The sequence below is a fragment of the Canis lupus genome, chromosome 18, assembly GCF_048164855.1.
Source record: "Canis lupus baileyi chromosome 18, mCanLup2.hap1, whole genome shotgun sequence".
In the NCBI taxonomy this organism is placed as follows: Eukaryota; Metazoa; Chordata; class Mammalia; order Carnivora; family Canidae; genus Canis; species Canis lupus.
In genome coordinates, this window is record NC_132855.1 from 50,331,057 (window position 1) to 50,475,235 (window position 144,179).

General features: G+C 36.0%; 1 pseudogene; it reads right to left on the bottom strand.

The window, feature by feature from the left end:
- Positions 1–69,447: 69,447 nt before the first annotated feature.
- Positions 69,448–70,603, bottom strand: LOC140609550 (26S proteasome non-ATPase regulatory subunit 4 pseudogene; annotated as a pseudogene).
- Positions 70,604–144,179: the final 73,576 nt, after the last annotated feature.

Sequence of the window (144,179 nt, forward strand, 5' to 3'; positions counted from 1 at the left end):
TGTGGGACTCGATCCAGCACCCTGGGATCTCACCCTGAACTGAAGGGAGACACCCAACCACTGAGCCACCCAGGCATCCCTACAGATTTTATTAAAAGCAATGGACATTCCCTATGAAGCAAAATTTAAAAGGACATATAAAATTAATCTACAAAGCCTTCTATGTTCCCTATTTCTTTAATGAAAGCAGTGGTGTATTTATTAATGGAAGTGTCTAAAGTTGAAAACTCAAGATATTCTAGATATACTTTACTGCAACCCCATATCACCCTAAATCATCTGGCTACAAAGCACCCACTGAATATGCTTGTATTAATTATGAAATTCCTCCCCTTCCTCCATACCTCTATCAGTTCAGATTTCCTTTCCCAATTCTCTCAATTATTTCAAGTGCCTGAACTAAGCCTTCTTGTGAAATTCTTACTCTCTGGTTTATCCTTTTCACAGACTTGAGCCTGGCACTTTAACATTTGTTTTCAATCTTGGCCAGAAAAGGACGATAAATAAGTCCTTTACAATATGACCACAGATTGGGGCACCTGGGTGGCTCAGCGGTTTAGCGCCGCCTTCAGCCCAGGGCGTGATCCTGGAGATCCAGGATCGAGTCCCACATCGGGCTCCCTGCATGGAGCCTGCTTCTCCCTCTGCCTGTATCTCTGCCTCTGTCTCTCTGTGTCTCTCATGAATAAATAAATAAAATCTTTAAAAATATATATGACTACAGACTCCCTCCCTTCACTTACCAAGTGACATCTCATTTTTAACTATGCCAACTTTTTAAAATAGTATGCAGAGCTGAGGGGCACTACCATCTGAACAGCAAGAAGAAATTCTCTAAAAGTGCACAACAATACAGGTGCAGGCAGTGTTCCATAGCTATAAATGCTGGCAAGAAACTCTAATGGACAAAGCTCTTGAGCACAGACAGAGTAGGAGGATAGTTGAATCTGTGGGAGTCCAGAGGCATGGTCATAAACATTTGACAAGCACTAAAAGTGGTTCAGAAAGGGCTAACTACTGGCAAAGCTACAGAAAAAAAATAGTTAGTTGGCATCTTTGTAGCTTCCATTTCCATTTCTGAAATCTTCTTCTTTGTCACATCCCCTCTTCTCTCCTCTCTCCCCTAACAAATATGCTCAATATCTTTTAATTCAGGGGCTTATGACCTACCCAGGGACCATTTCTATGAATGGCATACCTTGACATTTCCTGATCCTGAATTTTTTCCCAAACTCATCTACCCCACCTTTCACTCACACAGAACAAGAGAACAATTTCTGTGGCAAATTACCCAATAGGAAGTTCTTTTTATATTTTGTCTGTGGCAGATGGTGCTTTCCAAAGACGGCTACATAGTATCTCTAGTCTCCTGTGTTTTCTAGAACCTTGCCACTTTTCTATTAAGAGGTGGAAGTTAATTCCACTCCCCCAATGCCAAACAACTTGTGACTTGTGTGTATCCAGGAGAGTGTGGCAAAGATTATACTATATTAAATTGAAGGACAGCCTTAAGAGGGTGCAGCATCCATCCTGTTAACTGAAACAGTCACCTTTGGGGCCTTAGGCTTCAATGTGAACAGTCTGGTTGCCTAGAGGAAGTCCCAAATAGCCCATGTAGAGAAACCACAGGGAAGGGCCCTGAAATCCATGGAGAGCGAGCGAGCGTTACTTCCAGTGAAGTTCTTCATTTGCTATTCCACTACCAATCCCTGTTTGACTATAATCACATAATGTATTCTGAGCCCAAAGTGTCCAACTGACATAGAATTACTGACCCACAATACATGTAATAAATTAAAAAAAAATAGTTTTAAACCACAGATTTTGTTCGTTTCTCCAAACTTCTACTCCATATTTGGAAGAAATCCTGTTTTTTCAAAGGTAATTGAAGTTTTTTCATTCTTTAATTTGGTTTAAAAATGAACATTTGTTTAGATGTGACTTAATTATGGTCAGTGCAAAATAAGGCCATATTTTCTGGGAAGCTCTAGGATAGGAAGTAAACATATAATAAAAAAAAATGCATTTTCTCCCAGCAAACTAGGGGTGACAGAATAAAAAGAGAAGGAACCTGGGTCCTTCACATTGTTAATCAAATGAATTAGTCAAATCTGGAAATGCTCTGATATCTCTTATGTATAAGAGAATGTATTCTGATTTAGTTAAGAAATTTGACTTTTCTGTTATTTGCTGCTTAAATCATCATAACTTTTTAAATGCCTCAATATAAATGCATGTGGTAGTCAAGGATTATCACTATATCCCTTGCATTATGATTTAGGAATAAGAATGCTCAGAATAAGCAGAAAAAGAAAAACATTAAGAAGTGGGCAAAATAATCCAAAGCCAAAGCAGAGAACTGGTTAAAAAATTTTACCAAGCTGCAAACTGACTGGACATATAACAAACTAGTACCAGGATATCTGAAGGAAAGCAGTGTTTTTTAATTAGAAAAACCACCAGGAGTCATCCAAGTGACTAGTCCTCAGGAGTCCTGGCTTTTCTGAGGGTCTGGGGTACTAGGGAGACCAATGGAATAAATTATAAAGCACACACAAAGGTAACCTTCTCATTTTATAAAGCGACCTAAAACGGGGACAAAATGATGGAGTTATGGTGAGTGAACTGGAGAGAACTAACAAGACATGGTGGGCTTGTGTTCAGACCATAAAAACATCAAAAATCAATATGGTAGCTTAGTAGTATTGATCACGTGAGCAGGCAATAATAACAAATCTTAAATTTTTGCTTATTTTGTATTAGGCATTATCCTAAAGACTTTACATTTATCAACTCATTCAATTCTCCAGAAAACCCTACGAAAGCATGCATGTTAGTTCCTTCCTAAGTTTCAGATAAGGGAACAGACCAGAGAAGTTGAATAGCTTGCTTAAGGTCTGACAGTAAGTGCAATTCTAAGATTTGAACCCCATGCATAGGTTTGCAATAATTCCTACTGCTTCCTTTAGGCTGGCTCAGGAGATAGGAAGAAATGAATCCTTTAGGTAGTGAATCTCATTGATCAAACTGTGAGATAAAAACTCCGCTGCAGTGAAGACTTTGATGATATCCCAGGGGATTTTTCTTGTTTTTTTTTTTTTTTTAATTTTATTTATTTATTTATTTATTTATTTATTTATTTATTTATTTATGATAGTCACAGAGAGAGAGAGAGAGAGGCAGAGACACAGGCAGAGGGAGAAGCAGGCTCCATGCACCGGGAGCCCGACGTGGGATTCGATCCCGGGTCTCCAGAATCGCGCCCTGGGCCAAAGGCAGGTGCCAAACCGCTGTGCCACCCAGGGATCCCGATTTTTCTTGTTTTACACAAATCCATTTTAAATATAAAATGCCTTATCAAAAAGAATGACCATGTTGTAACAGGAATTTAGACACTGACACATGTCTGAAGTTATGTTAAGTAATCTGTGGAAGAACATTACATTGATGTAAGAAATATTTGGGGGCAAAGAGTCATTTCTTTCCCTCCTGGAAAACTCACAGTAATAGCTTACTCAAAATAAAGCTAGCTCTGGCTAGTCTCACCCAAAAGACTTTCACTTAGTGTGGAGTTTTAAGCTACTTTCAGACAGATAAGTTGTCTACAGCAGCATCCTCAAACACTTCAATGTGTAGAAGGGGTTAAAAATGATGAAGACTCATGTAAATAAACGGCTTGACTTTAGAAACTGATCCTAGAAAGATTCCTAACTAGGTATGTCTATTGAAAGAACAGAAAATGAGCACTGACAGAAAAGAGATATACATAGGTGGAAAGTATGAGAAACCATAAAAATACTTGTGAAAAAGGGAATCAAGTAGTAGCAAAAGCCAAGTAAAAGTGAACTTGGCAAGGGAAATTTAAACACTTAGAGCTAGGAAAAAAGGGGAGAAAAGTCATAGTAACTGAATACAACAGATACCTTGGAGGATAGTATTTTTTCACTTATACACTCACAAACATGCTCGGGATAGAATATCTATCCAATAATTTCAGCAAAAAACAACCAAATCTTAAGGCTGAAGGATAAAATGCAAAAATTCAATTCTGAGTCATCCATCTTGGAAAAATTGTTATAAAATCAAAACTATGTTGTTTCTTTTGATTCTTTCAAGAAAAGAACTCCAGGGTTAGAGCTTGAACTTCAGTTGCATTGTGTCATTTTACATTCAGAATTACATAATTTCAGTAATCTTACTAAATTATATGGACCACCAATTATATTATCAGAAGTTCACTCTTAGATGGCCTCAAGCCATGGTGTAGGCCAGGATCTTCCTTGCTTTGGACAGCACAACATCCCATTAAGTACTTTTCTGGAATCTGATGATCATGGCAAGGAAATGCTCTCATTTTTATGGCCAGAGAGAATGAGAGAAGGGATTTCCTGCCAGAAAAATGTATTGCAGCATCCAAACACATGAGGAAAAGGGGAGGAAGAGGAATACTTTTATTCTGACATTATCTCCGGTTTTAGAACTTCATAGGTTTGTAGTATATGGTTGGTTGTTCAGAATCATCCAGAAAAGGTAAGGAAAGTCTTAGATGATGGTAGAAGTAAGCCACTTAGTCTATTTCTGTGCCTGCTAGAAGATAAATGAGCACCTTAGTCTTTGAAAAATATATATCTAAGGATTATAAAATCATTTGGTTATTATAGCAACAATTTATTAAATAACATATCAGGAGATAAAAAAGAAAAAAAAATCACCTTCAGAAAATGAGTAATCTCCAGGATGCTAGCCAACTGAATGAAGAAGCTTCCACTTGACAACAAATTCAAAGCTCTAAAAAGCAATGCTTGAGTTCAACATTCTCTCTAGTTCAGAACTATGAATCATCAGGATGTACCCAGTTACTATTTACTATGACCTCTGAATTCTGTTTAAGATTACAAAACCAATGCCTTACCACTTGGCCACCCCACCTGACTCTGTTTAAGGTTGAAGGAAGGAAATGGGGGAAGAGGATTCATTACTACAACCAGGAGAAATAAAAGTACATATGCATAAAACCAAGCTGTAGACAATTATTTTGCCATATCATTACAATAAAAATAAGCAATAAAAATAAATACAATAAAAATTTTATATTAGATGCATAAATAATTTTTATTTTATCTGGTGTTTGAAGACATAGAAATTTTCCACGTAAATAATTGTCAAGGACCTTGAATCACTTTCTTTAATTAAGTGAAGTGATTATTAAATGCTAACAACATCAGTGAATATGGTCAAGAAGTTATAAATACCTAATTTAATAATTCAAATCAATTCTTTACCATTTTTTAATAAAGATTTTATTTATTTATTCATGAGACACACAGGGAGAGAGGCAGAGACACAGGCAAAGGAGAAGCAGCCTCCATGCAGAGAGCCTGACGTGGGACTCGATCCTAGTTCTCCAGGATCACACCCTGGGCTGAAGGTGGTGCTAAACTGCTGAGCCACCTGGGCTGCCCCAATTCTTTACTATTTAATGGCTAATCTTAAGTATGTCACTTTGAGCAGTTAGCTCTGAAAGTTTCCTCTTTTATCTGTCATGCAGCAGAATTGTGCTTTTGGATACATCATTACTTTTATTTTTTTTGGAAAAGTGAAAATGATATTTTGTCCTGCCTCTAACTATATATTAATGATGTATAGCAAATGAGATAAAATACATAAAATAAATATGCCACACAAATAGTAGTTTTATAATTCAGCTTTTGTTATGTTTGACTCTGTTGTCAGGAAAACCAGATACATTTATTGTATATGTTTTGATAAAAAAAAATCAAAACTGTTGAATAAGGTCCAAGTTTACATTACAAAGGTGAGTCAAACTCCGACATTTGACAATCACATTTTCTTGTATTTTTTTTACATCCCTCTCACTGAATTAGCCCTTATACATAATGTCATGTACCCACCATTACAGTATCTCACAGAAAAGTTTCACTGCCTTGAAAATTCCTTGTGCTCCGCCTATTCATCCTTTCCTGCCTACTGACCCCTGGCAACCACTAATGTTTTTCTATCTTTATAGTTTTACCTTTTCTTGAATGTCATATAGTTAGGGTCATACAATATGTAACCTTTCAAATTCACTTCTTTCACTTAGTAATACAAATTTAAAGTTCCTTAGTGTGTGGTTCTTTTTTTGGCCTGATAGTTCTTTTTTTTTTTTATCACTAATATTCCATTGTATGGATATACTAGTTTGTTTATACATTCACCTATTAAAAGACATCTTAGTTGCTTCCAATTTTTTGCAGTTATGATTAAAGCTGCTGTAAATATCTATGTGCAAGTTATTGTATATAGGTAAGTTTTCACCTTATTTGGGTAAATACCTAGGGAAAGATTGCTAGATCATATGGTAAGATTGTGTTTAGCTTAATAACAAATTACCAAATTGTCTTGCAAAGTGGCTATATCATTATGGATTCCCACCATCAATGTTATCCATTGAATTCTTGTTGCTACACATCCTCACCAACATTTGGTGCTTTCAGTGTTTCTAATTTTAGCTATTATATTAGGTACAGAGTAGCACCTGTTTTAATTTGCAATTTCTTAGTGATGTATAATGTTGAGCATCTTTTAATATGTTTATTTGCCATCTCTATATCTTTGTTGAGTTGTCTGACAGAGCCTTAGCTCATTTTTAATTGGGTTGTTTTCTTATTGTTGAATATTAGAAGTTGTTTATATATTTTTGAATACAAGCCCTTATTAGATGAATGTTTTACAAATATTTTTACCTAGTATGGCTCTTTTTTCCTCACTATTTTTATAGCATCATTTGCAGAGCATAAGTTCTAAATTTTAAGAACTTCCATTTATCAATTTTTTTCTTTCATAGATATTTATTATGGTACTACTTACCTTTTTGTTAATAATGCAATAATAATTAAATGATTGATTTCCTACTATGGACCAGGCATTTATATAGTCAGACCTTTCCACTTATCAGTCACCCTTATCTACACAGACATGTTTCAAAAAAAGGAAGGAATTGGACACTATCAATATATATTGTTAATGGATCTTTTAATAAATGAATAGTTCCATTTTAGAAATAATCATAGATTTACCTAAGATATTATAGAACACATTTTCTGAGAGTTTTTATCTTTTTTTTAAGATTTTATTTATTTGAGAAAGAGAGTGAGAGAGAGCATGAGTGGAGAGGAGTGGCAGAGGGAAAAACAGTCCCCCACTGAGGAGGGAGCTGGGATCTCAGGATCCTGGGATTGTGACCTGAACCAAAGGCAGATGCCTAACTGACTGAGCTACTCAGGAGGCCTGAGAGTTTTTATCTTTCATTTAAAAAGATGAAATTTCCTGTTTCAGCGTCAACAAGACAAAAACTTGGATGTCTTTGTTCATATTCTTATAAGGAATAAGATACTCCACAAAAAAACTGCTAGAACTGATAATTCAGTAAAGCCTCAGGATACAAAATCAATATACTGAAATCTGTTGGATATATATATATATACACATTAATAATGAAGTAGCAAAAAGAAAACTTAAACATTTCCACTTACAAATACACCAAAAATAATAAAATTAACAAAGAAATAAACTTAACAAAGGAAGTGAAAAACCTGTAGCCTGAAAGCTATAAAACATTGATCAAAGAAATTGAAGATGGCACAAACAAATGGAAAGATATTTCATGCTCATGGATCGGAAGAGCCAATATTGTTAAAGTATCCATACTATCCAAAACAATCTTCACATTTAATACAATCCCTATCAAAATACCAAAAACATTTTTCACAGAACTAGAACAAATAATCCCAAAACTTGTGGAAGTACAAAAGACCCTGAATAGCCATAGCAATCTTGAATAAGAGTAAAGCTGGAAGTATCACAAGCCCAGATTCCATAATATACTACAAAGTTACAGTACTCAGAACAGTGTAAAACCCAAAACTACATTCATGATTATATGGCAAATTGATCTATCACAAAAAAGGCAAGATTATGCAATGTGGAAAAAGTCTCTTCAACAAATAGTGCTGGGAAAACTGGACAGCTACAAGCAAAAGAGTGAAACTAGATCATTTTGTTAGACTATACACAAAAATAAACTCAAAATGGATTAAGAACTTAACTATGAGACCTGAAACCATAGAACTCTTAGAAGAAAACATAGCCAGTATTTTCTTTGATGTTGGCCACAGGTATTTTTTTAGGTATGTTTCCTGAGACAAGGGAAAGAAAAACAAAATCAAACTATTAGGGCTACATCAAAAATGAAATGCTTTTGTACAATGAAGGAAATAATCAATAAAACAAAAAGGCAACCTACTGTATAGGAGAATATATTTTGTAAATGATATATCCAATAAGGGATCCAAAGTATAGAACTCAGCACATATGCACACACACAAAACAAATCATCTTAGTACCTAAATAGACATTTTTCCAAAAAGGACACACAGCTGGTGAATAGACACACGCAAGGATGCTCAACATCACTCATCGTCAGGCAACTGCAAATCAAAACCACAACAGGATATCACCTGACACTGTTAGAATGGCTTAAAATAAAAAAAATAAAAAAAACACAAGAAATAACAAGTGTTGGTCAGGATGTGGATGAAAAGGAATCCTCTCGCCATGTTGGTGGGAATGCAAACTGGTGCAGCCACTTGGAAAACAGTATGGAGGCTATTCAAAAACTAAAAATAGAATTTCCATATGATCCAATAATTCTACTACTGAGTATTTACCCCCAAAATAAAATAAACCATGAATTCAAAAAGATATATACACCCCTATATTTTTTAAGATTTTATTTATTTATTCATAGAGACACAGAGAGAGTGAGAGAGGCAGAGGGAGAAGCAGGCTCCATGCAGGGAACCCGATGTGGGACTTGATGCCGGGTCTCCAGGATCACACCCCGGACTGTAGGTGGTGCTAAACCGCTGAGCCACCGGGGCTGCCCAATCCCTGTATTTATTGCAGCATTATATATAGCAGCCAAATTATGAAAGCAGACCAAGTGTCCATCTATAAATGAATGGATAAAGACGGTGTGGTGTGTATATATATACACACACACACACACACACACACACACACACAGACAACACACACAATGGGATATTACTCAGAAGGGGATCTGGTCATTTGCAACAACATGGATAGACCTACAGGATATCAGACAAAGACAAATACCGTATGATTTTACTCATAAGTGAAATTTAAGAAACAAACAAGAGACAACAAAATAGACAACTGTGGAGAACAAACTAATGGTTTCTAGAGGAGTGGTAGAGAAGAGAATGGCTGAAATAGATAGAAGAGATTAAGAATACACTTACTGTACTGAGCTCTGAGTAATGTATAGAATTGTTAAGTCATTATATTGTATATCTGATACTGATATAACACTGTATGTTAATTGTGCTTTAGTAAAAACAATGTTCCAAATAACAATAATCAACAATAAAAACACTGCTAAAATAGAGTACATATTTGGAAATAAAAATCATAATGTTATCAGCATTTATCTATGTGTTTGCAGCACCTGTAAATCAATATAATTATCCTGAGCTTTAACTAAATTATGTTGGAAAGTTTACCATACTCTATGTTGAGTGGTATAAGACATTAAGCTACTTGCCTGTGAGTTTTCAAATTCCACTTAGTTATCTCTGACACTTTCCTAATAATGGTTTTAATACAGAAATGTTTGTAGCAGTGACTACAGGAGTGATCTAGGTTAGGGAAAGCTGAATAAGAAGGGTCTGATAAACCCTGGTCATACCTTTGAAATATTATGGGTTCCACCACAGTAAAGCAATAAAGTGAGTCAAATGAATTTTTCGGTTTGCCAGTGCATTTAAAAGTCATGTTTACACTCTGCTGTAGTCCATGGAGTAGGTAATAGCATTATGTCTAAATAATACAATGTACATACCTTCATTTAAAAATATTTTATTGCTAAAAGACACGGACCATCATCTGAGTTTTCAGTGTGTCATCAACCTTGTTGCTGCTGGAGGGTCTTGCCTCATTGTTGGCAGCTCAGCTGCTGATTGATCAGGGTGGTGATTGCTAAAGGTTGGGTGGCCACGGCAATTTCTTAAAATCAGACAACAGTGAAGTTTGCTGCATCAATGGACTCTTCCCTTTATGAACGATTCCTCTGTAGCATGAAATGCTGTTTGATAGCATTGTACCCATAGTGGAATCTTTTTCAAAACTGGAGTCAATTCTCTCAAATCTTGCTACTGCTTTATCAATGAAGTTTATTTAACATTCTACATTCTTTGTTGTCATTTCAACAGTCTTCACTGCAGTTTCACCAGGAGTACATTCCAACTCAAGAAACCACTTTCTTTGCTCATCCATAAGAGGCAATTCCTCATCCATATAACTTTTATCATGGGTTTGCTGTATTACAGTCACTCCTTCAGTTTCCAAAAAACAAATGGGCAAAGAGACAGCTTACCAAAGAAGATATACAGATAGCAAATCTGTATATGAAAAGATACTTGACATCACATGTCAAGAAGGAGTTGCAAATTAAGTGAAATGAGATACTACTGTACATGTATTAGAATATCTATTTTTTTTAACTGGCAATACTAACTGCTGGTTGAGGATGTGAAGCAACAAGAACTCTCATCTATCAGTGCTGAAAATGAAAAATAGTACAGCTATTTCGAAGACAGTTTGGTAGTTTGTTACAAAGTTAAACATAGACTTTCCATGCAACCCAGCAGTCACACTCCTAGTTATTCACTCAATACCCATAATAAAAATGCTTTACAGGACTGACAGTATTAGAATGGATTCTCGTATTTTCAAATTAATATTAATTCCATATCATTTCAAAAGTGGACTTTTTATCACTGGCTTTTGTATCAGCAAGGGAGATTCCAGTCTTGGCAATAGCCTCAAGTCTGATTTTAACATTGCCCAAATGGTGGTGATAGTCATCCTTCTCAGCAAATGAAATTTTCATCTGTTTTTGAAGCAATCTACAGAATATTTATCTCTCAGCTTCCTTCATAAAAAAGACCTCCCATGAGGCAGTATGAATTATTTTCATACAACCGCAGTGAGATTTAATGACATTTTTAATAAATAGCAATATTTTGTTTACACATAATAAAGTATTACCATTTATAGGGTTTCTGGTTTAGATTTACAAAAATGTACTAAATCAGTGATGAGAAGCGTGATTTATAATTGTTCTATTACTATTTCTGAAACTATTTATGGTAGGAAAGGTTAGTGACTGCTGCTGGCACTGTGGTAGCAGAAAGCTAATGATTCTCTTGTCTTTTAGGAGAGTTAGACTGTGGTTCATGTACAAAAAAATATCTCAAGGCTGTGCTTTAAATGCTTAGCTCATTTATCTCTCATCAGTTAGGTAAATGAGATGCGGAAGTGGTTCCTAGTTTCTAAATAACTTTTTATACACTACTGAAAGCCTTAAAGGGTCCTAAAATGCTTTCTCTTGTTAATGAAATTTCAGTCATATAATCTGTTCCATAGACTAGAAGACTCATTTTTAAAGCCTCCAGGCTGGCTGCTGAATTTACTCTCAGTATGCCAATGTTTATAAGCTTCTTTTTAATATATAGTTACTTGTGCTTATGAGGATAATTTCAAAATATACATACCATAGTCACATAAAATGTTAACATGAGAAATAGATAAGTGAAGGACTTAACTGCAACTCTCTTTACTGTCTTTGCAACTCTTAGGTAAATCCAAAATTATTTGAAAATAAAGCATTTTAAAAAATTACATATAAACACACTCTTTTACTCCACAAAGATTACAGTATATACCCTCTTTAGCATAAGTTTTGAATTGCATAGTTGCAGAGAAATTGCCACAAAATATAATGCCTCAAAAGTAGTGATAGCTTGAAGTTCCAATTGATATTTCTTTCTCAAAAATCACTATTGGTACCACAGTAGTTGAAGGCAGAAAATAAATATCATTGAGTTGAAAATCTCTCTACACTATAATCTACACTGTGATCTTCATTGGCCTTTTTTTTTTTTTAAACTGGATACAGAGTTAATTCACAGAAAGAAAGAAGACAAATTCTTGTGTTTTCTCTTATTGCTTGTCCTCAACCTTTTAGTGTTTCTTGTGCCATTGAAAAAACTCTCAGGCAAAGTAGAATTGTTTTTCTGTTCTTCTCTTAGGTAATTTCCTTTGGGCAAAGGAAATACCTGTAAGATAAATAAATATAACAAAAGCAATAATGTATATATTGGCAGATCAATGATGGACTATAAATGATTGAGCTACACTTTCAGGAAAATGATACAGTTCCTTGCAACTATAGGACCCACCCACCCCTGAAGGAGGGGATTAATAATTTGGATTGCTATTGACATCAAATGTTTTGTTTTCTGGAGGATATTAAGAAACATCCCAGTATTGTACTTTATTTTCTCATTACAACATTTTCTTATTTATCTAAGAACATTATTAATCAAATGAAAATAGCAGTAAGCTTTTTTGATATACTAATTAAATATATTTGAATGATTATGGATCTAAGACTTTTTGGGGCTTTCAACCAAAGATAAATTCCAATTCCATCTTTGTTATGGTTCCTTTGAGAATGTGTTACACTGTTGATTCAGTTTAAATAAAACTCATGATTCCTAGTCAATGATTTTATGACCCTTCCATCTTCAAATCAATTATAATTTTATAATTACTTCTCCTTTTCCCTTTCTTTTATCTATGATTTTCCTCTAACACAGCGATAACTGAATTTTCCCAAGTTTATCTCCTGACTCTCTAAATCTAGGTGGACAATCTTGTTGACTTCCATATTAGATTCTGGTACTCTAGAAATGATTGTCTAGGTTATTGAGTTCCCACATTCATCAGCCTGTCTCCTGCATGGGATTCCGAAGTTACCACGTTTACAATTCATTCTTTTTGTTTTCATTGTTTCACTTATAACAGGTACTGGCTAGATCAGCCTGACTTCTGTTACCTCCTCCCCTGAATGCCATTCTGAAGAATAATAGCACCTCTGGGCTGAGCTGAGTCCAGAAGCAAGAGTTAGTGTAAGGTGGATGGACTGGTATCTGTAGAACTTGAAGTGATGAGAAATTAATGGCAGACAGTCAGTTGTGGGCTTTTGGACCAAGAGGACTTTCAGAAGTAACAAAATGAAATCAAAGTTAAAGGCACAAGATAAAAATCAAAAAAGCTGACTTTGATGCAGCTATGAAAGATTTACAATGACCTTCAATGACATTGATCAGAAAGGGTCATGAGTGGATATGAAGCCTATTCACTGAGATTCTCTGACAAAAGGAGCCTCTTGCAGGACAATTGTGGTCCATGGGAGATGAGGTAAGATTGGCTTTAAAAAAATAATCATGTTAAACACCAACTCTTCTAATGTACACATCAGGCCCTAATACTGACTTAATTCAAACCCACTTGGGTGTTTGGATTTTCTGAAAGTAGCAACAAATAAAAGCAATGAATATAAGTAAAATCAGAGGGCAAACAGTGTCAAAAATATATGAGCATATAGCACTTTTTAGAGTTTTCCTCAATGAAGTGTTAAAGGAAATAATTACATTTCCATAAGCATTCAGGTTCTTTGAATATATATCCTAATTAGAAAAAGAATGGTCAAACATGAAAATATAGAAGCTAACTGATTTAGGCATCTAAACATATTAAGTGCTTATAAATTAATAATTTAGTAAAATTTGCTATTATGCTTAGGCATATTAAACCATATTAAACAGCATATCATAAAGTTATTCACACATTTCAATAAGTATAAAGAGTTAAAAGAATTTTTTTAAACACAGATGACAAGGATATTGAAGTAGTACTGTTATTGTAGTTTTGGAATTCAGAATAGGAAAATAACAATGTGAAGTAGTAAAGTTTATTTCCATATTTTAAAGTCATGCAAGCTTCATTATGTAGCTATTAAAAAGCAATTTTTGTTCATATTGCTTTGACCATACCACCTTAGGCCTTCCAAGGGGGTTATCCTGCCAAGAAACAAATTAAGCATTTATTAGAGGGTCACTAAGGCATCATTATAGTAGTAATAGCTCACTGCAGGTTCTTGTCATTAGTTCATTTATTACCCTCTCTGTCTCTACAAGCTTTATAGAATCATGGATTTTTAATAAGTCTTATGCTCTGTGGTGATCTCTGGTTTGTTACTGCTCACAGAATTTGTTTCCTTTTTGATTCTGACAGCTTGTTGTTTACAAAAGTAAGTTCTCCTTCTTACAAGAAATCCTACAAAACAGTCCGAAAGATGCTATAAAATTGACAATTTAATGCAGAATATAAATTAATGAATACTGACTCTTCATCATTTCTGTGATTCAATTACCTTCCTTATCATTTTTCTAGTTGCCAATGTTAGGCATATTACATAGTTCAGTAGTTAAACCCCAATGAAATCTGAAAACAATGCCACTCATGGTCTTATGCTGTAAAGTTTCTTCAGGTACTTCTATTATATCAATATAGATACTGTCTAGAGGTGCCTGAGTGGCACAGTCGGTTAAGCAAATGCTCTTGATTTTGGCTCAGAGCATGATCTCAGGGTTCTGAGATTGAGCCCTGCATTGGGCTCTGGGCTGGGCATGGAGTCTGCTTAAAATTCTCTCTCTCTTTCTCCCTACCTTTCTCTCCCTTTTCCCCTCTCCAGCCCACATAAACTCTCTCTCTAATAGGTTATACACACACACACATGCATTGTCTAAAATGGAGCACTCCATCTCTATCCCTTGATATAAAGGTCATGACACATTGTCTCAGACAAGACCTTTGGACACTACAGTGTGCCCTAAAATAGAAGCTTTACAAAGTACCCATGTTTCAAATGTACCCTTATGTTTCCTTTTTCCCTTTCCTGAAAAGGAATGCCATTGCCTTTGCTTTCACATACAAAGCTGTTATTATGCAACTAATTTTTATAGAGTGATGTCCTTAGAGTCAAGAATCTTTTCATACAGATATAATCAAATGAGGTAAAGCTATAGTTTACATTCTCATTTTTAAGGCATTAACAATATTGTGTGATAAACAAAGTCATTCTGTATAAATATTGTAATGCATAAGAACAATGTTTTAATGACTCCCTCTATAATTCTTGGTGTATGAGACTTGCTGTAATGTAAAAGGAATTTGTGTGGATAGAATAATGAGTTTATCACTAAGATTTTGTATCTTCTGGTACAAGAAAACTGTTGCTGTGCACTGTATTATAGAACATCACACACTAGAATGTTTACAATTTGGTTGTGTGTAGTTTTAAATGATACCCCAAATTTCTTTTAGAACATCTCTTTTTTCATTTTCAACTGGAAAGTCAACATAACTGTATCACAGCTTTGATTCAAATAACATACATGGTAGTCCTAATTGCTGTTCAGTTATTCTGGTTCTCCTTCCCTCCTGTCCTACAGTTGAGAATGACTGTGGGTACTGCTCTGGACAACGACATGTGAGCTGTGGCTTGTGTCATTTATGGATGAAAGCATCTATGGCCTGGACCAGCACGTGATCCACTAGACTTTATACTCTCTGCCAGTGACCAGCAATATTGCAAGAAATAGCTTATTTGCCAGTCTTGGTTCCAAAATGAGGATGGCTACAAGCAGAGTTTCCAGCTGGCCTACAGAGGAGGTATATGAAGATGAAAAACTAACCTTTATTGTTTTAAGTCATTAAGTAGTTTGAAGTAGCTTGTTCTGCGTCTTAACCTGGTATCCTGACTGGTACAAAAATGAATGCTGCTATAAGAGGAAAACACTGAAATAAGTAGCATTTGTTTACAGTCTGATTGGCAGATAGAAAATAAAAGATGTTGGGTGTTGGAAAACCTAGAATCTATGTAATGGTTGTAAAACTGTTGCTGAGATCTTTGGAGCCCAGGTCAACTCCTAAGTTGCTGGTAGCCCTCCTGAAGAGGTTGGAACACAGTGTTAGGAGCATGTGTTGGTTGCCATGGACTACATCTGACCATGGAATACAAGAAAGAGAGGAGAAAATAATTGACCAGTTTGCAGTAGTAACATAAGGGAATGGAGAGAACCCACAAAAGTAGGGTCATGTAGGGTTGGAATAGACACATGCTTCTCAGCAGCAAAATAATAAAATAAAATAAAAATAACAAAAATATTTTAAAACACATTAAAGCAACACTGAGAATGTTACTGAATATTGACTATTTCAATGTGAAAATACCAAAAATGGAGTATTTCAAAATAAAAAAAAAGTAGTGAAAACCATTTGAGCATTTATTTAAAGGCCATTTGAAACTCAGCAGTATGTTATAAGCACCATATTGGTAATCGAAAACTTTTAATGAACTAAAGTGATGTCTACTAGATCCGTACAGTTGAACAAATGGCTCAGGCAAGAAAGACTAAAAGTATATACTAATTTCCTGCATTAATTTCCTAATGCTGCTAAAAAAATCACTATAAACCTAGTGTTTTAAAATAATATAAATTTTATTATCTCATAGTTCTGGCAGTTCAAAGTCCAAAATAGATCTTACTGCACTAAAACCTTGCTAGCAAGATTGTGTTTCTTCTGGAGGCTCTATGTGAGTATCTATATGTTGCCTTTTTTAGCTTGCAGAGGCTTCCCAGATTCCATGGCTCATTGTCCCCTTCTATCTTCAAACCAACAATAGCTAGTGGATACTTTCTCATTTCACCTGACTCTGACCTCTGCTTCTATCCTCACATCTTCTCTGACTATGCCTTTCCCACTTCCCTCTTCCAAAAATATAAGAAGCCTTGTGATTACATTGAGTCCATCTGGGTAACACAGAATATTTCCATCACAAGATCTCTAATGAAATGACATCTGCAAAGTTCCTTCTGTTATCTAAGGTAACATAATCATATGTTCAGGGAATTGGGATGCAGATCTCTTTGGAGGAGTTGTTATTCGGCCTATCACAGTTGTTCCCTGGCCTCCAGAGATTTATGTTTTCTCACATGCAAAGTGCATTCACCTGTTTCCAACATCTTCAAAGTCTCAGCCTGTTACAGAATCAACTTGGAGCTTAAAACGTCTCAATGAAATGTAATCAGCTCAGAGTCCCAAATCTCATCATTTAAATCATGGAACTCAGGTGTGGTTAAGACACTGGGTTTAATTCACCCACAGGAAAAATTCTGCTCCATCCACAGATTTGTGAAACTAGAAGACGTTATGTGCTCCCAGAACACAATGCTATGACACGTCTGGGACACCAGTTAAAGACTTTGACCTTCAAAAAAAGGAGATAATGGAAGGGGAAAAAAGGAACTACCAGCCTCCAGAAATTTCAAGCTCCCACCAAGCAAATTCCACTAGGTTTCTAGGCCTGTGAATAACCCTCTGTAGTTAGTGGCTCTGCCCTCATCATCATCCTCCTACTCCAAGAAGGGCAGCAGATTAGCTGAGTAGTTTCACCAGTCTATTTCCTGTCCTTAGAATTTGGGGAGCCTGATGGCCTTTTCATTACATTCTGTCTCTTTCAGTCGAAGCAAGAAGTGTTCCTGATGGTTTAAAATTCTGAAGAACTTTGTGAGTATCCTGTGCATATTGTGGACCTTAACTCCTTTCCATAACAAGTTTTTCCACAGTATTTTCCTAAACAATCTCATCTCTATTCTTGGTTCCTGCTTGAAATGGCTGGAAGCATCTGTGAGTCACCCATATAATCTTACTAAAGAAACCTCTTTTTGGCTGAATACTACAACCTTTTTATTCTTTTAAGTTACTAGCGAAAGGTTGTCTAGTAACACACTTGGCTTTCTCTACAGAGCAGATATCCTGACAATCTCCTAATTTTAACACCTTTTCCCATCAGAATAGATTGAGAATTTTGCAAATCATTAAGTACTGGTTTTCTCTTCCTCAACTGATCTCTTTCCTTCCAAATTTTGCTACAGTCAGTGAGAAGAATCAAGCTGTACTTTCAACACTTGGCTTAAAAATCCCTTTAAGTATATAAGTGTATCATTTGCAAGTTTTGCTTTCCATATAACTAAGGAACACAATTTGGCTAAGCTTTCTGCCACTACATAATAACAAGGATCTCCTTTCCTCAGTTTCCAACATCTTCCTCATTGCCATATGAGCTTTTCTCAGCAGCACTTTTTAACATCTGTACTTCTACCAAGTCTTATCATGAAGATATAAGCATTGTCTAAAGTGAATATATTTTCTTTGCTGTGTTTTTACTTTCTTCTGAGTCCTCACCAGCAGAATCAGTAAACAGGATTCTCTGCTACCAGTCTGTTCAAGGTACTCTGAGTCTGTCCTAATTCACTCCTCAAAATTCTTCCAGCTTCTGCCCATTGTCCAATTCCAAAGCCATGTGTACACTTTTAGGTATTTTAGCAGCACCTCTATTCTGGTACCAAAATTGTTATTCATTTCCATTACTACTGTTACAAATTACCACATAGCTTAAAACAGTCACTGGGGGTACCTAGGTGACCTCAGTCGCTCAAAGGTCTGAGTCTTGGTTTCAGCTCAGGTAGCGATCTCAGTGTCATGATCTATCTCAGAGTGGTTAGATGGAGCCACACCTTGGGCTCCATTCTCAGTGTGGAGTCTGCTTGTGATTCTGTCTCCCTCTGCCCCTCCCTTTCTGTGTTTTGTGCTTAAATAAATAAATAAATCTTTAAAAACAACAAATACCATGTCTTCCAACAAAGTTATTATCATGTAGTTCTACCAGTCAGATGTTTTTAGTGGATTTTGCTGCATGAAAAGCAAGGTGTCTGCAGGACTGCATCCTTTTCTCAAGATTCAAGGGTAAATCTGTGTTTTGCTGTTTCTTACATTTAGGGTCTACACACATTTTTTTCTGTTCCATCTCTCAAACCAGCAATGGTCAGTTGAGTCTTTTCATGTTACTCTGACTTCTTTCCTATTATCACATCTTCTCCTCTGACTCAGCTTCTCCTGCCATCCTCTTTCACTTATAAGGACCCTTATTGGGCCTGCCTAGATAATGCAGGATAATCCTCCCAGCTCCAGATCCTCAACTTAATCACATCTGCAAAGTCCCTTTTTGTCCTGTAAGGTTACATGCACAAATTCTAGGAATTAAGACTTGAACATCTTTGAAAGGGTCATTATTCCACCTACCACAGTCACCAAAATTTAATAGGCCCAATTGATCCCAGGGAGAAAAAGAGGCAAATGAATATAAAGTGGGAAAATGTAACAAATCTAAGAAGTACATCTATAAAATAATTCTAATTGGGGTTGTTGGCCTCTGGAGTGCCTAGATTCTAAGTCTTAAATTCACTGTTCATATCTGGCAAAACAAAAAGAAAAAACCACCCAGAGGGATGAGTCAGGCCATAATACATTGGGAAGAATTTTAGTGGAGGACAGTCAGGGCCTAATTATGGTACATGTTATAACACAGTATAGGAGGCCTTGCGACATATGCAAGAAGGATTTCAGATTTTCTGTGACTAAGTGACTGCTGCTTCTCTCATTATCCTATCAAATAGAATATTTATCATGAGTTTCCTTTTGATCCTTCAGTCTGATATATTGGGTGTGTTGGGAACACATCATTTTTATTGCAGTTTATAAATTTCTGGATCAGAGGAATGATTTCCAAATTGAATGCAGAAACAACCAGTCATCATGCCCCAGACCTTAGACTTTGTGCTACATGCACAGAATTGATGGGACTTTTGGGTTGTCATTGTGTTCTACAATGTGGAAAGGGGCAATATTGTATATTTGGTGACCCAAAGGAGTCTCCAGAGGACAGATTGCTATAGTCTTTAATGTTGTCTAATGAATACTTCAGCTTCTTTCCCTTGGCACATTGATAAGATTGCATTTCTTCTCTACTTTGATGTTGAGAACGGACATGTTTCTTGATTTGACCAGAAGAAAACAAGTGCCAATGACAGAAGTCATTTCCAGTTCCAAGATTTAAGAATTTAGGCTGTAATTCGCTATGGTTTTGCCTTCTCTAGAAGTGGAAATGATTTTCCAGTTAATGGTTGCTCCATCAGTCATCAACAAAATAAGTCCAGGAGTCAGGGTAGCTTGGATCAGAGCCCTGCCTCGCTTCTAGTTCACATAGGTATAAGAAGGAGAAGGAAATAAAACTTTGTGGTTTAATCTGTTAAGACTATTAGACATTTATCTATCTATCATCTATCTATCTATCTATCTATTTATTTATTTATTTAGTAACTGCAACATAACAGCCCATCTTATTAGGGCATATCAGTGAAAAGTCTCAGTTTATTTTTCATGTGGGAAAATAAAAATAACTACCTTAACATTATCAATCATCTTACAAGGCCACTTTATTAGAAGCTAACTCAAGTTGATTTAAAATCTGATAATGAACTGAGAAATATAGAATTTTTATATAATTTACAAAATATGTTAATAGATTTTGAATCTATTCACTCAACTATGTTTATATAGTTGCCTTTTACACATCCAGTTTTATTTTTTTTAAAGATTTATTTATTTATTAATGAGAGACACAGAGACAGAGAGAGGCAGAGACACAGGCAGAGGGAGAAGCAGGCTTTTCACAGGAGCCCAATGTGGGACTCAGTCTCGGATCCCTGGGTCATGACCTGAGCAGAAGGCAGCCACCCAACCACTCAGCCACCCAGGTGTCCCTATATCCAGTTTTCTTAATAAGCCTGAGGCATCATTCTGTGGAGTAGCATTTGTAGGATTTACCTAAATAAAAATATTTGTAATAAATATTGACCTCATGGAATAATACATAGTTAATATATAATAATTTGGATGTATCCTAGTTTTATCAATAAGTTATTTTAATATATTTTTTATATTAGAAAACAAACTTGGGTTACTGTTTTCCCAGCGAAATTGATCTTTTTCTTGTTTCAAATATAATGCATCAGTCACTGACATATCCTTACTCTTGATTTTTATGATAGCTGGAAGGTAATCACCAGTCTATCATTTTATCAACAATTTCTTATTTGTTAAAGACACTAGTTGACTACTTTTTATGTTACCCATGGATTCAACCTGTACTTTAAAAACATGTGATTCAGCTCTCCAGTTCCCTTTCCCCTTAGCCCCTAGCAAACACCATTCTACTCTCTCTATGCGTATTCACTATATTAAATACGTCATGTCAGTAGAATCATGATGTATATCAGGAATTGCTATTTAACAGGAACAAAGTTTTAGTGATGCAAGATGATTAAGTTCTCTCTAGGGAACAAAGTATGTGTAGTTAACAATTTTGTATACTTGAAAGTTTGGTAGGGGGAAATTTCATGGCAAGTGATCTTACTACAATAAAAATGTGAGTCAAAATGTTTAATTTTTTATTTGTGAAGTTAATATACTTTGAGTTTAATGTTAGTAATAATATTTTTAAGAAAACCCTTAGGTTTGAATTGAGGTGACAAGATTTATTGTAGGCATTATCCTTATTCTACATTTTCTAAAATATATTCTCAAATATGAAACACATAACTTAATATATTCAGTATCAATCAGTTTTATTAGAGTATTACAACAGTTTATTATGAACTACTTTATTTCCACAGTTTTTGACTTTAGCCTCAAAATAGCTAGTAATTCATCTGGTTCTATAATCTGATATTTTTAAAAAGCGTTAAAACCAAACATTCCAGTCGTTGTAGAACATAATGAGTTTAAAGATCTTAAAAACAGTAATAAAAAAGGTAACAAATAGCATGTATTAATATTAGGAACATATGTGCCAAGTTCTTTTTACTACATAGAAATAATAGAGAAAAGAAAATCTGTATTGGAGGAAGGCTGAATTTTATAATAAAAAATTAATATCTTTAATTAATCTAATAACTCCAATTTTCCCAAATCAATATTGACAGATTGGGAAAGAACTTTAAGATGCAGATAGAGGGATGTAGGAAGAGTTTATAATTAGCATTTCAAATGATGGAATATAAATGAATCTTTCAAGCGTGCTTAAAAAAAGTTTCTCTAAATCCACTGGATTCCTTTTCTAAAGTTATTCTTTATTTGATCCAAATCACATAATGATGATCATTTTAAATGAATAAATTGCTGTGAGAGAACGGAATTCATTATAGCCTTCAAACTATCATTTTGGGTTTTAAATATTTTAAAAAACAAATATTGTATATATTTAAGATACATAACATAATAATTTGATAAACATATGCATAGTGAAATGATTACTACAGCCAAGCTAATTAACATATCTCCTCACAGTTATCATATTGTGTGTGTGATGAGATTTACTCTTTCAACAAATAATCAGTACTTAATACAATATTATTAACTTTAGTCACCATGCTATAGACTTATAGACTTAATCATCCTAGATAACTGCAACTTTGCACTCTTGACCAACATTTTCCCATCTCCCCCACCTCTCTGCTCCTAATCATATTCTACTCTCTGTTACTACTATTTTGCACAATCCCATTTCTGGGTGTGTACTCCCCCAAAATGAAAGTGGTGTCTAAAAGAAATATTTGCATCCCCATGTTCATTGCAGCATTATTCATAATAATGATAGCAAGATATAGAAACTTAAGTGTCCCTCAATGGATGAGTGGAAAAAGAAATTGTAAGATGCACACATGCACACACACAAAAAAACATACAATCAAATATTAGTCAGCCTTAAAAATAAAATCCTGCCATTTGCAACAAAATAAGTGAATCTGGAAGACATTGTGCTAAGTGACATAAGCCAGACACCGAAAGAAAAAAAACAAACAAACCTGCATGATCTCATTTGCATGTGGAATCTAAATCCATTGAATTGGAACGCCTGGGTGACTCAGCGGTTGAGTGTTTGCCTTTGCTCAGGTCCTGATGGTCCTGATGGTCCTGATGGGCCCTGGGATGGAGTCCCACATCTGGCTCCCTGCATAAAGCCTGCTTCTCCCTCTGCCTATGTCTCTGCCTCTTTCTCTCTCTCTCTCTCTCTCTCTGTGTCTCTCATGAATAAATAAAGTCTTAAAAAATTAATTAATTAATTAATAATAAATCCATTGAATTATCATCATTTTTTCATAAAGGTGATTTAAGACACATCATCTGAATTACTAAATATTGTAAATCAGCATTGCCTGTATGGTTGGTTTTATTTGAAGTAATGTAATCCACAGATACTAATCAGTAACAAGGAGATTGTAAAATTGCAGGTTTCTACATTGATGATTAGATTGTAATCCAATCATAAAGCTTACATGGAACCTTTTGATGCCATGCAAGACAATGAATATACAAAACACAAAGATCTCTTTATTTGAATAATTGATTATAAGAATATTGAGATTGACCTTCCTCATGGAAACTGCTATATACAAGTATAAAAAATCTGAACATTTTCCTTGAAGTAACCAACATGCTAATTTATGTACTCAAACTCTCATTTGGCATTATTACTTAGAATATATTTTTATGTAGGAAGGTAAAACTTTCACAATGGAGAATTTAGTATTTGCCATTTTAATTTTTCTGTGGGAACCTAGAAGTTGTTTTTTTTTTTTTAATTTTTATTTATTTATGATAGGCACAGAGAGAGAGAGAGAGGCAGAGACACAGGCAGAGGGAGAAGCAGGCTCCATGCACCGGGAGCCCGACGTATGATTCGATCCCGGGTCTCCAGGATCATGCCCTGGACCAAAGGCAGGCACCAAACCGCTGCGCCACCCAGGAATCCCCAACCTAGAAGTATTTTATGTAGTAGAGTATGACTTTGAAGAAGTGATAAGATGAGTATTTAAAAAATCCACAGTGGGGTGTTTTTGTTATTGTTGCTGCTGTTTTTAGCCTGATAGTGAGCTTAAATGAATGCCCTATAAGCCTATGACAATATACTCTTCTGGTCTTCCACTTATCCTTACATAAGTAGTGACTTTATTAAGAACTTTGCAGACTCTAGGTTAATATTTCTAGAGAAATAATGAAATTTCATAAACTGCATTTTAGTATCAGGGTTTAATAATTTTATAAATGATTTTAGTCCTGCATTTATATAATAATTAAGGATTTGAATTAAAAAATTTTTCTGCATTTTGTGAGGGCAATTATGAATTACACATAAAATTGAAGATATTTCAACTTTCTATATAGCAACTTCCACATAGGAAATGGAGATAAAACTATTTTTTCCCATTATGATCATAGATTATATTATGAAGGAATCTATTTCTTAGAAAACTCATGTCACATAAAAATTCTTACCCTACTTGTTAGTTATGTTCAAAAGTTCTTTTTAAGATATTTATTAAGAATTCTAATTGTGTCTTCCTGGAGAAAGAGGAATGTTTATGGTACCCATAAACATAGGTCTCAGAAAGCTTTCTAAAACTTTTCCTCAGATCATTTAGTGTTCCCAGAATTATTAATACATATACCAAAGTAGAATTTCATGAGTAAATGCACTGATTAATGCTAAGGTTGAATGAATTTAACAAGTTCTCTGACTGTAGGATTCTTCAATGCTTTTAATGCAAATGTCTATTAATATGCATTATAACATACAACATAGTATGTTCCTGAAATGTATTTCACTGTGAAACCTCTAGTTTTTTAAAAGCTTCCAGGACATATAATTTTCTTTAAGGTAACAAACGGTGCTTACTAGGTAAAGCACTATTTGAACTATTCATATGTATTAATTTTGAATAAATTCTGTGTATAATCTGGAAATAAAAAGTAGCATGTTGCTAGTTACTTCCAAATATGCATGTATGTCTTAGAATACACATAATATTTTCAATAGACTGCATTCAGTGGACATGTCTCATATTTATCCTGTGACTTTCTGAACCCCCTTGGCATGTGACCATATTGCTTTGCAAAGCCCTGTGTGCAAAAGACAAAATGTTGTATCATTTGGTCTTTACTATAACTTGCTAAAACATTAAGCTGAGGCCCAGAAAGATTCACTATCTCCAGGCTTAGAAATCTGTAAAGAGAAGAGCTGAAATATGAGTTTAGGATCTGGTGGGCAAGGATAATAGATGCATCCAATGTCTGTGGATGGTATAATACTCCCTTGGAAGTCTGCTTCTGGTTTCTACCTCTTTCATATATTCTCTATTTTTCTTTTTTTTTTTCTTCTTTGCTTTCTACTTTCTTTGTGTTTAATTTTTTTTCTTTGTGTTTAAAATTTAACCTTTATTCTTACTCTAAGAGTTCTCTTTCTTCTCTTTCTCTAGGGCTGTTTATTAATCCTGGGTCCTTTACTGAAAATGAGTCTTAAAACATTTACTCCATTCTCTAGTCACTCATAAAGATGATTTGTTGGCAGTCTCTCTCTTCCCTCTCTCTCTCTTACTGGGTTTTATTAAAAGCTACAAAGATTCCTGTTACCTTAAGTTGATATTTAAAAACATTCATTCTGGGATGCCTGGGTGGCTCAGTGGTTGAGTGTCTACCCTTGGCTCAGGGCATGATCCCAGAGTCCTGGGATCAAGTCTCACATAGAGAGCCTGCTTCTCCCTCTGCCTATGTCTCTGCCTCTCTTTCTATATCTCTCATGAATAAGTAAATTTTAAAAAATAAAAACAAATAAATAAAATCATTCTAGGTGTGCCTAGGTGGTTTAGTTGGCTAGGCCTCCAACTCTTGATTTCGGCTCATGTCATGATCTCAGCTCATGAGATAGGCAGCATTGGGCTTCCCACTCAGCAAGGAGTCTGCTTGAGATTCTCTCTCTCCCTCTCCCTCTGCCCCTCCCCTGCTCTCCCTATCCAAAAAACTGAAGCTAAACCAAAACAAAAACACCCACTGTGTCACACATTATTTATAAACTTTCTTTACTTGTTATTTTACTTTGCAAAATCAGGAACCAATTCAAATATTTCTGATGTCTCTCTAAGGCAAATCAAGTATATCTTATTCATTTAAAAAATCATATTGGAGATATAGTGTGGCAACAGCTTGTTTTTCTGTTGCATAAATGACAATGAAATTTTAAATTAAATCACGTATAAAACTATATTTTAAAATTTTCTTCATTTGAGAAGAGACTATAATAATTAAAGCTAAATCATGAGTAAGTGAACCACAATGGTTTGTTAATGACCTTATCTTACACCACCAATCATTTTGTGGATAAAACGCAAACTCCAAATCATTAATTTATGCATGGAAGCTTTAACTTTTAAGTCTTATTTTCATGGAATCACATTAAAACAACTATCTGGATTTACACCAAATTCATGTTTGGATTTCAGCCTTCCTCCCAAAATGAGTCACTTGTAAAATGCAAAACAAGTCACTGACATAGAGATAGAAGTCACGGATAAATAAAGAATTGTGCCTAAAATAAATAGTATAGTCATCTAAACTCTATGTTATAGTGATCCTGTGCAGTCTGTAATCATTGGCAATATTACCCCTGGAGAAATGGGAATGAAAATTTGGGACTTCATGTGGACTTGATAAACATCATGTCTGCTATTTGGACTTTACCTGGTAAAGCATATTGGTAGAATATAGGATTTTTTAATTTCTTATTTTCCTATGATCTTTATTTTCAATGGCTGAGATATGTTTTCATACATTTGTCTTCATGGAAGATAACTATACTAATCAATGTAATTGTAATTGTTGATTAATATCAGCTTTTATTGAGGGCCTACACAGTATGTCAAGACTGTATGAGTGACTTTAATACCTTATCTCAGTTATTCCTTTCAACTGTGAGCTACCTATAAATACTACCATTCTGCAGAAAAGGCTGAACCTCAGGGATGGTAATTGACTCTTTAAATGCTCAGGAAGACCAGTAAGTGGCACAGTTGGGGTTCAGATTTCCATTTCTTTTTTCCACTGCGCCAAAACAATTTCTTTTATATGTCAATAACTAAACAGGATAAAACAACTTTCAAAGCAAGGGATATCTGAGAAGAGTTTTCAAAGATAAGTATGCTTTTTCTCAGACTAAATTGTTTTCAGGTTATTTGAAGGAATGACAAAGCAAAAAAATAACTTGGAAGTGTAATTGATTAAGGCATATTTAAGGAACTACAACTTGCCAGGAGCCTGCTTCTCCCTCTGCCTGTGTCCTGTGTCTCTGCCTCTCTGTGTCTTTCATGAATAAATAAATACAATCTTAAAAAAAAAAAAAAAAGCAGCAGGATAAGCAGTCGCAGGATTCAAGGCATATCCATCATCAGCTGGAAAATGACTGAAGTCCCAAAGGGACTCTCAGCCTGCATTACTGAATAAAATATGTATCTAATTTAAATTATAATATTTATGCGCTCTGTTGTGACAGGTATTTTGACATAAAGTCTTAGATGAAGAAGATATTTGAGGTGATGTTTTTGAAAATTTGAGGGAGATCACGGAAGAAGGCTAATAAGGGTTCCTGCAAGTCAAGAACATATGCAACAAATTAACAGGATGTGGGGCTATCATAGAAAGTAGCGCTAGTAAGTAATAAACTAACATCCAAAACCAGAAAGGGTTTTGCAGCTGAAGATACCATGTCAAATTTTGGTTTGAGTTGGAGCTGGGTTGGAAGGCAGCTGAGAAAATAATACCAATAACAAAACGTGAAACTTTGCAAACTCAAGAGTAAATAAGACTTGATATACCATCAGTTACCCCTTTTTGACAAACAAAGAAAAATCAATATGTGAATGCTTGGCTTTAGACTGGTTTGAACTATCTGATTTAGTGTCTTGAAAAAATCCACAGAGGTCAGCACTATCAAAACGTTAGAGAAAAAAAAAAAAGTAGAACCCTTATATACTCATACTTTCTATTTACAAATTTCTCTCTCCTGAACCCATCTTTGGCTGATAGGTCTATTTACAACTATTTCTATGTTTTTATGATTATTTCTATTATTAAAATCTTAAATTAGTATTTTTGATTCCTTTTCACATCACATTTATAAAAGTCTTCATATTGAATAAAAGCAATAAAAATGTTTATGAAAACAAAAATTTATTTATTTATTTATTTATTTATTTAAGCAAAGAAATTTAACTTCTACCACCTGGATGTTAAAAGCAAATGGGATAATTAATAAAGATAGGTATTTTAAAATCAAACATGTTAAAATTTGTGAAGGTATTTGAATTAAATGCAACCTTCCTTTAGACATATAATTTCCATAACTTCATATGACTATGATTGTATTGTAAATAAAACATTAGAGCTACCACCCCAAGGAAATGTAAACATCTCAAAAATTACATTTTCTGTATTTTTTTACTTGTATTTTTTAACAGAACAATGACTTAGTTTGGGTTTTTTTCTAGCTACTATTTTTGTGGAGTTCCTTCAAGGCAATTTTCTTTTGTAGTTTTATATCAACCTTATGTTTTTATTTAAACAGCATCATATAGTATGAAGTTATGGAGTGATTAGGCCAAGGTCCAAGTTCTCTTTAAATGATTTACTCCATTCCCCAATCACTATAGAAAGAAACAAAGGACTGTGAACCAAATATTAAAAACTGATACGGATATAGATGAGGCATGCCTTAGGCAACATATTATGAATGATAGTAAGATTTTTTTTCATTTATTTCTTTTCATTTTTTTTTTTTTGCAAATATAGTTTTTAAACATTAGAAAACCAGACTCTAATAAGAACTGAAGTAATTGAAGTAATCCTGATACTCAATCCCCTCTCATGAAATATATTCAGAAAAATAGATGGTTTTCCTGGGCAAAAGATGTCATGATATCAGTGCAAGGGCAGAAGATAGAATGAAATTTTACATCTTTGCTCTCTTGAACTCATGGTAACTATACCACAAAGTCAATTGTTATATATTTTTATTTTCTTAAGATTCAACATCACTAATGAAAAAGTCAACATTTGCTAAATATAGGTACTACTTAGGGTTATTTGATTGTTGTCAGAGCAATTGTAATTCTAGGTATCTATACAATATTTATAGATTAATTTAACATGTTGCTAGTGTATATATGTAAATACATACATACAAAACTTCCATTGCTCAGTCCACTTGAGGGCTTAGAATCAACGCCATACAAAAAATAATAATAGATCTAATGTGAGATCTATTATTACCATCTCTACTAAAAGGAACCAGGGCTCCTCTATCCTGGGTTGCCACAGGAAAAGTATAAAATGGGCTTGAACTCTACTGGTTCTAGAAAGCAAAGAAATATAAATTGGTGAGAGAGACTTTGTCCAAAATGTGCCAGGAGAAGAGCTCCCCATCAGACTGAGATACAATAATGGGAACTGGATTCACTCTCCCACCTGAAAAAAACAGTAAATGAACAATAAAATATATGAAACAGTGGTTTCTAAGATACTGGGACATCTGATAACTTAGGACAGTAATCCCCAAAACATGAGAAGCAAATAAGGTGAACATCATGATTGTCCCTACTTGGAGCATGCACAGTTTCAAGCTCATGGTGCAGAGAGGGGAGACTCTAGGCAGAGCCCAGTGGAATACTGCAGGTGAGGAGATGGAGCTTTGAGGCTTGAGAGGTCCAAATGTCTATAGTTCAAAGAACAGAGTACTAGTAGCTAGACAGCTGTTCAGAGAGAGAAATCTGGAGATCTGCAAAAGGTCCTGCCAATTATGTCAGCTGAATGTTGAGTGAGGAAACTACCTGCACTGGAAATTTAAAAAAGAGGAAAAAATGAATAAAAAAATAAAAGAGCACCCGTGAGCTGTGGGTCAACTTGAAGCTGACTATAAATCCTAAGAAATTGCAATCCCTGAAGGAGGAGGAGAAGCAGAGAAATATTTGAAGAGATAATGGCTGAAATTTTACCTAATTTAATGAAAACAACTTACAGATCTACAAGCTTATCAAAACCCAAGGCCAGCAAGCACAAATGCAATACACCAAGACACAGCATAATTGCTCAACAACAATGATAAAGATAAAATCTTAAAAACAGCCAGAGAAAAAGACATGTTATTAGGGAGGGGCAGAGTTAAGGATAGTAGCAGACTTTTCAATGGAAATAATGTAAATAAGATAATTGAACAAGATATATTTAAAGAAGATATATTTAAAGTAGATTCATTAAAACCTGTCAACCTAGACAATTCCATTCCATGTAAAAAAAAATCTCTCAAAAACTGAAAGCAAAATAAAGACTTGTTTAAAACCATAATAACTGAAAGAATTAATCCCCATATATTCACATTCTAGAAACAATGAAAGAGTTTCTTCAATCAGAAGGAAAACGATACCAAATGGAAATCTGCATATAAGCAAAGGAATAAAGATGCTGCAAGTGACAATTGAATGGGATTTTTTTATTATTATTATTTAATTCTCTTTAAAAGACAACTGACTCTTGCTTCTGGGGTTCCCCGGGAATCACCCCTTGATGATTGTTGAGTTGTTGCAAGTACTCCCAGTCTCCAAGAGCTGCTATTCCTAATAGTTACAGTTATTTAAAGCAAGAAGATACAGTTTAAAACCTACCAAAGGGAACAAGTGCATGGAAGAAGTCCAGGAGAAACCATGCATGAGCTTCTGGAGTCCTCTCCCAAAGAAGGTCCATGGATGTGCTTAAGTGTCCCAACAATGTGTGTCAACATTTGTGAAATGTTCTCAACCAGGGAAGCTCACCTGAGCCTTAGTGTCCAGGGTTTTAACTGGTGGTCAGTCATGTGGCCACTGAGCCACCACTTTTTGCTAGTCAGACACAGTCGGCTGTTTCGGACCTCTGCAAGCAAATATGAATTGCAGGTAGGCTTATCAATAGGAGCTAGCAATATTTCCATATGTGAAATATATATCTTCCAAAATCCAGACAACCCAACTAAGTGCTTTGCCTCCCATTTAGTTCCAAGAAGCAACAAAAGCAGTTGTAGTTACCTGTGGAATGTTACAGGTGGCTGCTGCTCAGATCCCTCGAAATAATCTCATGGATTGGGCAGATCCTGATATCTTTGCTAGATTCATCAACTGGCCTCTCTGTTGGTCATGTGGGTCCCTTTCTGATACTATCATCAATGTAGTGTATTTTCACACTCAGAATCTGCTAAATCCAAAACTTTTCTACTCATACAGTAACTGTAAATTGGTGAATTCAAAAAACCCTGTGAATACAGTAAATGCAAAGTGGGATCATTTACACATGAAAGCAAACTGTTGCTGGTTCAGTTCCAAGATTGAGATGGAAAAAAAAAGTACTTGCAAATTCAATCATGAATGCCGTTATCTTTTAGACTAATATATATTTTGCAATGTTGAAACGATATGAAAGACTGCTGATGCTATAATAAAATATACTATTTTATTAAAGTCTTGTAATCTACTGTTGGTCTCCATAAACCATTTTTGTCATGTGCCACTTGTAGGATACTGTATATATGTTGATATGAACACTCCAACTTCTAACATGCCATTAATTAAAAAGATGTTCCTTTAGGCATATTTAGTTTTTATTTATTTATTTTTTGTCTTACTGTTTGCAAGTTTGAGGTACAAAATTAAGGTGTTGAATCTGAGGTTTGCTCAAGTCTTTAGATCCAGCTGCCAATTTGCAGGCATAAAGGAGGCAGAAGGACATACTGAGCTGTACCATGAGTATGCAATCAGTAACAGTTAGGCTGTGGGGAAGTCTAAGTTAATGGCTTGAATTAATTAACATAAAATGTAAAAAACAAGGATAGATGGAGAGAGAGTCATACTTCTTTTTTTTTTAAACATGTGTCTTATAATTTTAAAAATCAAAAGTGTCACTGGTGAATACAGAAGTTTTTGCGTATTTTCTGATTTTTGTCACTGTTTAAAATGTTGATAGTGCATGAAAAAGTAAAATGGATGACAAAAATTATACAGTATAGGACTAAGGGCTATCCATAATTACTATTGAAAAAATCTTAATATTTTGGAGATTTAGTGCCAATTAAGTACTTCATTTACCTAAAGTAGCATATATGAATGTGCTTTTTAAGCCAATTGTGCTGATAAATACATTTTTGAGATAGAGAATCCTACAAATTGATAAGATTGCTAAGAATCCCCAGTTTCTAATTATTGCCAGCTTAAGCCTGAAGAAAGTTAGCTATTTAATGCTAATTAATTATTTTCTTGTCAAGTACAGTAGAACAGGCAAATTTTGACTCCTGAACCATTCCATCTGTCTGATGTTCTATTTTTATGCCCCATTTTTATGCCTCGCTTGCCTGATCTGGGTACCCTATACCCTCAGCTTTTCCTATAGCAGCAAAGCCACCTGATTAGAGTTTAAAACTGATGTGAATCCCAGTTCCAACCTCAGGGTGAGAAACTTAACCTTGAAAACAGGTAATATAGTCATGTGTTATGTTCTTTCATTAGTTCATCAAGAAATTGAGTAAGCGTAAAAAGGATAATACTTTGGAAAGAAAAGGATACACAATTTCTTTTTTTTTTCATAATTTCTTAAAGTGAGAAAATTTTTTTAAAATCCTGCCAACTAATTTTAATGTCACTTCAGTGTCTGATGTATTTCCTTTTGAGTCAAGTCATTCTCTATGCCAAAGGTCTCTCTTTAGAGAAATGGACTCCTGGATCCACCATGGCTGCACTTTGTATCTGGCTGTCCTCTGTTAATGCTCAGAGAAAACTAAATTCTCTTTATAATGTCAGCATTAAGTTGGCTATAATTGATATAATTGGTTTTATGCTGTTTTTCAGCTTGGACCAATACTTTAGAAGAGTTGTATTCTTATTTTATACAGCTTGTGACTTATTCTTGACAGTTAGAAATTTCAGGGTAGGGGATCCCTGGGTGGCTCAGCGGTTTAGCCTTTGGCCTGGGGCGTGATCCTGGAGTCCCGGGATCGAGTCCCATATCGGGCTCCTTGCATGGAGCCTGCTTCTCCCTCTGCCTGTGTCTCTGCCTCTCTTTCTCTGTCTCTCATGAATAAATACAATCTTTTTAAAAAAAAAAAAGAAATTTCAGGGTGAACGTCATAAAATTTGATATTCTAAGTTATCTGTTTCTTTTGACATTGATGAACAATGAAGAAAGAAAAAATTCAAGTTCATAAATGACATTAAATCCAAGATGTGGAGAGTTGCAGAGACATGTTTTGATGTACAAATTGAGCAGAACATGTCAGATGAGAGAAAATGAGAACATACACATGCCAAAATGTCATTTTCATAAAGTACCTGTTAGAAAGATACTTTAAGCAGGAAATTAAGTAAGCCTATAAAGAAATAACTAGGGGTACTTTAAAACACTCAATATTTTTCCTTGTGTGAATTTACATTGTAGATTACAAGGGTCATTATCATTCCTGTGCCAGAAAAACTAGGTGTTTGTCATTATAGACTGAAAATAGATCAATAAAATGAATCATCAAAAATACTGCATGTTAATCATATAGATTCAAATCTATGTTAGAAATATATGTCCATTTTTAAAGCATATCTATTAAGCAATGGTCATATAGACTGTATTCAAGTTCATACAAACCTTTAGAACGTCCTAAAACAAAATAAAAGAGGTCTGATAGAGCAAATATAAATTCTCCTAACTTGAGCTAAACTTAACAGAACAATGGCCTTTAGGGTTTTGTGTCATTTTTTTTAAAGATTATTTATTTATTTATTTATTTATTTATTTATTTATTTATTCATGAGAGACACACAGAGAGAGGCAGAGACATGGGCAGAGGGAGAAGCAGGCTCCCCTCAGGGAGCCCGATGCGGGACTCCACCCTGGAACTCAGGGATCATGCCCTGAGCCGAAGGCAGACGCCCAACCGTTGAACCACCCAGGCATCCTTCATCAAGATTTAGGTCACTCTTCCTCATGACCCACAAACAGCATCTCCATGTGGTCTTTCTTCGTAAATTGTAAACCATAGTCTCCCTCATCGTCTGGATGGATGGCTACTGTATTCTTTGTCTTCAAATCCCAAGGTTCCTTCCTTTGCTCCAAAAAGGAGACCAAATCTGGCTTTGATATAATTAGACCCACAAAGAGGTGGTGTCCATAGTTCTCTAACATCACATCTCTGTATAATTCCCGCTGAGTATGATTCAGACATCTCCACTCCTCCTGAGAGAATTCTACGGCCACATCCCTGAATGTCAGCAGTCCCTGACAACTGGCCATTTCTTCTGTCACCTCCTCTCTAGAGCTCTTTCTCAGAAGAGATTCCAGGAGAAATCACCGGTTTTGTGTCATTTTTAATCAGTGATGTAAATTTGGTAAAATGGTGTCTTTTGGCATATGATTGTTATGATTTAGCTAAAATTATAGGCAACTTAAAAGTTAAATTATCATCAATTTTCTTTAGGCTATATTGATAAATTTCGTATCTTTTTTAATCAGCTAATTCCCTTAATTCTGTTTAGAATCAGTTTATTTCTATCTAAATTGTGACTAATATATCACAAACTACCTTTATGTCACATCTTTATTAATAAAAAATTATATAACTGTTCTTTCCATTTGAAGTCTTACCTTTTCTGATCCATACTTTGAATTTAGGCCAAAATGATCTAGTGTACAAATTTTATCTGACCTACTTTTGCCTAAAGCTGTAAATTAGAGTTGTCCTTAAGGGAATATACAGGGTCTTAAAATTGCTGTTAGCCTTTCACAACTTGGTTCCTTCTTACTTTACCAACCCCATTTCTTACTACCTTCTAACTTTGTCCTTAGTATGAGCCAGACATGCCGAACTGATTGCAAGCTATCTCCTCTCTAAGGCCTCTGCATAAATCTATTCATCTGGCCCACACATAATGGCACCTACTCTCTTTCACTAATTCAACAAATATTTACTGATTTCTTCTAGGCTCAGGAATCAATCATCTGACTCCCCATTCAGGGTTTTATCAACTGTCTTCCACCTCCTCCAAGGCTCAAGTGGCCAAAAGACCTACTTTAAGAGATATGTGTAAGCATGCAACTGTGGACTTCAGAAACTGATTAGATGAAGACATTCAGGAATGAGAACTAGGATTATCTAAAGGAAGTTGAGGCTATAATGGAACATAATCATCAAGCAGAAAGAAATGTCAAGTCATATGGAATTCTTGGCAGCAGTTTATAGTGGAAATGCAGACAAGCTCCTGTCCATGAGTGGCAAAATCTGTACTCTTGAGCAAGGTGGATGGTAGAGTGTTAGCCTTGGTTTAGGATGTAGTCTGTCAGATGAAGTCTGGAAGTTTGGGGTGAGGCATGAATCAGAGCTAGTGAGTAGACTCTTGGCAAAATAAAAATAAAACCACATTTCTCAGTAGTCTACTAAGTGCTTATACATCTTTCAAATGTATTCCTTCCTTCAATCTTTACAAAATCACAACATGAGAAGAGAGAAAACTCTCCAAGGCCATTTAGAAAGCTAACTAGCAAAACCAACTTTCATAACAAAGGCCGATTTGAAAGACTGATTTTCACCACACACAATTATCACTCAATGGAAACCTCACTGGAAGAAGAATGGACAGGAAATTAGATGCAATAAGGGAACTGTTTTGTGCAGATTTCAACCTATCAATAGTAATGCTATCAGCTAGAAATGTGTACGGGCACTCACCTGGACCCTGATGAGCTTCCCATAGATACTTCCCTTTTCCAAACCAATGTTCAGACTGGACCAACCCTTGTAGTTCTTATGATTACAAGATGCCTTTCAGCAACAACCATCAAGAAACTTAAAAAAACAAAGACCCGGAAATTACAAACCACATATGGGGCCACACACACAGTGAGGTCATAGATAGGGAGATAGAGAGTATGTGTGACAATGAGCACCTGCATGTACCATGGGTTCTCCTTTTATTGGGGTCAAGGGTGGGGGCCTAGGGTTTCACAGGCTTACTCTTTATTGGTGAATATAAAACATAAGAGCAAGAAATTAAAGTGTGGGAAGAAAAAAGATAAGTGGCCCAAGTAGGTATCAGAATCAACCAAGATTTCTGAAACAGAGGTGGAGCCTCAATGCAGGGAGTTGGTCTGGTTCTTTATCTAGAGAAGTGGCTGGGCAATATGTTTATTCAAGATAACCATCTTTAAAATGAATGTCTCTGTGAAAAGGATGCCCAGGCAATCAAAACTTAAATCAGGTACTTATATCACAAAGAGAAAAAAAAAATAAAAAACCGAAAAAACCCTGTCAGGGCCTTATACTACAGAAATCTATAACTTGTCTCTAAAGTCACTAGTAGCATATAGAAAAACCCAATATTAGTAACTGTGTCCACCAGAACACTATTGTGGTTTTTAATCCTATTTTCCACCAGAAAGTATATTGTTTCTTCTATATGCCTTTTGTATATGCTTCTTCCCACAAAATAAGTTCCACTATAGGGGTAGAAGTAAGCCTAAATTAGTGTTATCAGTCACAGTGAAAAAGTAAAATGAGTCTCCATCAGTTATCTTATTTAGAGTTTGTGCATTTATGTGTCTGCCATATGTGGGTCTTTGCAATGTATACTCAACGGGGTCTTATGTGTCCTCTGCAGTTATTTCACGTTCCTGTATTTTATAGAAAGAGCTGGCCATCTCAATTAAAAACATTTTTTAGACCTATGTTGCTATTCTTGGATTATCTTCCTCAGACTATATCATCATTTATCCATTACAATCTCCTTATATATCTCCCAGGATTGGTGATTATCTTCTATATCATGATGACCAGAAGCTTCAGGGACCAGAATCTCTTAAAGTTGAGTTATCGTGTTAGGCAAAACTATGACCACTCCAAGAAATAAAATCTTAATTTCTGGAATATGTAAATGTTACCTTATATGTAAAAAGGATCTTTGCAGTTGTGATTAAAATTATACTGCCTCTCTCTCTCTCTCTGTGACTATCATAAATAAATAAATAAATAAATAAATAAATTAATTAATTAATTAATTAAATAAAAAATAAAATTATACTGGATTATCTGGATCACAAATATCATGACAAAGGCAGAGAGACATGTGACATCCACACAGAGGAGAAAGTGATGTAAAGATGGAGTAGAAGGGCTAAAGGTGTGGCTCTAAAGATTGGAGTGATGTGGCTACACACCAATGAATGCCAGCAGAGCCTGGAAGCTGGATGACCCAAGGAACACATTTTCCCCTGGAGTCTCTGGAGAAGGTGCAGCCCTGAGGACACCTTGAGGTCAGCCCAGGGATCACAGTTTTGTATGTTTAGCTTCCAGAACTGTGAGAAAACATTTTTGTTGTTTCAAGCCACTAAGGTTGTGGCAATTAGGTTTAGCAGCCACAGAAAACTAATACATTGATGTTATTAGTTCACTCTTTGCGTGATTAAATATGTTACTTAATTGTCCATCTGATTTAGCAAAGACAACACTGGCTTCATAATATTGTTCCACAGCTATTTTCTCTGTTGAAAAGCCTGTGATCCCCCTAACCATTTCCTCCAGAGTTTCCTTTTGTCACGTGTTTAGGTTAAAGCAGTATTCTCATCTCAATGTAACAGATTTTCTTTAAAAATGGAGAGATTTTCCATTCCTTTTTATATGTAATATAATATGTTAACATATTAAGTATATTATCCTAAGTCATTTCAACAATACTGTAAGCTCATTTTTAAAAAGTCCTCAAGTTGCAAAGAATTCTCTTTCCTTTACCTGAATTAATTTTTTTAATTCTAAGTAATTTCATTTATATAAAATCTCATTAACATAAGTACTCTGAAGCAAAAATAAATACGAATATTGAAAAATAATCTTCTGTGTTTTGTTTCAGTTTGATTTTCTTATTTTTGTTGTGTTGTGGGGGGAAGGAGAAGTCCATCTTCTGAAAGCTAAAAATATGAATTTCCAGTCACACCTCACTTCATAAATACAATTCTCAGCTATATATTCCCAAGAGGTAATAATATAAAGTCTTAAATTTTATTTCTCTTTACATTTGAACACATGTTAAAACAATCTATATCTAAATTTAAAATGCTGAGAATTGGCTGATACCTATATACATTCAAATTTCCATTTCTTTCCACTCTCTCCACTATTTTTTTAAAGATTTTATTTATGTATTTAAGATAGATAGAATGAGGGAGAGAAAAGAGAAAGAGAGAGAGGCCAGGAGGGACAGAAGGAGAGGAAGAGGGAGAAGCAGACGCCCCACTGAGCAGGGAGCCCAACACAGGGCTTGATCCCAGGACCCCAGGACCATGACTGAGCCAAAGACAGACGCTTAACTGATTGAGCCACCCAGGTGCCCCTTCTCTATATGCATTATTTTATTTTATTTATTTTTTTTTTACTTTTAGATTTTATTTATTTATTCTTGAGAGAGAGAGAGAGAGAGAGAGAGAGAATCAGAGACACAGGCAGAAGAAGGAGCAGGTTCCATGCAGGGAGCCCGACATGGGACTCGATTCCCGGTCTCCAGGATCACACCCTGGGCTGAAGGTGGCGCTAAACCGCTAAGCCACCCGGGCTGCCCATGCATTTTTAAATGTAAAGCACAATAAAATAGGCAAATATTTTGTTCATGCTCCATTGTAGAGATAAGGAGATGCTTCTATAATTCAATCATAATCAGATGGTGTCAAAGTGTAATAGCCCAGAAGAATCATTAGTGCATATAATGATATAAAATAGCTATTCAAGGATATCATTTATTAAGGAATAAAGTGTAGATTGTATGAAAGCTAAGGATTTTCTCTACTCCTAAGTCCCAAGTCACTATGTGTTCTTTTCAATTCTCCCAGCATCACAAAATTTTCATCACTAAACATGTTCCCTGTTATCCTTTCCTATATTCCTATTTTCCCCTCTGGAAGACTAAAATGCTTTAAGACTCAAAGGCCAATTTCAATATTTTTAAAGAAGATCTGAAGGCTTTTAAAAGTTATGTTCAAAGTTAAAATAGGATGTATATAGCCTTTATTTTATTTATTCCTGATTATTGCCCAGATTGCTAAGGCATTCTTATAGATTTTCCTAATTTCCTTTTGACATTTATCTGGAAAAAAATTCAAATAATCATTTTAAGCTCTCCCAATTTTAACTAGAACTCCCTATTTAAGGGAGGAGGAAAAAATATATGCTATGTAGATAATCATCTCAGATGTCTATCTCACTTGTTTTGGCAAAATCAACTAATAGTAATTTTCAGGACATAATTTCTCAAAATAGTAGTATTCTTTGGCTTTCAACTGAGGCTTAAGCTCAGTTATATTTATTACTCTACTAAATTCCCTGAGTAGTCTAAAGGAAGCATTTGATGCTGTATTTGATTTGCAGCCAAGCCATTCAGCAAAATTCTGGTCCAACATCCTCTATGAACTTGTAAGCAAAGTAAAGTAAATGTCTTTTAAGCTTATTATCAACAAAAGTGTCCTCATCTAATGCATTAGCAACAATAATAAAAACAAAGTACATGCAGACCAAAGGAACAGAGCCATGGGCTTTCTCTGGAAGCTCTTTTCATAAATCAATTCACAATGTCTTTACTATGGAGTATCCAATTAACTGTAAATAAAACTCCAGACATGTTTAAAAATTGTTTTTTCCCCCAAGAAATGATGGCTAGAAATAGTTTTCTGATAGCAATCATTACTGGCTTTTACTATTTAGTACAAAAGGCCTGACCATGGCTAAAAGGTTTAATTTTTATGTTTCAATGGTCACAAAGTCAAAAACATGGATTTATCTACAATGGCAAAGATAGCTATAAATTGTATTACTGGTGATGGCAATTTTTCCTCAAATACCTTAGGCTGAATGTAACTTTATTGCTACTTCTAGGAGGGACTTACAGGCAATTTCCATTTTACAGCCACTGTGAGTTCACAATCCTAAGCAGCAGTCTTTGCAGATTGGTGCATAAGTTAAAGAAAAAAGTGTTAACATATGGATCGTATCATCCAACTGCACTTGCCTTTCTGTCCTGGCTGCTTTATCTTCTGCCACCACTCGCCAATCAATATGTCTGGCCTGTCAGGGTCAGGTGGACAAGGTGGTTGCTGTGCCAATTTTTATATTGCATTCACTATTACCTTCACATAGTGATTTTACATTTCCCCGTGGGAGGACTGTCACATATCAAAATGCAGCTGAAGTAAATAGTTTGCATGGAACCATTTTATAAATGGGAAGTCACTAATTAGAGACCACTCTAATAGAATGAGTACACACATAGCATAATATCTGCTCTTTCCCCAGCAAATATCAAAGTTTTAAGAGTTTATAAGAATTGTTTTTAGATACCAGATTAATAATAGAGCTAGCATATCTTGGCCATATTTTTAAGAAAAAAGTGTCATCTATATAAAGAGGTTTATAAATTTATGTTTATAAATTCATTTGTTAGAGTATTAATGTGTGGAATTATTATACTTTCATTTTAGGCTGGATATGTGACAATATCAGCAAAGTAAATATCCGAACTGAAAGGGTCTGAGTTGCACAGACACTTAAATTTATTAAGGTAGTATTACTATTACTAGGAAAATCTCACACATCCTCTTAAAGCAGATATTTGAGGTCATAGGATCATCTCAGTGTGGAACAAATGTAAAATATATAGTCTCGCGTTACATAAAATCGTGCCAAAGCTCAAAATATTTAAACTACTGATTCAAGATTACACTGTTACTAGGAGTTTAACCAGTAATGTCATAGATGCTGATAAATGTCAGAACTGAGATCAGAAACCAGAAAGGATATGATGAGAATTAATGTTCCATAAATGATTGTGAACTGAGTGAATAAAGATTATTTTAAATACATAATTGAAGTTGCCAAAAAAAAAAAAATCCCACTTCTAGATCAGCCTAGTTAATTACTCTCCTTTGGTTTTACCCATTGCGTACTTAGGTCAGATAAAAAAGTTCTTAAAATGTAGACCCCTATAAAAAAATGACCTAAGATGGTTAACTTGCTAGGTAACCTAAACTTGTTTCCTATCTTTATTAATGCTGCATTCAAACCAAATATAAAGGTTCAAGGCACATAGTTTATTCGAACAGACATTCTTTTTTTTCTTTTTTTTTTCCAGACATTCTTTTGCTTCATTTTTCCTGACATTTGGTACAAATGACATTTATAAATGTATTATATGTGATCTGCTTCTGTAATTCAATTCAATATTTGTGTCATGTATGGTGTTAAAAGCAGATAACAAACAGATGTGCAAACATATGAATAGTGGGAAAATATTGAAAAAATCATGTTCATAAAATTCAAAATTAAAAGCTTTAATTAAAAGTTCAACAGATGCCCCAATCTGTTCACACAGTTTTGTTCTTTTTGCTTCTTTCAGAAATTTTCAAAATATTAAATTATTTTTAATCTGTGAGATTTTTATTTTTTGGCAGATACAGATTTTCTGTGTAGGTATAATTTTACATAATTCATTGGAAACTTCACTCACATTTTCAAATGTCTCATTTTATTATTTTTTAAAATTTCTAAATTATGGTTTCGATTTGCCTTCCTAATTTGTATTTTATCTCATCCTACATGGATTACCCAGTATACAGAATTGTGTGTTTCATCAAGTAGATATTCAATTAGGACCTCTAAGATCTGCTAAACTCTCTCTCTACATACTTATGTCTTTGCATAGTAACTTACTCCATAGTCTAGAATGGTTTCTAAGAATTTCAGTATTCCAGATGCTAGAACCAGATTGCTTGTGTGCAAACCCCAGCTCCCTGGCTACATCCTGTGACCTTAGGCAAATCTTTAAATTCCCCTTTGCCACAGCTTCTTCATCTAAAACCTGGATCTAATGCTTGTAATTTGCACCTATGTTGTTCAACTGTGGTGAAAATTAAGTGAGTTATCGTATGTCATTTGTTTGAAACACTGCCTGACATTGAGTAAATGCTCCATATTGGTAGTTATTATAATTATTATGAATCTGGTGTTTACCTTTCATAAACTTCATCAATTTTAAAATGTAGGCTTTACCTCTTTATTCAATTTCTTATCACCAAACTGAACTGCTTTAGAATTTAATTTTCTTTTTACTCATTTAATATTTTGCTATATCTAAAGTGTACTAACTCTTCTGCTGGATAGTTGTGTAGAAATTAATAAGTCTTCTGTTTTTCTAAATTCAATTAGTTAACATATAGTATATCATTAGTTTCAGATGTAGAGTTCAATAATTCATCAGTTGCATATAATACCCAGTGCTCATTATATCATGGGCCCTCCTTAATGCCCATCACCCAGTTACCCATGCTCCTACCTTGTTTCTTATAGTTGAGTCTCTAATGGTTCATCTCTCTCTCTAATTTCATCGTATTTTTCCCTCCCTTCCCCTTTGTTTTGTTTCTTAAATTTTCTGTTTTAACGGGCTCACAATCTTATCAAGGTAGGTAAGTTCAAACAGTTTAACAGGTGACTCTGGGAATTTTTAAAATGTAGATTGTGTTTTTAAATCAAAGGACATTTATTAGCCAAATGCATGTTATCTACAGTTTAAAAGTCAAAGTATCATACATTTGGCATTTAGTATTTTATTCTAAATAACACATTATATTCCCCATTGTCAAAAGAATGTCTATCAAAATATTTTTATTTTTTATATTTATTTTCAAAAACATCTTTAAGTTACAATTTTATAAGCATCAAAGATGAATTTCTTTTTTTTTTCTTTTCTTTTTTTTAAGATAGAGAGTAGTGTGGGGGAGAAGGAGGAAGAGGCAGAGAGAGAATCTTAAGCAGGCTCCACATCCAACTTGAAGCCTGACATGGGGCTTGATCTCATACCCCTGAGATTGTGACATAAGCCTAAATCAGGAATTGGATGCTTAACTGATTGAACCACCCAGGTGCCTCAATGATGACTTTCTTTAGACAAATTATAAGCGCTATTTCTAGGTATAAGGCTATGTACAATTCTCAGATTTTTCACATCTATGTCTAAAATACTTTGAAAAAAAATAAAAAATAAAAAATAAAAAATAAAATACTTTGAGAGAATTATTTTTACAATGCAGGTTTTTAACAATAATACCTGTAATCTTTTCCTACAAGCTTATCAATAATAAAAGTTAATATTTAAATGCTACTTTTCGATTAAAAAGACCAACGAAACTAAGAGCTGTTTTTCTGAAACAACAAAATTGATAAACTTTTAGGTAGACTCATCAAGAAAAAAAGAGAAGATCCCAGAAAATAAAATTAGAAATGAAAGAGAAGTAACAAGCAATACCACAGAAATATAAAGGATTATGAGACTACTATGAAAAACTATGCATCAATAAATTGGACACTTAGAAGAAACATAGATAAATTCCTAAAAATATACAAACTTATAAAACAGAATCTAGAATAGAAAATCTGAACAGACCAATTACTATTAACAAAATTATATCAGTAATAAACTCCCAACAAATAAAAGTCCAGTACTAAAAGGATTCACAGCTGAATTCTCAACAAAACATTTAAAAGAAAGTTAATACCTACTCTCCTAAAACTTCCAAAAAATAGAAGGAAAGTTTCCAAATACATTCTATGAGGCACCACCCTCATACCAAACCAGATGAAGACACTACAAACAACAACAACAACAACAACAACACTACAGGACAATATTCTATTCAATATTCTATTCAATTCAACAACAACAACAACACTACAGGACAATATTCTTATTCAAGGAATAAGATTCTTGATTTGCAAGAATCCTCAACAAAATATTAGCAAACCATATTTAACAATACATTAGAAGGATCATTTACCACTATCAAGTGAAATTTATTCCAGGGATGCAAGGGTGGGTCAACAGTCACAAATCAATGTGATACAGCACATTAACAAAATGAAGTATAAAAATCATATGATCTCAATAGTAGCAGAAAAAGCATTTTTTTTAAATTTTGAAACAAAATTCAACATCTGTTCATTATAAAATTCTCAACAAAGTAGGTATAGAGGGAACATACTTCAACATAATAAAAGCCATATATGAGAAACTCACAGCTAACATAATATCCAATGGTGAAAAATAGAGAGCTTTTCCTTTAGATCAGGAACAGGACAAGGATGTCCACCCTCACCACTTTTATTCAACATAGTACTGGAGGTTCTAGCCATAGCAATCAGACAAGAAAAAGAAATAAAAGGTATCCAAATTGTTAAAGAAGTAAAATTATTACTATTTGCAAATGACATGATACTATACATAGAAAACCCTAAAGACTCCACCAAAAAACTTTTTGAATAAATTAATTCAGTAAATTTTCAGGATACTAAATTAATATACAGAAATCTGTTGCATTTCTATGTACTTATAACAAAATAACAAGAGAAAGAAAACCATTCCATTTACAAATTACACCAAATAGAATAAAATACCGAGGAATAAAACTTAACCACGGTGGTGAAAAGACCTGTACTCTGAAAACCATAAAATGGTAATGAAAGAGACTGAAGATGGCACAAACAAATGAAAGGAAATACCATGCTTATGTATTGGAATTAATATTGTTAAAGTGTCCATATAACCCAAAGCAATCTATAGATTCAATCCCAATCAAAATACCCACAGTATTTTTTTACAGAACTAGAACAAATAATCCTAAAATTAGTATGGATCACAGAAGACTCTACATAGCCAAAAGAATCTTAGGAAGAAGAACAAAGCTGGAGATATCACAATTCTAGATTTCAGATAATAGGAGAAAAACCAATTTTGTATATACAGAAGTTCCATAAAAACATGAGACAAAGGCAGGCAATTGTGGTTTATATACCATCCTGAACTAAGAAGAAGGGGGTAGAAGTCTGGAGCTTCAAAGAGGAGGAAAACAATTCATAGAAAGATGAAAAAAGCAAATGTTTGGTCAACAAGCATTTGCCATGTCACACAGTAAGTATTTCTGATATAAAAAGTTCTCTGGTAATTGCTCTTTTCCTGATACAGGCACCCCTTGTACCCCCAACATACATACATCTAAATTCTTTTAGGTATTTAAGGGAGATGAAAAAGCTTTCTCCAAGTATGCCTGTTCTTAATTGCTTTCAGCCTCAAAACCATGTGCCAGAGTGGCACATTTGGGTGGTATATTCTTATCTTCCTGTCACATGCTTTCTAAAGTATTTTGTTTTACTTACATCTCTATTTTATAGCACTGAGCTGATTTTGGTTTATCATCTAAACTAAAAACTAACATTTTGTTCAATCAGTGAATTCAGCCCATTTACATATATTAAACTAAAATATATTAGTTTCATTCTACTATATTAAGATTTTAAATAATACTAAGTACATATTTTTAGTCAACATTGGTTTTCCTGTCACTTCTAACTCGATTCCCTAAAACTCTTCTTGTGATAGTTTCTATTCATTCCCTCATATGAACAATGATAAGATTAGTCCGGATCTTCTTGTTCTCTGGTCTGCTTCAGTTTGAATTTATTAAATTTGTGTTTACATATTCAATAAACTTCTAATTTTATAGCTTAATTTTATATCCACATATGATATCATTTGACTCTAGCTATTATGATAAGTAGACATAATTTCCTCACCTTTAACATTTTCTCCCCTTTTTTGCTACAATATTTGTGGATATGTAATTTGAAATCAGGGCTTACATTATAAACATTACACTCTTTCCCAGGATTCTTAGTGTTTCCTTCACCAGTAAAAAAATTATATCTGCAAAATTTTAGAAAATGTTTCTGTGAATTCTTCTAGAGGGATATTTTCCTAGGGGGCAAACTTTACCAAACCCAAGAAATACTGGGAAATTTTTTTTCAAAAAGACAACCAATAAGCATGATATAATTTTTCACACTGTTGAAATCAGGGAAGGGAAATAAACTATATGTATCATCAATGTTCTTGGTTAAGAAAATTAAAACCAATACCATAGAAAAAAGAACTATTTAAAATTATAGTTAAGCAAAATTTTCCTGACTTAAATAAAGATTTGAATCTTCATACTGATCTTAGACCTAGTCCTCAGGTAAATTTGACCAAGAATGGTGAAAGTATTTACCTTTACTGCAGATAAATGAAAAATAAAAAGTACTTGGGATGCCCCAGTGGCTCAGTGGTTGAGCTCAGGGCGTGATCCTCGAGTCCTGGGACCAAGTCCCATATCGGGCTTCCTGCGTGGAGCTTGCCTCTCCCTCGGCCTATGTTTCTGCCTCTCTGCCTTTGTGTCTCTCATGAATAAATAAATAAAATCTTAAAAAAAAAGGAAAAAGAAAAAGGACATTTTAGGAATTATAGCAAACAATCATGTCAGTTACAAAGGTATAATGGAAAAATAAGGCTGACATCAGACATCCTGGAGACATGAGAACTGAAATGCCTATAAAGTTTATAAGAAACTAAAATACATTCCAAGGGTTTTACACTCAAAGCATTTTTTGAAGTATAAAAATAGCAGTTAAACAATTTCAATAGTTTGAAATGTTCTTTTCTTAAAATATAGTTATGACTATTTTCTGTTACTCACCTCTCTTATTTCTGTCCTCTAGATCATTTGCTGTGTTCAGTTGTGTCTACCCTCCTTTGTGTCCATCTCAGTTTTATCTCCTCTTTTCTAATGATTTTATTTTTTTATTTTCTTGAGCTTGGCTCCTTCTTGGTTTCCTCTTTATTATCTTGAGTAGTTCCTTCTACTGCCATTTTTCCTATATGCTCAAGCATTTTTAATTTCTTGCTTTTACTCTATAAAGACATTTTCTTCATCTGTTCCTAGATAAAATTTTTGGGGTAAATATTTTTTATCTGCTATTTACCATTTCTGTTTCTTATTTTTATCTGATAGTATGTACTTGTTAATAACCTTTGAGGCTTGTTGCATATTCTTGGATAAGCTAATTGCTAGATACCTTGTTGGGGAAATAACCTAGCCATTGCTCAGAGGGGCTAGAATTTCATTATGTTATTTTTGTATTTTGTATTTTAATTTTTCCCACCCAAAGAGGTGAGTGTTGTGCCCAAGATTGTGAATCCAAGAAACCACCAAGGAGCCGCCACTGATGCAAGCGGACAAAGGTTTATTAGCAAGCTCGAGCTTGGGTCCAAGTATACCCGACACAGCGGAGCAGGGACTTGGACCCCGAAGTGGGTTACAGCTGGGTTTTTATGGGCTGGTCTAGGGGATTTTCAGAAGGGGTGGAGGAATTTCTCGAGTTCTGTTTACATTCTGATATGGGGCTTTCAAGGGCATTGAGCTCTGTTCTCATTCTAATATGGGACTTTCTACCACAGGTGTGGGCTCTGTTGTCTTTCTGATATGGGATTCCCTGCCGAGGACATTCTGCAGTTTTTCCTATAAAGTTCAGCTCTTATTCACAGGGGTCTAAGATGGCTGTACTTGTGCTAATGCTAAACTTTAGGTGGAATGGCCTTGATTTTTCTTGGCCTCCACAGAGAGACTACTGTGGATTTTTTTTCTTCTTTTTCTAGTTTTCCTGAAAATGTAGCTTTCTAGGTGATCCCTTATTTAGTTGTCTTCTCTGCTCCCAGGAATAAATCAGCCAGCTGGGTCTTTCTCACTATATTATATTCTCCCTCTACATTATTAAAAATAAGGAATTGAGGTTTTATCCAATAATAATGCCTCTCAACACCAAGAATGCCCTTTGCAGATTCTTTCTGAAACATGTAATGGAGACATCTCTCTTTGTTTCCATCCTTCTGCTGGTTTTTGAAAAAAAGTTTTATGGGCTAAATTTTGCCCTCCCCCGCTAAATTTATATGTTGAAGCCCAACCCCAAGTATATTAAAATGTGAATATATTTGAAAACAGGCTTTTTAGAGGGGTGATTAAGTTAAAATGAGGCCATTAGGGTGGGTTGTAATCCAATCTGACTGGTGTCCTTATAGGCAGAAGAAGTTTCAACAGAACACAGGACAGTAGGGATGTGCACACACAAAGGAGGCCATCTGTAAGCCAGACAGAGAAACCTCAAAGGAAACCACCTATGATCTCAGCCATCTAGCTTCCAGAACTGTGAAAAAATAATACTTTTTTTTAAGTTACCCAGTATGTAGTACTTTGTTATGGCAATATATTTAGTCATGTTTCTAAGTTAATAATTCTAAAAAAAATTAATAATTCAAATGAAAATCAAAGTGTATTCAAACTCTTGATTGTGTGTTAGCTCTGAACACAGCAATCCTCTTTGGTCTATAGCCATTACAGCTAAAAGGTTCATTTTTCAAAAAAAGGTACATTTATAAAGATGAAAACTTATTAATAACCACTAAGATTTAATTGTGAAATGCTAAGCTACTACTACATATGACTAAGTAGAAACTATTTCTGATTTTAAAAATATTTTTTTCAGATATGGCTCTGAGGGTTCTGTATTCGTATTTTTAAAGCAAACTCATGAGCAATTTACTCAGATGCTTCTACATGGAGAATTCAATTATTTTTCACTGTCCTAAGTAGAATGCTACAGAATCCAGGCCAGCGAAGTCACTTAGTTCCACCTGAACTCTGAGCCTCCTGCCAATGTCAGGAGCCACAAAGTATAGTAGAAGCATGAAAAGAGTCTTTTAGATCAGGGTCTCTGCAATCTTACTATCCACTCCCTTGGGAGATGAACAAACCTCTCCTATTCTTTCTGCTCAATGCAAACTACATCTGTGGAACCATTAGCAGCACTAGGACCCATTGTCATGCTGAGGCCTGCAGTTTGTCAACAACTGTGCCCGTGAATAGGTATCACTTCAGTCAATGAAAATTTGTATAGAGAATATCTGTGGTTGTGGAGATAAATCAACCAGCCAATGAACACAAAAAAATGTAAAAGAATGGTGGCAAACTACAAGCAGCTTAGCACATATTTATTCCGTAGACAAAGGGACAGAGCTTAGAATTGGCAGACTTCCTCTGTGGAAAACCTCACGGGACCTTCCCTTTAGCTATTCCCTCAGTGAGAGAGGAGAGCAGGCTTTCTGAGAATGGTGGTGAACCATTAAGACCTCATTTTTTTAGATATAAACTATCTCCCTTCTTCATGATGAACTTTTAGTTAATAAGAATAAACTTACATAGAGAAACTTGTCCTATTCTGGTGTTGATATTGTGGACTAACTCCTTGAAGAATTGTTATTGTAAGGAATTGTATGGAATAATTCATCTGCCAATAAAAATTCACAGCACAAACAAGAATATCTGTTATAATATCTGTTACTGAAAAATACCACCAATGTGTGAATTGTGAGGTTCATTGATTTTTCCACATCAACAATCATATCATTCCTAATTTACTTAAAAATTCTGTCAGATTTAGTAGTTCTCTTTCTTAATGAGTCTAATATCCTGCTATCTTATCAGGAGAGCTTAGAATGGAGAAAATAAAGTTTACATTTCTATATTTCTACATCTTCCGAAATCCCTTAACAGAAGCTTAAATAAATGTGTCCTCAACATCCGTCTTCCTGACTTGTCCGCCCGCCCAGACCTATGACACACATGTGTATATACACATCCCACAAACACAACATATCCCTTATGCATACATACTGCTCAGTTCTTTTCATACCCTACCTTTAATAAATATGCAGCTAATAAAGACTTGATCTAATCTGCCTAATCCAAATTTTTAAATTGGAAAATTTAAAAATCCATGTGAGAAATCTATTTTAAAATGCCATAGAAATATTAAAATAGGGGAAAAGAGAAAATAATAAAATAGAAGTATGCTGAATTTATATAAATATATTTATCATTAAAATATTCAATATTAAAATGTCCATTCTTCCCAATGTTATCTACACAAAGTAACCCAAGTCATAATATCAGTATGTTTTTCAATACAAATGGACAAAGTGATTCTAAAATTTACATAGACATGCAAAGGACCTAAAATATTTTTTAAAAAGAAGAACAAAGCTGGACATCAAGTATATGGTAAAATTACAGTAATCTAAATAATGTAATATGCAATAAAGTAAAACAAAGAGATAGAACAGGAATGGACTCACACATATATGGTCACTTTACTTTTTAAAAAAGTATTAGAGCAACTTGAAGAAATTAAAGCTTCTTAACAAATGATGCTAGAAAACTTGGATATCCATCTGGGAAAAAAACACAGGAAATAACTCACGTGCCCATCTTGTATCACATATCAAAAATTAGTGTGATGTGGCCATTGACTTAAATGTAAAAACGAGGTAGATAAAAATTTATTTGAAATAATCATAAAAGACACTATTGATAGGTTCAGCTATATAAATATTAAGTGCTTCTGTCATCAAAATACACTATTACAAAAATAATGAGGCAAGGCATGAACTGAGAGGGGAAAACTATATAACCTCCTGAAGAACTCCTATACACAATGAAACCTTTTCAATTCAATAGCTCACCAATTCAATTCAATTCAGTGATAAATCCAATAAGGAAATGATCAAAAGACTTGAATATGCACTTTCCAAAGTAGATGAATGAAGGACCAATTACCACCTAAAGATGAATCAAATCAGGAAAATGTGAGTTAAAGCAATAATGAGATACTGCTACACAAACGCTAGAAGGACAAGAATGAAGATAATGGACATAAGAGTTGGTAAGGATAGGACACAAAATGTAACTATCCTGTATTGCTGGGGAGCACCTTCTAATAAAAATAACCTTACAACTAATGTATTGCTTAGAAAGTATTTTCCTTAATACTTATCCAAGAGAAATAGACAGCTGTCCACAAAAAGACTGATGTGTGGAAGTTCATAACAACTTTACCCACAATATTATAATATTCTTAAACTTAACATTACACAGATGTCAATCCACGGCAGAACGGATAGCTAATTGTGCTGTATTCATACAATGGAATACTAATCATAAAAATTAGCAAACCACTGATCCAAAAAACAAAATGGGTGATTCTAAAAGGCTTTATGATGTGTGAAATAGCTGGGAACAAAAGAGAACATAATGTACGTTTTCATTCGGAGGAATTTCTAAAATAGATAAAAATAATCTGTGCAGAAAATTTTAAAAATGGTCACCTCTGCAGAGATAATTCAGGAACAGGAAACAAGAGAATAGTGAGAGGTGTTGAAATATTCTATGTCTGGACAGGAGTTATTCAGATCCATTTGTGAAAAATGTGAAGTTAAACACTGGAGATATGCATTTTAAGTTACTTAAATTTTATGTCAAAAAAAATCTGCAAGCCAACATTGAACTCTAATTTGTAGGCATGCTTTTCAGTTTTGTTTTGAATTCTGAAACACTTTCTGTATTTTTTGAGCTTGAGCAAATATATGTATTGTGGATAATGGAAGTTAGATTTATCACCACCCACAAAGAGAATCACACAAAGAGAAAAATCAGAAGACTAGGTTGTACCATGTGCTCCATGAGCCATGGATTAGAATTGGTGGTATTTATAATAGGTTCATAAGAAAAAATGACTATATATGTGTATGCTACTTTTTTTTAATTCCCAGTTTTGTCTGCTGAATTTGCCCCAAAACAGTGACCCAGTAGAAATAGTGATCACATCTAGCACCAAGATGTTGGTTGCTAAATATTACTATTATAAAGAATAGACTCTTTGAATATATGGCTTATTTCAAGGCTGGGACCAGGAACACAAGGCAGGCCTGAAAGACCTTGTCCTATCAGAAACTTAAAAAGTATTCCAAGACTGGTGGGTACATAAAAAATAATATAAAGATTGGCTTAGTGGGACTTCCACTAACCAAAACTAGGACATTTTGTGCATTAAAATAAATAATGTTAGTAATTAATTATAACTCACTGCATAAAATAGCAATCTCTGAGCTCATGCTGTCATGAATAATGAGTGAATAAATAAATGGAGGAGAGGGAACTCTTTTTCAGCAAGATGCTAATTAAAATATATAACTGGCATGGTGAAGTTATAACATTGATTAAAGGAAGCTAGAAACTTGGGTGAAAATCTAACAAAGACAGGATATTTAACATAGTCTCAATATTTTTCTAAAAGTTATTATGAATTACAAAGGGGAAAAATAGACGAATATAATGAAAACTGGTGGATCCATCACAATCCAAGTTAACATCCCTATTCAGACAAACCCAGGTCATATGCCTCCTGTATGATGCACTGAGAATGACTTAACACTGTGATAGAAAATAAATAAATAAATAAATAAAATGTAGTGATAGAGACAGAGAAGAGAGACCATAAATGATAAAGCAAATGGGGGAGTATGCTAGCAACTGTCTACTTTAGACAAAGATCACAGATCTTCATCTGTTTACAATGGGGTTACATCCCAATGAACCCTTCATAAACTGCAAATATAGAAAGTAAAAAATATATTAAATATACCTAACCTAGTGAACCTCATAGCTTAGTCAAGCCTACCTTGAGTGCTCAGAATAGAGGCACCTGGGTGGCTCAGTGGGTTAAACATCCCTCTTGATTTCAGCTCATGTCATGATCTCAGGGTTCTGGGATTAAGCCCCAGGCCAGACTCCATGCTCAGTGAGGAGCCAGCTTGAGATTCTCTCCCTCTCCTTCTGCACCTCCCCTGCTCACGTTTTTTCTCTCAAATAAATAAATAAAATCTTTTTAAAAAAGTTCTCAGAGCACTGATATTAGCCTATAGTTGAGCAAAATTATCTAATACAAAGCCTATTTTATAATAAAGTATTGAATATTTATAATTTATAGTAATAGTAATTGTAATTTATAGTAATATACTGAAAAACAAAATGGTTGTTCTGGTGCAAGATAGTTGTAAGAGTATTGGTTGTTTGTTCTTGTGATTGCATGCATGATTGGAAGCTGGGCTGCTCCTATATCACTATGGTTCCTCATATCACTAGCCAAGGAAAAGATCAAAATTCAGAATTTAAAGAATACTTCTTACTGAACACATTGCTTTCATATCATCATAAAGCCACAAAACCATTAAGTCAAACCACCTAAGAAGTTACAAAATACCTATTAGCCTTTATTTTTATGAAATTTAGGTTCTATAGGGTTAAGGCCAACAACTATATATATATATATATATATATATATATATATATATATATATACACACACACACACACACACACACATACATACAGACAGACAGACATGTAACCATTCAATAAACTATGTGATTTCAGATGAGAGTAATTTCTATTTCTATGAGGGAGGAAAATGAGATACAAAAGAATATTCCTAAAACAATGATATTGTTCTAACGGGGTTGATATCTCTTATTTTGGGGATAATTTGGTCTTTATATCTTAATGTGAAATAGGTTATGCATAGTTCTTACCTCATAAAACTTAATTGAATTAAATGACAAAAGGTAGTGTTCATTAATATTCTAGGAAACCATTACCAGCACTTTGAATGAGCCAGGAAATCCTATCAGGGTACTATTCTTTAAAAAGTTTTAAAAATCTGCTTCTAGATTGGGGAAGCACTTTCTCACCTAAGTTAATTCCTTACATATTGGCCTAGAAAAAGCACCTCAAATTTCACAGGAATCATACATTTCACAATGAAAAATTATGCAGAAACTTTGGAAAAAAGGGCTATTTGTTCTCAGGCCTTCTCTAAGTGATGCAGGACCCTATTTAAATCAGATCTCATGGGGGTGCTTGGGTGGCTCAGTCAGTTAAGCATCTGCCTGTGGCTTACGTCATGATCTCAGGGGCCCAGGATTGAGACCCATATTGGGCTCCCTGCTTAGGGGACAGTCTGCTTCTCCCTCTTCCTCTCTCTCTGCTCATGCTCTCTCAAATAAATAAATAAAATTTCTCTCTCTCTCAAATAAATAAATAAAATCTTTAAAAAATCAGATCTTATTGTTTAGTTTCACCTGTTTCCTTTAACTGACTAGTTAAAAATGACCATACAAGAGTCTGGTAGTGAAAGATAGAATACCATTGGTTTAACTTGCCATCACTTGGTTAAAATATAACAAAGAGAAATAGGAGCAGAAGCTTAGAAAATATTACATGTAAATATTACATGTAAATATTACATGTAAATTTATAAATGTGTATGAATAGGTGTCTAGGTATAGTTATGGAACAGAAATTATATATATATGCTTTCATATGTATACATATATGAAAGCCTTTTTACAAAAGATTTATTTTAGAGAGTGCATGCATGCACAGGTACATGCAGGGGGAGGTACAGAGGAAGAGAGAGAATCTCAAGCAGACTCCCTAGTGAGTGTGGGGCTGAATGCCATAACCCTGAGATCATGACCTGAGCTGAAAATCAAGAGTCAGGCACTTAACCAACTTAGCCACTCAGGCACCCCGAAATCAGTGTGTGTGTGTATATATATATATATATTAGGTCAGTTTTATCTTTCAAATTTCCTACAGACTAAAAGTATCAATAACTACACTGAAGAACTGAAAAGAACAATGTTCAGCAGAAACTCTCAAATTAAATCCTCTCTTGTACAAAAGTGACATCCCTACCGTCCCACTAACAATACATTATTGCTAATAATATCTTCCCACCACTTTATTTTCCTGCTAGGAAAAAAAAACTCAAAACTGTGAAAATTGTATGGAGTGAGGGATGGTGTTCTTAAGAGATACTGAACTTTATTTTAATAAGTTAAGTGATATGGAGTTTAATTTGAGGCTCAAATGTGATAAGTGATGAATAAATGATTAGTTGAAAGGTGGAAATGTGGTGTATTACATTCTGAAAACCAGTGATAGGGTGCCTTATTTTCTACCTATCCAACATCATGAAATAGGAAAGCTATGTCAATTTTTTTAATTGAGTCTAAATTCTATCATCTTTCACTTTATTACATTTTGGATTTGGAGGAGGGCAGACCTACCTACCTACCTACCTACCTACACACACACACACACACACATACACACACACACACACACACACACACATTCTGTTACATTAACAAAAAACAGGAAAAAATTTAAAGAGAAAAGTCATTTATGGCTTGGTTTTAGGTTATTTATATCTCCATGCATGAAAAGAAGTTGAGTGATGCTCTCTGAAGAGAATATTATCCTGAGATAAAGGAATCAGATTAAAAAAAAAAAACAAGGTATAAATAAATTATAACTAAATCATACCTACTCTAATATGCACATTTTGTAATTCTTTAAATGTATGCTGATGGAATTATTTCAGAGGGTCACAGACTTTCATCTAAAGGATTTAGGATTCGGAAATTTTATTCCACGTACAATAGGAAATACAGATTCAGAATATAATTTGGGAATAAATCATCATTCCATAAAAATGATATCTATAGCATTGACTTCAAACACTTCATTTTTACTTAAAATTTAAAAAATCCTTCTGTATTATAGCAGAAAGAAATAGCAAAAAGTTAAATATTTAATCCAGTTAGAATACAAAAGAATAAATTACAATATGTTATCAGCATTTCTCAGCTTTTTGATGCTGTTTTTTATAGCCCATTGTTCAAATTTGTTTAATTTTTTTTAATTAAGAAATTTTTAATTGCAAATAGTTTTACATGGTTTGAAATATAAACTAAGTTTATTTTGGACTTGGAAATTAAAATCCTTATTTCTTATATATCGGATGCATTGTCATTATAGTAAATGGGATTTTTGATATAGATATTATCAATTAGAGAAAATCATTTAGTTGGGGAAGAGAAATGAGGTGGGAACCTATTCTGGCAAAGATAACTTCAGAGTTCTCTTGGACACAAATAGTTTGCCCAGGTGACCATGTCTTAATAAGTAAAGTAGATTAGATTTGCCATGCCTGCTAGTTCCATCTTTGCTTTCCTTCAAGGAGTTGTGACAGACAGTATATGGCCTGTGGGGGATTGTTCAGATCCTCCCACTGGTGATATCTGTCAATGTATCTTGTTCCTGTTCCCTGGCTTGACAGGAATCTGCATCAGGGTTGAATATGGTTGGGAACCTAGCCTATTTATGCCTGTCAGCCTCATTGACAGGCAGACACTGGAGCTGCCCCCTTTCAGAGTCATCTAGCTCAGTTTCTAGGCACATAAGAATGGGTGAGTTTCTTTCCCAATGAACAAAGGGAAGCCCATGATACAGAACTATAACAATTTAACTATTATCACTTCATTCTGGTTTGTTGCTTGAACAGATTATCCCTCCAACCACTCTCAGCTTTGATCAGCACTCAACCAGTATGGAACTATAAATAAATCCGTTTGATTCAAGAATACTGAGCATTTACTATGTACTGTGTAGATATATAGCCAATGGCTAAAGGGGTCCTCTCAAACTTATCCCATTATTAAACCCTCCTCTTAGTTCAGGCTGCTATACCTGGGTGGCATAAACAAGAGACAATAGTTCTCAGAGGTCTGGAGGCTGGGAATTCCAGGATCAAGGTGCCAGCTGATTCAGTTCCTAGGGAAAGGTCTTTTCCTGGATTGCTGGGGACCACCTTCTCACTGTCTCCTCACATAGCAAAGAGAGAGATTAGCTCTACTCTTTTTCTTTATGAGAACACTAATCCCACCATCATGACCTCATAAAACCTAATCACTTTCCAAAGCCCCTACCTTCTAATATCATCACATTCAGAAATTAGGGTTTCAACATATAAATTTGGGGGAGACATAAATATTCAGTCCATAACACCCACATCCTATTTTAAACTATTCATTGAAACTGGCATTAGTACTTCACATATCTAATTTATTTTGTGTAAGGATATTAATTATCAGATCATGGCAATTCAATTGTTTTTGTAAAATGAGCTATTTGCTTATTTTTTGTGTTCATCATCATAACCAGCATTCTTTAGAACACTCACTTATAAATGTAGCAGAATTGATTTTTCCCTAGTTTCTAGCACCTTTGCAATGGGTATATTACATTATAGCTTTTGTTATAATAAATGTGTATGTTGTTTACATGTCAATTTCCCTATTATACTTGGAGCTATTTGAAGACAAAAAACCTTATTAATCTTTGACCACCTCATTTATGAAAATTTATGGAACGTGGTAGGCACCCAGTTAATATGTACAGAGTGTTGAATGAATGTAAAAAGTATCAAATATGTAGTATGTGAAAAAGTAAAACAGAATTTATCATGGGTTTATCATAATTATAAACTATAATTATGATTTTTAAAATACATTTTAACATTTGGATGAAGACTGAAAGAACCCAGGGAAAATGGTAACAGTGTGAGTTGTTGGGACATGCTAAAAATGATTTTTCTTATGTTTTTGATTTCTGTTTATAGGATTAATATATCATTTTGGCAATGAGCAATATATAAGAGAAATGTTAGCTATGAATTTATATGAGATATAATGAGCTCCATCTCTATATTATTTAACTGTTTCTATTTCCTCAAGATCAGCTGGATATGATTTTTTTCCCATGATCACTTAGCCAATGAAACTGTTAACTATCTAATGGACATATGAATACTCTATAATAAGTATTTGTAGTGACAGGCAATGGATTTTTAAAATATCATACTTAAGTGTGTACATAATTGTTAAATTAAATTTGGAAGTTCTACCATATTTATCTATAAAGACATACACATTGTATAGTTTGCAATGTTGTACCTTAAGATAATTATCTTTAGATCCATGCATTGCACAATTTTGCCTTAATGTAACATTTGAAAGTATTTATATTAAAACCTATAGGCATTTTTAGGATTTTTTTACATAATCGTAACATCTTTTATTGCATTGTACTATATAATATTCTAGGGATAAGGACCCCTTAAATCAAACTACAAAAATGATACCATGATTGAAAGGTTTTACTTGTACTGACTTTATTTTGAGAGCTGTACCAGGATAGGAGGATGGGGGAACACGGGATGGAATCAGAGGACGGATACAAAATTATAATTCAGGGACACCTGTGTGACTCAGGGGTTGAGCGCCTGCCTTTGGCTCAGGGCGTGATCCCCGAGTCCCAGGTCGGGTTCCCTGCATGGAGCCTGCTTCTCCCTCTGCCTGTGTCTCTGCCTCTCTCTCTCTCTTTCTCTCTCTCTCTCTCTCTCTGTCTCATGGTTAAATAAATAAAATATTCAAAAAAAAAAAAAAAAACCTCAGGGAGGTTTATGCTTCGAGGAAGATGGAAGGCATATACTTTGTTCTATTTTTAATACTTTTTAAAAACTTTTAATCTAAATTCCAGTTAGTTTACAGTGGAATAGGGGCACCTGGGTGAGTCAGTGGTTGAGCGTCTGCCTTTGGCTCAGGGCATGATCCCCGAGTCCCGAGTCGGGCTCCTGCATGGAGCCTGCTTCTCCCTCTGCCTGTGTCTCTTCCTCTCTCTCTGGGTCTCTCATGAATAAATAAATAAAATATTTTTAAAATAATTATAATTCAGTGATGACATGCACACCCATGGATCCTCAAAGTAAATCACAGTGTGGCAAGTATGTTTTTCCTGCAACAGTTCTATTTTTTTAACTCAATTAGCATTATATTTAAGGAGAATAAAACTTAATTTGGTGTAGAGAACCATGATTAATAACACCCACTAATATTTTACTAAACATTAAGATCTAGTATAATAACATATATCATTCTGATCCCTTAGCTCTTCTGTAGGTAAGTACACTGTGTTTATTTTCGAGGTAAGAATTATGTTATTTGGAGAAGATTCTATTCAAATAACTGTGAGTAAAAATAGAACAAAGTATTAAACAGACCTGTTCATCCAAATATAGTATTTATGATTATCTGTTTTGCTCACATATAATGATTTTTTACTTTATTTTTGCAGAATATATGTTTTTAGTATTAAAATTTTTAAAATATGTTTTATATATGTTACATAATTGTATAATATTAATATATAACAAGTTCTATAATATATAAGAAATGTACTCAAAATTATAGTTTATTGATGTCCATTTATATATTTTTTAAGATTTTATTTATTTATTCATGAGAGAAACAGAGAGAGGCAGAGATACAGGCAGAGGGAGAAGCAGGCTCCATGCACGAAGCCCGACGTGGGCCTCCATCCTGGGACTCCAGGATCACGCTCTGGGCGGAAGGTGGTGCTAAACCGTTGAGCCACCCGGGCTGCCCCGTTTATAAATTTTTACTTCTTTAATGAAGTCAACTTGTTAAATAATCAATTGTGGCAAAAAAGAAATATTGTCTTTTTTATTGTTTTCCAACCCCATTGATATTTTCAAAATCCTAATTGATCTTTTCTCAAGTCACAATTATTTCAATGATCAGCAGAACAATTACAATTTAAGAATGATTTTGATCAATTACCTGATAATTTAATAGATTACAATAAATGTACATACATGTTGATAAATTTTCCTCCCTCCCTCCCCAGCTTCCACCTCACAGAGATCTTGAAGGCATCAACCCTGGCACCACAGGATGTGCTTGGAGTGATTTCATGGCTCTGTCCCAATAGCACCTATCAAGCTGCACGGAGATTATCATGTGCCTGAGAGTCCTAACAAAGGCTTAAAGCAATTCACATGCTCAGCCCAGGCAGTAGTGAATGAACATTCCTGGTTACTTACTGGAATTCAGAAATAAAATACTATGGAAAATTTAACTTCCACAAGTAAAAAATATTTACATGAGACAAAATGGTACATAACACATAGAAATCTGCTAAAATAAAAAGAAGTGTTATCTTAATTACCTTTTTCTTCTACGATCTTAGCATTGTTTGGATTTCATGTTAATTTCTGAAGTACATATTTATCAGTTAGTCAATGACTAAGTAAATATTTGGTATCAGTTCATTCAATTATATTTTGAGTACCAAGCATTGCTCCAGCTGATGAAGTTACTTGGTGATAAAAAAATCAAGAAACAGACAATCCTTGTCCCCAAGGACCTTATGATAAACCACAAGTAAATAGAAATAAGAAGAATCTTATGTGTCAGCGTTTAATTTGTTCTATAAAGACAATGAAACAAGAAAAGGACATAAACAGGGACCATGTGTAGGTGTGCTATTTTATGAAAAATAATCAGGAAAGATCTCTTTGATAAGGTGATATAAACCAGAAGCATAAAAAACATGACATGAACCAAGTAGGTATCTAAGAGAAGAGACATAGTAATAAATCCAGTGTGATTTGAGCCATATGAGTGGAAATTGGTAGAGGAGGTGTAGCCAAGGGCCAAGTGACTTTTGATTTTTGTAGGTCACGAGAAAAACACTGAATTTTACTCTAAATCATGAGAGGCTTTAATTTCAAATATTGGCTTTAATTTTTAAAGATTATTTTGGCATTGGTGTTGAGAAATTACAAGAAAGGGGTAAAATGCAGCATAGACACAAATTCAAGCAAGATATGATAATAGCTTAAACCAGACTGGTAATAGTGTTTGACATTCCTATTAGATAGCTCAGTGGAGAGGCTGAATAGGCAATTAGCCTTGTTGCTGAAAATCCTGGAATTTGTAACAAAGGCCCTTGCTGGAGATGTAAATTTGAAAGATTTTAGAGAAGAGATAGTGTCTTCATTTGAGATGGGACAGAAGCAGATTTGCAGTAATTCAGTTATAAGGGACCTCTGCAAGTAGAGGTACCAGTAAGAAAGCAAGAAGAGTGAGATAGAGAAGGAAAACAAACTTGAAAATAAATGTTCATTATTGAGGTTAATGTTTGATTCCACAAGAACCTCTGGAGAAATGCACCGATATTTTCTAGAAAATTCCACCTGAATGATAGAAGCCTGGGGAACTGATCTCCTAGATCCTATTCTCCACCATTATTTGACAATTGCTCCTAGGAGTTTTATGTCACCCTGGACATCCCAGCTACTCTTTCTCAGCATCAAAGATACTCCTGAAGATCTGGGGCAATAAATAGAGCATAAGTGAGGTGGAACACTGTCACTATAAGGATTCTGAGCTTGCATGGGACTATTCACAATAGGCACATCTGAAATCAGAGGTGCATGGAGGAACGGGACACAGGACAGCTGAGATACCCACTATAAATCATATATAAGTTTACTTTATAAGAGCAGATCAGATTCTAAGGACTCAGTAGAATTAGAGAAGCATGTGGATATTTGGAGCTTGGGAAAGTATGGAAGAATCAGTAAAAACGACTCAGTTAAACAGAGAGAACTAAAAATGGATGCTATCTTAAAAGCCAAGTAAAGAAAATGAATTAAGAAAGGGTTAGTTTTAAAGAGTCACATGCAGCTGATAAAATTAAGGACTGAGTGTTCATTACTGCATTTGTCATTAATGATACAGAAATGCGGTCCACAGTCCTGACTAGAATAAATTTAACTCAGAGTAGAAAAATAAAATGTGAAAAAGAAAAGAAATTAATAAAAACCTCTTTCAAGGGGTTTTAGTGAAAGTGTGATGGGATGGCAGAAGCCTGAAGAAAGCATGGCATCAATATTTTAAGACCTTTATAAGTCCATTGTAGTGGAGCTAATGAGTTGAGCTTGGTCGTAGAGCCAAGAACTAAAAACATGTGACTGGAGAAGACAATTCTGGTTGAAATGTATTGCTGGCACATGGCTGGTCCTAAGGAATATACTTCAGAATAGATATTCAGGGCAGTATTCCTTCTGTTCATCACTAAGTATTTTCTCTCCTCCTTCCTTTTCCTTTCCTCAAATATTTTTTTTCTTTCTCTACTTACTCTAACCCTGCTCACCAGTCTCAAAACAAAAGGGCAATTGTGTGAGTAAAAGAGGTTTTGTAGCATATTTTTCCTTCATATTTTAAGGAGGCATATGTGTCAACAACCTAGAATTTTGAGGGCCCACGCACAATGCCATTTACGCAAAAACCAAACCAAACACAGAATAATTTCCACTCAATAGTCTGTGGTAAAGAACGTGAATTGAGATCCATGCAAAAAATTCCCTCAGCAGACTAGGTAGGAACATTGATGAGATGAAATGCCTTTACTATTCCAAACATGTGGTCAAAAGAGGTTAAGGAAAGCAATTAAACAGCAGGCTTTGCAAAAACTTTTAAAATTTTAAATTTACTGAGTGGGATAGTTACATCACTATTAATATTAATTATATATTTCTATCAATGACACCAAGAAGTAGCTTGGTATTATTTCAATTAAAAGGTAAAGTGGTTGGGCAGCCCGGGTGGCTCAGCGGTTTAGCGCTGCCTTCAGCCCAGGGCGTGATCCTCGAGACCAGGATCGAGTCCCACGTCAGGCTCCCTGCATGGAGCCCGCTTCTCCCTCTGCTTGTGTCTCTGCCTCTCTCATTCTCTCTCTCTCTCTCTCTCTGTCTCTCATGAATGAATAAATAAAATCTTTTAAAAAAATCTTAAAAAAAATAAATAAAAGGTAAAGTGCTCAAATCAGGAAAATGCTATTAATGAACTAAGACTGTGTCACATGTTCATGTAATAATTACACTGTTTAATAATATTTAACGTCCATTGATAGGAATTATCATGTTGTGGTAATAATGCAGGCGTTGGGTATTCTAATCTTTGTTAAAAATAATTTTCTTCCTCAGGAAAATAAATATTGTTATAACATGAAATGTAAAAGAATATAGTATCAATAATAAAAGCAGTCTTCTCTGTTATCATTGCAACTAAGACTTCACTTAAAGGAGGTCAACATAAATGCATGTTATTTGTTAACTCAGACTTTATGCTGTTTGTAAAATAGGAGAACATATTACTTGCTTGAAGATTAAAACTTAAATATCATTACACCACTAAAATATACAAAGATGTTTCACTGCCCTCTGTACAAGTTAAAGAAACAATTCCCTGTTCACTAGAGTTTATGTTAAGCAATGGCCCCATCTATATATGAATTTTTGGTAAATTAAATATTTACTAATTATGAAAATGATGCTATGAAAGTAAAATTTGGATGAAATTTAAAACTATATGAATTTAAAACTAGAATTACAAATAAATTATTCATAAATAAGTTTTAAATAGAAGAAACAATAAAAGACTAGCAAAATTTTCTTTCTACTTAAATTTTGTGAACCACATTTTTCCTTTTTAAATTAATTTCAATATACTTTATTATTTAAGCCTAAATTCAAGCTGAAAGTAAAGTACATCCAATAATGTGGATGTCTGCAATTAGCCTTGGAGTTTACTTTCAATGTAACCTCCCAGTCTTATTAGATATTGGATGCCACTCTTTCTTCCTTAAATTCCTAAGGTAGCTAGCGTGTATTTATTCTCATAATTGACCTAGATTTATCTATAATTGTCTAGATCTATGTTGTTGAATAGGTAATCACTAGTCACTTGTGGTTATGAGTACTTGAAATATGGAGAGTCAGAACTGAGATATGCTGAGACTGTAAAATACAGGATTTCTACCTGTATAAATATAAATTAAAAATATAAATTATCTTGCTAAAAATTTGCTACTTATTACATTTTGAAATATTTTAGATATATTGGTTAAAATACATATTATTAAGTTTACCTGGCTTGTATTACTTTTTAATATGGCTATTAGGAAATTTGATTTTTAAAAATATATGTATTCTGGTAGGCTGAAACCTAAGATAGCCCCCAAGATTCCAGCCTCTGGTATCCATACACCACCCAGTTATCCAATAAAGCAATAATCTAGATGTTGCTGGGAAGGGATTTTACAGGTATAATTAATTAAGACCACAAGTCTGCTGACCTTGTGATGGGCTACCACATGAGCCCTTAATTTTCTTCACCTGCTGAGAGAAGAGGATGTCAGGGATGTTCTTTGGCTGGTCAGAGAAAATAAAAGCAAACATCCTTGCTGTGAAATGCCCATGTTGGGTATCCTACCACAAGCTGCCATAACAAAACACCATAGATTAGGTGGCTTAAAGAACACTTTTTTCACCAATCTGAGATCAAGATTCATGGTCAGGTTCCGGTGAGAGCTCCACTTGACTTGCATACAGCCTCCTACTTGATGTGTTCACTGCTTTCTATAAGGCCACCAATCCTACCAATTTAGGATCTGACCCTTATGGCTGCATTCCACCTTAATTACTTCCTAAAACCTCTATCTTCAAAATAGCTACATTGGACGTTAGAGCTTCAACATCTGAATTTAACACAGTTCAGTCTATATCAGGGGATCAAGTAGTAAGGAACTACCTATAGTAGCCAAGAGCTGTCCCAGATTTATAGCTAGCAGGACAATAACCTCTATCCTACAACCTCAAGGAAATAAACCAGTGAGTTTAGAAGAAGATCCTGATCCCCACATGGGAACCACAACCACAGCAGACTCCTTGATTTTAACCCTGTCAGATCCTGAGCAGACTGTCTAGTCTCACCATGTCCAGATTTCTTACCTATAGGAATTACAAACTACATCAATGTTTTAAGCTGAGTTTGTGATAATTACTTATGCATTAATAGGAAATAATACGTGCAGCTCATATTTTGGCTTGTACTATATTTTATTCAATAGTAGTTATCCAAGAGCTATGATTCTAGATCTGACCTAGTTAGAGAGCTTTAAAATCTTTCAATGATTACCTAAACTTGAAGTTGAGCAAAAATGGGAGTGACTTCTTCCTTACCACAGAGTCCCTGTCCTGAATCTTCTTTCCTCCCCTTCCTTCAAACATTTATCAAGAGCATAATATCTGAAAGATGTGAGATGGCGATTGGGGACTGTAAGGAAAAAATGTCATCATCCTGAGGGCACCAGCATGGCCCAGTGGTTTGGTTAATTGTCCAACTTTTGATTTCAGCTCAGGTCATAATCTCAGGGTCGTGAGATCCGAGTCCTGTGTTGAGCCATGCTCAGGTGGAGCCTACTTAAGATTCTCTCTCTCCCTGTCCCTCTGCTGCTCCCACCCTTGTCTCTCTCCTTCTCAAAAAAATAATTAAAAATAAAATGAAATCAAAAGTTATCATTCTGTACTCATGGAAATCAATGTATACACTCTATGTTTGGATGGCATAATATAATATTAGTATTTGCTTTATAATTCATTTTAAAATATGATTGATTGTATTCCCAAACTCAAAATCACTTCAATTATAAAAAAATTAATTATATTTAGCCAACCAAAGCACATTAATATGGCAAAAGATAATCAGATTAATAGAAGAACCTTGAGTGCAGCAGCCTACAATTTCTACAAAGGTCTAATATTGAGAGTGATTTGGGCAATGAAAAAACTTACAGGGTTTTAGGTGCATGAAAACTAGCCTCAAAGAAGCTACCAGTCTACTTTACCAGTACATTTCTTAAAATTATTCCAAGAGCTATAGAAAATGGCTCTAAAATTATCTGCTTGTGCCGAAAGTCATGGGAAGAAAGAAATTAGCACTAGCAGTTTTGTCTATTAATCTATCAAATGAATACTGGGATGTCAGAATCAAGTGATAAATACCTAAGGACAGGTGCTTCAATGCATTCCTTCGAAGAGAGAAAGCAGCTTGAAGAGGAGAGGTTAACAGTCTAAAATGTCAATTCACATTTGCCCAGAATTAAAATGAGGTACTATAATAAAAGCAATAAAAAACAGTGAAATCTTAAGTTGTTGCTATTCAGAGGACCCCCACTCACTATATTAGCATTTTTCTCTTCTAAGTTTCATGGTTTAGAAATAAAGTTTTCATAGAAAATATATAATAAATTATCCTTGGGTTAAGCTACTATAAGGAATGCTGAAACCCAAGAGCATCCCCAAATTGGTTTATGTTTATGTCTCGAATACCACAAACCCAATGATAACATTTCAAACTCTCACCAAGTTTTCTTCATTTCACTCTGCCACAATGGGAAGTTATTCACTTAGTTAGCTTCCTTACCTAACCCTCATCAAGGTTGGTTAAAATACATACTATTAAGTTTACCTGTCTTGTATTACTTTTTAATATGGCTATTAGGAAATATGATTTTTAAAAATATATGTATTCTGGTAGGCTGAAACCTAAGATAGCCCCCAAGAAATAGAAGGGATTACAAATGTGGAGGTGATCATAAGGTTTGATAATAATGATGAAAAGTAGGCATCACTAAAGCAAAATATCAAATCTCTAAAATACTATCTGCAGAATATTAAAAGATGAACAGCTCAAAAATGAAAAATAAGGACAAAACCAGGGATGGTAGGATGACATGCTTGCCTGTGAATCTTTTCATTGATATAAACACAGAAAACAAAACTAAGCTCTAAAGAAAAGAGGTGTTTGCAAGGTGTTCTTAAGAAGGGAGCCCCCCCAAAAAAATTTAAAAAAATAAAAAAATAAATAAAATAAAATAAAAGAAGGGAGCCCAAAGAATAAAAGCACTATTGGGCGGAGAAGATCCCTCAGGGATTTGGTGAATCATAGCGTCATTTTTCATCTTCAATATTGCCTCGATGTTTCTCATAGAATTGCCTCTGTTTTTCCCAGAGACGAGGCACAACTAGTTATGTATGTGTATGTATATATGTATGTATACAAATACTTATATATTTTTCTTTTTTTAATATTTTATTTATTTATTCACGAGAGACACACAGAGAGAGAGAGAGAGAGAAGGGCAGAGACATAGGCAGAGGGAGAAGCAGGCTCCATGCAGGGAACCTGAGGTGAGACTCGATCCTGGGTCTCGAGGATCATGCCCTGGGCTGAAGGCAGCACTAAACCACTGAGCCACCCATGCTGCCCAAATAATTATATATTTTTTACATATTTTATATATTGCCTTGATAAAAGAAAAGGAGTATTACCACAGATACAAGTAAATCTGCTCATAGAAAGAAAAAACACTTGCTAAATTAATTAGTCTCATAATTTATACTTATTTCCTTATAAATGTGAATATCCCATGGCAGTTTTTCTTTGATTAAACTTTGGCAGAGATAATGCCATATGTTTAAAACATTTTCCTGAATTCAGAAAACTGTACTTAATACCTTTGAAGTTCAGCAAATATAAGTAACTGCTTTCATCTGGAGAAACTCTGTCAAAAGTGTCATATGTCATTTCTGTGAGGCAGTAATGTCCTCTGATACTCAGGTACCATTCTCACCTCATGTGGTACAGGAAGGCCTTGTATAGAGAAGGAACAGCCACAGAGTCTATGAAGGACGACAGCTCCCTGGGAGTGGCAGAGATATGGTATGGACTTTGCATGGGATTCAGAGATCATATTACTAATAAGTTTCATGAAAATGAGAAAAAAATGTGCCAAGAAACTAACTGCTCATGGTAAAATGATAAACAGAAATAATAAAACCAAGAAGTTGGCAATAGCATGAACAATGGACAAAAAAACAATACTATTATGAATAATTCAGTTAAGCTAGATTGTAATAAAAGCTATGATGAGTTTGTAGATGGATATTTATCCTTTGCATTATTTTTCAAACCCCTTCATTACTTTAATGAGTGACATTAACCAGATCACATATAAAGCATTTCCTTTAAATGATCTAGCATCAATTATATACATGTTCTTTAAAAAGTATGTTACTTTTATAGCAGACCAGGAATGAAGCTTGTTTTGTTTTCCAAATTTTCATTAGATACAAATAAGTTTCACTAAAATGTGATGAAATTTCTAAATCAGACACTTCCATCAATTAGTGTCAACATCTTTTGAGAGTAGGACCCTGGGGATATAAAGTACTTAAGTTACAGAGAACAAACTCTCACCTGGGAAGCTCAAGGATTTTGTTTTCATCAAAAACTGTTATGCACAGAGCAAAAGACTTTCCCAAATAGCAGTGATCAATGCAAATATATCTAGCATTGAACATTAACTTATAGTATTTTATTTTTTTATTTTTATTTTTTAAGATTTTATTTATTTATTCATGAGAGACACACACACACAGAGAGAGAGAGAGAGAGAGAGAGAGAGAGAAACAGGCAGGGACACAGGCAGAGAGAGAAGCAGGCTCCATGCAGGTAGCCCGATGTGGGACTCGATCCCGGGACTCCAGGATCACACCCTGGCTGAAGGCAGGTGCTAAACTGCTGAGCCACCCAGGGATCCCCATAACTTATAGTATTTTATAAAAATGCTTTTTAAAAAATCCTTTTTCCCCCCTTTATCAATATCTGCCTTCCCATACATTGACCTAAGACCTGATATTTGTATTGTTTCTGGAGGATTTTAGCTATTTATAAAGTAACATTAATTTCTGACCCAATTGAATTGTACAAACAAAATATGTTTTGTATAACTGCTTCTTACATCAATACCATAATAATGCATTTTGATCATAAATGTTTTTTTATAAGATTGTATTTATTTGAGAGAGGGAGAATGCACACAAAAGAGCATGAGTGGGGTTGGGGCAGAGGGAGAGGAGAAGCAGACCCCCCCACCCAGCAGGAACCCCAATGGGATTCGATCCCAGGACCCTGGGATCATGGCCTGAGCTGAAGACAGACACTCAACTGACTGAGACACCCATGCACCCCCTTTGTTAACTTTTAGAGGCACCAAATATTCTCCTATTCTGCCATTCTGATGATGTCCTAATAGAAAATATGTCTGTTACTATATATTCTCTTTCAGTGTATTAATTCCTTATTATTACTTTTTAATTCCTCATTATTAGAAATGGCTGGCATACATGATAGAACTCCTATGCAGGGAAAAGAAAAAGAAAAAGGTGGAATTATCTCAACCCTAGGACTTAATTTTATGCCCAATTGTCTAAAATTTAAGTATAGATTCTACTACCAATTGTACAGACTATAAAAATCTCTAGGCACCATAAGAAGAATAAAAAGATAACCTATAAACACTTGAGTACACCACTTGAAACGCATACAGAAAAAATATCTAAAATATATAAGTGGCATCTACCACTTAAGAAAAAATGATATAAGAATGTAGTGGCTAAAAGAAGATAAATATATGCCTAGGAAGAGGAAACAAATCATAAATGAATATTAAATATAGGTTGGGTAAAAGAAGTTACAAGCACAGTGAGATAGTTTTTAATATTGACCACTTTGTCAAAAATGAAGAAGTCTGAAAATATCATGTGTGAATGAAGACGTTAGGCAACTATGATTTTCATTTATTTTAATGAAAATAGCTAAATGATTATATAATTTAATGAATAGTTTAAGTATAAAAATATTTTAAATTACTTAAATGAGCAAAAATAATTAAAAGTAAACCATAATCAGTCTCTTCTCAGGCTTGTTATCAGCAACAATGAACGAAGACTACAGCTTCAATATTTTGAAGAAAATAATTTAAAACTAAGACGTTATTATTGATATATAATGGCATAATAAAAGCAACACATTTTTACACAGTCCATATACTCTTTTTTTTGTTTTTAAAGATTTTATTTATTTATTTATTCATGAGAGATACAGAGAGAGACAGAGATACAGACAGAGGAGAAGCAGGGTCGGTGCAGGGAGCCCGACGTGGGACTCGATCCCGGGTCTCCAGGATCACACCCTGGGCTGAAGGCACACTGTGGTTTCAGTGGTTTACACTGAGTGTTTACACTCAGTGGTTTACACTGAGCCACCCGGGGTTCCTTTTTTTTTTTTTTTTTTTTTTTAAACAAAAGTTGCCCAGCTCTACTTCAGTCGTCCTGGTTGCAGATAACATATCTAACTCTAGTTGCCGCCCGGCCCAATCCAGCCCCCTGAGCAGGCTCAGCTACCCTTGCCCCCAGTCTCATTTCTTATCCTCCTTTTTGTCCTTCTTGTCATCCTTGTTGGCCTGTGAGGCCAGAGAGCCCATGACATTTCAAACAGCTTCGTTGTCGAGATCCTCGCCTGGAAGGCTCTCCGGGACGCTCTGCAGGAACTCGGGGTCCCGCAGCGCATCACGAGCATCCTCCTCCTTGGCGGGCTCAGATGTGTCCGTGGCTGAGCTGGCATCAATGTCCGCGCATTCCGCCTGGCTGAACTCTGCACCCTGCGGGGACATCTGCCTGGCACAGGCAATCTGCTCCTCCTCAGTCATCTGCTCAGGTCGGGGGGCCCGCTGCGGCCCACCTCCTGAGGGCCGATGGTCACCTTGAGCAGGGCGTCACTAGCCTTGGGCCCAGCCGTAGCCATCCCCGCCCCAGCCGCGGGGGCCGCAGCCGCCCCCCGGGCCTCCTCGGCCTGCCGCTGCCGCTGCTCTTCCATAGAACCCGGAGCGCCAGGGCCAGCTGGGGATCAGCGCTGGGATCCACTCCGAACTCAAAGCCACTAGCGCCAAGACCCAGCATGGCACCACCTTGCCAGCCCAGAACCGGAGAACTGATGAGCGCGTCAGCCAAGCTGGGCCCAGGGGGCACTGCCACCAGAGGAGAACCGGTTCCATCGTTGCCCTTCAATGTGTTTACAAAGGCTGTCAGCTTTTCTGTGTTCACCTCCTCTTTCCCAAGACTTATAATGTCAACATATACCTTTTCCTTCTTGAAACGTTTAGCCAGTTTCACCAGATCCTTCTCGTTGTCCTCCACGGGGCTTCCCACCAAGGCAAAAATGCGCATCTTGTGATTCTTGCCCTGCCGGTGCTTCGAGAGCCAGATGAGCCGCGGGGATACCAGTGCAGAAGGTGATCTTGCCCTTGGGTTGGACAGTGTGGAGCTTGGAAAGAGTGTGGCTGGTGTCAGGGGTGAGTGTGGTCAGCATTTCACAGTCATTGGCCAGTGTGATGAGGCCCACATTGTTTTCACGATTGCTGCGGGTCTTAGGAGTGACAAACGATGTTGACAGCATCTGTTGGGCCTGCAGCCAGGTGGGTAAGAAGTCCCCATTCCCCATATACTCACTGTTGTCCACACAAACCATAGTGCTTTCCAACACCATCTTGCCACCTTCGTCCCTTCCCTACCGGTTCTTCTCTCCATATACTCTTTCTAGGAATTATTTGAGGAATAATTTTCTAAAAATTCATCAGTAAACAAAAGAAGAAGGGCAGAAATGGTGGATCCAACTTAGGAAAGCAGTGACCGGATATCCCAGACTGGCCATTTTGGAGAATGTTAGAGAGGTGGCAGTTCAGGTAATAGTCAGAAATGGAGGATGTCAGTAGGGTATAGGGTAGTATAGGTAATTGGGATAAAAAGGTAGAGACCATAACTTCAGGATATAAAGGCTTATTACTTAATAAAGACAAATGGAAACTCAGGGAAGAAGGGGAATTTACTGAAGAATTACAGGGCAAAGAAAAAGAAAATTCAAATGTGCCCTGTCTTAACCACTGATAGAATGCCAAGAAAAGTGAAACTATTTAAAATTAATTCTACACTAATTCTACTTAGAGCAGTCTTTGGTTAGAGACATTTGCCACGCAAAATAATGTGTACTGCTGGCTTAATTTTTCTATGACCACAATGTTGTAAATGCCATGTGTTGTTTTAAAAAATTGAATTAGCCTAAGGACAGGGAATATATATCTTGGTGTGTGATTTTCAGATTAGAATGTAAATGAAATCAATCTTTAAAATGTCTAGGTTATAGAAGATACAGGATTAAAGGTGGAGTATAATGTAGAACTGTTACTCTTATTATAGATGGTAATCAAGAGAACAATGAAGAATAACAAAGGAGTATTAGTACATTTTCTAACAGTTTAAACATAACAGGAATTAAGAATCCTACTAAATTATTAAGTGTTATTCATTGCTAGGAATTTAAAGTGAAGTAGAAAATATTCAAAAGAATTATTTAAGTCTTCATCTTTTATTTTAGAGAATGAACAGGTATTGTATAAAGATACAAGTAAAAATTAGAGATCTGCTTTAAAAAAATGAAACTAAAAATATTCATTCTGAAATACCTAATTTAGAATCTAAGTAGGGCCCTTTTGGTAGCCATTCTTCAAGATGGCCCCCTAAATTCACACTTGCTGGTATTCATCTTGTGTGGTTTCCTCGACACTGAATAGGGTTCACATATTTAATCAAATATTGTGCAAATAACAAATTAGGATGTTCAAATCTACATCATAAAAGACATTGCAGCCTATACCTTGCTCTCCTGGGTCACTCACCCTGGTGTAGCCAGCTGCCTTGCCATGAAGAGTCCCAAAAAGCCCTGTGGAAATATTCCTGAGGTGGGATCTGAGGCTTCTTGCTAACAGCCATCACTAACTTGCCCTTATGTCATTAGTTAGGATAACAGTCATTACCAGTGGCCCAAACTACTTAGTTATAGACCCAGCTAACAAATAAAATGTTATTTTGTTGCCCTTTGATCCACATCCACTTTACATCCTCTCTTTGTCCCTGGAAAAGAGTAAGGATGAGTGAGACAAATAAGGATCTAGGTATACATGAATCCCTAAAAATTATCCTGCTCACTCATTTATTTTCCATATGTTTAAGTATTAAAACAGAATTTGGATTTCTTAATTATCTATAAATGCAATAAAATTAAACCTCTGTTAATAGCCCCAAATAATTATGCATAATTTGATACTATTTTATGCGATATTTTAAAATATATTTACATATGAAATGAGTATAAGCAATTCTTTTCATTATGAAAACTCCAAAATAATTTTCAGACATCTTAAGAATAAGATCTTGGCTTTTATTACATATGACAGTGAGCACTTATAAATTCTGAAATAGTTTTTATTTATCCTATTTTACACATATACATCGATATTATTAAGGGATGTAAAAGTTGTTATAACTGTTATATAAATGGAAATGAAATAAATTCCGGTGAATTCCTTCAGGGTCACTAAATAATGAGAACAGAACTCCTCACTTTGCAGCACTAAACAAAGATACATAAAATATCTACATTGTCATCTATGGTAGATAAATGATTGTTCAAATCATACATTTTGATGTATAGAGAAAAACCTATTTCTCTTCCAGAAATATCATCGAGGGTCCTTATCCTGAAAACTGAAAGGTACACAAGAAACTGAATAGTATCACCAACAAAAAAGCTGAATGAAATAAAGATTGCAGTTTAAGAAGTAAGAAAGAGATTCTAGAACTGTTATTTCACTTTCTTCTTCCTAATCATATTTAACTATTTTAAATAATAATTCTAAGAAATTTCCAATATTATAAATGACTCAATATTAATTTGAAGGTAATTTAGGAAAAAATACAGTTAAAAAACTATTTACACAAAAATTAAACCTAGGAAATATGGAGTCTATGAAAGTATTTATTATTGAGACTAAATATGGAACTTGAATTTATACAATACTAACTCTAGACATTTCCACCTGGAAGTACAACAGAGATCTGAACAATTAATATTTCCTAAACCATAATTTGCTACCGTAATGCTATCTCTAAACTCCTTTATCTTTTGCATTATCTTACATTGAATAATGAGAGCAAAGAATCCCAGAATTGCCTCTGTTGGGTATCTGGCACATATCATTTCTCTCATTTACAACATCCAATTGACCTGGTAAATAACCCAATTTTATCCATTGGAAGTATCATTCAGTTCAGACTCAGTATCATTTCTTTCTGGATTTAGATTCCCACCAGATCTTCTTACCCACTGCAGAATACAGTCCCACTTATCCCTTGAAAACATGAATATGATTATACCATCCTCTGACTAAAATCCTATAATGATTATTTATTTTCTCTATGCCTGTTCTCTTTGGCCAAATTCCTTACTGCTAATGAGTCCCCTCATGGCTTTGTCCCACACTTTCACAATTTAAAATTTACTTGCAGTTACCTAAATGTGTAATACTGCATCTAATCTCAGAGATTACTAATTTTGGCCCACAATGCCCTTCAATCAATCCACTTCCTGGGACCTGGCTAACTCCTGTAAGAGTGTTTTCTGTAAGAGTGTGTGTGTGAGAGACAGACAGAGGTGTGAGGGGGATGAAAGGAGAGACAGAAATAAACGGAGTTTCTAATTCTCGCAATTGTTTAATGTTTGGTAAATGTTTTTATTTGTAGAATATGAGTTCAGTAGATTAAGTCAGTTTCCTTGTCCTGTTTAGTTTTCAAAATTAAGTTTTTATTAGGCATCGCTTCTTATTTGTAACTTTTCTTCTTATTGTTCTATCTCTGCACAGGCTACTACAGCCAGGCTCATTTCTACTTAATTACATTTCAAGGCAATTGTTTTAAGAGAACTAAACCAATAGCCAAGTTCATTTAAATAAAATATATTCTTCAGATGTTGAGGAAACTGCCCTCCTAGGAGCTCAGTGGTTTTTCCAGCGTTTTTGCAAATATACAAGTAGCACATAATGGCCTCAAAATATATAATGACCAGGAGATCGAAATAATTTCTTATGTAAAAAGAGATCTTGTTGATTTAAAATTTTATAAAGCTGCTACAATGCAAACTGATTACACATTAACTTTGGGATATGTGGCCTTCTATGATATTCTGTTGCACGGGACCAACTACAGTTAAGATCCAAAAATAACTTTTTGCAACCTTCTATCTCAGAAGATCAAGATCAAATATCACTTTATCTCATTGCCATTATCAATTATCTTACAAACTTTTCCTCTACGTTTCCTCTTCAACTCACGTCCTCTATGTATTATCTTATGGTCATAAATTTAACAACTTTGTTACTTGAAATTAGTTCCAATGTTTGTTTGTCATACCTCCCCACCTAATCTCTAAACTCAGATGAATTCCCAAATATGCTATCTCTGATCATTTATGTGGTCTTAAATGCATACCTTCAAAATCTCTGGACTGAAAATTGAAATAGCCTTCTAAGGAATTAATGTTTTCTGTTCAAAACTCCAGAACTCCAGCAAAGTGAGCATTCCTTAAATGCTACAATAATTTTCTAATATATCCTTTAAAACTCTATAATTCTTTTCTGTTTTTTTTTTTTAAAAGTCCAAACCTTCAATCAAGGTATACAAAAATTCCTTCATAATTTGTTCCTAGACAATTTATCCAGAATTATTCTCCCCTTCTTTCACTTCCTTACATTCAATCCTCACACACACACAACTAACTGGTATTCATCAAAACCTTTTCTACTTTTGCCCTTCCCTCCTCCACTAGAAAAATCTAGTATCTATCAGAAAAATCTGATATTAAAGAAGATCTTTCGACCTTTATCATGATGCCTTTCCAACTGACCTCACCAGAGTCCTTCTTCCCTCTGTCCAATTGCACCTTCTGCAAGTCTCTGCCTAAACCCGGCTACTCTCATTGTGATTTTCTCACATTAAGCTTCATTCATTCAACCAATACCGCCTTGTCTCAAAGAAAAAGGTAACAAAGAAATACGAATTAATACTTCATGATAATTATCTAACGGGGAAATACATAAAGGTTTATAAAAGCATGACAGACATCAAAAGCCACTTTCTCCAGATGACACGAGCTGAAATCTAATCATTCTCTCTTCATCACCAAGGACAAGGTCTCAATTAATACTAAATTTTAAAAAATCTTAAGTGAATAAACCAAGTTCATAGAAAATGCTACCTTTAAACAGAATGTCTCTGAAAAGAAACGTTATTTTATTAACTGTGTTATGTCTGAATGGTGGCTATGTCCTGGAAGTGCTTGGACCCATATTCTTTTAAAAAAGAAAAAAGTTGTTCTTCCCCTGATAGATATTTTTCAGTTTTCAGTTAATCTGTTATAACTTTAGGTATTTGTTTTTGTCAATAGATGCTTCATTTTAACACTGTTAGCCTTATAATACTTCATAAAATGTAAAAAAAAAAAAAAGAAAAGAAAAGAAAAGAAAACCTTATTCTTCTGGTACTGATTTTAGATTGTATCCATATTGGTTTTTCCCTTATTTGATTTTTTAAGAGAACAAGTTATTTCACACACTCTCCCCCAATTCCTCACTTCTTCACAAGAGAGCAATACATCATGACTACAAGCTACTAATTAATACTTTTACAACATAGATTGATGAGCCACCACAACTTCCCCGAAAGTATGTTAAGTCTTAGGATCTCCATTGTTGTTAATCATAAAAATACTGGTCTGTTGATTACATTTGATTGCATAATTCTATCCCAATTTAAGTTTCTGGCAAAATGCCAAGCTTAAAAATAAATTCATTTATTTAATCGCAATCATAAATACAAGAACTATATTCAAAATTTTTATGCTATTAAATTTCCTTCTAATATTCAATTGCTAAGTTCAGCAGCTTATGAAAAATGATTACAAGATTTATTTGCTTGTCAAATCATACATCAACTTCCTTCTGGGGGGCTGATTGTACTTCCTAGTACACCAAACTTACATTCTACTCTGTTATAGTCATGAACATTAAAATGGAGAGAAGGAGAGGCAGATATGTCAGTGGAGAACAAAACAGTAAACAGTCACCAAATTATGTGACTGCTGACCAGAAGACAGGTAAAAAAAGAAATTTGTCACAGTAATATAACTGCTATGTTTTCAAAGAAATAAGGTATTTATCTAGGAAGTTTCACAAATGTATTGTGGCTTCCACTGAATACTTTGTGGTGTTTTCCTACCTACTCAGCATGTAATTTTGCAGGACTCTGTTGGGTATTTGGTGATAATGACACTTTGAAGTGAAGGTAGTAAACAGAGTATTTAGACAAGAGCTGCCTCCTACTCTTTTGAGAAAGGAGTCCCTTTTAATGCTATGATGCTGGGGAGAGAGTAGGTAAGCTATATCATGAAACTGCATTGGCCAGGCCCTAGTGAAGTAACCTTTGGTTCAAGTAGAATGGTTTTCATTTTTTTTAAGTTGGAAACTTATAGAAGACTGTAAAATTATCCTCATGTTTATAAGTATCATATTATACCCAATGCATACTGTTAAATTTAAAAGCCTACACAAAATCCAAGATTGAAGCTGGGATAGAAACAAGATTAGATTCAGAGATAAACAATGAAAGGATGGCTGGGCTATGATGCACTTAGCACAGCAAACTGATAATTTGGGGTGTGTTTTATTGAAGTAAAAGCAAAGGCCATTACCTCCAGATCTCTTAATACCACTCTATAGATTCTAAAAGAAAGTGAGGGCTAGTATAGACTAGATTTGTCGTACCCATGGTTCTGTCCTCCTCTGCACAGTGTCTGGCACATCAAAGAATAAACTATTAAAATGTTTTTAGAAGTGTATTCTATAATAAAATATAAAACAAATTTCTTCATGTCAATATATGTTATGTCTTTTATCCATCTGTTTCACGGTTTTCTTAAAAGGGATTACAGAAGATGTATAACATTTAGTTTTTTCTTGAATGTCCTAGGCTAGTACTTCATATGAAAGATTTAAATGCTTTAGCTCCTCAATAATTCTTTTAAATAATTTCAAAGGACTTGAAATTATGAAGACAGTGTGGTGAAATATGTTAATCATCAGTTCTAAAAATTAGGTTTATGGATTGACTTTATGACAAACCAGTTGTATGGCAATTATAGCTATTCCTGAGAACAGATGTGCATGAATATTTTATCATTGTCTTACTTAATGCAATTATATAAATGGGGCAACCATTGTACTCTTGGATTTTTTCTGATTATGTAATATTTCAGATGCTTGGATCTTTCATTCTACACATCACTGGGATTATTTCTTATAATGATTTGATAAGGTCTTATTGCAATTTACTAAGCTATCTTTTAAGATTATTTTTGTTCTGATGAATCTTTTGTTAGTGATATTCATAAACTTTGAGAGGGATGAAAATACAAAGGAGAAGTATGCCTTGAAAAATGTATTACAGGGGGTGGGGCAAGATGGCGAGGAGTAGGGTCCCCAAGTCACCTGTCCCCACCAATTTACCTGAATAACTTTCAAATTATCCTGCAAACCTACCAATTCAACTTGAGATTTAAAGAGAGAACAGCCGGAACGCTACAGAGAGAAGAGTTTGCGCTTCTAACAAGGATGGAAGGTTGGGAAAAAAAAAAAAAAAAAGAATCGAGTGGAGGGGCTCCCTCCCGCCCCCCCCGGAGGAGCTGGCTAAGGCCCAGCGGTGAAATCCTCCAGGACAGGAAAGCCCAGTCCCAGAGAAGCAGGAACTTTAAAAAGAAAGGTGCTCAGCAGGGAAACCAGGCGGAACCGCAGGAGGGACAGTGGGGCCTCCAGGTTCCAGGGGTCACTGAGCGAGGAGTGCACTGGGGGAGAGCGCCCCACACCGCGGCCCATCTCGGTAAAGGGCTGGAGCGCCCGGCGGGGCCCCGGGGAGCAGCTCAGGTGGCGGCTCTGGGTACAGAGGGCTGCACCTGCTGCCTTCGGAGCCGCGGCCCCAGGAGCAGGATTCCAGCAGCGCAGGCCCTGGGTCCCAGGGCTCCAGGGGACACAGCCGGGATCCTGCGCTCCTCCTGGATAGGTGGAGGCGGGGAGGGCCCAGGACAGCAAGGACGCTCCTGCCCCCAGGTGCCTCCAGCTGTGCAGGTCACCTCCCCCCCCCCCACCCCGAGCATCCAGGCCAGTACGGACTGGGAGACTGCGGCGGTTACTGCAGGAGCTGACGCCAGGGCTGGGGACCTGGCCTCCACCACTGTTGTCGTTCCTCCTGGTGTCACCGTGTGCCTGGGAGGGAGGGGCCACCAGGGAACAGGGGCCTCACGGGGTCAACAGCTCCCACTGAGTTCAGCACCTGGCGGGGGGTGGGGCAGCTCCCCCAGGTGCAAACACCTGAGAGTCAGCACATCAGGCCCCTCCCCCCTCCCCAGAAGTCGAGCTGGAAGGACAGGGGAAGAGCAAATTCTTGGCTGAGCAGCGCTGGAAAGCTCCAGGGGAAGTCGAGGGACTTACAATATAAAGAACCAGAGGATACCCCCCTCCTTGTTTTTTTTTTTTTTTTCTTTTTCTTCCTTTTTCCAATACAACTGGTTTTTAGTCACTCTGCAGTGAGCAAAATGACTAGAAAAAAGAACTCACCACAAAAGAAAGAAACAGTCCTCTCTCCCACAGAGTTACAGAATTTGGATTACAGTTCGATATCAGAAAGCCAATTCAGAAACACAATTATAAAGCTACAGGTGGCTCTAGAAGAAAAGCATAAAGGATTCAAGAGACTCAGGACTCCAGAATTTAGATCTAATCAGGCAGAAATTAAAAAACAATTAAATGAGATGCAAACCAAACTGGAGGTCCTAACGATGAGGGTTAATGAGGTAGAAGAATGACTGAGAGACAAAGAACACAAGTTGACGGCAAGGAAGGAAGCTGAGGAAAAAAGAGAAAAACAATTAAAAGACCATGAGGAAAGGTTAAGGGAAATAAATGACAGCCTCAGAAGGAAAAAATCTATATTTAAAGGGGGTTCAAGAGGGCGCCAAAAGGGACAGAGGATCAGAAAGTGTATTTGAACAAATCATAGCTGAGAACTTCCCTGACTTGGGGAGGGAAACAGGCATTCAGATCCAGGAGATAGAGAGGTCCCCCCTGAAATCAATAAAAACTGTTTAACACCTTGACACTTAATAGTGAAACTTGCAAATTCCAAAGATAAAGAGAAAATCCTTAAAGCAGCAAGAGACAAGAGATTCTTAACTTATATGGGGAGAAAAAAAAAAAACTTATATGGGGAGAAATATTAGATTAACAGCAGACCTCTCCACAGACACCTGGCAGGCCAAAAAGTGCTGGCAGGATATATTCAGGGTACTAAATGAGAACATGCAGCGAAGAATACTATATCCAGCAAGGCTCTCATTTGGAATAGATAAAGAGCTTCCAAGATAGGCAGAAACTGAAAGAATATGTGGCCACCAAACCAGCTCTGCAAGAAATATTAAGGGGGCTCTGTAAAAGAAAAAGGATGCCCAAAGTGATAATCCACAAAAACAGGGACTGAATAGGTATTATGATAACATTAAATTCATATCTTTCAGTAGTTACTCTGAACGTGAATGGGCTTAATGATCCCATCAAAAGACAGGGTTTCAGACTGGATAAAAAAAGCAAGACCCATCTATTTGCTGCCTACAAGAGACTCACTTGAGACCTAAGGACATGTATGGCCTGAAAATGAAAGGTGGAGAACCATTTACCATTCAAATGGTCCTCAAAAGAAAGCAGGGGTAGCAATCCTCATATCAGATAAATTAAACTTTATCCCAGACTGTAGTAAGAAATGAAAAGGGACACTACATCATACTTAAAGGATCTATCCAATAAGAGGACCTAACAATCATGAATATTTATGCCCCTAATGTGGGAGCTGCCAAGTATATCAATCAATTCTTAACCAAAGTGAAGACATATTTAGACAGTAATACACTAATACTGGGAGACTTCAACACAAGGCTTTCTACAAATGACAGATATTCTAAGCACATCTCCAAAGAAACTCTACCTCTTTGCAGATAACATGATACTGTACATAGAAAAACCAAAAGACTCCACCCCAAGATTGCTGGAACTCATACAGCAATTTGGCATTGTGGCAGGATACAAAATTAATTCCCAGAAGTCAGTGGCATTTCTATACACTAACAATGAGACTGAAGAAAGAGAAATTAAGGAGTCAATCCCATTTACAATTGCTCTCAAAAGCATAAAATAACTAGGAATAAACCTAACCAAAGAGGTAAAGGATCTATACCCTAAAAAGTACAGAATACTTCTGAAAGAAATTGAGGAAGACACAAAGAGATGGAAAAATATTCCATGCTCATGGATTGGAAGAATTAATATTGTGAAAATGTCAATGCTACCCAGGGCAATTTACACATTTAATGCAATCCCTATCAAATAACATGAACTTTCTTCAGAGAGTTGGAACAAATAATCTTAAGATTTGTGTGGAATCAGAAAAGACCCCGAAGAGCCAGGGGAATATTGAAAAAGAAAACCGTAGCTGGGGGCATCACAATGCCGGTTCAGGTTGTACTACAAAACTGTGATCATCAAGACAGTGTGGTACTGGCACAAAAACAGACACATAGATCAATGGAGCAGAATAGAGCACCCTGAAATGGGACCTCTTCTGTATGGTCAACTAATATTTGCCAAAGTAGGAAAGACTATCCACTGGAAAAAGGACAGTCTCTTCAATAAATGGTGCTGGGAAACCTGGACATCCACATGCAGAAGAATTAAACTAGACCATTCTCTTATACCATACACAAAGATAAACTCAAAATGGATGAAAGATCTAAATGTGAGACAAGAATCCATCAAAATCCTAGAGGAGCACACAGGCAACACACTTTTTGAACTTGGCCACAGCAACTTCTTGCAAGATACATCTATGAAGGCAAGGAAAACAAAAGCAAAATTGAACTATTGGGGCTTAATCAAGATAAAAAGCTTCTGCACAGCAAGAGAAACAGTCAACAAAACTAAAAGACAGCCTATAGAATGGGAGAAGATATTTGCAAATGATGTATCAGATAAAGGGCTAGTATCCAATATCCATAAAGAACTTATTAAACTCAACAGCAAAGAAACAAACAATCCAATCATGAAATGGGCAAAAGACATGAAGAGAAATCTCACAGAGGAAGACATAGACATGGCCAACAAGCACGTGAGAAAATGCTCCGCATCCCTTGCCATCAAAAGCACAATGAGATACCACCTCACACCAGTGAGAATGGTGAAAATACTAATCAAAATACACAATGAGATACCACCTCACAACAGTGAGAATGGTGAAAATTAATAAGACTGGAAACCACAAATGTTTGAGAGAATGTGGAGAAACGGGAAGCCTCTTGCACTGTTGGTGGGAATGTGAACTGGTGCAGCCACTCTGGAAAACTGTGTGGAAACTTTGAGGACAAAGAATTTAAAATAGAGCTACCCTATGACCAAGCAATTGCACTGCTGAGGATTTATCCCAAAGATACAGATGCAGTGAAACGGCAGGACACCTGTACCCAATGTTTATAGCAGCAATGTCTACAATAGCCAAACTGTGGAAAGAGCCTCGGTGTCCATCAAAAGATGAATGGATAAAGAAGATTGTGGTATATGTATACAATGGAATATTACTCAGCCATTAGAAATGACAAATACCCACCATTTCCTTCAACATGGATGGAACTGGAGGGTATTAGGCTGAGTGAAGTACGTGAATCAGAGAAGGGCAAACATTATATGGTCTCATTCATTTGGGGGATATAAAAAATAGTGAAAGGAAATAAAGGGGAAAGGAGAGAAAATGAGTGGGAGATATCAGTGAGGGTGACAGAGCATGAGAGACTCCTACTTCTGGGAAACGAACAAGGGAGAGTGGAAAGAGAAGTGTGTGGGGGATGGGGTGACTGGTTGATGGACACTGAGGGGGGCACTTGACGGGATGACTACTGGGTGTTATGCTATATTTTGGCATATTGAACTCCAATAAAAATATATACAAAAAATAAAAACATAAAAAATAAAAATGTATTACAAAATAATCTAGTAGTTTAGTTTTTGCCTCATGTATGTTCCATATCTTGTAAAAATCTGTTGGAAGTACATAATAGCAACTAAAGTGCATAAAATAGATGAGGTTCAAAGAAGTATTATGCTTTATTCTTTACGAATATGAAATATTTAAGAATGCTGTTAATATTCCACAAAAGATATATGACAAATGTAAGACTAAATTTTTCTGGTAAATTAATAATTTATAGATACAAGTAACTGTTCTCAAATGTACATATTTCCCCTTTATTCTCTACTTTTTAATGATTGTTACTCTAATTTATTTTCTGTACTTTCACTTTTTAAATATCTTTATATGATATTAGAAAAGCAGTACATATACAAACATATACAAAAGTCAAGAACTTATTAGCAGCTTCATTATGAGTCACATATAAAGCTTATACTTGTATATATCTACTTGATATGTATAAGTTCAGAAATATCCTTTGTTATATCCAGAATAGACTGTATATTTTATATATACTTTCAAAGCAGGAAATGTACAACCAAAAGCTGCTGAGTGATTATTTAAGCCTATATGTGATTAAATTGGTCTTAATTTAGAATGACTCTTTAAACTGTGTAGCATATTAATAAATGGGAGTACTTCCTGATTACTCAGAGACATTGTAGCATATTTATAACACCCCCAAATGATGCATTTTAGCAGCTCCCAATAAAGCAGTCCTATTAAATTTGGCTTCTAGAAACTTAAATAAGATTTAATTCATTTTGTTGACTTCCAGGGAAGATGACAGAATAGAAGGAACCTAAACTCACCTCTTCCACAGATACAACTAGATAACACTCACATCAGTATGAAAAACTACTAACAACCCACAGACTGACAGAACAGACTCTCTATAGCTAAGCTAGAGAAGAGGCCACATTAAAAAACTGTAGGAAGAATGGAGACACAGGTGGAAAGTAAACTGACCTGTGAGACTGTCCATGGGAAAGAGAGTGACCCAGGAATGGAGAAGGAAGAGGAGCAGACTCTACACTGGGCACCTCGGGCACAAGAGACCCACACTGGAAAGATGAATCCCCATAATATTTGGCTTTGAAAACCGGAGGGGCTTAAATTTTAGTTCTTACAATCAGTGGGGCTTATCACCTATAACTTTAAAAATCAGTGGGTACTGCTCTGGGAGCCTGAGGAGATAGGAAACTCGGTACCTGCCCTTACTGAGACAGCACAACAAACAACTCCTCGGAGATATGGAAGCAACAGTTTGAAAAATGACTAGGGTAAATGGAAAGCAGATTTATTCACTAATCCTAAAACTTGTGGTGGAAGGGCAAGGATCTCTGGGAGAATCCTCCAAGGACAAAGGAGCTGGTGGGTTCCATTTCCCTCCCCTGCTCCCTAGTCTAGATTTGCTGACACCTGTGGAAACCAGCACAGACTGATCACTCTTTGCCTAACTTGACAGCAATGTACCTTACTCTCCCACTCTTCTGTGGACTAGCCCCCTACAACTCGACCTCAATAGCTCTCAAATCAGTGCCAGGGATTGTTCAATGGCAGTCATACACAAGCCTTGCTACCACTGTATGCCACACCCCTGTGCTCATCTATGGACCTAGCAGAAGTATATCCAAAGCAGCTATGGGTCCCCTCCCATGGCAGATCAGTACAAATCTTCCTAACACTGCATGCTCCAGTCCTGTGTTCTCCTGTGGACCTGACCCCTCCCAAACTGCCCTCTGCAAAAGTCCATCCAAATTGATACCACAATTATGGCATTGTACAAACAGCCCTAAGAGGGCCCAGCACCACTCCAAAGTGACTGGCCAGATGGAAAGAGGAAGATAACCACACACACTCCAGTTTAATTGCAGCCCCAGTAGTAGGCTGAAGGAACACATCTCTTCTCATTCCAGGCCCCACACACCAATGAAACCTTTTCAGGGGACAATATAAAGAGAGTTCCCTGCATCTCCCTGCTACCATAGCTCTGGCAAACATCTGATCTCAGTTTAAGAGCAATGCAACCCAAGACTGGCTCATTAACAACACAGGGACAGAACCCTGCTTGCAACAGGCAAAGAGAACCATTGCAGAAAATCGGACTGAAGGCAAACATAACTCAAGCACAATAGCAGGGTGCACACACCATGCATAGGAGACACCCCTGAAGTGCCAGGTTCTGGTGAACAGGGGACAATGCACTACAAGGCATGGCAGGACCTCTTCTTTACAAAGCCACTACTTTCAAGAAACAGACACAGAGTTAGACAAAATGAGGAGACAAGGACTATGCCCCAGATGAAAGAACAGAACAAAATCACAGCAAGAGAGCTAAATGGAACAGAGATAATATGTCTCATAGGCAATTTAAAATAATAGTCATAAATATACTAGGCTTGAGAAAAGAGTGGAGGACTTTAGTGAGACACTCAAAAAGAGACAGAAAGCATGAAAAAGACCCAATAAGAGATGAACTCAATACATGAAATTAAAAACACACTAGAGGGAATAAACAGTAGACTAAAGCAAGCAGGGATGGATGAACAACCTGGAAGACAGTGTGATGGAAATCAATCAAGATGAACAGAAGAAAAAAAAATATTACTAAAAAAGAATATATTAAAGCAACTCAGTGACACCACTAAGTGTAATAACATTTGCATTACAGGAATCCTGAAAGGAAGAGAGAGAAAAGGGATCAAAAAATTTATCTGAAGATATAACAGCTATAAACTTCCCTAACCTGGGGAAGGAAACAAACAAATCCATATCCGTGAGGCACAGAGAACCTCCAAAAAAATCAACCTGAGGAAGTTCACATCAGGACACAGTAATTAGAATAGCAAAAAGTAATGATAAAGCAAGAATTTTTAAAGCAGCAAGAAAATAGTTACACACAAGGGAAACCTCAGAACGCATTCAGCTGATTTCTCAGCAGAAACTTTGCAGACTACAACAGAATGACATGATACATTCATAATGCTGATAGAAAAAAACAACCAAACAAACAAAGAAACCCTACCACCTTACAACTAAGAATACTGTATCTAGAAAGCCTCTCAATCAGAATAGAAGGAAGGATAAAGAGTTTCCCAAACAAAAGTTAAAGGAATTCATGACCACTAAACCAGTTCTATAAGAAATGATTAAGGGAACTCTTTGAGTGGAAAAGAAGAACGATAAGCAGGAGTAAGAAAGGTAGGAAGCACAAAGCAGTAAAACTAAGTATATCCACAACAATAAGTTAAGAGATTCACACACAAAATAAATAAATATAAAAATTTTAAAAAGGATGTATAGTATGACATCATATATCTAAACCACTGGTGGGTGAGGGGGAGAAATAAAAAATTAGTGCTTTTAGGTTCAAACTTTTTTAAAAAAGATTTATTTATGAGGAAAAGAGAGAGAGCACATGCACATGAGGGTGGGGTGAAGCAGCAAGGGAGAGGGAGAGAAAGTCTTAAGCAGACTCCATGCTGAGCATGAGGTCCAACCAGGGCTTGATCTCATAACCCTGAGGTCATAACCTGAGCCAAAACCAAGAGTTGGACACTCAACTGGCTGTGCCACCCAGAAGAGGTACATACTTAGGTGATCATCAACTTAATATAGACTCCTATATGCATAAGATATTACATATAAGCCTAACAGTAACCACAAATCTTGAGCTGGTAATAGGTATGCAAGAAAAATCATAAAAGAGTGATGCCTGGGTGACTCAGAGGTTAAGCACCTGCCTTCCGCCCAAGGCATGATCCTGAAGTCCCGGGATTGAGTCCCACATCAGGCTCCCTGCATGGAGTCTGCTTCTCTCTCTCTGCCTGTTTTTCTTCCTCCCTCTCTCTCTCTCTCTGTCTCTCATGAATAAATAAATAAAATCTTTTAAAAAAGATCATAAGAGAAAGGAATCAAAGTATATCACTAAAGAAAGCCAAAACACAGTGAAAAACAGAGAGCAAGAGAAGAAACAGAGAGAAGAGCTACAAAAACAACCATAAAACAAGTAACAAAATGGCAATACGTATATATCTATCAATAATCATTTTGAATGTAAATGGGCTAAATGCTCTGATAAAAAACATAGGGAATGGATGGAATAGACGAAAAAAGCAAGACTCATCTATACTCTGCCTACAAATGATTCATTTCAGTCCTGCAGACACATGCAGACTGAAAGTGAAGGGATGGAATAACATCTATCATGCAAATAGAAGGGGAAGAATTCCAGGGTAGCAACACTTATATTGCACTAAGTAGACTTTAAAATAAAGACTACGACAAGACACAAAGAAAACGTAATAGATCACCAGACAGATGTAACATATAGAACATTCTACCCAGAAACAGCAGAATACACATTCTGTTCAAATGTACATGAAACATTTTTCAGAATAGATCACATGATAGGCCACAAAATAAGTCTTAACAAATTCAAAAAGATCAGAATTATACTATGCATTTTTTTCCAACCACAATTGTATAGAACTAGAAATCACCACAAGAAAAAAACTTGGAAGCAACACAAATACAGAGGTTAAATAACATTTTACTAAATGATGAATAGGTCAACCAAGAAATTCAAGAGAAAACCAAAACATGGAGACAAGTGAAAATGAAAACACAATGATCTAGAATCTTGGGATGTAGCAACCCAAAAGCAAATGACTCAATTAAAAAATGGGCAGAAGATACAAACAGGCATTTCTCCAAAGATGACACACAGATAGCCAACAGACATGTGAAAAAATGCTCAACATTAGTCCGCATAAGGGAATGCAAATCAAAACCACAATGAGATAACACCTCATACCTGTCAGACTGGCTAAAACCAACAACACAAGAATCAAATGTTAGCGAGGTTGTGGAGAAAAAGGAACACTTGTGCACTGTTAGTGGGATGTGATGTGGCCATTGTGGAAAACATGGAGTTTCCTCAAAAATTTAAAATAGAATCACCCCATGATTCACTTATTCTACTACTGGGTATTTACCCAAAGAATATGCAAACATTAGTTGAAAAAGTTAGATGCATCCCTACATTTATTGGAGCATTATTTACAATAGTCAAAATATGGAGGCAACACAGGTATCTATGGACAGGTGAACGGATAAAGAAAAAAGTGGTATAAACATATAATGGAGTATCACTCAACCGTAAAAGGAAATGAAATCTTGCCATTTGCAACAATATGAATGGATCTAGAAGGTATAATGCTAAATGAAACAAGTTATTCAGAGAAAGATAAATAGCATGATTTCAATCATATATGGAATTTAAGAAACAAAATGAGCAATCAAAGAAAAAAAGAGATAAACCAAAAAAATAGATTTCCTGAGAATAAAGAACACATTGGTGGTTACCAGAGGGGAAGTGGGTGGGAAAATGTGTGAATAAGTGAAGAGGATTAAGAGTAAACTTGTCATGATGAACACTGAGTAATATAGAATTACTGTATTCTATAGTAATATAGAATTGTTGTATCACTATATTATATCTGAAATGAGTGTTATGCTATTTTAATTGTACTGGAATTAAAAATAAATAAATAAAAATAATTCATTTTATTGTTTACTTGTCCCTGAAATCCAATACTATGAAGAAATGTTTAACTAAAGTTGAATTTAAAATTTTGTGTTGAATATAGAATCACATAATTAATTTATTTACTTATTTTAAACTCTATTTGAGAGAGAGAGAGCATGAGTGGCAATGGGGGTGAGAGTCAGAGGGAGAAGTAGACCCCCCATCGAGTAGAGAGCCTGACATGGGACTCCATGGACTCCAGGACTCCAAGGACTCCAAGATCCCAGGACTCCAAGATCATGACCGGAGCTGAAGGCAGACAGTTAACTGACTGGGCCACCCAGGTGCTAGAATCACGTAACTATTTTAATAATAATCTTGTAGAATTATATTTATTCTCTGAGATTAATTTAAATTTTCAGTGTATTTTCTTCAGCATCACTGTATGAAGACTCCACCTATATTTATTTTAACATAGAAAATAATCAGAAGATATAGAGTAAATTATCTCAAGCTTATTAAAAGTCACTAATGGTGTTTGAATTTAAAATGATCAAAATATCTTCAGTCTCATTGTTGCCTGATATAATTAGTTTGGTCAAAGAGAAAGCATGAGTTCTATTAAAAACTTAGTTTTATTCCATTTCAAATATGTTTATTGATACATACTTTTAAATCCCTTTCTGTTTTTACTGGTGATGCATTACAAAAATTGATATATGTTCTAATCACCTATTCGCCTTTGAGGAAAGAATCCCTCACCCTAAATAATAGGAGATAGCCAAACACGGGACATTCCCTAACATCTAAGTTTTAAATTTATTTAAATATATTTTGATAATGGTTTGGATCAAAAATACAATTACCTAATTCTTATCATCCTTTGTTGAATAATACTTTCAATATAATAGCACATTCATCACTGTAAGATGTTTTGTTGATTCAGTTATATTTATCACTCTGTATGTTTGAGGGTAATCTGATTATTTTCATTATCCTATATTTTTAACATATTACAGTTGTTTTTATATCTTCATTACTCTATAATAAAAGAATGAGGGACACCTGAGTGACTCAGTGGTTGAGCATCTGCCTTCAGCTCAGGACGTGACCCTGGAGCCCGGAATCAAGTCCCACATCGGGCTCCCTGCATGGAGCCTACTTCTCCCTCTGCCTGTCTCTGCCTCTCTGTGTCTCTCATGAATAAATAAATAAAATCTTTAAAAAAAATAAAAGAATGATTTTGTGGTTACATTTTCCAGAAGAATTCAGCATCATTGATAATGAAATTATCAAATATCATTAAACTTCATTGTTATCCAAAAAAATTAACATCTTAACATATTCAGTACCCCCATCAAGAAATGTGATGCCTTTTCCCATTATTAATGCCTTTGAGTTTGGGTGGTGTTGTTGTTGTTGTTTTTGCAGCAATTTGAAGGTTTTTTTTATAATAATCCTCAACATGATAAATAAGAAGCTCTATCATCTGACACTACCCTATTTTTATGCTTGTTATTGAAACTCTCAAACTATAAAACACATTTTAAGACATTTTCATATTAACTTCCTCAGTGGTTATATAGCTTTTCGATCATAGAATTTGACATCATCATAGTCTATGGCTCATCTGCTCAGAAATGTGCTTATGCAAAAATACTTGGGATTTACTACATCATTTACACACAGATTATGTTCCATAGCCCTCTGGGTATACAAATTTATTCTTACTAATTTTTTCTAATCTATGAATGTGCTTAGGTTTACTTTATATCTAACTGAATTTTTAAATTAATTCTCACAAAACTTGTGGATTCAAATGGTATCAAGTACAAGTTTGATAATTTTATCTCCTGCTTTCATATAATTACACTTATATATAAAACTGGTCAAAACTTTCAAAACAATACTTTATTGTGAAATCTGGAAAATAGAAACTTGTGTATGACTTTTTTTTAATCCACTCCTTTGATATGACCAATTGCCTATAAAACAACTAAACAAAACAACTATGTGCTTTAAACTAAGGATGATAGCCACACACCAAAAACACTTTGAATAATGTATACTCTACTGCAGATGAATTTGATTGAAGAAGGGTTGACCGAACACATAATTTACAAGGAATATCCCAGTGATAATTTACATGGAAAATATAGAAGGGATCTTATCAAAATTTGAATACTATATCTCTAAACTTTGAAAAATGAGATATTAGTAGATTTTGGAGGGGATGGAGATCTTGCTTATTTTAACAGTAACCAAGATAATGAAAACTAGGGATTGAGGTACATAGGATTATCAAACTATCAAAAATGAAAACATACAGCTCAGTGCTGATGAATGCATAGAGAAGTCTATAATAATATTCATTGAAATTAGGATTAATAATTATTTATATGGATAGATAGTAATTTATCTTAGATTAAAACAATTCTTCTCTTACCCAGGTTCCATTATTTTGGTGTTCCTCTTTCAAAACACTAAATTCTTATCTCAACACAACTAGCAGATCTAAAACATATATGGGCCCCAATAGGTCTCAAGACCTGCTCCAGGGCCTGCATGTCTAGATAATTTAATATAACAGGGACCCTATTTTCATGATCAGCAGCTTCAGATTATCCAATGATAGCCTATTACTCTCTTTGTTTTGTCCTCAAATTCAACTTTATTATAAATTGTTTTCTCTAGTCTCATTTTTAGTGGTTGATATCACTTTTATCTCACAAAGAAAAAATGAAATTTCATGTTTAACATCCAGGACACATTACATTTACTCATGTATCCTTAGGCTCCTCTTGGTTGTGACAGTTTCTGACATTGCTCTTATTGATGACCTTGACAGTTTTGAGTACAGGTCAGGTATATTATAGAATGTCTCCCAATGGATATTTAGCTCATGCTTTTTCTCATGATGGGAGTGAGGTTATGGGTTTGGGGGGGGGGATCAAAAAGTCAAAGTGTCATTTTCATCATATCACATCAAGGATGTCTACTATTGACGTGACTTACCAACATCAATGCTAATTTTGACCCCCAGGCTGATGTAGTGTATATGAGTTTCTTCATTGTCAAGTTATTCTATTTATTTTACTCCCATTCCATGATATACTCCTTGGAGGAAAGTCACTATGCATGCCCCACTCTTAATAAGTGCAAGTTATTCTCATCAGTTACTTTCCCTAATAGCAATCAGATTGCTAAAGTCAGTTTGAACATATTTAAATCTCTCCCAATTGTATATTGTGTGTTTACATGTATACATACACATAAACACCACAGACTGAAATCTCCCTCAGCCATTTCTCTCCCTCTCCTCTTTCAGACTTCTTGAAAGGTTTACCAAGGCTCCTTCCTTTGAACATGTGCAGAGGCAGCCATCCTCAATGAAAGGATGTGTGAAACAAACCTTTTAATATTTCTAGTAGCTATAATAAACCATACCCCAAGTAGAAAATTTTTGAAGATGCTGGTCATCCCATCAGCAAATTGACATAAGCTCATAAAAAATACTGACCACAAGTAATTTCTCCCATGCCAAAGCATCTGCAACTGCTTTTTTCTTTCTTTCTGTTTTTTTTTTTTTTTTTAGATTTTATTTATTTATTCGATAGAACAAGCAAGCAAAACCAAGGGTATTGACAGGCAGAGGGAGGGGCAGGCAGAAGTAAAGAGCTCGATGTGGGGCTTGTTCCCAGGACTCTGAAATCATGAGCTGAGTCGAAGACAGAGATTAACTGACTGAGCCATCCAGGTGCCCCACCAAAGAAGCTTCTGTCAATAAATGATCAGCCTGTAACATATGGTATAGATATAGGGAAAGACCATTACATCAGAAAATTCCTAAGAGAATGTCAGCATATACTACTTAAGCATTTCCAGTGTATGTACTTATACATACACTTGAACTGAATAATTTCAGTCCTGCAAAGACTGGGTAATTGCCAAATAAATTACAAAACAGAGTGTACTGCTAATTATGGAAGAGGAGGAGAGTATTTGCACAAGAGAGTGGAGGTGAATGGACTTGAAGAAAGCTATCAAATAAGTCATTCTTATAATCTCCTTTGCTTTGAAAATATTGCCCTGCATATATCTTGTTCTCCTCCTAGGATTGCAATGATGTAGGACAGTAGCATCTATTTTACTTCAATTCTTTCAGCCTCGTGCCCAAACTGCTTTTAGTTTACTTCCTATGTACGTGGCTTAGGAAGCAGCCAGTTCAATTAAGGACCCTATTACTTTGGTTTACCAAAAGGTAAAATTAAGAAATTTAGATTTCTTGGGAGAGGAGGGGCAAGATGGCGCAAGAGTAGGGTCCCCAAATCACCTGTCCCCACCAAATTACCTAGAAAACCTAAAATTATCCTGAAAATCTATGAATTCGGCCTGAGATTTAAAGAGAGGCCAGCTGGAACGCTACAGTGAGAAGAGATCGCGCTTCTATCAGGTAGGAAGACGGGGAAAAAGAAATAAAGAAACAAAGGCCTCCAAGGGGGAGGGGCCCGCGAGGAGCCGGGCTGAGGCCGGGGCGAGTGTCCCCAGGACAGGAGAGCCCCGACCAGGAGGAGCAGGAGCTGCACCGACCTTCCCGGGCGGAAAGGGGCTCGCGGGGAGGTGGAGCAGGACCCAGGAGGGCGGGGATGCCCTGGGCTCCCGGGGACACTAACAGACACCTGCGCCCCGGGAGAGTGCGCCGAGCTCCCTAAGGGCTGCAGCGCGCACCGGGGACCCGGAGCAGCTCTGGGGGCTCGGGGGCGGCTCCGCGGAGGGGGCTGCGGGGCGGGAGCAGCTGGGGGGCTCGGGGGCGGCTCCGCGGAGGGGGTGCGGGGCGGGAGCAGCTCGGGGCGGGGCTCGGGGGCGGCTCCGCGGAGGGGGCTGCGGGGCGGGAGCAGCTCCGGGGGCTCGGGGGCGGCTCCGCGGAGGGGGCTGCGGGGCGGGAGCAGCTCGGGGGGGCTCCGGCAGCGGCTCCGCGCAGGGGGCTGCGGGGCAGGAGCGCGAATCCAACAGCGCAGGCTCCGGAGCACAGGGCGCCCAGACACAGCCCAGGACCGGCCTCCCCCGGGACAGGCAGAGGCCGGGAGGGCCCAGGACCCCAAGGACGCTCCTGCCCCAGCTGAGCAGATCAGCGGCCCCGCCCGGAGCCTCCAGGCCCTGCAGACGGAGAGCTCTGGAGCTACTGCGGGGGCTGACTCCAGGGCTCCGGAGCTGGCCCCGCCACTACGGTTGTTCCTCCTGGGGCCTCACGGGGTAAACAACCCCCACTGAGCCCTGCACCAGGCAGGGGCAGAGCAGCTCCCCCAAGAGCTAACACCTGAAAATCAGCACAACAGGCCCCTCCCCCAGAAGACCAGCGAGACGGACAAGTTCCAGAGGAAGCCAAGGGACTTAAAGTACACAGAATCAGAAGATACTCCCCCATGGTTTTTTTGTTTTTTTTTTTTTTCTTTTTTTTTTTTTGGCCTTTCGATTTGTTTGCTTCCCCCACCCCTTTTTTTTCCTTTCTTTCTTTCTCTTTCTCTTTTCTTCTCTTCTTTTCCCTTTTTTCTTCCTTTTTTCTTTTTCTCTTTTCTTTCCTTTTTTCTCTCTCTCTTTTTCTCCTTTTCCCAATACAACTTGTTTTTGGCCACTCTGCACTGAGCAAAATGACTAGAAGGAAAACCTCACCTCAAAAGAAAGAATCAGAAACAGTCCTCTATCCCACAGAGTTACAAAATCTGGATTACAATTCAATGTCAGAAAGCCAATTCAGAAGCACTATTGTACAGCTACTGGTGGCTCTAGAAAAAAGGACTCAAGAGACTTCATGACTGCAGAATTTAGATCTAATCAGGCAGAGATTAAAAATCAATTGAATGAGATGGAATCCAAACTAGAAGTCCTAACGATGAGGGTTAACGAGGTGGAAGAAGGAGTGAGTGACATAGAAGACAAGTTGATGGCAAAGAGGGAAACTGAGGAAAAAAGAGACAAACAATTAAAAGACCATGAAGATAGATTAAGGGAAATAAACGACAGCCTGAGGAAGAAAAGCCTACATTTAATTGGGGTTCCCCAGGGCACCGAAAGGGACAGAGGGCCAGAATATGTATTTGAACAAATCCTAGCTGAAAAGTTTCCTAATCTGGGAAGGGAAACAGGCACTCAGATCCAGGAAATAGAGAGACCCCCCCCCCCAAAATCAATAAAAACTGTTCAACACCTCAACATTTGATAGTGAAGCTTGCAAATTCCAAAGATAAAGAGAAGATCCTTAAAGCAGCAAGAGACAAGAAATCCCTGACTTTTATGGGGAGGAGTATTAGGGTAACAGCAGACCTCTCCACAGAGACTTGGCTGGCCAGAAAGGGCTGGCAGGATATATTCAGGGTCCTAAATGAGAAGAACATGCAACCAAGAATACTTTATCCAGCAAGGCTCTCATTCAAAATGGAAGGAGAGATAAAGAGCTTCCAAGACAGGCAGGAACTGAAAGAATATGTGACCTCCAAACCAGCTCTGCAAGAAGTTTTAAGGGGGACACTTAAAATTCCCCTTTAAGAAGAAGTTCAGTGGAACAATCCACAAAACAAGGACTGAATAATTATCATGATGACACTAAACTCATATCTCTCAATAGTAACTCTGAACGTGAACAGGCTTAATGACCCCATCAAAAGGCTCAGGGTTTCAGACTGGATAAAAAAGCTGGACCCATCTATTTGCTGTCTACAAAAGACTCATTTTGGACAGAAGGACTCCTACAGCCTGAAAATAAATGGTTGGAGAACCATTTACCATTCAAATGGTCCTCAAAAGAAAGCAGGGGTAGCCATCCTTATATCAGATAAACTAAAATTTACCCCGAAGACTGTAGTGAGAGATGAAGAGGGACACTATATCATACTTAAAGGATCTATCCAACAAGAGGACTTAACAATCCTCAATATATATGCCCCGAATGTGGGAGCTGCCAAATATTTAAACCAATTAATAACCAAAGTGCAGTAATGCTTAGATAATAATACACTTATACTTGGTGACCTCAATCTAGCTCTTTCTACCCTCGATAGGTCTTCTAAGCACAACATCTCCAAAGAAACGAGAGCTTTAAATGATACACTGGACCAGATGGATTTCACAGATATCTACAGAACTTTACATCCAAACTCAACTGAATACACATTCTTCTCAAGTGCACATGGAACTTTCTCCAGAATAGACCACACACTGGGTCACAAATTGGGTCTGAACCAATACCAAAAGATTGGGATCATCCCCTGCATATTCTCAGACCATAATGCCTTGAAATCAGAACTAAATCACAACAAGAAGTTTGGAAGGACCTCAAACACGTGGAGCTTAAGGACCAGCCTGCTAAAAGATGAAAGGGTCAACCAGGAAATTAAGGAAGAATTAAAAAGATTCATGGAAACTAATGAGAATGAAGATACAACCGTTCAAAATCTTTGGGATGCAGCAAAAGCAGTCCTAAGGGGGAAATGCATCGCAATACAAGCATCCATTCAAAAACTGGAAAGAACTCAAATACAAAAGCTAACCTTACACAAAAAGGAGCTAGAGAAAAAACAGCAAATAGATCCTACACCCAAGAGAAGAAGGGAGTTAATAAAGATTCGAGCAGAACTCAACGAAACCGAGACCAGAAGAACTGTGGAACAGATCAACAGAACCAGGAGTTGGTTCTTTGAAAGAATTAATAAGATAGATAAACCATTAGCCAGCCTTATTAAAAAGAAGAGAGAGAAGACTCAAATTAATAAAATCATGAATGAGAAAGGAGAGATCACTACCAACACCAAGGAAATAGAAATGATTTTAAAAACATTTATGAACAGCTATACACCAATAAATTAGGCAATCTGGAAGAAATGGACGCATTCCTGGAAAGCCACAAACTACCAAAACTGGAACAGGAAGAAATAGAAAACCTGAACAGGCCAATAACCAGGGAGGAAATTGAAGCAGTCATCAAAAACCTCCCAAGACACAAGAGTCCAGGGCCAGATGGCTTCCCAGGGGAATTCTAGCAAACGTTTAAAGAAGAAACCATACCTATTCTCCTAAAGCTGTTTGGAAAGATAGAAAGAGATGGAGTACTTCCAAATTCGTTCTAGGAGGCCAGCATTACCTTAATTCCAAAACCAGACAAAGACCCCACCAAAAAGGAGAATTACAGACCAATATCCCTGATGAACAGGGATGAAAAAATTCTCAACAAGATACTAGCCAATAGGATCCACAGTACATTAAGAAAATTATTCACCATGACCAAGTAGGATTTATCCCCGGGACACAAGGCTGGTTCAACACCCGTAGAACAATCAATGTGATTCATCATATCAGCAAGAGAAAAACCAAGAACCATATGACTCTCTAATTAGATGCAGAGAAAGCATTTGACAAAATACAGCATCCATTCCTGATCAATACTCTTCAGAGTGTAGGGATAGGGGGAACATTCCTCAACATCTTAAAGGCATCTACGAAAAGCCCACAGCAAATATCATTCTCAATGGGGAAGCACTGGGAGCCTTTCCCCTAAGATCAGGAACAAGACAGGGATATCCACTCTCACCACTGCTATTCAACATAGTCCTGGAAGTCCTAGCCTCAGCAATCAGACAACAAAAAGACATTAAAGGCATTCAAATTGGCAAAGAAGAAGTCAAACTCTCCCTCTTCGCCGATGACATGATACTCTACATAGAAAACCCAAAAGCCTCCACCCCAAGATTGCTAGAATTCATACAGCAATTTGGTAGCGTGGCAGGATACAAAATCAATGCCCAGAAGTCAGTGGCATTTCTATACACTAACAATGAGACTGAAGAAAGAGAAATTAAGGAGTCAATCCCATTTACAATTGCACCCAAAAGCATAAGATACCTAGGAATAAACCTAACCAAAGAGGTAAAGGATCTATACCCTAAAAACTATAGAACACTTCTGAAAGAAATGAGGAAGACACAAAGAGATGGAAAAATATTCCATGCTCATGGCTTGGAAGAATTAATATTGTGAAAATGTCAATGTTCCCCAGAGCAATTTACACGTTTACTGCAATCCCTATCAAAATACCATGGACTTTCTTCAGAGAGTTAGAACAAATCATTTTAAGATTTGTGTGGAATCAGAAAAGACCCCAAAGAGCCAGGGGAATTTTAAAAAAGAAAACCATATCTGGGGGCATCACAATGCCAGATTTCAGGTTGTACTACAAAGCTGTGGTCATCAAGACAGTGTGGTACTGGCACAAAAACAGACACATAGATCAATGGAACAGAATAGAGAACCCAGAAGTGGACCCTGAACTTTATGGTCAACTAATACTCGATAAAGGAGGAAAGACTATCCATTGGAAGAAAGACAGTCTCTTCAATAAATGGTGCTGGGAAAATTGGACATCCACATGCAGAAGAAGGAAACTAGACCACTCTCTTGCACCAGACACAAAGATAAACTCAAAATGGATGAAAGATCTAAATGTGAGACAAGATTCCATCAAAATCCTAGAGAAGAACACAGGCAACACCCTTTTTGAACTTGGCCACAGTAACTTCTTGCAAGATTCATCCCCGAAGGCAAAAGAAACAAAAGCAAAAATGAACTATTGGGACTTCATCAAGATAAGAAGCTTCTGCACAGCAAAGGATACAGTCAACAAAACTCAAAGACAATCTACAGAATGGGAGAAGATATTTGCAAATGACGTATCAGATAAAGGGCTAGTTTCCAAGATCTATAAAAAACTTATTAAACTCAACACCCAAGAAACAAACAATCCAATCATGAAATGGGCAAAAGACATGAAGAGAAATCTCACAGAGGAAGACATAGACATGGCCAACATGCACATGAGAAAATGCTCTGCATCACTGGCCATCAGGGAAATACAAATCAAAACCACAATGAGATACCACCTCACACCAGTGAGAATGGGGAAAATTAACAAGGCAGGAAACCAAAAATGTTGGAGAGGATGCGGAGAAAAGGGAACCCTCTTACACTGTCGGTGGGAATGTGAACTGGTGCAGCCACTCTGGAAAACTGTGTGGAGGTTCCTCAAACAGTTAAAAATAGGCCTGCCCTATGACCCAGCAATTGCACTGCTGGGGATTTACCCCAAAGATACAGATGCAATGAAACGCCGGGACACCTGCACCCCGATGTTTCTAGCAGCAATGTCCACAATAGCCAAACTGTGGAAGGAGCCTCGGTGTCCATTGAAAGATGAATGGATAAAGAAGATATGGTTTATGTATAGAATGGAATATTCCTCAGCCATTAGAAACGACAAATACCCACCATTTGCTTTGACGTGGATGGACCTGGAGGGTATTATGCTGAGTGAAGTAAGTCAGTCGGAGAAGGACAAACATTATATGTTCTCATTCTTTTGGGGAATATAGATAATAGTGAAAGGGAATATAAGGGAAAGAGAAGAAATGTGTGGGAAATATCAGAAAGGGAGACAGAACATAAAGACTCCTAACTCTGGGAAATGAACTAGGGGTGGTGGAAGGGGAGGAGAGTGGGGGGTGGGGTGAATGGGTGACGGGCACTGAGCGGGGCACTTGACGGGATGAGCACTGGGTGTTATTTTTTATGTTGGTAAATTGAACACCAATAAAAAATAAATTTATTAAAAAAAATTTAGATTTCTTTTCCTCTCCCCCCTCCTTTTTTACTAGCTTTCCCTTCCTTTTCCTCTTTTTCTCTCATTTTCCTCTTCAATTCTTTGCTTTACAAAATATCCTAGACTTAAATTTACAAATAGGTTTATTTTTTTGTTATTTATTTATGATGTACATGTATTTGTAGCAAGATACCCTTCTTAATATGTAATCTGCTATAGTACATAAAGTGAAATCCTTTTACCTGGTAAGCAAAAGTTAAACCATCATGTCTAAAACATGCATTGTAACAAAGTTTCCATCTGTGGAAAATATTCAGTAATTAATTTCTAACAACTTTGTTCTGTCCTAACTCATAGCGATTCTTAGGTAGCTTAAACTGATTTTTTTTTTTTTTTTTTTTATCTCTTTAGTTTGGATTTTTCAGCATTTGGTCCCACAGGCTTTTTAGTGCTTATTTTCTGTCAATAGCTCACTTGTATTTCTGGTGTTTTATTTCCCTGATAAACAGAAAAATCTTTAAATTTTTTTCAACCATTACATGCGCAACTCTCTTTATAGCTAAACTTGATTTGTGATGTTATACATTTGTTGAAATCATTTAACTTTGTTTCCAAAGCTGCACTTTGTATTTTTTTGCGGATATATTTGGACATTTTCTTTCCTGTAGCTAACCACAATCATTGGAGACCTGACTGCTACAGAATATCATTTTTGATAGTACTAAGATATTATATAGGAAATGTGGGTTAAAGCAATATTTCTGACAGTGAACTGTGATTATCTGTGGATTGTCTGTTTGAGAGCATGAAATAGATTTTCTAAGCTTTTTCTATTATAGTACATAAGACCCTGACTTTCATCTTAGATACCGAAGTAAAGAATTGCTACAGATCACATTACTCAAAATATTTTTTTTTTCTCATTGGGGTCAAAATATTATTAAAGTCCACCTAGACAAGTACATATGATTGCTTTTCTGCTTGTACCCAGGAGACTAAGCAACATAAATACATCCTTAATTCCAATGTATCGTACATCTAGATCTCAGGTTTCTTGTTTATTTTTGTCTATAACTTAAGATAGGTTCATATCAAATTGTACATATGAAGAATGCTTCTATTAAAGTCACAACACAAATGTTTCATTGTAAAATAAAAATATAGCTCTGTGGAAATGTTTTTCTCAGATATAGCAAAAAAAAAAATGGGCAAATGGGCAAATTTTATATTTCTAAAACCACTGCAAATTTGCAGTTTAACATTGTAGAATAAAGGTCTTAATTTGGAAATACAATTTTAAGGATTTATGATGCATTTGCTTTTGTCAAATAGCATGAATAAATAAATGCTTATTTAGAAATGCTAAGATCCTGTATAAAGTGATGTTTTTAATCAAATTACACTGATCTGAATTTAAATTATATAGTGAGTTTTCCAACACACTTAAAATATACGTGTGTGCAAATATACATACATACTCTAATTCTATATTACTATGATTATACCTGTATATTAGTAATTATGATGCAATTCAACCCAAGCCATTGTGAAAAATAGTAGCAAAATGTAAAAATATGCCCTTGCTTATAAATATTTATATATATCTTTAAAATTTAACTTCACAAAATTATTGAAATCTACATTTGTTCAATTTTAAATAGATCATTTTATGCTATCTATATCCCTTTATATACACTTAATAATTTAGCTACATTTGTTATATTTATTGTGTTTATAAAACTTGTCATTATTTATGGACAAGATAAGTCCTACTCTCAAATTTAGGCTCTTCTGGGTGACACTGAACACACAATTTTAGAAGCTAACACCTACCTAAGAGAGCATATAAACAAGGTATATCATTTTCTTTCAAATTAAATATCTTAATGGTGAGTGAATTCCATGAGAAGGAGTTTCCTTATTATCAGGGTAAATTTAGTTAATCCAGATAAATTGGTCTTAAAATTTATAATTCACAGCTGCTTGAACATTGTTTATTTTGTACTTAAAACCGTTTTGGGGGGCATGTCTCTGGCACTTATTGTCCCAGTTATCATGCACCAAACCACTCCAAACCTCAGTAATTTATAACAGTAAGCAATTGCCTCCAACTTTGCGTGTGGTCTAAGTGGCTCTGACTTAGGCTGCATTTCTTCTTGGATGTAGGCTTCTAGTTTGAGTTTACACGTTTCCTCAGCCTCCTGGGAGCAGCAGCTAATTAAAGCAGGTTTTTCTCTTTATAGGTCACACTAGTACAAGCAGATAAGCAGGAGCATGTGAAAACTCTTAATGCCTTGGCCAAATTGACAAAGTGTCACTCTGTCAATACCACATTGACAAAATGGAGATATGACAAAGTACAGAAGTGCTGTGTCCAGCAGACTGGGGAGGCAACTCACACAAATGTAGATACCCTGGCAGCGGTTTTGTTTCGATTAACCATTGTCAGTAAGAAATGGACTATTCAAGTCACAAGCACAGTGTCTAAGAGAAAATAGTTTCTGGAGTGTTTTACTTTACAAAATCAGATCTTTTGAAGTGTCACCCAGTGGACTTAGTTGTTTACTATTTGTTTGATATTAACATATATCCTCTAAAGATCAATAAAAGGAGGAAATGAAAAAATAAAAACCAAATAGCTAAATTGTTATATGGGCTCTCCAGAGAACCATCAAAAAATATTTTGCATTAGTTAGCATTTTGCATTAGTTAGCAAACATCTTCTGTTTTTGTGCATACTCTTGATCTCTAAGAAGACATTTCTTTACATTCAAATAATCTAATGATAATAAACTCATTGCAGTAGAAACCAGAAAGATTTAATCTGCTTGAAAATATCTGACTAAAATATATAGGACACCAAAAGGTCCAATTAAGTAGCAATTACCTGACATTTGGGATTTGAGAGGGCCTTTCCTCTGGAATGTTGTACAGCCAAGAAAATTATGGATATTGCCATCCAGTAGGTCTGTCAAGTTGCTTGGCATGCAGAAAGCTTCTTAGTGAGTTAACTGATATAGGTATGCATACCTATCACCTATATTAATGCTGTATGGGTGCTGATCTATGTGCAATCTGAAATATGTCATAAATGCAATCTTTCTGATGCTTTAATTTTAAAAGAAAAAAGAAAAGCATAAAGTATATTACTTGGTTTATGGTCAATCACAGGTTTCACATATGTGGAAGTGGTTTTTTTTTAAAAGTGAAAAACTGCTCTCTTGCATCCAATTTTTAAATTCTTTTTTCTAGGATCATTAGACAATACACTGCCACAGGTAAATTCTTACATTTGAAATCCCATTATAAGACGTTCACCTCTGTGAAAACCATTGTATCACTGTAGCTGTAGATCACAATCAACTCATGCATATGAGACTGCACAGAAAGTTATCTACAAGGTGCAATTTCCATGTTGAAAAGAGCATGTACTTCAAGCCATAATTCTATAGGTTTTCAAAAGCAGAATTAGAAACAGCAGCCTAAGTAATAGATGTGTCATTTTGACTATTGGCTCGTAATGTCAAATTTTCGCATGAAAGGGGGAAAATCATTCTCCTTTAAATTAAAAAAATAAATGTACTAAAGATGAATGAGCAATGAAAGATTAGAACAGAGATCCCTGGGTTGCGCAGCGCTTTAGCGCCTGCCTTTGGCCCAGGGCGCGATCCTGGAGACCCGGGATCGAATCCCACGTCGGGCTCCCGGGATGGAGCCTGCTTCTCCCTCTGCCTGTGTCTCTGCTTCTCTCTCTCTCTCTCTCTCTCTGTCTATCATAAATAAATAAATAAATCTTTAAAAAAAAAAAAAGAAAGATTAGAACAGAGGTAATAACCTGAACAATTCATTTGATCCTATGTGTAATGCCTACTGCATGCCTTACACTTGGTTCAGAACAAAAGACTGAGAGCATGATAATCCATTATATGTGCATAACTGTAAAGAATATAAAATTTCTTTAGAATTGAATTTTTAGCGAATTTGTTTCTAGTACCTGGCTATCCTGCCTTGAATAGTGATAATTTGATTAGTTAATTGCACTTAATAAATTCTATATTGTAGTTACTACCTGTTTGGCTGGCCTGCTTACTTTTTCTTATAAACCATTTGCTCAGTTTTTAAAGCTCTCTCTTTAAAGCATTTTACTATGTCAGTTAATGAGTATAGCCTAGAAAGAAAATAATACTCGTTATGCACACTTAAAAAATAGTTTGGAGGAAAGGAGAAAAAATATTTGATGAAAATAACATGGGGAATTTTTATGAGGGAAATCTCATCAAGCCAATTTTAATATTTCAATTAGAGTATTTTAACTGTCTATTGTTAAAAAGGAAATTTCCAATATTTAAATACTAGCTTTTTATTTACTAAAGTAAATAGCACATTTTCTGATGCTTCATAGCAATTTATCTGCATCATTTTGAAATGCACTGTCATGGTATAAAAGTATATCACTTTGATAACTAAATTAAAAAAAAATAGCTTTCCTAATCCTTCAAAGAATGTTTTCCTTTTTATAATGCCAAATAAGCTTTTCACACACCTGACCATATTAACATTTGGGTTCAGATAATTGTTTGTTGTGGGGATTGTCCTATATACTAGAGAGTGTTTAATAGCATATCTGGCTTTCTTTCATTGCTGGATGCCAGTAGCAATCAAGATAATCAAAAATATTTCCAGACAAAACCAAATATTCCATGAGAGGACACAACTGCCCCAAGTTGAGACTCATCTTTGCTCATCTTGCTATAACATTTTATTTAAGGGGCATTCAATAAGGATACATTAGTAAGAATTTTCCTAACTAAATTGACATTAAGTGGCTATTTAAATAGCATTAATATTTAGTAATTAAGATACATTTCTTAAATCTGAAAATAGATTATTTGTACCCTGTATGTGACCTACTAATTCATTTTTATGTATATTTTTTTATTGGAGTTTGATTTGCCAACATAGAGTATAACAACCAGCTTCTATTGTGATGTATTTTCCTCTTAGGACAGCTTTTGCTGTATCCCAAAGATTTTGAATGGTTGTATCTTCCTTTTCTTTAGTTTCCATGAATCTTTTTAATTCTCCTCTAATTTTCTGGTTGACCCATTCATCTTTTAGTAGGATTCTCTTTAACCCCCATGTGTTTGAGTTTCTTCCAAATTTCTTCTCATGATTGAGTTCTAGTTTCAAAGCATGTGCTCTGAAAATATCCAGGGGACAATCTCAATCTTTCAATATTGGTTGAGACTTGATTTGTGACCCAGTATGTGGTCTATTCTGGAGAAGGTTCTAGGTGCATTTGAGAAGAATATGTATTCAGTTGCATTCAGATGGAAAGTGAATATATCTGTGAAATCCATCTGGTCCAGTGTATCATTTAAGGCCCCTGTTTCTTTGGTGATGTTGTTCTTAGATCTACCATTTACAGAAAGGGCCATGTTGAAGTCTCCTACTAAATGTCTTTATTTTGGTTATTAATTGATTGATATACTCAGCAGCTCCCACATTAGGGGCATAAATATTCATGATTGTTAGGTCTTCTTGTTGGATAGACCATAAGTATGATAGAGTGTCCCTCTTCATCTCTTACTACAGTCTTTGGCATAAAGTTTAATTTATCTGATATGAGGATTGCTACCCCTGCTTTCTTTTGAGGACCAGCTGAATGGTAAATGGTTCTCCAACTTTTCATTTTCAGCCTGGAGGTGTTCTTAGGTCTGAAATAAGTCTCTTGTAGACAGCATATAGATGGGTCTTGCATCTTTATCTAGTCTGAAACCCTGTGTCTTTTGATGGGATCATTAATCTCATTCACGTTCAGAGTAACTATTGAAAGATAAGAATTCAGTGTCATCGTAATACCTATTCAGTCCCTGTTTTTGTGGATTATCTCTTTGGGCTTCCTCTTTCTTTTACAGAGTCCTCCTTAATATTTCTTGCAGACCCGGTGGTGGTCACATATTCTTTCAGTTTCTGCCTATCTTGGAAGCTCTTTATCTCTCCTTCTATTCTGAATGACAGCCTTGCTGGATAAATTATTCTTGGTTGCATGTTCTTCTCATTTAGGACCCTGAATATATCCTGCCAGCCCTTTCTGGCCTGCCAGGTGTCTGTGGAGAGGTCTGCTGTTAATCTAATATTTCTCTCCAAATAAGTTAAGAATCTCTGGTCTTTTGTAGCTTTAAGGATTTTCTCTTTTTCTTTGGAATTTGCAAGTTTCACTCTATTAAATGTTGAGGTGTTGAATGGCTTTTATTGATTTTAGAAGGGGATCTCTCTATCTCCTGGATCTGAATACCCATTTCCCTCCCCAAATTAGGGAAGTTCTCAGCAATCATTTGTTCAAATATGCTTTCTGGCCCTCTGGCCCTCTGGAGGTTTTCTGGAACCCCAATTATAGATTCTTCCTTCTGAGGCTATCATTTATTTTCCTTAACCTTTCCTCATGGTCTTTAATCATTTTTCTCTTTTTTCCTCAGCTTCTTTCCTGTCATAAATTTGTCTTCTATGTTGCTCACTCTTTCTTCCACCTCATTAACCCTCATCATTAGGACCTCCAGTTTGGATTGCATCTCACTTAATTACTTCTTAATTGTGTCCTGATTAGATCTAAAGTCTGCAGTCATTAAGTGTCTTGAATCTTTTATGTTTTTTTCCAGAGCCACCAGTAGCTTTATAGTTGTGCTTCTGAATTGGCTTTCTGACATCGAATTGTAATCCATATTCCATAACTCTGTGGCAGAGAGTACTGTTTCTGATTCTTTCTTTTGTGGTGAGTTCTTCCTTCTAGTCATTTTTCTCAGTGCAGAATGGCTGTATGAGTGGGCTGAGTCAAGAATATCAACCACAGCCTAAGTAAATTTCACCCTAGATGATTCTGACAAGGTCAGAGACCAGAAAATGAAAACAAAGATCAGAACAAAATAAAACAAAAGGACCACTAAAGTGGAAAACAAATTTTAAAACAAAGTAGTAAAAAATGAAAGGCCAAGAATCCCAAAGAAGAAAAAAAAGAAAAAAAAGAAAAAGTAAAGAGAAGAAAAAAAATAATAACGGCAGTGGTGGGGGGGGGGGCGGCGGAGGGGGAGACTGTGAGATGGTGGTGGTGAAAAAGTTGTAGTGGAGGGAGAATGTAGTCTACCAGAGGGGTCCTAGAGGGTGATCCCCTTGGATCTGAGTGTATTAAGTTCTGTATGTTTGAAGATGCTCAGTCCCAAATTTATATAAACCAGCAATACTGTAGAGAGCCCCTACATTGATCACCAAAACATAAATGAGATAAAAGAATGGGGCAGAATGGGAATGAAGAGAGAATATAATCTCACAGAATGAACGAGCATGGTATACCACTTGGTCCTGGGTGCATGCTGGTCATGTTTTAGAAGGTATTAACTTCCTCCATTGTAGAAGAAAATGAGGCAGAGAAAACAAAAAACACAAAACAAAAAAATATATATATCTCGCATATCTCCCAAAATTGAATTGAGTATGTTGAATGGAATCAAGAAGTTGAAAATATATCTAGGACCTGTAATTGTAGAAATATGAAAGTCAAAAAGTAAGAAACTTAAAAATGAAGAGGTGGTAAAATATTGTAGTTAACGTGGGAAAAGTGAAACAAAAATAGGAAATTTAGTCTGTCATAAAAATGAGTTGTACTGGAAAAAGGAAGAAAAAAAATAGGAGGGGCACCCTCTGGTTGTATATACCGTAAGTCCCTGGACTTCCCCTGGAGCTTTCCAGCGCTGCTCGGCCAGAACTTGCTCTTCCCCTGTCCTTCCAGCTCGTCTCCTGGGGTGGGGGTGGGGGGGCTGCTGTGCTGACTCTCAGGTGTGTGCACCTGGGGGAGCTGCCCCCCTCCTGCCAGGTGCCGGGCTCAGTGGGAGCTGTTTATCCTGGCGTCAGCTCCCACAGTAACTACCACAGTCTCCCAGTCCGCAGGGGCCTGGATGCCCCGTTGGGGGGGGGGGGGAGGTGACCTGCACAGCTCGGGGCGCCCGGGGCAGGAGCGTCCTCGCTGTCCTGGGCCCTCCCCGCCTCCTCCTGTCCCGGGGCAGCGCAGGAGCCCGGCTGTGTCCCCCGCGCGCTGGGCTCCCGGCCTGCGCCCCTGGAATCGCGCTCCCGGCGCCGGCCCCGAAGGCAGCAGGTGCAGCCCCCTCGGCGCGGAGCCGCCGCTGACCCCCGGCTTCCCCCCAGGCCCCGCCGGGCGCCGCCTTTCCGCGCTCTCCCCCGGGCGCACCTCCCCGTTAGTGCCCCGGGAACCCGGAGCCCCGCCGCCCCTCCTGCCATCCGCCCGAGCTCCCTGCGAGCGCCTCCCCTCCAGGAAGGATCCGGAGCAGATTTTTAAAGTTCCTGCTTCTCCCGGGCGGGACCTTCTGGTCCCCAAGCCCCCCCCCGCCCCCCCGCCGTCCCCGTCTTCCCCCGGCTCCTCGGGGTCCCTTCCCCACTGGGTTCTCCTTTATATATTTTTTTTCTGCCTTCCTACCTTGCAGGAAGCGAAAACCCTTCTCTCTGTAGTTTCCGGCTGTTCTCTCTATAAATCTGAGGTCGAATTCGTAGGTTTTCAGGACGGTTTGAACATTATCTAGGTGAGTTGGTGGGACCGCGGAGGTGAGCCCCTGCTCTTCCATCATCTTTGTGATGTCCTCTGACCTCTTAATTCTAAGAAAAATATCCAGACATCAGAATTAGCTTAATATTAACTGCCAAGTACTTTTTTTTTTTTTTTAAGATTTTATTTATTTATTTGAGAGAGAGGCAGAGACACAGGCAGAGGGAGAAGCAGGCTCCATGCAGGGAGCCTGACGTGGGATTCGATCCCGGGTCTCCAGGATCACGCCCTGGGCCAAAGGCAGGAGCTAAACCGCTGCGCCACCCGGGCTGTCCCACTGCCAAGTACTTTTGAAGAGTTGGCATGACGTGTGTGGGCAAGAAAATATTTTCACTTTGTGTTATATAGATTTGGCAAACTTTACATTTTAGTAGTATTTTCTTCAGGACAAGAATAAATTAGTATTCTTATATTTGAAAAATACAAACACATATGCAATTTATAAATGTGAGTAACAGTGTCTTCTATTAAAGTTTAGGCATAAGTTATTTGCAGATAAAGTGATTTCAAAATGCATTTACCACATAGTGGTGAGAACAAATATTAATAAATATATAAATAACATATTTATACATTTTCAAAATAAAAGCAGAAACTTTTGTTTTATATCCCTTATCAAAGTCCTACTCGCAAGGTAACTTAGATGGCCAATATTTGGTGAATTATGTTAATCTGTTTGTTTAATCAATAGATCACTTTAAATTATGCTTGTCACTAACTCTACAGCATCCCGTCACCTGCTGAGCAAACTTTTGGCAAAGTCTTCTTCAAAGATGAAGGTGTGCAAGGTTTGAATACCACAGCATAAGACAAAGTCACTAAACATTATAACACCAACTATGTGTCTTTGAGTTCAACATAATTGGAGGCAAGTAAAATTAAAAGGAGGCTTGTAAGAGCAGAATCATTATCTTTCCTACTGTCCATGTAGTCTTCTGAGTTTTACCATATTTTCATTATCATATTTAAATTATCCTGGGATTAATAGGTATTGGAAAGGGAATTCTTGGTAGTGGTTAAAGTCTGAGGGGTCCCTGGATGGCTCAGTGGCTGAGCGTCTATCTTTGGCTCAGGGCATGATCCCGGGGTTCTGGGATTGAGTCCTGCATCGGGTTCCCTGTAGGGAACCTGCTTCTCCCTCTGTCTGTGTCTCTGCCTCTCTCTCTGTGTCTCTCATGAATAAATAAATAGAGTATTTAAAATAAAGAAAGATAAGGTCTTGTCATTGTTGGGAGAGAACTCTAAAATTTATATATACATGTGTGTGCATACATATATATGAATTATTTTAAGAAATAGAGACCTCATTACTAAACAGAAATAAACATAACAGATTGTGAGAAACTATCTTTATTGGTAGCACCTAGCTATAGTTAGGAAATAAAATATAGGCGATTATATCGTAATTAAACCTCATTTCCTTTTACTTCTAAAAAATAAGTTACTTTGTTGGTTTTCCACTTTTGGTTCATTACTAAATGATTGCTTAACTAGTCACTTCACTTTCATTAAATACAATAGATCAGAATTACTTAGCTCAGCGTTATTAAAAATTATCCAGTTTGACCCCTCACTTTGTAGTTGGAAAATCCTTATCCAGGAAAGTTATTTGACTTAAAAGCTATGGTTAGCTAATGTCTGGGATAGAAATCTAGTATCTTAACTAGACAAACTCATTGTTCTCTATAATAGCACACTTAACAAATCTAAAATAGCAGCCAAGAGGACAAGACAATGAGTAAAGATGAATTTACCCTCAAATCAAATATTAAGAATAACTTCCATGTATAAGAAATATAGGCAAATGAAGGTACTGACCACCAATGCAGGCTAGTCTCTATAAAAAGCAATAAAAGTGACATAGTCTATGTGTGGGCAAAGGATATATGGGAAATCTCTTTAGTTTGCCCTTAATTTTGCTGTGAACTGAAAACTGCTTTTAAAAAATTGTTTTAATTTAAAGGAAAAGTGACAGTAATTTCCCTTAAAATTATAATAAAGTAAAATAAAAGTAACTAGAATCAGAGGCAAATATGTGGTAAGTAGTCTAATAGCACTATGAAGTATAAGCTATACAAGTTCAGAGAAAGAACATAATCATTTTCTGCAGAGCAGAAAGACATCAATGACCTAGCCTAAAATGTTAGAGGGATTTACAAACATGAAATAGCAGATATGCAAGAGGGGAATTCAGTGGAGGAAAAACTATTGAGATACACCTCTATTCCTTCATTATTCTGTGACCATAGGAATTTATTAATTATGTAGAATTATCAGGTACCATGAACTCTACAGAGAGCTTAGAATGGAATGGAACCTAAACCTCATATTTCAAAGTGATAATAGCTACAATTTTATGAGACACTACCATGGGGCAGACACTGTTCAAAGTTTACTGATTTATAACAAAACATCCACTGACTATATTTTTTTAAGATTTATATGAGAGAGAATAAGAACATGAGAGAGGGAAAGAGAAAGAGAGAGAGAGAGAGTACATGCATGCAGGAGCAGAGGGCATGGCAGAGGGAGACAGGGAAGCAGACTCACTGAGCAAGGAGCCATATGCAGGGATCCTTGCTCCCAGGACCCTGGGATCATGACCTGAGCCAAAGACCATTGCTTAACCAACTGAGCGACCCATGCACCCCAACAACCTATTATTTTTCATGGTTCCGTGAGTTGATTGGGCCTAGCTGGGTTGTTCTTCTGCTCCATGTGGTGTCAGCTGTGACTACAGTCATCTGGATGCTTAGTTTAGCTGCAATATCCAAGATCACTTTTTCGTATGGTTCAGAGTTGGTGTGATGGCTGTTAGCTGAAAGCTCAGATGAAGCTGTGGAATAGAACATTTCAGTTCCCCTGTTCACCAGCCTTCTACTTGTAGTTTGAACTTCCAATTGTACCAAGACTATGTACTAAGAAGCAGTAACTCAAGAATATAAAGTGGAAGGTTTTTTTTTGTTTTTTGTTTTTTTAAGATTTTTAAGTAATCTCTACACCCAATGTGGGTCTTGAACTCACTACCCTGAGATCAAGAGTCACATGCTTTATCGACTGAGCCCGCCAGGTGCCCCCAAAACAGAAGGTATATTAAAGTCAAGTTCAAAAGTAACACAGCATCACTTTTGCCACATTTTATGGGTCAAGGCAATTTCAGGACAGTGCAGAATCCCAAAGAGAGAAAATAGATTCTATCTTTTAAGGAGAGGAAGATCTATAGCTGTCTTTAATCTAACAATCTTATATTAATCCAATCAGCACTCACAACCCTTAAATACTCAAGAAACTCGAAGTACAGAGAGGTTAACACATAAATATTCCAGTTATCATCACAAAGAATTGGCTGGACAAAGTATTTAAACAAAGATATTCTGGCACAGGATAACAACTGGCACTGATATTATGTTAAGCACAAAGAATACAGATTATTTTATTTCCTAATGAACAAAAATTAATTTGGTGTTTTCTGGCATATGGAATTTCTTTCTCTATTTAATTAGGATTCTAGCTGACAGGGGTCCCAATTTCATTACATGGATAAAACAAAAAATATCTACTGCAAAATTCTTTAAAAAAAAGAAGCATGTTTTCAGACTTTTGAAATGTCACTTTCTTTACACAAAACTGAAACATATACAGGATTTGGGAGGAATGCCAGAGCTTTCAGAAATTAGATCATGGACTTCAGGATATTTTGAATTCCATCAACATAAAAAATTAATGCACATATATCATTGTTTCCCATTAAATAAGATTATTTTTATAGCATTAAAATTTTACACAGCCACTTTCCCATGTTCATCTCAACTCATTTAAATCCTACTTTTTCTCCAGTACCTTGTGCCTCATCTCTGTAGGAAGTGTCATCCAGCGTTCACAATTATGATTCAGATGCCCATCTCATATGCTCAGTAGGGTCCTGGGCATAAGCCTATTGGAGTCCGGATGGTATCACAGTTTGCCAGTTGACATCACTAACCCATAAGACCCATATGAGTAGGAACTGGATCTTCCCTATTGTTTTATCCCTAGAGAAGTTTTCTTTAGAGTTAAGTCTTGTTCTCGTGTTACATCTTCAACAGACACATTCATTTTCTGTTTACTCTCCTCTCTTTTCTCAGTACTTGTAGTCTTTTCTCCCAGCAGATAATCTTTTTCCATGCTGCTGAATATTCTTCAAGGACCTCTCAAATCATCCTTTATATTATTGATTCAGTTATCTGCTTTGTAGGCTGTAAACCTGAATTGCTAAGGAATTTTTTTTTGAATTCCACAACGTATACTCTCATTATTTTTCATGTTTACCTCAGAATAAAAGTCTCTCATTCTTAGTCCAATTTTTTGCAAGATGAGTCTATTTTCCTTATTTCATGCACCGATTCCATGTGGTTCCATTTGTAAATTTTACTTAGTACTGCAAAGTAGTATATCCCTAAAAATTTAGTTACTTGTAAAACAAATTATTAAACTGCACTTTTTTGTACCGGAGATATATTTGTGAGGCCTATGTGTATTTCCTTGTGTGTTTCCCAAAATGAAATTAGATTCATATAGGAGTATTTTTTTCATAATAAATGGAAAGAGTAGGTGTTCTTTTCTTGGTCTTTCCTATATTCCAAATAATTGTTTTCTTGTGGATCTTCCTTTATTCTACTGGTCATGTGTCTTCATTTTAAGGAAAGAAAGAATATTTTTGAGTTCTTTTTAGAAATAGTGTATTCATTTCAGTTAATGTTTATATATATCTAGACTCAGCTTATATTTAAAAAGAAGTAAACATACTCTTATGTGAACATGTGTACTCTATCTGGCTTTCTATCTTTTCCTTCTTTCTCTCCCTCCTTAACATTTCTCACTTCTCTTCCTATCTCCTCTTTTCTTCCTTCTTTACAAAATAACACAATTACAAATGCAGAGCTCCAAGATCAAAGTGACACATAAATATATTGTGAGCATGCACTCTATCCTGTATTCAGGAAGTATTAGAAATATTCAACATCTCTATTGGCACTGATTTACTATTGGCACTGATTTTACTGATTTAAAGAAAGCAGGTATTTGAGTGACTTATTAAGAAAATTGCTTGAAACAAAGCAGTACAAAAGATAATTCATATGTTATTATACATATGATCTCCATATACATACTCAAATACACATTCAGAAAAGTTCTCTATGATCCTAAAGAACTTAATATTAACTGAATTTATATTTCTACTTTTTCGCAACTTGTTCCCAGAAGCTATATACGTAATGTTTTATGATAATCTCCAAAATGAGAAATAGATCATTTAACTTGGGTTCACTATGCCATTGGATAACCAAAAACTTATTGTTTGATTGCCTGGCTACATAATCTATCTCAATCATTTATCTCTGATTTGGGCAAAATGCTTAAGATTCACATATTTTAGTTTTCTTTATACATAAAATAGGGAAGTTAAAAGCAACTACCATCAGGGTTTTGGTGAGGAATCAACAGGATAGTTCATATATTTGAATTGAGTCTATCATATCTACAATTGTTTGACAAGTAAATGATGAGGATAATTATTAGCTAGGCTTAAATTCCATGAAGTTTAACTTCTGGTTCCTCATTAGCACACACCATTTGTTCTTACTCATTCATATTAATAATTTAGCATATTTATTTGAGTTTTATATTAGTTTTCTAGGGCTGGTATGACAAAGCACCATGGACTGAACGGCTGAAACAACCATTTTCTCACATTTCTGGAGGCTGAAATTCTGAACACAAGGTATTAGTAGTTTGATTTCTTCTGAGGCCTCTCTCCTTGCCCGCAGATAGCTGCCTTCTTCCTGTGTCTTCACATATATTCCCCCTGTATATATCCACATCCTAATTCCCTCTTATCATAAAGGACACCAGTCATAGGAGATCAGGATCCACACTAAAGATCTCATTTTACCTAATACCTCTTTAAAGACCCTATCTCCAGGGGTGCCTGGGTAGCTCAGTCAGTTGAATGGTTGGCTCTTTATTTTGGCTCAGTTCATAATCTCAAGATCCTGGGATCTAGCCCTATGTCATGGCTCTGCACTCAGCTGGGACTCTTTTCCACTTCCCCCTTTCCCCTACTCCCTCGCTCTCTTTCTCTAAAATATATAAATCTAAAAAAAAAAAAAAAAAAAGACTATCTCCAAAATACAATCACTATCTGAGATCCTGAGGGGTTAGAAGTTCAGCATATGAATCTTTTTGGGGGAGTGGGTACACATAATTCATCTAAATTAAATTTGAAATCATTTTATATTTTTGAAAGGTACTAAATTTTTCAACCTTAATTTTCATTCTTACTCTCCTCTGTTTAGCCTTATTTTTAAGGAAGTAAAAATAATAAATTCTGTTATTTCCTTAATGAATGTATTTGACATTACTTCATTTATAACAAAAAGGGGAAAGAGAATCAATATGTATTCAAAGCTGAAATACATGAAAGAGAAGGTTCAGAAGGCATATTGAAGAATTTTATACTTCCACCTCTTGTAAAAATATGACTGCTACTGGCTTTGTCACAAACTAATAAAGTATCTTCTATGTGAGTAGTTCTGTCCAGCCATTTGCCTATCTCTCTTAGGTGCTCATTAAGAAATACAAAATTTAGTGGTAAAGAAGTAAGTCTTTGAAAATTTAACAAATTATTAAAAATTGAATATAGAAGCATTTAATTTTTAATAGTGCTAGTTTTTATTATCCTGAAAATATTAATTATTTCAGGGAAGTTACTGTTCTTTTTTTCTGAAGAACTCATATTATTCTGACAACAAATACCTCCTTAAAATCCTTTTCTTCAGTGATGTTAAATTCAATATTGTGTTATGGAGAGTGGGCTTCATTTACAGGATAATTTAAATTAGACAATAGCTAATTTTCACTAATATATGAACCTTTCGAATTTTTATTCCTTTCAAGAATCTTACAGAATTTGAAGATAGACAGGAAGCAAATATTCTTATCTATACTTTGCAGATAGACCGACTAAGCTATTGAGAGTGGCATGAGTAGCCTAAAGTAACAGAAGGAATTTTTTAAATCCTCAATTCCTTTGGAATTGAAACCTTTTTTTTTTTCTTTTTGGCTCCCACTCTTCCCTTCATACCAGCAAAACTTTTTCTTTGCCATATTGCTTCCAGGTGTGCAACACTATGGAGCAATATCAAAGTAGCCCAATGCAATAGCTCTAGTTCCACAAGGAATTAAAAAAAAATCACTCTGGATTGCATTTAGACACTATCAGCTGAGGGTCTAAGATATGATTTTGCTATCTCTGTATACCCCATTGATGACTAGAACTTGCTGAATCAATTTCCATTCACAATACAATTTTGTTTTTCAGAAAACTTTGGTGTTTGAATAAATACTGTATCAACAAGTTTTAGTATTAATGGCATGCAGTTTAATTTAAGGAGATTAAGAAGGTATTAAATACATTGCTTTATTGAAGTCAACTTTAAATTCCCAAAGTGGCTCAATACACATGCATATTCCTGAAAATAACTTTCAAAGAATATAGAACTATGTAGTAAGCAAAATATTCGAGAAAACAACTTATAAGGGTATTTCCTACAAATTCATCCCTCTTTGATATAATTCTTTTCAGTTTTTATTTAAATTTATGTTAACATGCAGTGTAATATTAGTTTCAGGTGTACAATATACTGATTCAACACTCAGTATATGACATTCAATGCTCATCACTGACAAGTGCACTCCTTAGTCCCCACCGTCTATATCACCCATCCTCCTGCCCACCTCCCCTCTGCTAACCATCAGTTTGTTCTCCATAGTTAAGACCCTGTTTCTTGGTTTGTTTGCTTCCATGTTTGGCATGAATATTAATGATGCACTAGCTGTCAGTTTCATCACAGTGAGTAATGGTTTTGTGAGGAAACATGATTGAGAAACAATTAAAATAATTGAAGTACTGGGCAATGAAGCAATAGGTGGACATTACTAATTATTAGAGTTGACCCAATATGACCTTTGTGATAGGTGTATGCCAAAATGTCTCTGTTAATTTCTTTCAAAATCTCTATGTCCCATTCAGCAATTAAAATAGCAACCTTCCTAGAGGAATAGGATTACTCCCAATTTCTTTCAGTAATAAGAGCTTAAAGATGGCAAATCTAATAGAAGGAATGGGGGCATATTCCCACAATAACCCATTCTATGCATTCTTGTCTCCAACTCCTTTTGGTTCACATTGTCCTATAAAGTTTACCAATGAATATATAACTTTTCTTTTTACTTGCAATGTAGCTACTTATTCACATGCAATCATCCTTTGATATGGTTTTATTCTTTTTTTTTTTTAAAGATTTTATTTATTTATTCATGAGAGACACAGAGAGGCAGAGACACAGGCAGAAGGAGAAGCAGACTCCCTGCAGGGAGCCTGATCTGGGACTCAATCCCAGGGAACACAATCTGAGCCAAAAGCATATAATCAACCACTGAGCCACCCGGGTGACCCCAGTTTTATTCTTTTGAACTCACCTTTTACTAAATTCAATCTGCAAAAAATAGGATCAGTAAAACCAAACTTACAAATATAGTGTGGTAAAATAAAATAGAACACACATGTATAGTATACACTGAAATGGAATAAGAGAAAGGGTCTTCTTTGTGTCTAAGAAATAAAGATTAGAAAACTAAAATTTGTTAATCACCAGAATTTAGTAAAGTTTATTTAAATGTTTCTGGTTGTTTAAAATATTTAAAGTTTTATATATTAACTCTTAGATTTGAAGGAATCATAAATATCAATTCAATTCCCACTCCCACTCCCTATCTTTTTTTTTAATAATAAATTTATTTTTTATTGGTGTTCAATTTGCCAACATACAGAATAACACCCAGTGCTCATCCCGTCAAGTGCCCCCCTCAGTGCCGGTCACCCATTCACCCCCACTCCTGCCCTCCTCCCCTTCCACCACCCCTAGTTAGTTTCCCAGAGTTAGGAGTCTTCATGTTCTGTCTCCCTTTCTGATATTTCCCACACATTTCTTCTCCCTTCCCTTCTATTCCCTTTCACTATTATTTATATTCCCCAAATGAATGAGACCATATAATGTTTGTCCACCCCCTATCTTGTATTATTGAGTTTAACCAAATTGTCTCATTTGATTGTTATGACAACTGATAGCTATAGATCTGTAATCGATTTGCCTCATTAATAAATGCATACATAAATTCCAAATTATGATTTTTATTTTAATCAAGACTATCTTATAGACTATAAGTTTCTGCTTAATATTCAAGAATGTCACAGACTCACTATACAGCTAGTCAGATAATCTAGACTATTGTAGTTTTTCTTGAACACATCTGAGAGCTGAGGTCACAAAGAAACTGTTGAAATCTAAAGGAAAATGGCACCACCAAGGAGTAATGGCGCAAAAGCAGAGTTACCTGAAACAGAGCACAGCAAAAGATACAGCCAACATACAAGTGAATAATGTGAAGCCGACTAAATTTTTAACAGATTGTCAAAAGTTGGACACAGGCTAACATAAGAAGTAGAACCCTTGAAACAGAACCCAGGAACAGAAATTGATGATATTGTCCCACCTTTACCACCAGGAGCAGCTGATAAACACTAACAAAATTGAGGAGCTTTCTGCATGGAATCACATGACTTAATTCTTCTGGCCAAGAAAAACTGCTGTTTCTTTGATCACTTATCACCAAAAACAACAACAACAACAACAACAAAACAAAACAGAACAAAAAAAAAAAAAAAACAACAAAAACCTAGAGCTTATTAGACTCTTGGATATTGCAAACACTATAAACTCTGTGACTGATGCTTTCCAATTAGAGTCTCCAGTGGAACCTAGCCTCCACTTGGAGACATTCTTTGGAAATTTGGATTTTTGGCTTCCCTGACATAGCTACCAATTACCCTCATCTTGGAAAACAACTATTAGTTTAATAGTTTAACTATTAAACTATAAAATATTATTAAACTATTAAACTAATATTTAACTATTAATTAAACTAATAGTTTAATGAACACTTATCAAAACTTCACACTTGACCCATGGAGGACTTGGAAAACTCTTGCCTCATACTCCCAGTTTTGGGTAGGCAAATTCAGATTCAATGACTAACAAACTGGGAAGGGCATCCAAAACTTTATGTTATCACAGAGATGTGGTATACTCAAGAATGCAGTCATCTTGGTCTCAGAAAAAACTATCTTTCACTCTGTCACTGAAGCCAAAGCTACTAGCTCAGTGGGGCCCTCAATTCACCAAAGGTCACTAAAACAAGTTCTGCAAAGGCCAGATAGTAAATATTTCAGGTGTATGGATTATGTGATCTTTGAAGCAAGTACTCAACTCTGATGTTGCACAAGAGCAATCACAGACAATACACAAATTAACAAGTGGGTCTATGTTCAATAAAACTTTATTTACAAAAACAGATAGGCAGCCCATGATCTATAGTTCAACTCCTGCACTAGACACCTGGTCTTGGCTCACTGCTGTTTCAGCAAAGCAAAATCAACTATCTAGAGCCAAAAGAAAACATGAGTAGAACTCATACTTGAGTTCGACAATGATTAGCTTGGTGTGCCAATCTGGAAAACAACAAGATGGAAAATTATGGGATTCTTTGGAAGCAATTTAGTTAGTATATAAAAGAGGATTAGTAAACTGAAAAGTGAGTCAACAAAATATTTATATTAATGCAAGGAAAAGAAAAAGAACTTAAGAGACATAGGAGGCTTGCTGAAAATGTCTTACATATATGTGCAACTGGAATCCCAAAGTAAAGGAAAGAGAACTAGAGTAATTGATATTTGAAAAAAATAGTGGTTGAGAATTTACCAAAAGTGATAAAACATATCAGGCCCTTTAAGAAGCTCTATGGATTCTAAACAGGATAATTAAAAGACAGTCCCCAATTAGGCACAACATGAAAAATCTGTTAAAAACTAAAGACTGAGGGATCCCTGGGTGGCGCAGCGGTTTGGCGCCTGCCTTTGGCCCAGGGCGCGATCCTGGAGACCCGGGATCGAATCCCACATCAGGCTCCCGGTGCATGGAGCCTGCTTCTCCCTCTGCCTATGTCTCTGCCTCTCTCTCTCTCTCTCTCTCTCTCTCTCTGTGACTATCATAAATAAATAAAAATTAAAAAAAATTAAAAAAAAAAAACTAAAGACTGAGATAAAGCTCTTTAAAAATGAGGGGGGAGGCTCATTATGTACAAAGTAAAAAAATATATAAGCTGAATTTTTAATAGAAATAAGACAATTGAATGTCCTCTTTAAAGTACTCTACAATCCACTATATTCTATGTTTCTTGGCTCCTCCTTATGGAAGATTATTCTTTTTCTATTGTTTCCTTGGCCACATATGAAGCAGGACATGGAAAACATTCTTTTATGGGAGATTAACAGCAGGATTCTCTACTTCTCAGTGAAAATCTTGCTTCACACAACAGAAGTCTTCAAGCACTGTGAGAAGTCAGCCACAACATAGATGGAGAAGGAAGTGTTGCACTTTCAGTCAATGAAAACAAACCCCACACTCCTGAATGTCCACATTTGGGGAAACAAATTGGATGAAGTTACATGTGTGGCATATTCAGACTTCATTCAAATGGTCCGTCTAAAACCAGACAATGCAGATAGAGCCATTCGTGGGAGACAGACAGGGTACCTTGCATAGATCTCCAATGGCCTCAAAAAGAATTTTTACGGGAGACTGATTTATGGAGAAGCTTGCAGGCATTCATCGAATGCAGGTTTTACTCTTGTACCTATAGGTGGACATCCATGAAAATCAAGCTCTAAAATAATTTTCACATTTGTTCTATGTTAATATTTGATTGCCTATTGAATTTTTCTTCCATAAAAAAACATAGTTGTAGGCCAAAGGATCAGTTCAAGTTTCCAAAAGTCAGCGTCTTTTAGTCCAAGATGCTCTTGGCAGGAATTTCCCTCAAAAACAGAGCTGATTCTCTATCTATTTGATTACAGTTAGCTCCTAGAGCAGATAGTTTCACACATAATTGAGAACTGCCTCTCCCTCTAAAGTTATTTGCAGCTAACTTGAGTTTGTGCAGCTTCTGTTGGGGTGGGGCAGGTGGTGGTGGGGGGAGGAAGCCATTTCGTTTTCCTTGAGTAAATTTGCCCCACAGGAAAATAACTTAATCCACTTAATCATTTTAATCAGAATTTTGAAATCGAACCCCTCATGGGTTATTTTGCCATTGAAGCTAAATTTTAGTTATCTTTCTTATGAAAATCATTTATCAGCTTCATTTTTCAGTGATAGCATATGTTATATCTTTCTTCTTTTTTTATAATAATAAATTTATTTCTATTGGTGTTCAATTTGCCAACATACAGAATAACACCCAGTGCTCATCCCGTCAAGTGCCCCCCTCAGTGCCGGTCACCCATTCACCCCCACTCCTGCCCTCCTCCCCTTCCACTACCCCTAGTTCGTTTCCTAGAGTTAGGAGTCTTTATGTTCTGTCTCCCTTTCTGATATTTCCCACACATTTCTTCTCCCTTCCCTTCTATTCCCTTTCACTATTTTTTAAATTCTCCAAATGATAGAGAACATATAGTGTTTGTCCTTCTCCAAATGACTTATTTCACTCAGCATAATACCCTCCAGTTCCATCCACGTTGAAGCAAATGGTGGGTATTTGTCATTTCTAATGGCTGAGGAATATTCCATTGTATACATAGACCACATCTTCTTTATCCATTCATCTTTCGATAGACACCGAGGCTCCTTCCACAGTTTGGCTATTGTGGACGTTGCTGCTAGAAACATTGGGGTGCAGGTGTCTCGGTCTTTCACTGTATCTGTATCTTTGGGGTAAATCCCCAGCAGTGCAATTGCTGGGTCGTAGGGCAGGCCTATTTTTAACTGTTTGAGGAACCTCCACACAGTTTTCCAGAGTGGCTGCACCAGTTCACATTCCCACTAACAGTGTAAGAGGGTTCCCTTTTCTCCGCATCCTCTCCAACATTTTTGGTTTCCTGCCTTGTTAATTTTCCCCATTCTCACTGGTGTGAGGTGGTATCTTATTGTGGTTTTGATTTGTATTTCCCTGATGGCCAGTGATGCAGAGCATTATCTCATGTGCATGTTGGCCATGTCTATGTCTTCCTCTGTGAGATTTCTCTTCATGTCTTTTGCCCATTTCATGATTGGATTGTTGGTTTCCTTGGTGTTGAGTTTAATAAGTTCTTTATAGATCTTGGAAACTAGCGCTTTATCTGATACGTCATTTGCAAATATCTTCTCCCATTCTGTAGGTTGTCTTTTGGTTGTGTTGACTGTATCCTTTGCTGTGCAGAAGCTTCTTATCTTGATGAAGTCCCAATAGTTCATTTTTGCTTTTGTTTCTTTTGCCTTCGTGGATGTATCTTGCAAGAAGTTACTGTGGCCAAGTTCAAAAAGGGTGTTGCCTGTGTTCTCCTCTAGGATTTTGATGGACTCTTGTCTCACATTTAGATCTTTCATCCATTTTGAGTTTATCTTTGTGTATGGTGCAAGAGAGTGGTCTAGTTTCATTCTTCTGCATGTGGATGTCCAATTTTCCCAGCACCATTTATTGAAGAGACTGTCTTTCTTCCAATGGATAGTCTTTCCTCCTTTATCGAATATTAGTTGGCCATAAAGTTGAGGGTCCACTTCTGGGTTCTCTGTTCTGTTCCATTGATCTATGTGTCTGTTTTTGTGCCAGTACCACACTGTCTTGATGACCACAGCTTTGTAGTCCAACCTGAAATCTGGCATTGTGATGCCCCCAGATATGGTTTTCTTTTTTAAAATTCCCCTGGCTATTCGGGGTCTTTTCTGATTCCACACAAATCTTAAAATAATTTGTTCTAACTCTCTGAAGAAAGTCCATGGTATTTTGATAGGGATTGCAGTAAACGTGTAAATTTCCCTGGGGAACATTGACATTTTCATAATATTAATTCTGCCAATCCATGAGCATGGAATATTTTTCCATCTCTTTGTGTCTTCCTCAATTTCTTTCAGAAGTGTTCTATAGTTTTTAGGGCATGAGAAAAACCAAGAACCATATGATCCTCTCATTAGATGCAGAGAAAGCATTTGACAAAATACAGCATCCATTCCTGATCAAAACTCTTCAGAGTGTAGGGATACAGGAAACATTCCTCAACATCTTAAAAGCCATCTATGAAAAAAGCCCACAGCAAATATAATTCTCAATGGGGAAGCACTGGGAGCCTTTCCCCTAAGATCAGGAACAAGACAGGGATGTCCACTCTCACCACTGCTATTCAACATAGTATTGGAAGTCCTAGCCTCAGCAATCAGACAACAAAAAGACATTAAAGGCATTCAAATTGGCAAAGAAGAAGTCAAACTCTCCCTCTTCGCTGATGACATGATACTCTACATAGAAAACCCAAAAGCCTCCACCCCAAGATTGCTAGGACTCATACAGCAATTTGGCAGCGTGGCAGGATACAAAATCAATGCCCAGAAATCAGTGGCATTTCTATATACTAACGATGAGACTGAAGAAAGAGAAATTAAGGAGTCAATCCCATTTTCAATTGCACCCAAAAGCATAAGATACCTAGAAATAAACCTAACCAAAGAGGTAAAGGATCTATACCCTAAAAACTATAGAACACTTCTGAAAGAAATGTTACATCTTTCAACTCTGAAAGTCTGACTGGCTTCTCTATATTCCCTTTAATTCTCATTTGCAAATTTTCTTAATGGCTAATTCTTACTGAGTCTCTCAATCAGGACACTCTGCTACATTCTGTTTCCTAACTGGCTTTTTAAAATTACAGGGGCTCCTGGGTGGCTTAGTTGGTTAAGCGTCTGCCTCCTGCTTGGCTGGTGATCCCAGGGTCCTGGGATCAAGCCCCACACTGGACTCCCACTCGGCAGGAAGTCTGCTTTTCCCTCTCTCTCTCTCTCTGTTCCTCTCCCATTTCGTGCTCTCTCTCTCTCAAATAAGTAAAAATAAATCCCAGGGTCCTGGGATCAAGTTCCACATCAGGCTCCCTAGAGGGAGTCTACTTCTCCCTCTGCCTATGTTTCTGCCTCTTTCTGTGTTTCTCGTGAATAAATAAACAAAATATTAAAAAACATACAAACAAAATCCTACAGCTTAAAAGTTACAAAATATATCATCCAAATATTTGCAAGCAAAAAATTTACCAAATATTTTACCACAAATTAATATAAATTGACATTTTGTCATTTTTATCTAGCCACCATTTACAGTTTTCTCTCCATTAGCCTTCAGTTTCCAAGGTCAGGGATATAAACATTTTTATTTTTTATTAAGGTAACTCCACTTCTATTTATGTTAGCCAGCTCTTGCTAGGTTATACTGCTCTAACAAGTCAAAATGCTACAATGCAGAAGTCATACAAAGTTTATCACTTGCTCAAAATATGTTTTTTGTACATCAGCTTGTGTTTGGTTCTTGCTGACTGTATTTCCACTAGGGCCTCTGCTTCATGCATTTATATCATTCGAGGATATTGGCTAAAAGAATATTTCAGACCTCAGACATGATGTCATCATAGACAGAGGAAAAAGACCACAATGTAATAGTTACTAATATCCTTCCTCAAAAGTGGCCTTACGAATTTACACTCACATTGAGTTGATCAGAACAAGTGAAAGGGCCATGCTTGGTATCAATCAATTAGAGGAGGCTATCTGAAGGCCTTTGGTCTCAGTATTAACTGTAACTATAATTAATACTTCACCCTCATGCTGTACCCCCCTAAATATGCACGTTAAAGGCTATAAATACTTCAAGAAGTAAATATAAGAGGAGTATAATGTCATACAATCCTTGCCAATAAGTAGACAAGTCCGAGATAGCTTCCATCATTTATCTTCAAAAACAAGCCATGTGATATGCAAGAGTGTTTAGAACCAGTTTATCATATTCCTATGCAAGATGTCCAAATAAGACATTTTAAATAAGAAAAGATACATTACACATTAAAGAGACTGCTTACAGATTAACATTTTACATATTACAATATAGCACATTTCAGGACTTGCTAACAACCAATTAGCTTGCTTGTTAGAACTTGATAAAGAAATAACAAACTGGCATTTTCAGAGACCGTATGTACTTCTCTAGGATCTCTGGTATGAAGAACTTATTCTACAAAACTTAATCCTTTCGGCATACTGCATGAAAGCTAAGATACAGATGGAAATTCAAAGGTGATTTTCTTTATCTTGAAAGCCAATTATGTTACTCCATGACCACATTTCTACCTTCAAGGTTTAAGGATAAAATTTTTTCTTACTTCACTTATATAAAGGAGAAAATCATGTAAAATTATTGGAAATAGATGTATAAATGAGAAAATAAATCTCAGATCTATTTCTGAAAATATTTAGAAAGTATGTTATTTGTGGAGGATCAAAGCTTTATAGGACTACTTCAATGAAGTCATTTTTACCATGACCTTCAAATCTAAAAAAATCTGTAGTTAGGGACTAGAGAGAATGGGATCAACCTTACCAACATTAAAAACACATTCTGACACATGTAGTCAAAGCCATCTTGGTCCTCTAGGTGACTTAAAGTGAATGTACATCTGGTTGTACAAAGGCAGCAGAGTGACCACATCAGCAATGTAATAACCGACAGTGTTGATAAATCACTCTGCCTGCAGAATAATGCTAAACTTTTATAATTATCCTATGACATTTAAAAAATATAATTGTAAAACTAAATTAAAATGTTGACAAAATTCTACGTTATATTGTTTATCTTCATTATATAATGGAGATATTTATCTTCCAGTAAACACTGATTTTAATACTTGCCATGCAGCACTTGACTAAACTGCTCATTTGTTGAACCTTTACAAAATTCCAACATGATTCACTGCATACTTATAATTGATATACATGCACAACTAGTCTTTCCCTCAGTACCTTTTTTAAACCCCTAACTTCATAATTGACAAGAGTGCTCACAGGCAAGTCAACGATATTCTCTATCTGCCACTGCCCCACATAATTTTGATTTTATCTCACCCATTACCACTTTTCCCTTTATTCTTACTGCCCATTATATTGACCTTCTTGCACTTGGCTTAATAGGCTCTGCTCTTAGAATCTTTGTTTTGAATATTTCTTCTGGCTGGAATACAACCAACTTCCCCAAATATTTGCTTGCTTGGTTTTACACTTCACTTCCCTTAAAAAATCTCATTTGCCAAATGAGATTGACCCTGGCACTGAAGAAAACCTCTGTCCCCAGCACTTCCTATTCCTGCAACCCTTATCTATAATTTATAATTTTATATTTCACTTATTACTGAATTACATATATTTTACATTTTCGTTATGTTTATTGTATATTTCTGCTTTCTCCTCCATTCCAAAAGAAGTTCTTCAAGGGCAGGCATCTTAAACTGTTTCATGCCTAGTGCATAGTAGTTTTTCAATATTTCAGAGGAGTAAGTGAGCCATAAACTAGGGCTTTGAGTACTAGCACATCTGAGATGGTGATTATAACTGCCTATAATTCATCCACATAATTCATCCACTCTAAAGAGCTAATTCCCAATAAACACTCTAAAACTGCAAGCAGAGCTCCTATGTAGATGCCAATAATATAGATTTTATACAGATATTGATGATGAAATGCATTCTTCAACAAAAAGAAGGTGAAAGATTCTAACTAGACTGAGGTTCCCTCCTGGGTAGATAAGTACTAAAATGTTACAATGTAAACAAATTCATGATGTGATGGCAATGATTGAATTATTTTTTGATTTACCATATCCTAAACCTTTGTGGTGGCAATCAAGTTGTTATATGAATTCAACTCTTCTCTTTCACATTGGGGGAGCAAAAACCAAAATGAAAACAAAAATTTTTTTTTCTCACTGGAGTTAAATGATATGTAAAGAGTGCCTCCATAGATAATAGGCATGGTACATTGATTTATGCTAATGATAGTAATAAAGCAAAGCATATTTTTATGATATTATAAAATGACTGATAGGACTACTTATCTCCTCCATGCATATTTATCATAACTTTTGAAATGAGAATTTTAGTTTATAGAAAAATGTGGGTCCATTCACAAACCATTCTCTTTCAATAATTGTAGATGCTGCCCTAATGTCAGTAAACTCTTTATTTTGTGACTGAGCCAGTTAGAAATATACATTTTTCTTATCATGCATAACTTCTGTTGTTTTCTTACAACACTGAAAATCCATATGGACAAGCACTGTGTCTGTATTGTCCCTTTCTAAAAGGGCCAACTGGCAATGTCTCTCATAGTTATTACAAGTTAAGCCTGAAACAAAATTCATTTTATAAATTTTAGCATCACTTGTGTTTTAACATAGAAACTTCAAATTAGTATTTTTTAAAAATGAATTGCAAAGTTTTATTTAGAAAGTGATACCATGTATACCAGTATATTCTGCTTTTGTAACTTATGAGCTACAGCATTTATACATATTATCTAAGTCCACTTATCCATAGTATTAGAACAATATCCACCTCATAGGATTAAATAAGATTTAAGTGGAGTGAACCTAAGGAACCATGCATTAAATATGCAACAAATATTAGTTGGTACTCAAAATTAATTTAGCCAACTACATATAAAGTTTGAAGCCTTCCTTTGGGCCTCCACTGTATAGACCAGAGCATAAAACCTTATGCTAGGACAAACCAGAACATCAGTAGGAATTGACATTTAATCAGCTCAGTGAATTTTTCTATAAGTAAATAGAACCACGGGAGCAGATTCAGACATAGAATATTATCAGTGTTTACAAAGACTATCTTTTGACCCCTCTAATGAGCACCACTCAAAAGATAACAAGCTACACATTAGTTTTGTCTGTTTCAGAAACTGAATTATATATAATGTACACATTTTTTTTGTGTCTGACTTCTTTTGATCAACAATGTTCATCATACAGAATTTTTTATTGTTGTAGTTTGTTTTTGTTGTAATGTATTCCACTGTATGATTATGTCATAATTTTCCATTATAGTTTGATTGAAAATTGCATTATTTTTCAGTTTGAACTTGTTTTAAAGTGCTGCTAAAAATATCTCATATACAAACATATTAATGCTGTTTTATAGGGATGTTCGTATATTCAGCTTTATTTTTTTGTATATTCAGCTTTAATAGAGATCTGTTTTTCAGAGATTTGACAAAAAAAAAAACAAAAGTTCTCAGTGTAGTTCATAAGTGTTCCCTTCATTCCATATCCTCACCAATCTTTGCCATTCTGTCTTTATTTAAGCTATTCTGTAGATAAACAGTCATCTTATATCATTATTTTGCATTTTCCTAATGACTAATGAAGTTGAGCATTTTATTTATGTATGTGGCTGTGTAGTTTTAATGCTTTATATTCCAGAACAGTTTTAGACTTACAGAATTATTACAAAGATAGTACAGAGTATTCCTGTATCTCCAATTAATAAAGAGAGTGTGTGTGTACATGAGTGAGGGGAGGGCAGAGGGAGAAGGGAAAGAGACTCCCCACTAAGCACAGAGCCTGATGGGGCTCAATTCCATGACCCTAAGATGACCTGAGCTGAAACCAAGAGTCGGACACTCAACTCACTGAGCCACCCAGGTGCCCCAAGGCTACATATTATTGATATGAGTTATTGCCCTTGATATTAATCTTAATCATTTGTCTTGAGGCAGTGTTTATCAGCTTTCTTTACTATAAAGTTCTTCTTTCCTTTTTCTCGCTTTCCATACTGTACTATTTTCATAAAAGTCATTGCACACAGCACAGTGTAAGGACTGTACACAGTATAGGGACTTCTGATCCATACCTTGAGAATGGAATATCTACTTAAATTATTTGTAGTTCTTCAGTCTAGGAAATCGGTCTCTTCCCTCACATTTATTTATTCAATTATTTATTTATGTTACATGGACTCAAGAATAGTTATTTTATTTTATTTATTTTTTTACTTTGTATTTATTTATGATAGTCACACAGAGAGAGAGAGAGAGAGAGAGAGAGAGAGGCAGAGACACAGGCAGAGGGAGAAGCAGGCTCCATGCAGGGAGCGCGACGCGGGACTCGATGCCGGGTCTCCAGGATCGCGCCCTGGGCCAAAGGCGGGCGCTAAACCGCTGTGCCACCCAGGGATCCCAAGAATAGTTATTTTAAACTCTGAATTATAATCCAATACTATTTTATTCAAATTGTTCCAGCTATAGCTACTGGGAACCCTTTCAGTTGGTGCCAATATTCCTTTGGCATACCACCATTCTGTGTGCGTGCGTGTGTGTGCGCGCACACACGGAGGTGTGCATGTTTTGTCCACTTTCTAGAACTAGAAGATGTTCCAGGCCTATTTTGTCTATTTTCTGTCCTTTCCCTAGAATTAGTCATATATCCAAGAAGGCTTTTTTTAAATTGAAGAGTGGTATTAAAAAAAAAATCAAGATCTAGGTGCTAAGTGTGTTCATTGACACAAACCTACCAGCTTCTGCTACCAGTTGCCTGCAGATTCATGATCAAATTAGTAGCAATCAGTCTCAGCTCAGACCCAAAGGGCCACCCAGACTATACACAGTACTATGAAATAAATCATTGTTGCTTTAAGTCATTAGATTTGGGGGTGACTGATTATGCAGTGATGTCACCTTATACCTATCAAACTACACACAGTAATATGAATTGGCTAGTCCTTTTTAGTGTCTTTCAAAAATATTCTGCATATAGTTCTATCCTGGCATCAATAACAACATAATAAAATGCTATTTTGTGGAAACCATCAACAAAATGGAAAGGCTACCTACAGAGTGGGAGAAGATATTTACAAGTGATATATATGATAAGGGATTTATATTCAAGTTCTCTGAAGAACTTACATAACAACATGAAAAAAGAAAGACAACATGCAGATGGCCAACAGACAACATGAAAAAATGCTCAACATCACTCATCATCAGGGAAATACAAATAAAAACCACAATGAGATATGACCTTATACATATCAGAATGCCTAGAATCAAAAAGACAAGAAATAAAATGTGTTGGCAAGGACATGGAGAAAAATGAACCCTCAAGCACTGATGATGGGAATGCAAACTGATACAGCCACTGTGGAAAACAGTATGGAGGTTGCTCAAAAAATTAAAAATAGAAATGCCATATCATCCAATTATTCCATTACTGGGTATTTACTTCCTCAAACCCCAAAACTCTAACTTGAAAGATACATGCACCTATGTTTATTGCAGCATTATTTACAATATCCAAGATATAAAAGCAACATAGTGTCTATTGAGAGATGAAGATACACACATGCATGCACACACACTCTCACACAATGGAATATTATGCAGTCATAAAGACAATGAGATCTTGCCATTTGCCACAACATGGATGGATCTAAAGTATGTTAGATGAAATAAGTTAGAGAGACAAGCACTGCATGATTTTACTTATATGTGGAATCAAACAGAAAGCAGAAACATACCTATATATACAGAGAAGTAATGGTTGCCAGAGGGGAGAAAGTGGGGGAATGGCCAAAATCAACAAAATGGAGTGGGAGGTACAGGCTTTCACTTACGAGAGGTCACAGGGATTAAAGGTACAGCATAGGGACCATACTTGTCAGTAGTACTGTAATAGTGCTGTATGGTGACAGTAGCTACAGTTGTGTTGAGCATAGCCTAATGTACAGAATTGTGAAGCACTATGCTTGTACACCTGAAAAAATGTAACATTGTGTGTCAACTATCCTTCAATACAAAAATATTAATTTGCAAATGCTACCATATTTTGTAGCCTGTAGGGACAAACTTTAACCTTTATCTTATCTTTGTGTTTTAATAAGCTTTATTTTTCAGGGATGATAAGGCCAATAGATCAGGACAGAATACTATTGGAGTGACAGTTTATTATACTCATAGATCTCAACAGAGACAGTACATATAACGTCATGTGGGAACCACACAAGTAATCCCTGAGGTTGGACTAGGCAGGTGGGTTGGAAACGACCTGAGGGCAAGAGCCTTCATTGTGGTTTTCTCAGGAAGCAACCAAGCTAGTTTGAATAATTTTCAGCAGGATCAGAAGCATTGGGCCTGTCCTTGGTTGTCTATTACCTGGCCCCCAGGGTGGTTAGGGCAGGTGTGGAGTGACCCTAAGTGTGAGGACCAGAAGGAAGTGGTTGGGGATGTGAACTTAATTGGCCACTTAAGAAGGGGCTGCTATCTTCTTGCTCTACCCATTAAAATGTATTTAAAGCAATATTAAATTGATTTAATATGACTAGCTTCTCTAATAGTTCTTTGCATGCATTCCTTGTCTCAAATTACAGAATAAAAGGCACTTATTTTTCCACAGCTAAATTAATTCAAAGTGGATTTCAAAATCTTTCCTTGATCTTAAAAGCCCTGTTTATATAGCCCTGTCATATAGTTTGAAATAATTAAATCAGTAATCGAAAGACATCCACGAATGGTGTGGAGAAAATCATAATATACACAAGTTTTTTCAAATTTGTATTCCATTGTCATAGTGTAAGAGGTCTCATAAATATCAGCTTGGCCCAAACAATAATCAGAGAAGGAAACTAACTTTATAGCCCATAGCTATCATTTTATTTTTAATTCTGTAGTGCTTGGGTCTATCTTCTAAGCCAACTCTTTTAAATCATGTACATAGGATTGTCTATTTCTATAGACTTGAAATTGCAAGAAGCTGTAGAGACAAAAGAAAGAAATTGAAGATATTTCCTCAAATATGTTAGTTGAATCAGTACTTCTGATTAGCTGTAAAAACATTATCTCTTAGTGAAATAATATATGATAAATATAATGCATTATATTATTGAGTGCTAGGTTGCTTGGTAGTGACTATGGGACTCGAATTCAGAACAAAGAGCAGATTGTTGTGTTGAAAGGTGACTGTGGGAAGGCTACTAGAGAAGCTAGAATGTAAGAAGTTCCAAGAAATAGAATATGAGAAAGAGTAAAAAGTGTTAAAAGAAGATAAGGCACACTTACTACAATAAGAGAATGGAAAATTCTTCTTAGGATAGAATAAAACTACTATACTTAAATTTAATGATGAAAGAGGAAGTCACCATTTGGCAGCTATTAAAAAAATAATTAACTTAGGCAAGAATAAATGATAGAATCTAATACCAGAGATTTTAGGAGAATAGGTTATTCATTCAATCTCAAAATACTTCCCCAGGAGACAAAGGGAAATATACTAACTTCACATTCTAGAAAACAGGCAGAACTAAATGATCTAAAACAAGCCTTTATTTTTCAGTGACCAGTTACTAGGATTTGTTTATAAAGGACATTGCAAATTAAGTATATATCTTAAATTACTAGAGAATCTAAAATGGTAGAAAGTAACTAATGTTATAATTTTCATAATTAGTAGCTGTCTAAAAATGTGGTTCCCCTGAATAATGTGGTTAATAATTAGTTTAGCAATTTGGACTTTTTTTTTTTTTTTTTTTTTGAGAGAGAGAGAGACAGAGAAAGTGTGTGGGGAGGAACAGATGGAGAGAGTCTTCAAGCAGACTCCCTGATGAGCTCCAATCCTAAGGGTAGGGGCAGGAGCAGGGACCTGATTTCATAACTCACCAGATCATGACCTGAGCCCAAACCAAGAGTTAGATAGTTGGATGCTTAACCAACTGAGCCACCTAAGTGCCCTAGACACATTTTTTTAATGTGCCATTTTAACCCAGTTGTTAATGACATCTTTATTTTTTTCTTTTGCAAGGCAACTGTTAGAGTAATCCTTCAGTTTTCATTGCTACTTTTCAAAATGATTTTTTCATTGATTTTTCCCTCTCCTTGAGATTTCAAGAAGGTGAAAATACGTCAGAGGAGAACTACTGAGTCTAATTATGTACAATTGGGTTAACTCTGCTTAGAAGCAAATTGATTTAACTCTAGTGAAATCATAGCATTATATCTACTTTCATAGAATAATACAGAATAGGAAAAAATTAAATGAAATTTTTCAGTGTTTCTTAAATAAAGAAAAACACACACTTTAATTGAGATGACAGAAAGAACAAGATTTTGTTACATCAGTTACTGCTTTAAGGAAAATGATTAGCATATCCACAAAGAGGAATGCAATTATAGTTAACAAAAGGAATCAGACATAATAAGAATTGCTTTAAGACCTATTTCAGAGAATAATCTAGGAAAGTCATGATACAATTTACTGAGAAATGCAATGAAATACATGTTGATCCCCAAATGGAGAAATTTGGCTCATCTTAACTCTACAATTAATAAGAGAAATGAAAAGTGAAGACAAGGACTAAAAGACATGGATAAAATTAAAACACAATGGAAATCTTGTTAAACTAAGTAATATTTGACAAAAAGGATGCCAGAATGCCCTAAAAGTCATTTAGGGTTTGGCACATTTTAAAATAAACATATCGAAATCCCAGTACTATTTTCAATTATTTAGAGAGAGTACAGAAATGTCAAGTATAGAAACTTAAGAGAAAACATGGAGATGTGTGAAGAAATAGCCCAAATCACTGAAACATATCTCCTTAAAGGTTGTAGCTCAATGGAGATAAATTGATGACAAAATAGCAGGGTAATTTTCAACAGTGGTAATTCTGATCCCTTGTATTTATTAGTGGGGGTTTGAGGGTCAGACTTTGTCCTGTGAAGTTTCTCTTATGAGTCACTCACAAGAATACAGTGAGAATATAGCCAATGAAACAAGGTAAAGAGTTAAGGAAAATCTTCTCAAAAAACTCCTTAATTAGCTTTTCTCTACATTGTAACTGAAATTTGTCATGCCACTTTCTACACTGAAAAATTCTTGAAAATTCCATTTTTGAAATACTCTCTGATTTCTGTTCCACTCCTCCATGCAGATTGGCATCTTCTAGGAATACTTTCCTGAATATTGTGCAGATTTCAGAAGTTTCTTATAATTGATTATGTATTATATTGTTTTAGTTCAGACTGTCATAACAAAAACAACATAGGCTGGGTCACTTAAATAAACATTTTTTTTAAAGATTTTTATTGATTTACTTGGCAGAGAGAGAGCACATGTATGCAAGAGAGAGAGAGAGAGAGAGCACATGGCAGGCAAAGGGAAAGAGAGAAGCAGGCTCCCAGCTGTGCAAGGAGCCGGATGTAGGGCTTGATCCCAGGACTCTGGGATGATGACCTAAGCTGAAAGCAGCTGCTTACTTGACTGAGCCAGCCAGATGCCCCTAAATAAACATTTCTTTTTCAGAGTTGTCTTAGAGGCTGACATGTCCAAGATCAAAGCACCAGCAAATCCTGTGTCTGATGAAAACCTATTTGCTGTAAATGACAGTAGCCTTCCACTGTGTCCTCATGTGGTAGAAAGAGAGAGCGCTAGTCTCATTTAAAGGACACTAATTCGCTCATGGGGTATCCACCCCCATGACCTCCTCTAAACCTTATTACCCAACAACAGCCCCAATTCCTGATACCATTCCATTGGATATTAGGGTTTCAACAACATATAAATTGGTGTGTGTGTGTGTGTGGAGGGACAAACATGATTAATAACAAAGAAAATTCCAAACCAATGTACCATCTATAAAGCTATTCACACTTTATCCCCAGAGTTAGAATTCATTGCTCATAAACATACTTAGATAAGGAGTTACACCTAATTGTAAATTTGTTAGTGTAGATAGCAGACTGTTTAAAAATAAATGTTCATTTTCTTGATGCAATGTGCGATTAATGTTTAAGCCAATAAGACAGTGAATAGATGGATTGTTATGGGGGCTGGAGGAATAAAAGATACTAGATGTTGGGAGAAAGTTTATGCCTTTTTTTTTCTGGAGGAAAAAAAACCTTCAATTGTCCATTGTGAAGGATTTCAGTAAGAGAAGTCATTAGACAAATGGGATATATTCTAGAAAGGATGACCAAGTATGTCATGAAAATGGTAATTTATGAAGAAAATTATTGCTTGATTCTGTGTGACTAAGTGGGAGAATTTTTATATCTCAAACGTGAAACTGTAAAAAGAAAGACTAATTATTAAGCCAATTACAGAATACTATAATTTTAGTTTGTGGAATCACTTGCTTGTCAGTTTGCTGTTGCATGAAGTCCTGAATTTAAATCACCATTATTGTTCATGTGATTTCTTCAGAATGCATCCCAACTCTCAAATTCAAATGCTAAAACATGACTATAGATGCGGGTAATATTTTTTTGGCATTCATGTTCATTTCTGAAGGTGACAAATTAAGTATTGCAATTCTCATTGCCTTTAGAGAAGATAATATAGAATGGAGGGAAAAGAAAAAAAAAAGCCTCCCACAAATTGGCTTTGAAAAAACAAGTGCTCTTCTTTGCCCTGTTCTTATTACAAAATAAAGTCAACATATTCAGTCATTATTTTAAGAAAAATTGACTTTCATGTAAAACAGAACACATTTTTTTTAAATTGTGCTTCCGGGAAATATGATTTACCTATACTTTCAAATCTTTAAAAATCATTAATTCTTGATAGATTTTTATAATTAGGAAACCTTGACTGTCATCAGATCCCTATACCTCAGATAGAGCTACCCTAACTCTATGTTTCGAATTATCATTGTTCTTAATTTAACATAAACAATATGGTAACAATGAAAAAAATGTAAGTTCAAATACTTCCTTTATGGTATCACAAAGTGCTTCAGAATCATGTGTATCACTTGCCCCAATTCTAGAATATGCAATTTTTTTCAAAGATTTTATTCATTTATTCATGAGAAAGGCAGAGACAGAGGCAGAAGCAGAGCAGGGAGCCCAATGTGGGGCTTGATCCCACGCTGGTGAGATCACAATCTGAGCTGAGGGTAGACACTTACGCAACTGAGCCACCCAGGCACCCCTAGAATCAGCAATTTCTTCAAGAAGCTTTGGTTCCTGGGGCACCTGGGTGGCTCAGTTGTTGAGCATCTGCCTTTGTCTCAGGTCTTAATCCTGGTATCCTGGGATTGAGTCCTGCATCAGGCTCCCGTGGAGAGTCTGCTTCTCCCTCTGCCTATGTCTCTGCCTCTCGTGAATAAATAAACTCAAAAAGAAAAGAAAAAAAAAAAACACAGCAGCAGCTCTGGCTACTTTTATTAGGGAATGGTGATACTAGGTGCTAGATGGGCACATTGCTACTATGGGATGGGAGAATTATTTTTAATAGTATAAATATGTCTGAGATCAGAGATCTCTGAGATAGAGAAAGATTTACCTCATTCCTTAGAAGTATTTGAAAGTCCACTGTTACATACTGTTCTGTATATGGGAAAGTCATCAGTAAACTAAACAAAAAATCTTCCTTCTTGAGGCTCCTATTCTAATCACAGATAAAAGCAATAAATAGGGGCACTTGGGTGGCTCGTTTGGTTAAGCACCAAACTCTTGATTTTGGCCTAGGTCATGATCTCAGGATCATGAGATTGAGCCCTGCATCCAGCTCCATGCTCAGTGTGGAGTTTACTTATCCTTCTCCTTCTGTTCTTTTGCCCATTTTCACTCACTCTTGCATTTGCTCACTCACTCTCAAATAATTAAGTAAAATCTTAAAAAAATAAATAAATAAAAAAGCTTACTGTCCCTTACAGAACTTTCCCTATTGGGACACATAGACCTCCTTCATTAAAAAATAGCTATAAATAAATGAATAATGGTAAGTGTAAAAAATATAAATTCAAGAAAAATACAAGTGAAGGGTGACCACATTACAGAAAGTGACATTTCAACAAAGTCCTTTAAGGTGAGGACTGAGACCCACTTTCAGAGCGGGAAAAGCTCTGTCAGTTCATTATGAACATTATAATCCACAGGGCAAATCAGAAGGACCTCAGTGCTAAGGACAGACCCCAAATCAGTTGATCTGAATAACTGTAGCTAGAGCCCAAAAAAGATTTGAGAGTAATCTCTTTCATAGTGAGAAACGAGCACACAACAAGCCTAAAGGCAGAAAGACAGAAATGAGCTTTCTGTGATATAAGAAGAGGAAAGACAAGTGTAAATCCAGTTTTATCAATAAGTGAGGGAGTAAAACAATATTGTCAACAGAAAGGAGAGGGTTAAAAATATCAGGTCTTCGAAGCCAAACTAATGAGTTTAGATTGTACTTTCTCATTGATAGGAAGCCATTGGGAGACATAAAGGAATTACATGATCTAATTTATCTTTCTAAAAACTCACCCTCAAGGTGTGAACTTTAACTATAAGAGAGGAAAACCAATTATTTCTGCTTTCTGTTTCCTATCCTTATATAGGGATATTGCTGCCTCCTTGTCTGCTCCCCTTGGAACACCAGACATCCCAAACTTCTCTTGTCCACAACTAAGTCCCTGATTGGTCTTTAGGCCATTTCTTTTTTCCCCCTTTTTAAAAAGATTTTATTTATTTATTCATGAAAGACAGAGAGGGAGAGAGGCAGAGACAAAGGCAGAGGGAGAAGCAGGCTCCATGCAAGGAGCCTGATGCAGGACTCGATCCTGGGACTCCAGGATAACACCCTGGGCTGAAAGTGGATGCTCAACCACTGAGCCACCCAGGCATCCAGATTCAGGTCATTTCTTCATGCAATAGCATTAATTCACTCACCCCTGATCAACAGGTACTAATAAAGAGAGTTGTTCTGGCCCTGAGAAGAGGATTCATAGAATCCCTGAGAAGTTATGACTACAAGTGGAGCCTCCAAAAGCTCTTGGCCAAAAATTAAATCACACAGTGATTTTCTGACTTTAGACTCTGAGCCGTAGGCCCCTGAAAAATCTTCTGGACGACCCTCATCCTCAGCCACAAAGAACCCCACATATAATTTTCCAAAGAAAGCCAGCATCATGTAAGGGAACCAGCCACGTTGGGAATGGAAATAGAGCAGGAATAAGCAGAAATAGCAAATGGAACACTAGGACTTTACACAGTGAAATTATCAAACTATATGATAAAACAACAATGCCTAATAAGCTTTAAGAGAGAAAAGACAAGATTGAATTTACCTGCAGACAGCAAGCAACTTAATGGACCAACGGGTTTGAAAAAATAAACGAATTCAATTTTTGGAATGGAAGACACAGCAATTGAAATCAAAACTCAAGGGTAGTCTTAGGAGACTGGATAGGGTGAACAGAAAATTATTGAACTTTAACGAAGGTGTAAAGTAATTAACAAAAGAGAGATGAAGGGTGATGAAAGTAACATGGAGAATAGAGTGATATGCAAAATCAGTTCTAGGAGGAGATTAAAAAAACAATGTAACAAATTATTTGAAATTGTGACTGATCAAAAATTTCCAATGCTCGTAAAATAGATTAACTGATCAATAAATACCAGCAGGTTTTGTTTTTGTTTTTAATCCATAACTAAGAATGAATAGCCAATTTTTCAAGGGACCATGAAAATCATGAAAAAAAGTCAAATAGTTATTCAATGTGCTAGAAGAAAACAACTAGCCTTGTGACTCATACCTAGTACACTGTTTTTTTTATTCAATTTATTTATTTATTTATTTACTTACTTATTTATTTATTTTAATTGGAGTTCAAATTGCCAACATTTAGCATAACACCCGCCATCCCGCTCAAGTGCCCCCTTCAGTGCCCATCACCCAGTCACCCCAACCCCCCACCCACCTCCCCTTCCATTACCCCTTGTTCATTTTCCAGAGTTAGGTGTCTCTCATGTTTTGTCACCCTCACTGATATTTTCACTCATCCTCTCTTCTTTCCCTTTATTCCCTTTCACTAATTTTTATATTCTCTAAATGAATGAGACCATATGATGTTTGTCCTTTTCCGATTGACTTATTTCACTCAGCATAATACCCTCCAGGTCCATCCACGTCGAAGCAAATGGTGGGTATTTGTCGTTTCTAATGGCTGAGTAATATTCCATTGTATACATAGACCACATCTTCTTTATCCATTCATCTTTCGATGGACACCGAGGCTCCTTCCACAGTTTGACTATTGTGGACATTGCTGCTATGAACATTGGGGTGAAGGTGTCTCGGCTTTTCACTGCTTCTGTATCCGCAGCAGTGCAATTGCTGGGTCTTAGGGCAGATCTATTTTTAACTCTTTGAGGAATCTCCATATAGTTTTCCAGAGTGGCTGCACCAGTTCACATTCCCACTAACAGTGCAAGAGGGTTTCCCTTTCTCCACATCCTCTCCAACATTTGTTGTTTCCTGCCTTGTTAATTTTCCCCATTCTCACTGGTGTGAGGTGGTATCTCATCATGGTTTTGATTTGTATTTCCCTGATGGCCAGTGATGTAGAGCATTTTCTCATGTGCTTGTTGGCCATGTCTATGTCTTCCTCTGTGAAATTTCTGTTGATGTCTTTTGCCTATTTCAGGATTGGACTGTTTGTTTCTTTGCTGTTGAGTTTAATACGTTCTTTATAGATCTTGATTACTAGCCCTTTATCTGATATGTCATTTGAAAATATCTTCTCCCATTCTCTAGGTTGTCTTTTGGTTGTGTTGACTGTATCCTTTGCTGTGCAAAAGCTTCTTATCTTGAGGAAGTCCCAATAATTCTATTTTGTTTTTGTTTCTCTTGCCTTCATGAATGTATTTTGGAAGAGGTTGCTGTGGCTAAGTTCAAACAGAGTATTGCCTGTGTTCTCCTCTAGGATTTTGATGGAATCTTGTCTCACATTTAGATCTTTCATCCATTTTGAGTTTATCTTTGTGTATGGTGTAAGACAATGGTCTAGTTTCATTCTTCTGCATGTGGATGCCCAATTTTCCCAGCACCATTTATTGAAGAGACTGTCTTTCTTCCAATGGATAGTCTTTCCTCCTTTGTCAAGATATTAGCCAATAGTATCCAACAGTACATTAAGAAGATTATTCACCATGACTAAGTGGGATTTATCCCCAGGATGCAAGGCTGGTGCAACACTCATAAAGCAATCAACGTGATAGATCATACCAACAAGACAAGAAACAAGAGCCATATGATCCTCTCAATAGATGCAGAGAAAACATTTGACAAAATACAGCATCCATTCCTGATCCAAACTCTTCAGAGTGTAGGGATACAGGGAACATTCCTTGATATCTTAAAAGCCATCTATGAAAAGCCCACAGCAAATATCATTCTCAATGGGGAAGCACTGGGAGCCTTTCCCCTAAGATCAGGAACAAGACAGGGATGTCCACTCTCACCATTGCTATTCAACATAGTACTGGAAGTCCTAGCCTCAGCAATCAGGCAACAAAAAGACATTAAAGTCATTCAAATTGGCAAAGAAGAAGTCAAACTCTCCCTCTTCACAGATAACATGATACTCTACATAGAAAACCCAAAAGCCTCCACCCCAAGATTGCTAGAACTCATACAGCAATTTGGTAGCGTGGCAGGATACAAAATCAATGCCCAGAAATCAGTGGCATTTCTATACACTAACAATGAGACTGAACAAAGAGAAATTAAGGAGTCTATCCCATTTACAATTGCACCGAAAAGCGTAAGATACCTAGGAATAAACCTAACCAAAGAGGTAAAGGATCTACACTCTAAGAACTATAGAACACTTCCAAAAGAATTGAGGAAAACACAAAGAGATGGAAAAATATTCCATGCTCATGGCTTGGAAGAATTAATATTGGGAAAATGTCTACGCTACTCAGGACAATTTACACATTTAATGTAATCCCTATCAAAATACCATGGACTTTCTTCAGGGAGTTGGAACAAATCATCTTAAGATTTGTGTGGAATCAGAAAAGACCCCGAGTAACCAGTGAAATATTGAAGAAGAACACCATAGCTGGGGGCATCACAATGCCAGATTTCAGGTTGTACTACAAAGCTGTTTTCATCAAGACAGTGTGGTACCAGCACAAAAACTGACACATAGATCAATGGAACAGAATAGAGAATTCAGAAGTGGACCCTCAACTTTATGGTCAACTAATACTCGACAAAGCAGGAAAGACTATCCACTAGTACACTGTTTGAAAGTAGGGGACGAAACAAATTTTGAGAAAAAGAATATGCTACAGCAGACACTTATCAAAGAAAATTTCAAAAAACAATCTTAGACGAGTAAAGTGTTCCAAAATGCAAGGCCTGAGATGTGGGTATGAAAATTATTCAGTAGATTATTCCACCTAAACAAATTAGTTAAGTAGAAATGATCTTATTCTTAACAAATGGCATTTTTGTCTTTATCAGCAACAATTAGTAATTCATTGAAAGATAATATTAAAATACATAACCAAATAACAATTAAAAAATAAATGCAATTAAACATCCTTAAAAGTTATGCATGCTATAATTTCTAACACCACTCCTAAAAGAAGGAAATGCAATATGTAACAAAGTAGAAGAGGACAAAAATGAATAACTGAACATCCATAAATCCCCAAATAGATTGGAAAAAAAACACAGGACAGGAAAAACAGAGGACATTATTTCTAAATAAGTAAATTCTCTAGAGCTTATGAGAAAGAATGTAAAATACACAATGAATTGGCATTTATACAGAAAGACATCATAAATGTATTATCAAAAGCTGAAGGTAGAGGTAGGTCCATGTTTTATGGGACCTGAAATATACACAAGCTAGGGACCTCTAAGAAAATTAAAAAATTATCAGGGTAACATTAGGAGCAAAACTGCATACTTATATAGAGTGAGAATTTAAAGATTTTAAACATGTACAAATATCACAAACATAAATCAAGGGAAATAACTTCATTATTACTGCATCTTACAATTTGTTTTCATTATATTATGATAAATAGATCATTTCATCTTACTCTAGCATTGCTGTTATAATTAATGCATTCAAAAATAAAATCTTTCAGCTTTACTACTTTTAATAGTTATTGCTGATCTTAACTTTCACTGCCATTTCTGCCACAGTGTGCTTATTTCTAGGGGATAAGCCCTTAATCTTTGGCTCATGTTTTGATCCTCTTCTTTTCCCCTGAGACCCTTAAGTGTCTTTATAGAGAAAAGATATCCTATTCTAATACTAGCCAAAGAAAGCTGTGTTCCTCTATTAATATCAGATAAAATGGACCTAAAGGCAAAAAGGATTTCTAAAAGAAAAGAAGTTTACTTTGTAATGATCAAAAGTTTAATTCATCAGCAAGCTATACAGTTTAAATTTGTATGCACCTAATGAGATCATCTTAAAATGTATACAGTATTGAGAAACCTATAGAAGTAAGGGCTAAAAAAAAAAAAAAAAAAAAAAAAGTAAGGGCTAAATCTACAGCCGGAGTGACAGACTTCAATTGCTAAATCAAATATGAAAAAAAAATCCGTAATAGAAAAGTTGAGCAACATGATTATCAGTTAATCTAAATTCCAGAATACATGTTCTTTCCCATTTCATACATAACACTCAAAACATAACTCTTATACCAGATCATAAAGAAAAATTCCACATGGTCCATGAATGCACTTTGCAACAATATTTGGAAGGTAGTATCTACCTTGCTTCCTTCCAATCTCTCCCATACACTTTAATTTTCATCAGATCCTAAAAAGGTGGTTTTCAAAGAAAATTACAAGCTTTGAAAAAGAAGACTGGCATCCTTAAAAGTATCTGACCCAAGAAAATCAATTACATATCTATTCCTTTATCAAAATAACTTACATTATTTGTGGATGGGGCTAATCTACCTAGAATAATTTCTATAAGAAACAAAAAAAAGTCATGTATATACTCTGATGCAAAGACTTAAGATAGGAAATGGTAACAGACATCCTAGCGACCTAAAAGTCCATTATTATTCACCTCAGCTGTTGAGAATCCCAGCTGTGATCTAGTTAATCTGTAAGACCATTGCCCCAGGCGTTTATAGCATTCCTGGAAAAATTCCCCAGAACCCCACTTCAAATCTACTGCTGCCTGAAACAGCCAACGGTTTCATTTTAAAGATTCTAGTGATTTTTAAATTGCCTCTATTAGAGAGGGAATAATTGGTAAAAATCCCTGCGGGTAGTGGCTGGGAAAAAACTGTCACTGGTAATAGCAGGGAATTACACAAAAATGCCAATGAATTTTCTGACTGATGGAACTGAGATACAAATGAAGTTTAATATCCAACTGATAACTGGATAAAAAAGAGGACCAAGGCACAGGCACTTACACATATACATATGCCAAGCAGTTTCATTGCTTTTTTTTTTTTTCTAAAGATCTTATTTATTTATTCATGAGAAACACACACAGAGAGAGGCAGAGACACAGGCAGAGGCAGAAGCAGGCTCCATGCAGGGAGCCTGGCGTGGGACTCCATCCCAGGTCTCCAGGGTCACTCCCTGGGCTAAAGGCAGGGCTAAACCACTGAGCCACCCGGGCTGCCCAGTTTCACTGCTTTTTAAGTTATATCACATGTGAGATAGATTGAATCTGTTTTTGTTGTCAAGATCCCAACATCTACATGGGGAAAGTTATTGTTTTCCCAATTTCTTTTCACCTATAAATATTACTTTTTCATTTAGTAAAATACACTTAATTTTCAACAATATAGAAGGAAGGAGTATTTAAGAAATCAGTGGCAAGAATATGAACATCATAAAAACAAAACTTGGGGAAGAGTTGGAATCCTTGACAAAAATGTGCATCCTAAACTTTGCAATAACCTTCATTTCTCAAAAAGTACATGCATACACATACATAAAAGTTTGAGCACAACTAATACTAAATTTTGATGTACATTTAGTGTTCTGCTTCACATACCTAATAACACGATGATAAAACCATTTTAGATCCATGATACAATACTTTACTTTTGTTGACTGCTTCTCCTTGTTTTGTATCTTGTAGTCTTAGAAGCAATTATAGAATAATTTTAGTGTAGTATATTAACATTTAATTTTTTGTTGACAAACTTTATAACCTAAAAGAGTAAATCAGTTAGGGCTCGTCAAGATTCCAATGAGTAATACTGACGTTAACAAAGTAAATATATCTTTGCTCCTAGCAAATACACAGGCTTTCAAATAATGTATTTATGTTGAATTTTATTTCCTATAGTGAAAGTAAATATGTTTGGCAGAATAGCAGTGTTGGGCTGTTTTCCTACTCACAGGTTCAACTCATGACCCTTCTAAAGTCACTTCTCTGAATGCCTCCTTCTTTGTGAGTTTGTGTCAATAACTCAAATTGGTCCACTCTGAAGTCTAGCACTACTAAGGAGCAAATCATGGAATGACAGATGTCATTCATCAACTTGATAGTTCCTACTCAACCATATTTACTGAAGAAAGGCACTTCTGAAAACTTCTTGTAAATGGAGAGCTTTCCTTAGGTAAAAGCAATAGAGGTGGGATCCCTGGGTGGCACAGCGGTTTAGCGCCTGCCTTTGGCCCAGGGCGCGATCCTGGAGACCCGGGATCGAATCCCACGTCAGGCTCCCGGTGCATGGAGCCTGCTTCTCCCTCTGCCTGTGTCTCTGCCTCTCCTTCTGCCTGTGTCTCTGCCTCTCTAAAAAAAAAAAAACAATAGAGGTGATCCTTGAGAATTCTAGGACTACATTTTTTTATGTAAGGCCATATCACATTTTTTTCTTATTCTTTATTTTTATCTTATTCTTCTTTCACTCTTTTTGAGGAAGTTTATGAGGACAGATATATCCACAGGCATTCAATGAGATGACTTGTCTCTTCTCAGATGCCTGGCTACCAGGCTGAGAACCAAAATCCCTAAGTGACTGGCAAGTTCCATGGTTGTGTTGATGTCTTGTGATACCTCTCTAGATGTTGTCACCTTGAATCCATATAGTACTAGTAAATATAAGAACTGGACTGGTAAATTTTTTTCCAAAGTCTTTCCTCTAAGTGCATTAATACTGGAAGTATTCTATACCTCTACAAAATATATGTTGACTAATAGGTACAAAATAGAATGAATAGCAACCATATTAAAATAAATTTCACCAAAATTTTTGAAAAATATTGAGAAATATAACACTGTGTATATTCTGTATTTATTAAAAAAAAAAACACCTAATCCTATCTCTAGTGCTGAAAATGAGGAATTATCCATGGGAGTGAGTTATGACTTTAAAAAGGCAAGAGGGAAGCAGGTAATATTTTCTTTTCTCGATCTAGGCATTGATTTCTTTAAGTAAATACCATTGGAAAGTTAAGTTTTACAATTAGTTTCAGAGTAGAGAGTTACTAAACTATTCATCATGCAATTAGGTACTTTGGGTACCTAATTTTTTCTTGTCACCAAGATGACATTTATTAAATATGTAATTCAGCAATGCTTATTTTTAGCAAGAAGTATCATTTGCATAGTTTTCAAATTCTTTTTAAGTTTTCAAATTCTTAAGGGTCATGTAACTAATTTAGGTACAACAAGTTTCAGCAACTTAATTTTGTACAAAGATGGTGTGTTGGGGGTTAATGCAAATGCTGTGGTACAAGATAGAGTATACAAGTCAGGAAATGTCAAACAAAGAAAAGCAATCAGGTTTCCATTGTAGTCACTCATATTTGAGTGACTGTTACTTGCCAAAACCTTCTCTTAGTTTTCATTACTTCAGTTGTCCTAATGATTTCTATTCAGCAGTTGAATAGTTAGGTTCTTAATGCGAAAATTATAAACAGAGGATTTCATGTTTGAAAAGAAACAAGAGTAAATTACTAAGTTACATCAATTACAATTAATTCCAGATTTATAAAAGAAAAACTAGAATTCTAGGAGGCCATGGTTTTTATAAGTAATGAATAAGAATAATTTTTGTGTATTTAGCTACATTTTTCCTATTATAAAAAATGTCACGGAAGGCATTTTTAATGCTCCCTATTTAACACACTGTAATAGAGATGCATTTAACATCAATTTTCTATTCTTTACCATAGATGTCATTTCAAAAGTATATGACAGATTATTTCTCATACATAAAAAAGTAAATGATCATTTACTCTTAGTAGAAAGCCAGTAGATTTTTTTAAAGACATTACTGCAGAAATGATGGAGTCTTAGCAAAGCCAACCTATATTTGCTCCACCTCTCTTAGGAAAAGGAGCTTTGCAATTTTATTTGCTCAAGCCAATGCTATTGAGCATATATAGCTTTTTATTTCTCCATGCCTTTCTCAAGAAAATGAAATCACTGAATATTAAAGTACACTGCTGGAATCTTCATCAGAATCTTGTCCTGTGCTCTATTTTGTAGGATTACTTAGCTTTTGATTCTTCGTTCCCTAGCTTTTATTCAGAAACTTTGATATCTTTCTGCTTCACCAACTGGGGTCCCTCCCTGTTTCCCACCGGATACAAAATGTCCGGAACTTGACTTTATACCAGAAAACAGGTAGTAAACACGTTCAATCT